This window comes from Conger conger, chromosome 15, assembly GCF_963514075.1.
Source record: "Conger conger chromosome 15, fConCon1.1, whole genome shotgun sequence".
NCBI lineage: Eukaryota > Metazoa > Chordata > Actinopteri > Anguilliformes > Congridae > Conger > Conger conger.
This window is the reverse complement of record NC_083774.1, coordinates 33,325,265-33,469,443: the sequence shown is the minus strand read 5'-3', so window position 1 is coordinate 33,469,443 and position 144,179 is coordinate 33,325,265. Positions and strand designations below refer to the sequence as shown.

General features: G+C 45.4%; 1 protein-coding gene across 1 annotated transcript; it reads right to left on the bottom strand.

Annotated features, from left to right (window-relative positions):
- Positions 1-47,463: 47,463 nt before the first annotated feature.
- LOC133111111 (UPF0606 protein KIAA1549L-like) lies at positions 47,464-105,333 on the bottom strand. The gene is made up of 24 exons (XM_061221266.1): positions 105,232-105,333; positions 104,769-104,871; positions 102,153-102,476; positions 100,730-100,775; positions 97,422-97,681; positions 96,973-97,096; positions 90,017-90,228; positions 87,706-87,839; positions 84,846-85,014; positions 81,112-81,171; positions 79,672-79,823; positions 79,005-79,176; positions 78,161-78,324; positions 77,916-77,951; positions 72,825-73,006; positions 67,637-67,755; positions 64,464-64,588; positions 62,958-63,184; positions 59,945-60,077; positions 56,355-56,732; positions 54,643-54,740; positions 54,152-54,300; positions 52,002-52,156; positions 47,464-51,303 (listed from the first exon to the last, which is right to left on the bottom strand). Exons 1-24 carry the CDS (start codon positions 105,331-105,333, stop codon positions 51,022-51,024), a joined length of 3,906 nt encoding a protein of 1,301 aa, XP_061077250.1. The 3' UTR covers positions 47,464-51,021.
- Between the last annotated feature and the right edge of the window lie 38,846 nt (positions 105,334-144,179).

Sequence of the window (144,179 nt, the reverse complement as noted above, 5' to 3'; positions counted from 1 at the left end):
TCAAGGAGAGCACATGAGCCAAGGGCCAGGTGGCAGTAAACTGCGCAGAGTGGAATAAAAATCTTTAATTGAAATGGCTGAGGAAAGGACCAATACGATAAGGCACTCTTTACTGCAGCATGGAGAGAATTCACACCGTACTATCGCTATGGTACACAGCCAGGTGTTTGGGGGTCTTTCTTGGCCTGCCATGCCCTTTTGAGATTAATCAGCTCTCCAGTGCACTCTCCTTTTTATGATGTTCCATACAATTGATTTAGGTAAGCCTAAAGTTTGGCTTATATCTCTGACTGTTTGTCTCTGGTCCTCTTAGTTGGCTCAATTGCACCAGGCAAGATCAGTCCAGCACAAAAAAGTATTTGAATGCAAAATAATTACATATTTTGACCCAGGACTAAAGGGATTAGTCCGTTAGGCTGCAGCCTCACCAGGGGCATGACCCATGAACGATTAGTCGGAGAGAAAGCCAAATCCCCTGGAAGATTTTATACTGTAATCAGTTCCATTTCATTTTCCCTCTCATATAAATCCACCTGTTAACAGGATAAGTCCGCTGGAAGCACACACACACACACACACACACACACACACTAGCCTCATATAACCTTCCAATGTAAGTTTGTCCCCAGTAGGGGACGTCAGTCTCTGGGCTTAATCTCAAGACACCACAACAATCCCTCAAAACCCACCTTTTTAAAGCTGCTTTTAATGCCTGATTTAATGTCTCTGTTTATTCTATCATTGTCATTTTCTCTTTTTTTTACCATTTAATTGTATTTTAATCATTGTATCACTTTTATGTAAAGCGTCTTCGAGTACCTTTAATAATAATGTATTATTATTATTATTGTTATTGTTATTACTACAAGGGACATTAAAATAATAATGCAATAAATAATATTGCGTATAATTAAATACCCAAACTTTTTTCTAGAGGCTTCAAGCCCCAGCATAGCCATGATAAGATCCCCACAGCTGTAGGGCCCTTGAGCAAGGGCCTTGAGCAAGGCCTTGCCTAGTATAATCAACTGTAAGTCACTTTGGTTAAAATTGTCAGCTAAATAACAAATTATACAATAATAGAAAAACAGTAGGAATGCAGCAACCTGCGGGCAGGTGTGAAATTATTTTTAAATTTTAAATAACAATGCAGCTGAAGAATATCTCTCTCTTACTGTGGACCACAACAGGGCATCCATCTATCATGATCCATCTACCCATCTACCTGCCAACAAATTTGACACCTCTCTCATTCAGGAATAGCGATTGGTTTGTTTTGTTACCGAGACAGCTGCACTGGAAAGCAGGGTTTCCATAGGTTCCCTGCTCAAGGTTTCTAGATGTTTCTGAAGTTGTTCCCTGGCTCACAGGGAGCAGTGGGGTGACAGATGTCGAGGTGCGGGGTGCTGCTTCCGCACACACTGATTAGCCGTCGTCACCCGATTTAACACGAGCAGCGCTGCAGGTCGATCCACTCTGCGCGTCATTGAGGAGCAAGCATGCGTGCGTTTGCTGGTTGAAGTAGTGCCGGCATCTCCAGGCCCGTTTGGTGCCAGCAGCAGTGGCCACGCGCTCTGTAAGTACAAGGCAGACTCCACGTCGGCAGAGGAATGAGCGAGCAAGCGGAGGCACTGCCAAAAAAGTCTGTCTGTCAAAAAATATGTTTTAAGTAGGGACTAGAGTTTGCTCGGTCAAGCAAAAAGGCAAAATGAATGACTCAACTGAGTACTCCCGAGTCAGTAAAAAGAGTCCTTCAATTTGCAGTACCATAGAGTGCATTATACTCTTACAGCTACAGAGTGCATTACCATAGAGTGCATTATACTCTTAGAGCCACAGAGTGCATTACAACAGAGTGCATTACTCTTACAGCCACAGAGTGCGTTACCATAGAGTACATTATACTCTCATGGAGTCTATTCACTGCCAGAAGCCCAGAGTGAAACTGTGTGCTGTCCCCAGAGAGATTGGCTCCTGATGAGGCACATCCACCAGAGGCCTGGAGGAGGATGGGCTGTGCACTGGACATTACCGCTGGCCACACTCACACAAAGCCCCCGGGACTCAGCGCTTAAGAGAGAACGCAGCGGCTTGACCCTGCCTCAACCTCTCCAGCTTACGAGGAGAGCGAGAGAGACAGAGAGAGAGAGAGAGAGAGAGAGAGAGAGAGAGAGAGAGATAGAGAGAGACAGAGAGAGAGAGAGAGACAGAGAGAGAGAGATACACAGAGATACACAGAGACACAGAGAAAGGGAGAGAGAGATACACAGAGGGAGAGAGAGAGACAGAGAGACAGAGAGAGAGAGACATGGACACACACAGAGACAGAGACAGAGACACAGAGAGAGAGAGAGAGAGAGAGAGAGAGAGAGACTTAGGCAGGGATGTAGGCAGGGATGTAACTTGTCCCCTACTCTATTTAATATAAATGAGTTAGCGGTGTTATTGGAACAATCTACTGCCCCTGGCCTAACACTAAACAACAAGGAAGTTAAATTCCTCCTCTATGCAGATGACCTGGTGCTGCTGTCGCCCACTGAACAGGGGCTACAGCAGCATCTGGACCTGCTAGAGCAGTACTGCCAGAACTGGGCCCTGACAGTAAACCATAAAAAATCTTAAAATAATGATCTTCCAAAAAAAGGCAAGATCTCAGGAAAGCAGACACACGTTCAGTCTAGGAAACACCGCCCTAGAACACACCCTGTCCTATAATTACCTGGGTCTGAAAATGAGTGCCTCAGGAAACTTTGGTCTGGCAGTGAATTCATTGAAAGAAAGGGCCTGCAGAGCCTTATTCCAGATTGGCATTCCAATCAGAATCTGGTCAAAAATATTTGACAGTGTAATCCTGCCAATTGCTTTATATGGAAGTGAAGTATGGGGTCCACTCAGTCAACAGGACTACATTAGATGGGAGAAGCATCCAATTGAAGCCCTACATGCAGAATTCTGCAGAACAATTTTAAACATCCAACAAAAAACACCAAACAATGCATGCAGGGCTGAATTAGGATGAATCCCATTGATTATAAACATACAAAATAGGTCACTCAAATTCTGGATGCATCTGAAATCAAGTCCCAAAACAACACTGCAGTTCCACACATTTCAAACCCAAGAGCTGAACCCTGAAAAGAGTCCACTAAGTCAGCTGGTACTGAGACTAACTAATCATCTCACATCTAACAAGAACATCTCTCAGGCCAGCACTGCTTAACAAACACAAATCAGAATAAACCAAATTGCTAAACAAAATAAAACCATTCATCTGGAACATTGGAACAACCAAACCAAAACACAAAACAAGCTTACTTGCTACCTGGCCCTAAAACGAGAATACAAATAGGCTGAATATCTTGTGACTGTCCGAGATATGAAGCAGAGACGACTCCTTACCAGTGACCTAGCCATTGAAAAAGTAAGACATAAAAAGTCCTGGCTACCAAAAGAACAGAGGATATGTGGTCACTGTATAACAGGTGAGGTTAAAACGGAGGTGCACTTCCTTCTAAAATGTGAAAAATACAAAAATATCAGAGAAAAATATTTTAATAAATTTAAAAAACATATCCCCAACTTTCTCCATCTAGAAGAGAGCAACCAACTGCCGATTGTCTTGGGGGAGGGACCAACTGCACATATTGCAGTAAAATATGTGTCTGAATGTCACATACTCAGAGACAGTGGGTGACAAAACAAACATACAATTCTACAATTCACACACACTCACACACACACACACACACACACACACACACACACACATTTAATTTACCTGTTATATAAACTGTTATTAGATTAGCTTGTTATTAGTATGTTAGAAACATTTCTGTCTAATTATATGTATGTGTGTATATATGTGTATATACGTGTGTATGAATATGCATGTGCATGTATATGTGTGTATATATATATGTATATATAGATTAATTATTGTTAATTATTATCCTTAATTTCTTTTTTTTAAATAATCATATTACTGTGTTATTTTCACCTGTTTTAACATGTTCCTTGCCATGCTTTGGCAGTACAAATGCAAATTTTGTCATGCCAATAGAGCAATTTGAATTTGAATTTGAATTTGAGAGACAGAGAAACACAGAGAAAGACAGAGACAGAGAGAGACAGAGAGAGAGAGAGAGAGAGAGAGAGAGAGAGAGAGAGAGAGAGAGAGAGAGACAGAGACAGAGAGACAGAGAGACAGAGACAGAGACAGAGAGAGTAAAAGTCTCTATCAGCAGCTGCTCAGTGTGACAGCAGCAGCCAGGCCCCTGGCCCCACTGTCCCACAGCACGACTCACAAGGCAATATTCACTGTGACCATGACCTGTACCTTTCAGCACTGTGACCATGACCTGTACCTTTCAGCACTGTGACCATGACCTGTACCTTTCAGCACTGTGACCATGACCTGCACCTTTCAGCACCATACACTCCCCCCTTGGAGTCACCATGTTATGAAGATCAATTCTTTAGCACTTTCTTTATCTCCACACAGAGACCAGCCATTTCCAGGCTCAGGGGAATGTGCTGCTGTGGGGAATTTAATGCCAGACAGGTTCAGAGCCAGACCCTCTCTGTACCTTATCCCCAGCACCACAAAAAGGAAAAACGGGAACGAGTTAGTCTGCCTCTTTCCAGCCTTAGGCCTATGCTTAATGTTAGGATCAGAGGGGACCCTTTAGGACAGTGCACTTACTGCTCAGCTCCTGGGACTAGTGTAGTCGACTACGCCATCACTGACATAGACCTTCATTAGTGCATTCACTGTCAGACCAAAGACACCATTATCAGACCAACGCCAGATAAATGTGTTCTCAAAAAGAATGGGACAACCAAAGAACACCCAATCAATGCCCTGCGAACTGTTCAAATTAAACCCAACATACAAATGGGCTCCAAACAGTGTGGCTGAATTTAATAATGCAATTGGTCAACTGAGATCACTAACCTCATTAACACATTTCTTCTAACACCATTCCAACTCAGATGAAATTAGTTAACCTGGCAGTTAAACAAATTACTGAAATATTTAATAAATCACCTATCAAAGCTAACCTGAACAAAGTCAATAACAAGTGGAATCGGAGACCGCAAAAAAAAAAGGTACAGAAAGAGTACAGAAATATAAGAAACTACGACAATGATCTTTCCTCACGTCTCGAATAGGGGGCTTATATCTCCAATATACACTCAGTGAGCACTTTATTAGGCATTTATTAGACTTATTTTTTAGACTTCTACTGCTGTAGCCTATCTACTAATGCTAAATGTACAAATTAAAATACCAACAAATGCATGCCGGGCAGAATTAGGCCATTACCCATTGATAAATATCCAGAAATCAAGTCCCCATGACACATTGCAGTCCCAAACCCAAGAGCTAAGCCCCAAAAAGAGAGTAACTAACACCAGAACCACTAATATAGATGAGTTTCAGAATAGCATTGCTAACCAACCACAGTTTAGAGTGAACTAAATCATCAAACAATGCAAAAACTTATATTTGGAACATGGGGACATAGAAACCAAATTACAACACAAATTAGAATGCTATTTTTACATTACATTTTAGTCATTTGGCAGACGCTTTTAATCCAAAGTGACTTACAAGTGCATAGGTTCTACCATAAGTCAAAGCATCACATCCAGAACTAGCAAAATACACATGAAATGCTGTTCTAGACATAGTTGTCATCATAAGTGCATTTTTTATTTAATTTTTTTGGGGGGGGGGTTAGACAAGGATAGGGATATCAGAAAGGAGGGGCAGGGGAAATCAGGAGGGAGGACTAAGGTAGAGTTTGAAAAGGTGGGTTTTGAGTCTGCGTCGAAATAGGGGGAGGGATTCTGCTGTTCTGACAGTGGTAGGCAAGTCATTCCACCACTGAGGAACCAGAACGGAAAACAGGCGTGAACGTGCAGCTCGACCGCCAGGTGCACGTAGAGAGGGGACCATAAGGCGACCAGAGCTGGCAGACCGGAGTGATCTAGCTGGGGAGTAGGGAGTGATCAGGGATTGTATGTAAGGTGGGGCAGTCCCCTTAGCAGCCTGAAATGCCAACACTAGGGCCTTGAAACGGATGCGTGCGGCAATAGGAAGCCAGTGGAGGCCAATGAGAAGCGGGGTGACATGAGCCGACCTGGGCTGACTGGTGATCAGGCGGGCTGCAGCATTCTGGACCAGCTGGAGGGGCGTGATGGCACACGCTGGGAGACCGGCTAGGAGGGAGTTGCAGTAATCCAGGCGGGAAATGACGAGCGCCTGGACTAGGAGCTGGGTGGCTTTCTCAGGCAGGAGATGACGGATACGGCGTACATTATACAGAAAGAACCTGCAAGTTCTGGCAGTGGAGGATACTTGTGGGCCCTAAATCGGGCCCTAAAAAGAAAAAGAGAATACAAATTGGCTGGCTATCTCTCCACTGTCAGAGATAGTAAACAGAGACAGATCCTTACAAAGTACAGGCTCAGTGACCACAGTCTAGCCATTGAGAAGGGCCGACACAAAGCATCCTGGCTCCCAGAAGAGCACAGAATATGTGGTCACTGTATGACAGCTGAGGTGGAGACAGAGATGCACTTTCTCCTACATTGTGAAAAATGTGAAAACATCAGACTTAATTACTTTAACACATTCAAATCAAATATTCCCATTTTTGAAAAGCTGATGACGAAAAACGCTCAATAGCTCTAGGAGAGTACTGGTGCACAGCGCGCCTAGAGACAGAGACAGAGTGAGAGAGACAGAGACACAGAGGGAGAGATGGACACAGAGAGAGACAGAGAGAGACACAGTGAGAGACACATAGAGACACAGAGACAGAGAGAGACAGTGAGAGACACAGAGAGACAGAGAGACACAGAGACAGAGAGAGACAGTGAGAGACACAGAGACAGAGAGAGACACAGAGACACAGAGACAGAGAGAGACAGTGAGAGACACAGAGACAGAGAGACAGTGAGAGACACAGAGACAGAGAGAGACAGTGAGAGACACAGACACAGAGGGAGAGATGGACACAGACAGACACAGAGAGAGACACAGAGGGAGAGATGGACAGACAGAAACAGAGAGAGACACAGAGGGAGAGATGGACAGATAGACACAGAGAGAGACAGATACAGAGGGAGAGATGGACAGACAGACACAGAGGGAGAGATGGACACAGACAGACACAGAGAGAGACAGACACAGAGGGAGAGATGGACAGACAGACACAGAGGGAGAGAGACACAGAGGGAGAGACACAGAGGGAGACACAGAGGGAGAGATGGACACAGACAGACACAGAGAGAGACAGACACAGAGGGAGAGAGACACAGAGGGAGAGACACAGAGGGAGACACAGAGGGAGAGATGGACACAGACAGACACAGAGAGAGACAGACACAGAGGGAGAGATGGACAGACAGACACAGAGGGAGAGATGGACACAGACAGACACAGAGAGAGACAGACACAGAGGGCGACAGAGACAGAGCCAGGCCTCCAGGAGGACCATGCGTAATGCCACCCCTCCTCTGCAGGCTGCTGTGGGAGGGGCCGGTGGCTGACAGGCGCACCTCGCTCAGTGCATCCTGATGAAACAGTGGCAGGAGAGACCCGTTCAGTCGCCACGGCCCGTGACCGGCAGGTGCTTTATGCTCTCAATAACAGCGCACAGTGCGTCTCTCTCCAACCTGCTCCTCTATTCCCGCAGACAGGCCCCGGCAGCGCCGTAAATACGTCAAATGAAAAAGCGGAGAAACCGAGGGCAGTGCGGAACGCCTGTGCAAATAGAGGTACGTGAGAAAATGAGGATCAATTACCTAAACTGCACAGACGCCTTCAGCGTGCATGCGCGAGCTATTCACTCTGCGTTTCATACACGGAGGAATTTAATTGAGGTGACAAATTCTTGGAACGAAATGGAATGAAGACGATTTTCGAAGCAACATTCCGAAGCAACAAGCACATTACTAATAAGCACATCCTGTATGTTTCATTAGCTTTGTCCTGCTTAGCCCACAGTGCCGTCCATAAGTATTTGGACAGTGGAACAATTTCTCTTGTTTTCACTCTGTACTCCAGCACACTGAGTTTGAAAGGAAACAATGAATATTGAGGTTAATGTGCAGACTGTCACCTTTAGGTCTATAGAGGAATTATTAAACTATTCTTGTCATTCTGATTCATGAATTCATAGGAAAATGGAAAAGGATTAGTGATGCTCAGTCATTGGAATTGAAGCTTGGATAAGATTAATTTGGACGTGCCAATTCCTCATACTATGGAATTAAGCTCTTGTTGTCTAGTAATGTACACTTAATAGTATAGTGTAACTTATTTTGTTTTTGTAACTCTCTATTTGTTATGCCAATTATTAATTTAGTGCATACATCTACCACAGCACTAGAAATAAATGCATTCCAGAATGTTGCTTTAAAAGTTTAAATTTCAAAATGAAATTGAATAAATAGTTAAATTAATGTCCAATTAAATATATTAATTAATGCATTCCCAAACTGCCTTTTTGATTGCAATTTGGCAGATTTTTGTAAAATGGTTCATTAGAATAAAATAATTAACAACCACCACCACAAAACGATCCATAAAATGAATGACCAAGCAAATAAGAGGTGTGTTCAGAGATGTTGACAGTGAGGGTGTGACTCCAGGCCTCAGTGAGGGTGTGACTCCAGGCCTCAGTGAGGGTGTGACTCCAGGCCTCAGTGAGGGTGTGACTCCAGGCCTCGCAGCAGGGGAGAGCTCAGTGGAGATCACTAATAAAGCAGGAGCACGTGAGAGACTGAAACAGCGCTTTAATGCCGCTGGCTGGCCTGTGTCACTGAGGGGGCTGAGTGAGGATGTGAGGAGCCAGGGCCAACACTAATCAGTCTGGAGAGACTCAGGCCTGCGGGCGGGCGGGAGAGCACCCTGCTGATTCCGCCTCCGTGACTGCCAGGAACTCGGCGAGAACACACCGGTGACAGCGTGACAGCGTGCAGCCGTTTAAAGGGCCAATTCACCCAAAAGTGAAGTGAAGGTACAGTGTTTCCACTCATACAGAGTGCTCCCTATTTATCCAGATCGTTTTTTGGTTCTCCTGCGTGCGCGGACAACGTTGGCGGGTTCCAGCAGTAGAAGTAATAGTTTTACTTCTCAATTAAAATGTGCACTTTTGAGCTCTGCTGATGTTCATGAGCAACTGTGGAATGACAGTGCCCTCCATAATGTTTGGGACAAAGGCCCATCATTTATTTATTTGCCTCTGTACTCCACAATTTGAGATTTGTAACAAAAAAAACATATGTGGCTAAAGAGCACATTTTAGTCAGATTTTAACAAAGGGGATTTTTATACATTATGGTTTTACCATGTAGAAATTACAGCATTTCAGGGCACCAAAATATCTGAGACGTAACAATGTTGTGTAAATTAAAGTAGTCATGTTTAGTATTTTGGTGCTTATCCTTTGCATGCCATGACTTCCTGATGTCTATGACCCATCAACATCACCAGAGTCTGATATCTTATTTTCAGGTTGTCCTACAAGTGATTCTAAAACTCATTGCATTAGAATGGATCTCTATGAGAACTGGGGGGGGGGGGGGGGGGGGGCTAGATTCGGCTGTAAATTATGCTGATACAGTATGGAACACATTTGTTGGCTAAATGGCTTTAAGTCGTCAAGGGCCCAAGGTATCAAATGAGCCATGCCGCTGCCATTTATGCAGTAGATCTGAAAATAATAGTTCAGTTTGAGAGCCCAGGATTCACAAGGGGAGCAGGTCCACTCCACAGCACTGACTGCATGAAGCTGGCTGCATCTTAGCCAATCCTGACTGCGCAAAATCTGATAACCCTTATAAAACTGGAATGGGGTCTCAAGTGAAAATAGCGATTGCGGGTTTGTACTAAGCGCAATTATCTAGCTATCCCAGCAATAATGCTTTGTGAGACACAACCAACTGACACTTTGTCTCCCATTTCAAGTCCGCACCCCTTTTTAATTTATAATTTGGCTGACACTTTTATCCAAAGCAATGTACAATTGATTAGACTAAGACAATCTGCCCCTGGAGCAATGCAAGGTTAAGGGCCATGCTCAAGGGCCAAACGGCTGTGTGGATCTTATTGTGGCTACACCGGGTATCAAACCACCGACCTTGCGGGGTCCCAGTCATTTACCACAACCATTTACCACAACCACTATGCTAAAGGCCACCCTACATCAGGCCTCCCGCCCCCATCCCAAATAACAATATTCAGTTACATTCACAGCTCACATTACGGCAGACTGAAACAGGTCCTGGAGAATAACAGCAATTTTCCTCTATTAGAAGATCATTTACTTCCCGCACTTTATTTTAATTAGCCCATTACCCACTAAACTGAATCCCACCCCCCGCAAAGGTCCCTCGTGTCCTGTCAGCACTATTCAGCCCCTGGTCTAGAGCCGCTTAAAATCACTCCGGAACGGAGAAACACACTTTCAGCTTTATCTGAGGCTAGGAATAGGACAGTAATAAGGTAGGCAGGGCCGTGCAGAGACCCTTCTGAGGGGCAAGTGCTCAGACTGAGAAAGGAAACGTTATCTCCCCCCCCCCCCCCCATTTCTCTTACATGGTGCCATTTTGTGATCGAACATAGGCACTAAAATGAACGACAACAACAATGATAATACAACGTTTTTTATGATGTCAAATATTGAGTGCTCAGTGGCAAAAAGGGGCAGGTGCCGGGAGTGCGAGGGGGCAGCCCAGCAATGAGCCTCTTCCTCTAAAGATCCTCTCTTCAGCTTTACAGCTGGGAAACGCCGCTTGGTGGACTACTCTAATAAAGCTTCTGCCATTCCACATCCTATCCAGACCTTCACAGCACAATCTACCTGTTCCCAGTTTCTGCCCCTGTACATGCCTGAAATAAATGGTATTTCTATTGTTCTACGCTGCAAAAAGTGACTGTCGTAAAAAGCGTTTTAGTCTTGTAATAAGACTTAAAGGCACAATTGTTACACGACATTGTAAATCCCTTCCTATCATTGAAAAAGGCTCACTCACATGTTAACTCTGCTTGTGTTTATCGTCCTTAAATTCTGGTTTCAAAATATACAGTTGACAGACCAACAGCCTGTACCAAAAAATTCTACAGCTGTACAATAATTCAAGCTCATTGGTTGGAAATTGGTCGGAAAAAAAGTCTATTTTAAGACAAAAATATTGGGGGGGGGGGGGGGGGTTCCCAAGGATGAATATAAAGACATGGAGGTGCTCCAGAACAAAAGCGACTATTACAAAAAACTTTGACACAACATTGACAGGACACTGAAAAACACTGGCATCTTTAAGATGGGCAACAACAAAAAAGAAATTTTTTTGACCATTATTTCTTTTTTGCAAGATAGCACTTATGGTTTTACGGTTTATGGTTTCAGTACCTCAAAAAAGCACGGTAACGAGGCGTTCCCGGAGTGCAGCGCAAGCCGCTCCCGGAGGTACCATGGCAACGGTAAGGAGGCGTGGCTGTCAGCTTCACACACACGCGGAAAGATGGACCCGCGTGTCTATCTATATCACTTCCCAAACGTCTGGTAACAGCGAGCTCTCCACAGCCTGAGTGCAGAGGAGCCATTTCAGAAACAGAGCGGGGAGGGGAAAATATACGGTGGAGAGGAACGCATCCCCTGCCTTGAACATACTGTAAGCTGACAAGACGGGAGGCGGGGAGGGTAACTGTTAATTTTACAGCCCATTAATTAGCTAGTATTTACAAGATAATTCACACCTACTTGTGTAATTCTTAGGTAACTACTTTCATTTCAGTGGTAAGTACAATGAAACATTTTTTTTAAGTCAACAATGAATGAAATGAAAAAAAGTCAGTAAGTAGCTACCATATGTAAGGACGTTTTACAACCCATTTCATAGTACTTACCTCTGAAATCAAATAGTTAACTAATAAGTACCTTTACCATTTATCCAGTAATACTAGGTAATTAAAGGACTGCAAAATAAGGCATTACAAGCAGTTGTATGTCCCTCCCAAAACCTCAGGTATGAGCTGTGGGTTGTAACCTCCCCTCAACCCAAACCTGCGCCCCATTCATGTGATGTGCGCCCACGCCTGCACATCACACACACACAGGGGTCTGACCCCAGCCCCACTGCCTCACACACACACAGGGGTCTGACCCCAGCCCTGCTGCCTCACACACACAGGGGTCTGACCCCAGCCCTGCTGCCTCACACACACAGGGGTCTGACCCCAGCCCTGCTGCCTCACACACACAGGGGTCTGACCCCAGCCCTGCTGCCTCACACACACACACACAGGGGCCCGACCCCAGCCCCTCCGCGCTCCGCGCTCTCAAGGCCTTCGCTGACTGCCAAAATGTGCAGCGTCATTCTCTACCCTGCTACAGTGTCATTCTCTACCCTGCTACAGTGTCATTCTCTACCCTGCTACAGTGTCATTCTCTACCCTGCTACAGCATCAATCTCTACCCTGCTACAGCGTCATTCTCAACCCTGCTACAGCGTCAATCTCTACCCTGCTACAGCATCATTCTCTACCCTGCTACAGCATCAATCTCTACCCTGCTACAGCGTCATTCTCAACCCTGCTACAGCGTCAATCTCTACCCTGCTACAGCGTCAATCTCTACCCTGCTACAGTGTCATTCTCTACCCTGCTACAGCGTCATTCTCTACCCTGCTACAGCATCATTCTCTACCCTGCTACAGTGTCATTCTCTACCCTGCTACAGCGTCATTCTCTACCCTGCTACTGCGTCATTCTCTACCCTGCTACAGTGTCATTCTCTACCCTGCTACAGCATCATTCTCTATGCTGCTACAGCGTCATTCTCTACCCTGCTACAGTGTCATTCTCTACCCTGCTACAGTGTCATTCTCTACCCTGCTACAGCGTCATTCTCTACCCTGCTACAGCGTCATTCTCAACCCTGATCCAGCCAAAAAGCGTAATTCTCAGCGCAAGCCTCACATTTGGGTGGCAAACTAGGAAGAAGAAAAGACGTGAGCACTGAACAGCGAAGTTCAACCGCCAACGGCCTCACTGCAAAACCCAACACCGTGAAAAAGCCAATTACACCTTTCAGAGAGATACACGTACGGATGAATGCATAAATATCTTTACTGTAACATAAGAGTGATTTATTACATCCCACTGTTCTAATATCTTTTCTTTCCCCCAAAGCTAATTGGGCTCTAATACGCTCCATAGACATGAGCACAGGACTGGGCACAAGCATTTCACCAACCCCCACCCACCCCAATCACACGTATCAAGTAATAACATATAGCAATATGTGATGCCATAATAACAGCAGTACATGCAAAATACACTAGTGAAAATAAGAGATATCATTTTTAAAAACTGTTATGAAAGTTCAGGTTGCAAGTGGGAGAGACATATTTACACGTCAATATGCATACCTCTTGATTGAAAAAACGATTTCTGAAAGGAAGCCCTGGAAGACACTAGTTAGGGCCTTCTGGCCTTCTTTATCGAAGCAGTCATCATTGACATCCAACTTCCTGTTGTCTAATACGGAGAGACTCGCGCCTTGCTGGGTGGCACACAAGAAGTCCTTATTGTTTTTCTACAATTTATTTAGCCAATTGTGTCTTTTGGCCACAGGGAAGTACAGTTATCCGTGCCGTACCTGACCTGTGATCACAGGGTTTCTTTTTTCATGATTTGCAGAACTACCCGTTTTGCATAACTGAAGTAGCCATTAAAGCGACTGCTACAAACATATTCAGCGTTGCTACATCTCCCTCGGTGATTTCCTCCCTGCGATTCTCATTGAGAGACAGAGAGCGCAGTAAAACATGTCCTCCAGTAATAAATGAAGAGGTATGATGAACATCCGTACATATTGACGCCATAAAGCTTTAGCTGCGCTGCTGTATAGTTGATCACAGGCGCCTGTATTGTGCATTGCATTATGTGCTTCGTGTTGCTTCACATCCCAAGGGGAGCTGAAACATTCTGGAGATATTTCCTAATAACTTATGAAAAAAACCTTTACAAGCCTTGCCGTTCGGCAAGTGGCATTCGTCTTAGGAGATAAAACCGTCAAGGCAAAACGGCTTGAATTATTTATAACTGTTGCAAAATCGGCAGAAAACTGATAATTCCGTGCTACCGCCGAACAAATACAAAGGCAGCGTATATTGCGCGCAACTGGACTCCGTTAATGAGGTCTTCCGTTAATGAGAGTGTCGTCCGGACCGGCACCTCCGTCGAAAGCACAAGCTGGTGTCCGAATGTGCCCCCATCATGGCAAACAGCAGGCTGTTTAAGCAGCTAGGGGATTAACGTTATGACCGGCGAAAAGAGAGCAGGTTTCACACGGTCTTATTTCCTGCACTGTCAGCAGGGCTTACGGGTGCCGATTGCTTTGTCACGTCCAAGGGTTTTTATTTCCTCTTACATTTGCACGCATCAGCATTACATGCAGAAAAGTTAGGGTAACTATTTATTTTATTTTCAATTAAAATGATATCATGAAAAGCATTTTTCTGTTGACTGAAAACTTATTTTGTGGCAAGGTCTTTAACTCGTGGCTCAGAAAAATATTTTTGTACCTTCACATTCAACATTTGCCCCTTTTTTTTTGTTGTGCTAACTGCTTGAAAACCTCTAGAGGTGTCAGGCAGACCATGAAGCACTATGACAACTTTTGTTACTATGGGCCTAATCAGATGAACTGAGACTCCATTCAGTCTTGCACTTTTGCCCCTCTCACTCCTGATCTCAGGCCAGAAAGGAAACAGCAGTCACTCTTTCCAGAAGGCCTTCAGTGCCTCAGAGACTGATCTGAGAACAGTAGCCGTCCCACAACCACAGAGAGTTGGGGTTCTGTCCATATCTTCACCAGTCTCACCTCTGTGCCTGTACCACAAAATTATAACGGCAAGCTACTCCTTTGAGCAGAACGGCTTCTACACTGCAAAATGCAATAGAAAGAAAAATATATGAAGCCAAGTCTTACTACAATTACTTACTATTTTTTCAGAGCAAGTGTACCATACCATCTGTGGTGGCCACCATAGCTCATTGTGCATTGCTGTAGTCATTACATGACATTTGCCTGAAGCTTTCCATCCAGAGCGACGTACAGTTGATTAGACTAAGCAGGAGACAATCCTCCCCTGGAGCAATGCAGGGTTAAGGGCCTTGCTCAAGTGCCTTATCTCATTGTGGCTACACCGGGGATCGAACTGTTGACCTTGCAGGTCCCAGTCATGGTCCTTAAGCACTACGCTACAGGCCGCCCTGCAGGTGTCTCCCCTAAGGCAGGCCTCACAGTGCGGGCAGCTGTCTCTCGGGGGAGCGCGACCTCGAGGCGCTCTGCGGACCGCCACCGATTCCGCGGCCGCGTTTGACCTCACCAGGGATTTGTAAACGTTAAAGCGGACTGACATGTGAACTCTGGTCCTCTGAACAATGCAGTCGCCGGGGTGGTGGATAGGAGCTGGAGGTTTGCAATGCGTGTAAATACACACAAGATGATGTCCGCGCTGCTTTCAGTTATCCTGTTTACGGATGCCCGAAAACCAGCACCGGCATTCATCCAAAAGAGATAAAGGTACAATTTTTGTGTTAAAACATTGTTACAAGACCATTGTAAATCCCTTCTGTTCATTGAAAATGGCTCACTGACATGTTGACTCTGCCTGTTTTTATAGTCCTTAAAATATACACAGTTGACAGACTGATACTCCATAACATTGAGAAGGGGGAGGGATAAACAGTGTTGTGGTGTGAGGGTGTTTGTTGCTGCAATTCCTCTCTTGACCGTTCGGAGTCCAAAATTACCTAATGTACCTTTAACCACGTATCCATTCAGGAGTCGTCTCCAAAACGTCTACTATGAACACAAGGAGAACTGCCGCAGAGGGGCTGTTAAGGTAGAAGGAGGGAAGGAAATATCTATTTGAATCATAAACCAGAGGGGTCTACTGCAGTTCCTCCTTAAAAGTTTGACATAACAAAGAAAAGAAGTGAAGCTGTCGCTAGGTTTTCGCTAATGTACCGTTTGAATGCAACTGCCGTTCGGGTCCATGCGCGCAGGTAAAGAGAGAGGAGCTTCTCTGGCAATGAGGGCAGCACTCGGCGCTTTGACGCAATAACGCGCAACACCGCTCAACTCCTCATTTCCCCTCTCCCCTGCAGTTCCCTGTTTGTTTGTTTGTTTTTCCTGTGGCTATGAAGCCAGCCTCAGGGACAATGAATCCCTCGTGACCACATTGGTTTTTGGACTTGTGGCTGTTCTCTTTAAGACCGTGTTCTCTTACTCAACATTATTAGCTCCAGCTCCTCGCATCGTTTCAGCTCGCCCAGTGTTTCAGAGTACGGGCGACTGCAGGAGGAAGCAGGCCGGAGCTGAATGTACTGAATTTCAATAGCAGTAGCTCTCTGCCAGCTGATAGCGTTGGGAGGGGGGGGGGGTTCTCTGCTGGTCCTTTGATTACTTTTCCCCATGATTCCTTGCTCCCATTACCGCCTTTATTTACCCAGACTAATGAAAAACATGGCTGTGAAACTGATTGAACTCTGTCTGTGGAGAGCCAGCCAGGAGTGAAACTCAAAATGCACCAAGAGCCCAACCCAGGGGGAGGGGGGGAACAAACAGAGTGGGGAGCAAGCTAGGCAGGAACCAGACTCGCTAGGGGGGGCTGGCCTGGAGGACTTGTGGCCGTACTTTATCAGCGCTAACGGAAGCGCTAACGGAAGCGCTAACGGGAGCGCTAACGGAAGCGCTAACAGAAGCACTAACGGAAGTCCGTTGGAAGGGGCAGCCAAACTGCCAGGAGGCGCTAACGGAAGTCCGTTGGAAGGGGCCAAACTGCCAGGAGGCGCGGTGCGTCTGACTCCCGCCCAGGGCAGTGTGCTCGGCAGGCCATCACTGGCCGAACCGCAAAAAAACACAAAAAGGGTCAAACATGTGTTAATACCTTTCTACATGAATACATGTGAAAAGGTATTAAGAGTCCCAATTAAAAAGATTTTTTAATTATCCTGGAAATATACAAATAAAGGGCTGAGCACAAATTCTCCCATTATTATACCAGCATCCTTAAACTCAGGCAGGCATTACTTTAGCCCCAGTCTTTTTCGAAAATATGTCCTGAACAAAACAGTAAAATTGCTAGTAACTTAAAAATGACAAATGTTTGCACTGAGTGCTACTAATAAAATAATTTTTGCTGTCTTTTCCTGGTCTACGTTTGATGACTTCTCCAGTGTGTTCTGCGCGCATCAGTTCTTATATCCACGAGTGAAGTTACCGGAAATGTTTACACACCCGCCCCTTTTGGAAACCGTCCTACAACACGTGGCTTTGTTTATCATCTTGCCCTGCGTTGCAAAACCTAGCAGGTAATGTTATCCGCCTATAGGGTTAGGAAAGTGGTCACCTGCCTTTTAACGTTAAGTGTGATAGACGTAATTTTCATATGAGTTCATATAAAAATAGCATTTTAAAGCCACGACCATTAAAAAAACATGAAATATGGAAAAACAAATCGCTTTTTTCTTGTTCTATATTAGCGCATGCTAATATAACCGGAGTTAGCGCATGCATATACAACCTGTGTTAGCGCATGCTAGTACAACCTGTGTTAGCGCATGCTAGTACAACCTGTGTTAGCGCATGCTAATATAACCGGTGTTAGTGCATGCGTATACAACCTGTGTTAGCGCATGCTAGTACAACCTGTGTTAGCGCATGCTAACACGACCTGTATCATTGAACTCAGTGAGAGTACACGTGGCTCAGGCTACCGTAGCGCCCTCTGTAAATGAACAGGTGAGCGCGGGGCTGCTGTTGCTATAGCAGCGTTATCTGAATGGTGAAGAGCAGTGGACAGTAAGAGCCTGGGCCTGCGGGCCCCAGCAGCCAGGGGTCCTGATCCTGAAGTGAGCAGAGGGCGGGCCGTCCCGCTGGCTGCCTGATCAGTTCTTTGGGAAGAATTCTCTGAACGCACTGAGGTGGAGGGGAAGTGGGGCGGTGCGGAGATTTTTGGGGGGTGATAGTCCTTCAGAGGTTCGAGAGAAAGGCAGGGTGCGAAGGGAAAGGGAGAGAGATGGTCTATAGATTTGGTTATTTATTATTTTATTCCAGTGTATTCATCCTACGTTTTAAGTCTCATTTGTAATTGTTTTATTGTTCATTGTTTTGGCAAGATTGTTTGCACAGTCATGCCAATAAAGCACCACTGAATTGAATTTAAAAAGAGAGAGAGAAGTGGAGCGGGAGAGAGACAGACGGAGAGGTGAGGGGAAAGAGAGGGGGAGGGACGGAGAAAGTGAGGGACAGGGCGGGAGATGGAGTGGGAGTGAGATGAAGAGATGGATGTGTCCAGAAATAGGGAGAGGAAGAGAGCGAGGGAAGGTGTGAGACCGAGATTGGAGTGAGTGAGTGACGGAGAGAGTAAAATCTATAGCCATGTTATATATAGATTTTCATCTTATCCATCCGTATTAAAATTTACATTCCTCTCTGCAGGCTTTGGCTGTATGTGCAGATTGCCTGCCAATAAAGCTACGAGCATTTGTGACAGAGAGAGAGAGAGAGAGTGTGTGTGTGTGTGTGTGTGTGTGTGAGAGTTAGACACAGCATCTTCTGGAATTTGAATTAGAATTTAAGTTAATTTCTGGTTACATTCCTTGTAAACAACTGCTCTGTCAGTACCATATGCAGCATGCTACGATGTGTGCTCATGCCAGTGTGTAGTGTTGGAGAGAGGCAGGAGGACAGAGAGAGGGGTAGAGGTTTGAATCGGAGGCGGGGAGGGGAGACCTCCAGGGCTCCGCCGGGGGAACGTCGCCCTCCCTGCCACAGGAAGACGGAGGAGAAGACAGGAAACAGGCCTCTGCTGCTCACTACACCTTCGCTTGGGGGCTGAACCCATGCGACCGGTCTCCAGTGAGAGGCCAGATTTCCCCCACTGGTCTCCAGTGAGAGGCCAGATTTCCCCCACTGGTCTCCAGTGAGAGGCCAGATTTCCCCCACTGGTCTCCAGTGAGAGGCGAGATTTCCCCCACTGGTCTCCAGTGAGAGGCCAGATTTCCCCCACTGGTCTCCAGTGAGAGGCCAGATTTCCCCCACTGGTCTCCAGTGAGAGGCGAGATTTCCCCCACTGGTCTCCAGTGAGAGGTGAGATACAGAACGCCCTCGTACCTGCATAAAGGCACTGAAATTACAATATATGGTATGTGCGTGTGTAAGTGGTATGTGTGTGTGTGAGAGTGGTATGTGCCTGTGTGTAAGCGTGTGTGTGTATGTGTGTGAGAGAGTGGTATGTGCCTGTGTGTGTGCGTGGTGTGTGTGTGTGTGTGTGTGTGTGTGTATGTGTGGTATGTGTGAGTGTGTGTGTGTGTGTGTGTGTGTGGTATGTGTGTGTGTGTGGTGTGTGTGTGTGAGAGTGGTATGTGTCTGTGTGTTTGTGTGTGTGTGTGTGTGTGTGGTATGTGTGTGTGTGAGAGTGGTATGTGCCTGTGTGTGTGTGTGTGTGTGTGTGTGTGTGTATGTGTGGTATGTGTGTGTGTGTGTGGTATGTGTGTGCGTGTGTGTGTGTGAGAGTGGTATGTGTGTGTGTGAGAGTGGTATGTGCCTGTGTGTGTGTGTGTGTGTGTGTGTGTGTGTCTGCATGGAGAGGGGGGGGGGGGGGGGGGGGGGGGTACGGGTGCTGCTAACTGGAGACTGGAGCTCAGTCTCATAATGTACCTCTGCAGCCAGCCTGACTGGGCTGCTGCCTCTGCCGTTTGGGTGATGCACAGCTCCATCTACTGGCAGCACGAAGGAACAACCATTTTCCCAAAGAACTCTTCGTCACGTTCCACATCCCAGGTGCAGAGAGACCGTTAACACCATCGGCAGTCATGAAATAGTACAGCAGCGAGTGACACTGGCTCCTTGGCCAATATCAACCCTGCCCTCTACACCCGTGTGTACGTGCTGACACATACAACGTGCTGATACAAAACAACACGAAGATCACACAAAGTTTCACATCTTGTGTCGGCCATGCCGTTCTTCCCATCGACAGAGATTCAGGAATGCAGCAGGGAATGTTTGGGCAGCCATTTTGGAAACAGCAGACTAATCCCCCAATAATGCCTCTAATATTAAGAAAAGCACACAGCACAAAGAACGGTACGAAAATAGGCACAAACAACCCCTGCAGTTACTAAACTTAATTCCCGAATAAGGGCCCTTTCACAGACAGGAAGGAAGTGCTTTGGTTCTTTGTTTTGCATCAGTAATGCAACACATTCCCAGTGGTTTCCAAGTACAAACACCATGGTTCTTCAAGCTTTCTGCACTTGGCTCGTGTTCAGAAATGTAATTGTTGCTATTTCAACGCACAGGAGCTGGCGCGGTCCCCGCACGTCATAAAACCGAAAACAGGTTTCCAGGAAACAGGAGCTGCAGGTACTCACCTGGGGTGCAGTCACAAAAAAATTACTCAGCAAAGACGAAAGGGGAAACGAGCAGGGCAAAGGCAGGAACACAGTTTTTGGAGAATGTGGCGCAGGAGGGCATGTTTCTCTGACGTTCTTACTCGTCTGGGGAAAGCAGCCCCCCACCCGCAGCCGTACAGCGGCATCATGAGCTGCTGGTGCAGAGATCAGTCAATGCGGCTCTATCGCACATCCTGGTGGAGACCCGGCAGATTAAGACCCGTATTCGATCAACATTTGTCCTTAACCATTTGTCCAAGTCAGTGTTCTAGAACTCCATTGCTTTCAATCACCAGAACTTATTGTTACATCATCATTAGACATACTTGTGATTTTACACATTAAAAGCAGTATATTTTTTTTCCTATGTAAATACAGTTTGGTGACTTCAGCAATCGCTAAAGCCAACTTGCAAAAGTGAGCTACTGAAAAAGTATAACACCTAATTTACTTATCAGGCAAAGTTAAGAACAAATGTTGAGTGAACACAGGCCAGGGTGCCAGTACTTTCTAACCATAACTTTTTTCAAACTTTGCTAATTAGCATTTAAATTCAATAAAAGTTTTTAAGAAACTGCAGTCGCAAATGAGCTCTTTCCTGATTGTATAACAATGCCATCTTCCATTTCAGTTGCGTCCCAGATAAGTGGCCCGTCGTGGAGAGAGACCACGCTGAAAGAAAACGTGACTGCCGTTGTCTCCGTGAAATAAAGCGCCAGCGGAAGAAAGCTTGAGAAACCCACGGGGGGTGTGATCAGTCAGAGAACTCAAACGTTTCACAAAGCTGATTGCTGATTACCTCCCACATCGCAAGCTGCATTGAAAAAAATATGCTGCCCACAAGTAAATGGCCACTGATTTGCTTAAGTGCAGACAATTTCAGTCTAATGGAACACACTTGCCTACTGAGAATGTCCTACTGAAGAGCTTTTGATTTAGCGCTCTGGAAATTACCTTTCGTCTTGATTATTTTAATTGACGGTGCTGGACAGTGAGAATATTCAAGTGCCATATTTTAAGGCCTGAATACCCTCAGAAAAGAACACACGGCACAGCATTAACCACAGAATGGGGTGCTTGAAGAAGACTCGTAAACCTACTTTGCGTTGTACACTCATTGCAGGTGGAATACTGAACACCTCTTTTTTTCCAAAATTCTAACTCAGTGTTCTAGAGCTGTTCTAGAAAACTGCTTTCAATTACGAGTAGCGATTGTCTATTAGCATTAGAATGTTCAGTTAAGAGCATTATAATTACATATTTGTGACGGCACACCTTAAAGTGTAATGACACTCAGGATCAGTTTTTTAGCAGTGAACATATTTGTATGCCTACTTTATAGTGAAAGATTTCAATCCATGCCATTATTTCAAAATTTCTGAAGTATCATTTTCGAAAAGTGTGTTCTGCTGCCATCTAAAGTTTGAAAAATGCTTTCTGCAGTCCACTCAGTCCCTGCCAACATTGTGTAGTCAGAGTATTCTTCTAGATGTACCGCAACATCAGAGATCAGCAACTTGAGGGCCAGTTCTCCACCCTCCCTCTACCTGGGAGTCAGGTGTGTTCACCCTCCCTTTACCTGGGAGTCAGGTGTGTTCACCCTCCCTCTACCTGGGAGTCAGGTGTGATCACCCTCCCTCTACCTGGGAGTCAGGTGTGTTCACCCTCCCTTTACCTGGGAGTCAGGTGTGTTCACCCTCCCTCTACCTGGGAGTCAGGTGTGATCACCCTCCCTCTACCTGGGAGTCAGGTGTGTTCACCCACCCTTTACCTGGGAGTCAGGTGTAATCACCCACCCTCTACCTGGGAGTCAGGTGTGTTCACCCACCCTCTACCTGGGAGTCAGGTGTGTCAACCTTCCCTCTACCTGGGAGTCAGTCTGGCCAATCAGCAGCACTAATTACTGGGGAGAAAAGCAGATCAGGGCTGGATTTGGATCCCTGCTCTACGTCATATTGCATATTGCAGAAAATTGCTGAAACAAACAAATTTGTCCATTTTTCTTTTCCAAATCGGCTGTTACAGATCATTGGAACACTTGATTGGATAGAGAATGCTTTAGGCAAATGAGATGGACAAACCTACTCCACCCACCAGACAAAGCATGTCCCTGCTCCAGACCCACATGATACGCGACAAATCGCTTCCGTGGTCAAGCACAAACAAAATGGCCGCCGTCAGCATCAGAAAACCAACCAGTAGGCAAACTCAAGCTGGGAGCCCTATTCTGCTTATCCACGAAAAAACAAAACGCTCTTCTGCAAAGTTTGCCACGGACGCCTGACTCGCATCTCCCCCGACTGCCTCCTCACACGCCTCCCCCATCGCCATGAGGGCCCAGCCACTGCCTGCTACCCCCAATTACCCTCACACAGTCCCATTAGCAGATAAGGCTTTGACGACGGGGCCCTTGGAAGGAGAAGAAAGGTCATTAATTCTGCCGTAACAAGGTGTCGCCGGGCCCGCTCCCGTGTATATCACAGTCATTACAGAGGCCAGCGTCCCCGGAAAACAGGCTCTCCTGACAGGGAAGGCACCACGGCAAGGCTTCACAAGGGCAGAGGTTCACACGGGCAAGGTTTCACAAGGGCGGGCTTCTGCAGGTCAGTCCAGGCACGAGTGTCTGGGCCGGGCTTCTCACTCAAAGCGCGGTGTGGCTCACCTACGCCTACTGCACTGTTTCTACCAAAGCATACACTCCCATTAACCCTTACTATGCATCTGTTGATTCTCAAACACAACCTTTTTACTTTTTGTTTTTACTTCGTAATTTACCGTCCATTATGAGAGTTACCAATGCGTAACGCAAACAAGAAAATTATATCATTACATTACATTACATTATTGTCATTTGGCAGATGCTCTTATCCAGAGCCACGTACAACAAAGTGCATACCCATAACCAGGGATAAGTGTGCTGAGAGACCCGAGAGGGAAGTACAGTTTAAAGTGCTAAGAGTACAACAAAGATAAGATTTGATAAATCTGACAATGGATTATATTTATAATCACCGGAAATAATAGTTTATAGAGTGTTTTTGATGTAAATTGCATCATTTTGCTTCTGTCAGGACTCAACCAGGAAGCGCAGTTTGCAGAATAGATACTCATATTCAGTGCAGGGCAGATCAAACAGGCAGCGGTCAATCACTGACAGATACAAACAGCAGGTATAATCAGTGAAAGTGTATAATGAGTGAAAGTGGGGGTATCCACAGCTGCTCTGAGGGGTTTTAAGAGGACCTGAGAGAGCCTGGAGCAGTGGGGGAGGGGCTCACCTCTTCCCCCTGGGCGGGGTCCGGCGGGGGTCTGGGGAGCGGGCGATCTGCTCAGGGCTGCGTGGGGCAGGGCCTGTACTGGTCTCTGGGGCTCCTCCCGCCTCAGAGTCCCGGGGCCCCAGCTCCCCGGCTGGCTGTCCGGGGGCCTGCAGACGGCCCTGTGAGGGAGAGGGCAGGTGGCATTAGTCACAAAATGCAAAACCCTTCACCTGCCACCCTCCTCCCCTCCGTGCCCCGGAAACCGATCTTTGTGGACTCCCTCCCACCACTGTCCCAACGCTGAAGTGGACAAGCGAAACGGCTTCGACTACGAGCCTACCCCCCTCCCGCGGTGGAGTGTACAACAACAAACCTGCTTCCGTCTTTTCACGTTTCTGGGAACGCTGAACTCATACAGCATGTATATGAAGAAGTATACAAGAGCCATGTGTATTTCCGGTTTTCAGAAACAACCTCAACAGCTGTTAACTTTTAACATTTACACCATCCGATTTCAGCTGCATTTTTTGATAAGTACATAAAATTATAGTCAAAGGCTGTTCTTGTTGCGTCCCGATACACTCAGTGAGCACTTTATTAGGTATTTATTATACTCATTTATTGACTTCTACTGCTGTAGCCTATCCACTTAGAGTTATGATGCGTTGTTTGTTCAAAGATGCTCTTCTGCATGCCACTGTTGTAATGTGTGGTTATTTGCTGACCTTCCTGTCAGCTTTGACCAGTCTGGCTCCTCTCCTCTGACATCTCTCATTAACAAGGCGTTTCTGTCCACAGAACTGCTGCTCACTGGATTTCTTTACACTAGAGACTAGTGTGTGTGAAAATCCCAGGAGATCAGCCATTTCTGAGATACTCAAATCACCGTGTCTGCCACCAACAATGGTCCATGGTCCATGGTCAAAGTCACTGAGATCACATTTTTTCCCCATTCTGAAAAACAGTTGAACCTCTTGACCACGTCTGTAAGCTTTTATGCATTTAGTTGCTGCCACATGATTGGCTGATTAAATATTTGCAGGTCTACATAATAAAGTGATCACTGAATATAGAATATTCTCTCTTTAGACCGACAGCAGCAGACTGGCAGTGACAGTAGTAAACATGGCCATGCCAATGGAAAAGCATCTTTTAGGCTGCTAACTGAGTTTACACAGTAGGCTACTGCGTCTCCATTGTGTGAGTTTCCCACAGGAAGAGGAGAGCTGAGATTGTGGTGTGAGATTTAGACCAACGCTCTTCATTTTCAGGGTTTGGTGAGAGCTCCATGAAATCCCCCTTTGCTCTCGTCTGCCCTGAGCGGTGGGTTTCTATTCTGATTGACAGGTGCCTTTCTCTATGAGTTCTGGCTTATCCCATTGGCTGTCTCACACTTTTTTGTTAGCATTTTCGCTGGTAAATGGTAAATGGCAGGCATTTTATATAGCACCTTTATCCAAAGCGCTGTACAATGGATGCTTCTCATTCACCCATTCACACACACACTCACACACCGACGGCGATTGGCTGCCATGCAAGGCGCCGACCAGCTCGTCAGGTCAGTGCCAGAGGACTGCTCTTACTGCCTGAGCCATGTCGCTGGCCTATCCAACTGCTTAAAGGCTTCACACACATCCACTCTTGCACTCAACGACTAACACATTCACACCCTCTCCAACTCACACACTCTTCCACTCACATACTCACCTACTCACCCACTCACATACACACTCATTCACTTACCCATTCAAACATTCACCAACTAACCTATTTACCAACTCACACACTCACCCACTTACCTACTCACACACTTACCTACTTACCCATTCACCCACTCACTTACTCACACACTACCACTCCCCTACTCTCCCCCACACACACTAACCTACTCACACACTACCACTCCCCCTCACACACTAACCTACTCACACACTACCACTCCCCTGCTCTCCCTCACACACTAACCTACTCACACACTACCACTCCCCCTCACACACTAACCTACTCACACACAACCACTCCCCCTCACACACTAACCTACTCACACACTACCACTCCCCCTCACACACTAACCTACTCACACACTACCACTCCCCTGCTCTCCCTCACACACTAACCTACTCACACACAACCACTCCCCCTCACACACTAACCTACTCACACACTACCACTCCCCCTCACACACTAACCTACTCACACACTACCACTCCCCCTCACACACTAACCTACTCACACACTACCACTCCCCTGCTCTCCCTCACACACTAACCTACTCACACACAACCACTCCCCCTCACACACTAACCTACTCACACACTACCACTCCCCTGCTCTCCCCCTCACACACTAACCTACTCACACACTACCACTCCCCTGCTCTCCCTCACACACTAACCTACTCACACACTACCACTCCCCTACTCTCCCCCTCACACACTAACCTACTCACACACTACCACTCCCCTGCTCTCCCCCTCACACACTAACCTACTCACACACTACCACTCCCCTACTCTCCCCCTCACACACTAACCTACTCACACACTACCACTCCCCTGCTCTCCCTCACACACTAACCTACTCACACACTACCACTCCCCTACTCTCCCCCTCACACACTAACCTACTCACACACTACCACTCCCCTACTCTCCCCCTCACACACTAACCTACTCACACACTACCACTCCCCTACTCTCCCCCTCACACACTAACCTACTCACACACTACCACTCCCCCTCACACACTAACCTACTCACACACTACCACTCCCCCTCACACACTAACCTACTCACACACTACCACTCCCCCTCACACACTAACCTACTCACACACTACCACTCCCCTGCTCTCCCCCTCACACACTAACCTACTCACACACTACCACTCCCCTGCTCTCCCCCTCACACACTAACCTACTCACACACTACCACTCCCCCTCACACACTAACCTACTCACACACTACCACTCCCCCTCACACACTAACCTACTCACACACTACCACTCCCCTGCTCTCCCCCTCACACACTAACCTACTCACACACTACCACTCCCCTGCTCTCCCCCTCACACACTAACCTACTCACACACTACCACTCCCCTGCTCTCCCCCTCACACACTAACCTACTCACACACTACCACTCCCCTGCTCTCCCGCTTCCTGATCAATCAGACGCAGCACACCCTGCAGAGACTCAGTGGCCGATTCCCTGCTGTGACTCCAGCAGAAATACCCCCCAGAGCGGCACGGACAACAATTCTCATGCTTGCGTTTGTACTTAATTCTACGTGACAAAATCTTGAAGAACACAGACTCGAGATGCTGCTTCAAACACTCACATGATCTCGGCTGAAAGGAGGTGAAAACTACAGCTTTCCTCATATAAGGAGGGTTCATGACGATGCTTTGATGAAGTCTACAGAATAAAACGTCATATACGTTTCAGAGTTAAAGATTTATTCTACTACAGTGTTAGGCCTCCTTTGAACTTGTATTAATTACAGCTGACATTCAGCAGAAACGCAGAGGCTGAATAAATGATCCATGTGGTGTACACCGTAGGGAGATTAATGTGGTGTGACGGCTGATAACATTGTTAATGCCGTGTTAGACACACAGGAACATTCATGATTGGGCAGTCTCAAAGTTTAGCGCAATGCAAAAGCTTATCGAAATACCCCAGACCCGCTACAGGCAGCGGGTGAACTCAGAGCTAGTTATGATACGGTTTCATCAATTACCGCAACAAAGACTCCCCTGTTATCAGAACATAGGTTACAGAGAAAAGGCCAGTAAGATACAATCTCTGTGTCTGTAGAACAGCATCACAACCAGGCACGGGTGAAATACGAAATGGTTTTGGACTCAAATACTTTTCTGTGGTTGACTGATCTTGCCTGGTGAAACTAGGAGGACCAGAATGTGGGGTTTGAGAGTATTTAATTGGTTGCAATGCACCACAGAAGCTCATTAAAGCATAGAGAAGTATTTACAGTGCGCATCTGACCGACGTCTGTATCTCACAGTGCAATGGTAAACACACACTTTTTCCAGCATTTCTCCAGTTATTCCTATGTAAACTTTTTGTCCTGTGTTCAGCTGATTCAGCGCACAAATGAGCACACGGGGGGTATGTGAGGATTGCTATGTGCTTTACATATAGGAGTGCGCCCTCCACTGGCGTTGTGTCAATATAACCACGTCAGGAAGTGCGGATTACTGTGCGTATCAATGGCCAATCTACAGACCATTCATTAGACATCATTTGGCTGACGCTTTTATCCAAAGTGACTTACAGTTAAATTAGATTAGACTAAGATTAGACTAAGGTGGAGGGAACCCTCTCTTGGAGCAAGGCAGGGTTAAGGGCCTTGCTCATGGGCCCAACAGCTGAACGGATCTTATTGTGGCTACACCGGGGAAGGAACCACCAGCCTTGCGGGTCCCAGTCATGTACATTAACCACTACACTGGCTACATTCAATCACACAGTTTAAAGTCTCCAGTTAGCCTAACCTCTGACTGTGGCAGTACCCAGAGGAAACCCCCGAAAGGACACCGTGAGAACAAGTGTACTCTCCACAGAAAGACCCAGCGGGGAATCAAGCCTCTGACCTCTGTGGAGGTGACAGAGCGATGCCGGCTGTCTGAATCAGTCCCCACAGGGTAAGTGAGAGGGTAACTGCTGCCAAGACAGTCAACGGACCACATACTGGGCCTTGTACACAGATACTGTAGCCAGGTTGTCCAACACTTGCCCCACTGTGTTGTTTTAGTGTTGTTGTTTTAGTCAACCACCTAAAGGTCACTGATGAGACAGTAGCCAATCAGCATTTGTCACTGTCGTACTGAGCGGAGGGACCAACTGAAGAGTTTGTGCTTCACATAATTCAGTTAATTAAAATATTTGTAGTTTTCACATAATTTGGAGCGATTATCTAATTTGGATAAATATAGGTAGGATATTTGAATTCACTTCCATTAGCCAGAATGAACCCGTTATGGAATTTTCTCATGTGGAATAATCTTAGGGCTTAGAAGCTTTGGACATCGATATACACTCACTGAGCACTTTAATAGGTTTTTATTAGACACATTTTTTACTTCTGTTGTAGCCTATCCAATTAATGTGTTGTGTGTTCAGAGATGCTCTTCTGCATACCACTGTTGTAATGTGTGGTTATTTGCATTATTGTCACCTTCCTGTCAGCTTTGACCAGTCTGGCCCCTCCCCTCTGACCTCTCTCATTAACAACGCATTTTTGCTCACAGAACTGCTGCTCACTGGATTGTTCCATTCTAGAGGCTGTTATGCATGAAAATCCCAGGAGATCAGCAGTTTCTGACATACTTAATCCACCCTGTCTGCCACCAATCATTCCACGGTCAAAGTCACTTAGATAACAGTTTTTCCCCATTCTGATCGTAGATGTGAACATTAACTGAAGCTCCTGACCCGTATCTGCATGATTTCGCATTGCTGCCACACGATTGGCTGATTAGATAATCCCTTTAATAAGGAAGTGTACAGGTACAGGTACTAATAAAGTGCTCAGTGAGCGGCACTCAAACACACAATTTCAAAGTATTTTAGAACTTATACTGAGACTTAAAATCTTATAGGTAAAACAGATTAGCCAATGGAATATGAATATTTGACTTGTCAAGCAAACAGTAACTTTAAAACAAGCTAATCTTATCCACTTAAGTCTTTTTAAAAGACTTAGTTAAAAGACTGCTTAGTGTCCCTGTTGAATTTTCTTAAGCAAGCCAGGCTTAGCAAATCAGGTTCACCTCTAGTAGGATTGTTTTCGACAAGGATGCCCGGTTTTCAAATAGTTTCTAAAGTCCCGTTTGTGGTCACCGGACCGTAATGTCTGGTATGAGTGACTGATGGAGCGGTAGCGTGTGGCGAATTTGTGCGTCAGTGATTAACCGGTCTGACAGAACGGCCCGCCGGCTTCCAAAACCTGTCAGATGCTGTTCACATCCTTGTCACTCCGAGTTAAGAGCCACAAATCCCACACTGTATGTTTCAGAATAAGCCTGAAGCCACAAACTTTAGAGTCTCTAAGAGTCTCTAAAGGTAACCTGCTGGATCACGGTCAGTCTGCGGTCGAGTGGAGACCTCCACTAATGCGCATTTCCTATGTTTTTGCCTCTCTTTCAATGGCAGACTGCTGTGCTGCGGTCTCATGTAATTATAACGGAGCGCTCAAGATTTAACACACCAAAAATTCAGTCGCAATTTGAGCCCTTTTCCTGTCAGGACACGGTCGGTTAGCACCGCGGTCCTCTGGGCAGACCATGGCAGAGTGCATTATGGGAAATTAGCATGCCTCACCTTAACCCAGGGGTCGGCAACCCTGGTCCTGGAGAGCCGCAGGGTGTGCTGGCTTTTGTTGTTACTTGGCATTAATTGATCAATGAAAGCTGTTGATTACACAGTTAACTCACCTCACCTGGTTTCTTAGGTCTGAATCGGCTGCTTATTTTAAGGTGGAGACGAAAGCCAGCACACCCTGCGGCTCTCCAGGACCAGGCTTGCCGACCCCTGCCTTAACCTTATGCCGCCTCGGAACTGTGCAGAGGAAGTGGATGGGGAACTGTGTGAGACAGCTTTAATCTAATGCAGGGGCCACAACTCCAGTCTGTGTGAGACAGCTTTAATCTAATGCAGGGGCCACAACTCCGGTCTGTGTGAGACAGCTTTAATCTAAGGCAGGGGCCACAACTCCAGTCTGTGTGAGACAGCTTTAATCTAATGCAGGGGCCACAACTCCAGTCTGTGTGAGACAGCTTTAATCTAACCCAGGGGCCACAACTGCAGTCTGTGTGAGACAGCTTTAATCTAACGCAGGGGCCACAACTGCAGTCTGTGTGAGACAGCTTTAATCTAAAGCAGGGGGGCACAACTGCAGTCTGTGTGAGACAGCTTTAATCTAAAGCAGGGGGGCACAACTCCGGTTCCTTCATTTGAAAAGGCCGTCAATCCTACTGATGGGGGTGGACTAGCTCTGCGACCCCTTTTTGCGTTTGACTTGATGTGGATTTGTGATGTGACTTGTGTATGACCCTCGACTCTCGCGCAGCCATTTTGCTTTTTTTACTGTTCGGATACCGTGTATGACCATTGCCTCGTCTGTTTGACTTTGATTATTGCCTAGCCTATTTTTAACTGTTTGCTGATTGGATTTTGACCCTTGCATCATTTAAGACTGATTCCTGCCCAGCCCTTTTCGATCTGTTCGCCCACCCTGACTGTGACTTTGATTTGCCCCTCTGCCCCTCCGAATAGTGACTCCAGTAAAGTGTGTCTACAGCTGGATTTCATCCTTCCATCAGGACACTGTTTGTTATTTTCCTTTGTTATTTTTCCTTTTTTTTAAGGCGATCCTAGTAGGAGATTTGATGTCCGTTGGGCCACTTCAAGCCCGGTAAATCTTCAAAGACACACCCACACACAGAGAGAGACACACACACACACACGCATGCACAGAGAGACACAGACACACACGCACACACAGAGAGACACAGACACACACACGCACACACAGAGACACACACACACACGCACACACACTCAGAGACACACGCACTCCCGTTACCTTTATCACACTAGAATGGCTGTACTACAGCAGAAATACAGCAGTGTTTTTTCATTAAAAGGATAATTGGCTGAACAGATAAAGTCCAGCGTTTGGATCCACTGCTGGCCTAAGGTCCCTCATTCCCCTTTATTTGCCTTTCAATAATCGTTTGTTAATTACAATGAGAGGTGATTACATATCTCTCAATGCACTGACCAAGCCAGGATGAGGACACACACACACTCACACACACTGGTAATTACAATGAGAGGCGATTTCACATCCCTCTGGGGTACTCGAAGGCCTGTTTTTGCAGGTTGCTGTCAGCCCGTTCTGACCGCTATGCTCTCAGTAAAGGGTAAATGTTGGCATTTTTAAACAGCGCCCTAATCCAAAGCTTGGTACAACTGATGCTTGTCATTCACCGATTCACACAAATACCTATGGCGACTGGCTGCCATAAAAGGCACCAAGCAGCTCGTCAGGAGCATTTGGGGGTTTGGTGTCTTGCTCAAGGACAGTTCGACACACCCAGGGTGGAATCGAACCCTGTGACTACCAGATGACCGCTCTTACCAGCTGAGCCAATGTACTGCTCTTACCACCTGAGCCAATGTACTGCTCTTACCACCTGAGCCAATGTCTGCTCTTACCACCTGAGCCAATGTCTGCTCTTACCACCTGAGCAAATGTACTGCTCTTACCACCTGAGCCAATGTACTGCTCTTAACACCTGAGCCAATGTCTGCTCTTACCACCTGAGCCAATGTCTGCTCTTACCGCCTGAGCCAATGTCTGCTCTTACCACCTGAGCCAATGTACTGCTCTTAACACCTGTGTTATGTTCCTGTGTTCTGTCCTGTGTTAGTTTATCATTGTTTATTATCATTATTCTTGTAATTTATTATTTTTCATATTCATGTCTGTTCTGTTTATATTCATGAGTCTTTGCACTCGTCTTCCCCTGTGATGTCTGAGTCGGAATGTTTACTAGCCCAGTCACTCCCTTGTCTGCGTGCCCCACTATTCGGGTGTTTACAGTAGTTCCGGGATTCAATCTTCCTTCCAATCTTACATTCCTTACTTCCTGCTTTCTCTCCATTTCATGTTTGTACATAGCACTAATATACTAATCCCAACTAACATAGAATTTGTACAGTACGAATTATACTAACACACTAATATGTTTGTCAAACTAACAAACTAACATTCACTAGTTTTAGGTATTTGTAATTTAAATCACTTAACTAACTTACTAACACATCTCCAGTTTCAATTATGTTCTGTAACTCCGCCTCCCTATTCCATCACTGATTACTTGCTTAGTTTCAGCGAACCTGTCTCTCCGTATCTCTGCATCTCCTGATTCTCTGCAATTGTCTACTCCCTAGTCCGGAGCCGTTTGTATTACATGTGTGTCTTTGTGAATCCAGTCCGCCTTTTGGTTTCCCCCTCGTTATTGTCCTATTACCCTTTCATGTGTCTAACCTGATGTTTATTTGTTAGACCGCCCTCACTCCCATGCCCCGCCTAGTTTGTCTCATTCCCCTGTGTATTTATACCTGTCCTTTTCAGTTGCGTGCTGCTAGTTCGTCTTATCCTGTTTTTTGTTCCCAAGCCCTTTTTTCCTTCCCCTAGCTCTAGCCTCCTTGTTCCTGAGTCCTTGCCCTTGTTTGTCTGGATTTCCGGTTTTGATCCCTGCCTGTTTCCCTGGATTATTCTTTGCTTGTTTTGGATATCGGTACCTCTGCCTTGTTGGACTGACCCCCTGGTTTTTGATCTTGGTTTGCTCTTTGACTCCGCTGTCTGCTCCTTCACCTGCTAGTAAACTTGCCATTTTCCACACCACTGTGTCTGCTTCTGGTTCCTCTGTCCTCCCCGCCGTAACAACCTGAGCCAATGTACTGCTCTTACCACCTGAGCCAATGTCTGCTCTTACCACCTGAGCCAATGTCTGCTCTTACCACCTGAGCAAATGTACTGCTCTTACCACCTGAGCCAAAGTCACTTGATTCATAACCCCACCCGTCATAATCACAGAAATCATCAACCGCCGAATTGGGCAGAGCCTCACCTTTTTGAAGGGGGTGAGCGCCCTCCTTTGGACGTTCTGCGGTGGTGCCTCTCTCCCCCTGCGCTGGGACTTCATGACGAACACGCCCAGGAGCACGGCCAGGAGCAGGCAGAGGGCCGCCAGCACCACCACAGCGGCCAGCCAGCCGGCAAGCTGGGCCAGAGGGGAGACGGCCACTGCAGAGGGCCCCACAGTCACCTGGAGAGAAACCCATTCAGACCCATCACAACTGAGCCAGCATGCAGTTACAGCCTCGCTCTGAGCCAGCATGCAGTTACAGCCTCGCTCTGAGCCAGCATGCAGTTACAGCATCACTCTGAGCCAGCATGCAGTTACAGCCTCGCTCTGAGCCAGCATGCAGTTACAGCATCACTCTGAGCCAGCATGCAGTTACAGCATCACTCTGAGCCAGCATGCAGTTACAGCCTCGCTCTGAGCCAGCATGCAGTTACAGCATCACTCTGAGCCAGCATGCAGTTACAGCCTCACTCTGCTACATAGAGCACACATCCACACACACACCCACATTCCACTCTCACACACACACACAGCCCACACACATACACACCCACACACACACCCACACACATCCACACACACTCACACACACACCCACACACACACACACACACATCCACACACACACTCACACACACACACACACTCACACACACACACACACACACACACACACACACACACCCACACACACACCCACACACACACTCACACACACACACACACACACACACACACCCACACACACACCCACACACACTCACACACACACACTCACACACACACACACACACACACACACATCCACACACACACACACACACACACACACCCACACACATCCACACACACACTCACACACACACCCACACACACACCCATACACACTCAATTACAGCATAGATTACCCGAGGCAATTGGTAGAAATAAATATGTAGAAATAAAAGCTTACCGGGAAAGGCAGGTTATCATTCAAGGTCCCCAGAAGGTCTGGAAGTCTGTTTAAGGTTTCTAGAACATCCGCTGAAGTCATGGGCTTTCCGTCTTCAAGTACAGCAAATTGAATGAGGACACTGTCGACACTGAGTCTGCTGACGGTATAAATCTCCACCTAACGAGTGGGAAAAAGAGAGAGAGAGCAGTAATCCTAAATAGCAGCCAGTCACACGTCATTTTCCAATCACGCATCACTTTTACCAGTATAAGCGCCTCTATCAGATCTTGCCGCTGATTGACTTTGGTGTAACATGGTGGTTGAATGTGTCACTTGCCAGTTGTCTTTAGGCAACAATAAAACAAATGTGCATAATTCATTATTCAGTCATTAAAATGTATATATTTTTCACCTAAACTGTCTAGGCATGAGAACTGTCAATTCTTTATGACGTGCGCCCACTTTCCTGTAGGCCAGCGGTGCAAACTGAGGGTCAGGAGTTACAGGGGAGGGATGAGGGGCGTGGTCATCCTCATGCAACATACTACGAGGAGAATATTCTCAACCGGGAGATAATAGGACAATAAATTGAAAACGCCAAAACTAAAGAATGGACATATTTCATACTTTCATTGTGTTTCTTCAATGCTCTCTAGTGCAAATTGCATATAAAAACCTAAAAAGTGTGAAGTTAGAGCTTCCGTGATATGACTTACAGTATATGCAAGTGAGTCAATTGTACTGACGTCAAATGAGGAGTGAGGACATTATTTGGAGGGGAACGGAAAATTGACAGGAATTTGATCGACATACATGCCGACTGGTACTCAATGACATACAATCTCGATTAAGATGGTTTTCCAGGAAGCGTAGATGGAAAGAAGCTTTGGTGTGAAAATACACAAGTATTTCATTAATTTATTGGTCTTATGCTGCTGTAGCCTATCCATTTAGAGTTTTGACGCATTGTGTGTTCAGAGATGCTCTTCTGCATACCACTGCTGTAATGTGTGCTTATTCACATTGCTGTCACCTTCCTGTCAGATTCAACTAGTCTGGCCCTTCTCCACTGACGTCTCTCATTAACAACGCAGAGGACGTGTTCATATGGTTATGGAGAATTTACTAAATGGAGGAAAAAGTGAATTTCGATTGTCGCTTGCCTATAGCACTGCGCTCGGGGGGGTACAGAAATGTCAGTCTTGTTTTTATATAGTTACATACAGTCCAGTCTGTAAGTAAGTGCACAGCCTATTATTTGGCCTAAAATGCAGAGACTATGAATAAAAAGGAATGTAATCCCTACATGGATGCAAATATTCTCAAATTAAAGCAGCACATTAACCTCATCGTTTCATTTCAAACTCAATGCGCTGGAGTACAGAGCCAAAAGAACAGACACTGTCTGAATTTAAATACTGCACTGCATTTGTCCATAGATTAGATTTCTGTAAGGGGAATTCATTTTGCTGAACGGTGACCACAGTCTGCTGGCAGGGGCCAGGAGGGGTACAGAGCTCTATCGAGTGAACAGCCACGTCTCAGCTTTCTGCTGCTCATGGCCCTCTCCTACACAGCGCACAGCTACATGCGCTCAGAGACAGATTTCACACCTCTGTCCGCTAAATCCTGCAGCTACATGCACTCAGAGACAGACACAATTATTCCACGGTCACAGACAGTCTGAAAAACAGCTGAATCTCTAGACCATTAATTTTACAAAAAGTTAAATTTATTCAGATGACTGATTTCTGAAAGCATCTTTGTTTTTACAGATTGTTTACATGTGCTTTAGAAACGTGCTATTACATACAGTGATGAGCAGGTCTGTGATGTACGTATAGTGATGAGCAGGTCTGTGATGTACGTACAGTGATGAGTCTGTGATGTACGTACAGTGATGAGTCTGTGATGTATGTACAGTGATGAGCAGGTCTGTGATGTACGTACAGTGATGAGCAGGTCTGTGATGTACGTACAGTGATGAGCAGGTCTGTGATGTACGTACAGTGATGAGCAGGTCTGTGATGTACGTATAGTGATGAGTCTGTGATGTACGTACAGTGATGAGTCTGTGACGTACGTACAGTGTTGAGTCTGTGATGTACGTACAGTGTTGAGCCGGTCTGTGATGTACGTACAGTGATTAGCAGGTCTGTGATGTACGTACAGTGTTGAGTCTGTGATGTACGTACAGTGTTGAGCCGGTCTGTGATGTACGTACAGTGATGAGCAGGTCTGTGATGTACGTACAGTGTTGAGCAGGTCTGTGATGTACGTACAGTGATGAGCAGGTCTGTGATGTACGTACAGTGATGAGCAGGTCTGTGATGTACGTACAGTGATGAGTCTGTGATGTACGTACAGTGTTGAGCCGGTCTGTGATGTACGTACAGTGATGAGCAGGTCTGTGATGTATGTACAGTGATGAGCAGGTCTGTGATGTACGTACAGTGATGAGTCTGTGATGTACGTACAGTGATGAGCAGGTCTGTGATGTACGTACAGTGATGAGCAGGTCTGTGATGTACGTACAGTGATGAGCAGGTCTGTGATGTACGTACAGTGATGAGCAGGTCTGTGATGTACGTACAGTGATGAGCAGGTCTGTGATGTACGTACAGTGATGAGCAGGTCTGTGATGTACGTACAGTGATGAGTCTGTGATGTACATACAGTGATGAGCAGGTCTGTGATGTACGTACAGTGATGACCGGGGCGGCTCTCCTCGCTCTGGTCTGGTTGAGCTGCATCGCCTGCAGGAAGGTGAGCAGGAGCCCCTCAGCCAGCGCGATCCTGAAGCTCTCGTGGAAGATGTCGACGGAGCTGTTGACCTGCAGGGTGATCTGCAGCAGGTGCTCCTGCTGGATGGATGGGGGTGGAGGTGCCGTGGTGCTGTTGGGTTGGACCGGGCCAGGTGGGGAGACGGTTTGCGATGCTGGTGCCCGGCTGCTTGTGGGTTGGACCGGGCCAGGTGGGGAGACAGTTTGCGATACTGGTGCCCAGCTGCTTGTGGGTTGGACCGGGCCAGGTGGGGAGACGGTTTGCGATGCTGGTGCCCGGGTGCTTGTCTGTGCTCCCGGGGTGCTGACGGGGGAGGGCGAGGGCTTCTGCGATGATGGGGCTGGCTTTGACGAGGTCAACAATGAGGTCACACTCGATGGCGTTATCACGCTCGATGACAACCGCCTGCTCTGTGACATTGTCAAGCTTGATGACAACGGCGCACTCAATGAAGTTGTCACGCTCGATGACGAGGTCACACTCGATGATGACGAGGTCACACTCGATGATGACGAGGTCACACTCGATGATGACAGCACGCTCACTGACGAGGACACTCTCGATGACGACGAGGTCACACTCGATGATGACGAGGTCACACTCGATGATGACAGCACGCTCACTGACGAGGACACTCTCGATGACGACGAGGTCACACTCGATGATGACAGCACGCTCACTGAAGAGGACACTCTCGATGACGACGAGGTCACACTCGATGATGACGAGGTCACACTCGATGATGACGAGGTCACACTCGATGATGACAGCACGCTCACTGACGAGGACACTCTCGATGACGACGAGGTCACACTCGATGATGACAAGGTCACACTCGATGATGACAGCACGCTCAGCTGACGGGCGCTCGATACCGAGCCTGAGGTCTTGGAGGTGGGCAGCACGGGCGTTGGCAGAACAGTTGGGAATGGGGTCACAGAAGAGAGATCTTGAAGAGACGGAGTGATAGCTGCTGTCAGCCCAGTCAGGGGAGCCATTAAAGTCCTGCTTTGGGACGGGGGAGGTGAGGGACCTAATGTGCCCCAGGAAAGCTGAGTGGTCTCAGCGGTGAGGAGCGGAGCAGATGAGGCTGTGGGCTGGAGGTCGCTCCTTGGCATGTACGATTCGATTTCAATGGATGCTACTGCAGATACCACTTCTGGCAAATCCGTCAGAAGTGCCACAGATATCATGTCAGAGGAGGGGAAGAGACTGAGCTGGGAGACAGTAGAGGAATGAGGTTCAGTACTGACCCCTGTTGGTGAGAAGAGGGGACTACCAGCTGATAGCCGGACAGGCAGTGCAGAAAGAGGGTCAGAGTTCATCCCTACCCAGGACGTGCTGGAAAATGAGGGAGTGAACAAACTGGTTGATAAAAGATCTGATGCATCTTTTACAGATGCAGCTTCTGACAGATGAAAATCTTCAAGGGATGTAAACACAAATTTCTCAGCAGATTCTACTAGAAAGGACAAAGACGCAGATTCTACTGGCAAGGACGAAGATGCAGATTTTTCAAAAGGTGCCCAGTCCACATTTCCATGTGACGCTGAAAGAGTTTTCAGTGCTCCCTCCTCGAAACTTTCCAAACTGAAAATCTGCATTTCTTTCAAAGACATAGAAGCAAAAATGCTATCTGTCTGCAAAACAGTCTCTTTGAATTCAGCCTTGCCATCGTCAGATCCGGACAACAGAGAGCCAGGTCTGCTCACCAGGGAGGGGAGGGAGGACAAGGAATGGAGGAAGTCAATATTTAAAGAGCTCTCCAAGCTTTTGCTGTTATAATAGGAAATGGATACCGCCTCCAACTGGCTGTGAATAAGAGGACCGTCGGCAAGCAAGGTGGATGATGGGACGTCAGAGGACGCGTGGGGAAAGGTGGGGCCCACACTCTGGAGCGACGTGTAAAGTCCATTACCCGCTAAATCAAAAATCGATCCCGTCAAGACCGCCAAATGAGTTGTGGCTGTTGAAGATAATGCTTCAGTCAGGAACCCGTCAATAACAATCTCGCTATCGTTTAAATCCACTCTGGTCTTCATTACTGGTCCAGGTACCGACATCACATTCTCTGGCAAGGATACAGAAACTGGGTACTGAGAGCTACTAAGTTCAAAGTATGATGTGTGTTGCAAAGTGTCGGGAGGATACTTCTCTGTCATAACTCCTTTGCTATCACGCAAAGAACTTACGGAAAACTCTGACAGCAACTCTATTCCCAGTGAAGTGCTCAGTTGATATTCCATGGTTGAGTCAAGCCATACTCTTTCTGGTGAGGTGGTCAAACTTTCATTTAATCCAAACCAGTTGGAACTGACCATCATAGGAGTATGTGTTGAAACATCTATGATAGTCTCACTATAGGGCTCCGTGTACAGATTAGAGGAGTAAACTGGATTTTCACTGCTGGATGACAAACCCCACATTGATGTGTCTTTTGTTGGACTTGGCTTGACAGTGGATGGTGAAAGATTATCTGTACTCTCAGAACTCAACGGTGATTCATGGATTCCAGACATTGATGTAACTGCACTGTGTATTGAAAAACTCTCATCCTGATAAGATGATTCATACAGTTGGGTCTGTTCAGTTGCATGTGATACCTGTGTCTTTCCCTCCATCAGAGAGAGAGAGGGCGGCACTGGCCAACTTTTGGAGGGACTTAGACTGAGAGATGCCTCAATGTAACTTGAACTCCCGCTGTGTTCCGCGGTTGTCAACAGGTACAGCGATGAGTCAAGCAACTCTATTCCCAGTGAAGTGCTCAGTTGATATTCCATGGTTGAGTCGAGCCATACTCTTTCTTGTGAGGTGGTCAAACTTTCATTTAATCCAAACCAGTTGGAACTGACCATCATAGGAGTATGTGTTGAAACATCTATGATAGTCTCACTATAGGGCTCCATGTACAGATTGGAGGAGTAAACTGGATTTTCACTGCTGGATGACAAACCCCACATTGATGTGTCTTTTGTTGGACTTGGCTTGACAGTGGATGGTGAAAGATTATCTGTACTCTCAGAACTCAATGGTGATTCATGGATTCCAGACATTGATGTAACTTCACTGTGTATTGAAAAACTCTCATCCTGATAAGATGATTCATACAGTTGGGTCTGTTCAGTTGCATGTGATACCTGTGTCTTTCCCTCCATCAGAGAGAGAGAGGGCGGCACTGGCAGACTTTGGGAGGGACTTAGACTAAGAGATGCCTCAATGTAACTTGAACTCCAGCTGTGTTCCGCGGTTGTCAACAGGTACAGCGATGAGTCAAGAAACTCTATTCCCAGTGAAGTGCTCAGTTGATATTCCATGGTTGAGTCGAGCCATACTCTTTCTGGTGAGGTGGTCAAACTTTCATTTAATCCAAACCAGTTGGAACTCACCATCATAGTAGTATGTGTTGAAACATCTATGATAGTCTCACTATGGGGCTCAGTGTACAGATTAGAGGAGTAAGCTGGATTTTCACTGCTGGATGACAAACCCCACATCGATGTGTCTTTTGTTGGACTTGGCTTGACAGTGGATGGTGAAAGAGTATCTGTACTCTCAGAACTCAACGGTGATTCATTGATTCCAGACATTGATGTAACTGCACTGTGTATTGAAAAACTCTGATCCTGATAAGATGATTCATACAGCTGTTCTGTCTGGGTCTGTTCAGTTGCATGTGATACCTGTGTCTTTCCCACCATCAGAGAGAGAGAGGGCGGCACTGTCAGACTTTGGGAGGGACTTAGACTGAGAGATGCCTCAATGTAACTTGAACTCCCGCTGTGTTCCGCGGTTGTCAACAGGTACAGCGATGAGTCAAGAAACTCTATTCCCAGTGAAGTGCTCAGTTGATATTCCATGGTTGAGTCGAGCCATACTCTTTCTTGTGAGGTGGTCAAACTTTCATTTAATCCAAACCAGTTGGAACTGACCATCATAGGAGTATGTGTTGAAAAATCTATGATAGTCTCACTATAGGGCTCCGTGTACAGATTAGAGGAGTAAACTGGATTTTCACTGCTGGATGACAAACCCCACATTGATGTGTCTTTTGTTGGACTTGGCTTGACAGTGGATGGTGAAAGATTATCTGTACTCTCAGAACTCAACGGTGATTCATTGATTCCAGACATTGATGTAACTGCACTGTGTATTGAAAAACTCTGATCCTGATAAGATGATTCATACAGCTGTTCTGTCTGGGTCTGTTCAGTTGCATGTGATACCTGTGTCTTTCCCACCATCAGAGAGAGAGAGGGCGGCACTGTCAGACTTTGGGAGGGACTTAGACTAAGAGATGCCTCAATGTAACTTGAACTCCAGCTGTGTTCCGCGGTTGTCAACAGGTACAGCGATGAGTCAAGAAACTCTATTCCCAGTGAAGTGCTCAGTTGATATTCCATGGTTGAGTCGAGCCATACTCTTTCTTGTGAGGTGGTCAAACTTTCATTTAATCCAAACCAGTTGGAACTGACCATCATAGGAGTATGTGTTGAAAAATCTATGATAGTCTCACTATAGGGCTCCGTGTACAGATTAGAGGAGTAAACTGGATTTTCACTGCTGGATGACAAACCCCACATTGATGTGTCTTTTGTTGGACTTGGCTTGACAGTGGATGGTGAAAGATTATCTGTACTCTCAGAACTCAACGGTGATTCATTGATTCCAGACATTGATGTAACTGCACTGTGTATTGAAAAACTCTCATCCTGATAAGCTGATTCATACAGTTGGGTCTGTTCAGTTGCATGTGATACCTGTGTCTTTCCCTCCATCAGAGAGAGAGAGGGCGGCACTGGCAGACTTTGGGAGGGACTTAGACTGAGAGATGCCTCAATGTAACTTGAACTCCCGCTGTGTTCCGCGGTTGTCAACAGGTACAGCGATGAGTCAAGGGATGGAGATGTGCTCCCGGTTTCTGTGAGACTGCCGTTAGACGTCAAAGGTGAGTGGGAAGGCATATCTCTGCGAAATCTCCCTCCAGTCTTCTTGACATCATCTTCAGCAAATAGCAGAGGGAAATAAAATCAATTTCCAGTCCCCTCAACTCCTTTTAATGCAGCTTGAAATAATTATTGCATATACTACCAATGTTATAGCCTCTTAAGGGGATAAGTTGATTTTGGGACATAAGTCTCTGGTCTTGATCCCAACAAACGTATAGTCTACAATGGTGAAGTATACTAAGGGATATTAAATTAAAATGAAATAAAAGATATATTTTGAAAATATTTTCACTGCAGTGTTTGACATCCAAACACTTGTACAATGTCAGAAAATCTTCAAATAATTCTCTCCTAGGTGTCAGGAGGATAAAATATAAATTTAGAAAAAGAAAAATATATATATACAGTATTTATCATATTGCATGTGACAACAAAAGTTTTCTAATGCTAATGACCTTTTTTAAGAGCTGATTGCCACGTCCTCAGTCGTCTCTCAGTCCATTTGCACAGTCGTTGTGTTTCTCTCTGTCGAAAACAATTTCAGACCACATTTAAAAGGTCAAACAAGCCATTAAACTGTTTACTGCTCTTGCTTCAGAAAACATTAACTGAAATATCTGCATTAAAATGAAATAACAGCATCACAGTTGTTGTGTCACCCTGTTAATTATAAAGTCTGCCTACAGGGACAAATATTAGGCATAGTCTTCTACTAGGATAAGCATTAACCGTCGAGACAGGGAATTTGGCAGTTTCTCATTAGCAGTCATTAAATGAGTTTTTCACTGCTCTTCAGAAAGTCTTGTGAAGTTCCTGTTTAGCCAGAGGAACTTTATCCTGATCTGCACTTGAAGGACTCACCCCTCCTCCCTCTATCAGGGCAGCCACAAAGTTTCATTGACATTTTTTCAGCAGGGATGCAATCCACTCGACTGAGAGGCGAGTTGACTTACCAGCGAGATGTCCTGTAGCGTATGGGAGTGTGTGTGAGGACAGCTGGTGACCTGCTGCGGCTGGGCGGGTCTGAGGCTGCCCAGTGAGTCCCCCATGTTACATGGGTAAAAGTGCATCGTAATCAAATCCTGCGTTTCTGCATCATCTGTTGTGAACAATGAATCAAATGAATGTTGCAAGCCTGCAAGTTTGTTACTGTTTTAATCACCATGTTTAATTACAGTCACATACTGTACTTTTTTATTTTTAATTCACCCATGTTGCTATGGATACAGCGCAACGGCCCCGTAGTTCAGCGGCCAAGGAGGGTCAGGGATAGAGAGCGATACGCCTTCCACAGTCATGGCTCTTCTACAGTACTGCCGAGTAACCCCACCCCCACTCTTGGAGTGGCGAGCCAAGCCAAGCAACAAGAAACAAGAAAATAACTTGTTTAATGAGAGAGGTCAGAGGAGAATGGGCACTCGTTCGAACCCTGAAGCTGATGGGCTACAGCAGCAGAAGGCCACTTGGGTCTCTCACTCCTATCAGGAAGATGAGGCTGCAGTGGCCAAAGCTGAATGACTGAAAAATGTCACCTGGCCTGACGAATCTGGATTTCTGCTGCGACACGCAGACGGTAGAGTAGGTAACCCCAGGTCAGTCTGCGCAGGCTATAAAACTGCACTCTACTCTCCAGACTGTTCACAACTGTGTAACTGTGGGGCCTTATCGCACCTGCCCAGACCTGTGCTGGCTGCCCATACAAAACTGCAGAAAAACCAACTCTTTCCAGCGAAAGGGACTTTCAGCATTAGCTCACTGTCCACATACACTCAGTGAGTACTTTATTAGGCATTATTACACTTATTTTTTAGACTTAAGGCCTCTGTTGCTGTAGCCTATCTACTTGGAGGTATGACGTGTCGTGTGTTCAGACACGCTTTTCTGCATACCACCGTCAGAATGTGTGGTTATTTGCATAGTCAGCTTCGACTAGTCTGGCCCTTCTACTCTCTCATTAACAATGCTTTTCTGCCTGCAGAACTGCTGCTCACTGGATATTTTTTTGTTTCTTCCACCATTCTCTGCAAACTCTAGAGACTGTTGTGAATGAAAATCTGAGGAGATCTGCAGTTTCTGAGATACTCAAACCACCCTGTCTGCCACCAACAATCATTCCACGGTCAAAGTCACTTCGATCACATTTCTTCCCCATTCTAATATTTGCTCTAAAAAACAGCTGAACATCTTGACCACGTCTGCATGCTTTTATGCATTTAGTTGCTGCCGCATATAAATATATATATAAAACCAGACTGACATATATGATGCATATATTATATTTCCACTTGGGTGGACCCCCTTTTCACATGGGCACTTGAAGTAAGAAAACATGCCATGTCACAAAACACAAGGCTATCAACATTGACCAAAACTTTTCTTAATTTGTCCAAAAAATCTCAAGAAATGTTTCCAGAACCTCCATGCTGTGAGGAAATCAGACAGGAGGAAAAGAGGGTCCTACCCACAAGGTGTAGCTAATAAAGGCATGCCTGTCTGCCTGCAAGATCTGACCCGATAGACATGAACACCATACCTTTGCGTGCTCCTTGAAGATGGAAATGTGGCCAAGATTGATTATGATCATACCGCCAGCAGGGGCATAGTGGTCTAATATTTATTTGCTGAAAATACAGATATGTTAATAAATTCATTTTTACAGACAAACAGAAAGACTATTACAGATATACTATTATGGAGACAAAGCAGAATGTACTTTCAATTTTGACCATGAGAAATCAGCGACAAATTTTGGTGTTCCTGCAACAGATTGCAAGGCCTATTAAAGCGGGTATACTGCATGAATACTGTGTACACATGCTGCATGCATCATCATTGTAATTATGAAGCTATTGGATAGCTGGATAAAGAAACTTCACACTTACATTTGAAGCATCCATGTTGCAGACATCCTCATGCATACAGAGGCAGTACATGAAGGACACATTCCTTGCTTGATAAATGCCACTACTGTTGTCCAAGAAAACACCTCTTAATTTGGACCATAGCCCTGTGAATACAGAATTGAGAAAACTCAACATATCATTTTCTATTTACCTAGTCGCCTTATTTCCTTGTGTCGTCGAATAAAGTATTCTTAGATTATTAAGCTTCAAATAAATTATTCATAAAATGTGAGAAACCACATTGATTAACCTGTAACATCTACCTTAGCTAACAGCGAGGCCAGGTTATATGATTTCTTATGGCAGTGAGTGAACTAGTGTTAGAACTCACTAAAGCAATGTTTCATCAATTATTTCAACACCAGACCAAAAGTGAGGGAACAAGAACGGGGAGTTTACCCTGCTTCGTGCACGGTATGCGAATACTGGAGTTCAGCAAACACAAAACAAGAACCTTCAGCATGTTCCTTGCTTTCCCGTTTCCATGGAAACGGAGCAGCGTCCTCGTGAAACCAGAGGCAGTCTTGTCCTAGAAGCCACGCATCCCTACAAGATGACATAGGCTTGCTTTCGTTACTTCTAGAGATCGTTAAAATATCATATGCATTAAGACAGAATCAATAGTTACAATAATTACAAGCAGCAATTCAATCCGTAGTCTTCCGGATTTGCACTCGCTATTCTAGGACAGCTGTTCAATCTACTCATTACTTATTTCAGGTTTTTTCTTAGATGATTAGCAGTAGCACCCCATGCTGGTCTGCGATATTTTGTACTGTAATAAGAAAGAACACATAGCTAAATAACGTGTAAAAAACTACTATGCAAACATTTATGCATTTCTTACCGTTCCAGTAGAGCTGATGGTCTGTAAGAGTTTATGGTGCCTTGGTAACGTTAACTCTCTCCCTTGCCACATGGCTGGGAGATGTCCCCAGCGAGCGGAAGACTGTTTGAAACTCTGGCGCAGAGGACATCACTGGTTTCCAAGAAGGTATTCAGCTAATTACCAATAGAGTCTGAATCACCGTTTGCTCTGTACTCCGAATATTACATGATTATTATTATTATTATTATTTATTTATTTATTCATTATCTCCTTCCGTTTCTGCGACATCCCATACTGAAACAGTTGAGTCGATATGCGCTGGTGGCAGAATTGTGCGTCACTTATTTCCACGGTTACGATATAACATCAGACTACATTTTTATTTATAAAACATCAGACACACCCAATTTTGTGAGCTTTTTTTGACAAGTAAAAAGATTGTTTCAACAGTATTTTAGCAGCCAGCTTTCCCTAGAAAAGCATGTCCTTTTGCCCCATCAAAATAGAAAAGGCCCTATATAATCAAGGAAATTGAGCTGCATGTACCCTTTCAATGCGATCTCGTGCTGCGCCCTTGTAATGTTCTAAAATCTCTTAAGTATTTTTCATTTTATTTTTCAAATAAAAACATGCATCCACTATCAGAACAATAACAGTCAGAACACAATGGCTACTAAACACATAGCATATTTCCCCTCCGTGTACGATCCGTCCCCTGCTAGCGAGGACATCTGGGCCATGATGCTGTCCAGACATGGGCGTGCAGATCCTAAGACCGCGTTGGACGAGGAGGCCTGGCCCAACGCGGGCATCTTAACGGTGGCAAAATACCAGCCCTTAGAATTCTACTGCCCACCGGTCGGGCCTGTCTCCCGGAGCAAAGGGGAAGATATGTGTGAACTGGGCATCCGACTGAAGGAAATTGAGTTACTCACGCTGATGGGAGAGACTTGTAAGACTGCAGACGATGTAATTAGCATCTGTTGTTGTCATTATTAGCAGTGAATATGAATTGGCTATTAGGCCTAAAAATGCTAGTCCATCTGTTGTAGCTATTTCCGGTAACGTGAAGATAACTTGATAACTACACGAATTAACCAGCAAATTAATCGACATAAATTAAGTACTCATTTAAAAGGGAAACATTTTATACAATAATGTTAATTGTAATTTTAATTAATACTATTGAAATAACACCTAAATATTGAGCTGAACAAACTTATGTCTGGCTGCAGATTGTCTCAGCGTGAGCGCGACAACAGTGAAGCTTTGAAGAAGAGGCGAAAGAGCGACTTGAGCTACAGACAAATTCCCTCTAACCCGGAAGAGTGGAGGAGACAGGAATACATGGCATTGTTCCAAGTCATCTTAATAAAGGGCAGATTCTGAACTATTGGAGGCCCTTGGCAAAACATTTTTGGAGACTCCCTTTTGAGTTCCAACCCAGGCACACTCTGGGCGGTCTCTGCAAAGGAACTTCACACATACTGTAGATTATTAATATGTATTATTAAATTAAACCCAATATAGAAATACATGTTTCTGCTATATCTATATAGCTAGCTATATAGGTATATGTCATCTGATCTTAGACCCCATAGGGCATTCTCCAAACAAATTAGTCATCACATCATCAACTTATGTGAACACTTTTATTGGGCTCAATTTTTAGTGATTCAAATCAAATGTAATCTGGATTTTAAATGACATCATATATTTATTTATAACCCAACACTAGAATAAGGTGTTCATTTTTACAAATGAAGTCGGTCCACATTTAGACTTTTCATTCTACTATACGTACATATGCAGTGAGCATAAACCATCATTAAGGTTTCAATCAATCGGCAAACAAAAGCTGGAAACCACTAAAATGTTTTATAACAATTGATTTCAATTAGATAATACCTTTCTTATATACACAATTTCATAACTTTCTGGGTAGAGTATTAATTTCCATATGGTCAGTGTGTGACAGATATACTGCGCCTGAAAGTGATTTTTAAAAAGTAGATACAGAATGAAAACAAAATTGAATGAAAAGATCATGTAATTCAGGAACCATTGGCATTGGCATACTTTGGCTGGTTATAAGTACAGTACTCATGATGACTCAGCTTCCACAGGGGCTACATATTAGATCCAGTTTGTTCCTCGTAAGACATTGTAGATTGTTATGAAAAACCCAGGCTTAAAGGTAACATCTAACCTGGATGTCTCCAGTGACTTTATAAGATGTCCCCAAGAAGATACAATTCAAATCAGCAGAAATAATTTATACTCACAGATCAAAGTAAAAAATGTCACATGAAAAAACTATGATAAGGAGCAGTTGCACAATATTCCATTTACAATTATGGGTCCTAATAGAAAATGCAGTCTGAATTTTAAACAAAAAATATACTTATCTTCTAAAAAGGATGCTATGGCAAATTTGTAAGGTATTGAGAATGTATGTGTCTTATAGACATGGTACGCGATCATAGAAACTGATTTAAATCAATGATGTAAATTGCATTAATGAAAGCAGCTGTAATCGTCACATATTTCATATTGTGTGTAGGATTATTATTTCACATTGTGCATTGATATGGCGGGTCCAGTGGTGTGCTCTCAGACTATTTCCTACCAGTTTGTTTCAAAATACAAGACACTGTCCCCTGAACTCCAATTCCCATGATCACTATAGTAAGACAATCCGCACAAAGATACAGTCCACCTGGTCTCACTCTTAAATTTTAAAATTATGATTAGAAGATAAAGTGCATTTCAGCTGGCTGATGTATGAACAAGAGTACAATCACTTACATGAAAACTATATGCTACAAAGGACATTCACAATTCATTACAGTATGTTGCATGTATTCACTGTCAACCTTAATCCTTGATCTTTGTGGAATTATGGCTGTTTCAGACTGTCAAAAATACCACATGTACAAAAGCCCTTTTGTCAAAAGCTTTTGTCAAAAACCCTTTCATCCAGGGTTGCATGCACAAAAAAAAATATTTTCTAAAAATACGTGTCAATAGGTATTGAAAGACAGGCAGCGCTCTATTACACAATGCACACAGAGGCATGGCTTCTTCTTTTATAGCCGGGTGAATGTAGGAGTACACTTTTTTTCTCAGGGATTCCATATACAGAAAATAACTGAAATTATGTCTCACAGTTTGAAACAAATCACATTACTGCAACAAAGCGACATGAGAAATTATGAATGCTGCAACTCTCTATAACATTTCCATTTGTGAAATATCCATTCAAACTGCAGTTTGGCTAAAAATATTCTTTTACATTTTGAAATGTGTATCTGTACTATATGCATAAATTTGACATACTTTTGATAAACATATATGACAAAAATAAGACAAAGCAATACATCAGAAAGCTTGAAGGAGAAAGCTGCATTTAAAAAGTAAGATATTTTAGCTGTGATTTATTCATCCAGCTGCGACACACCAAGTAAATTTACAAAGAAAAAAACTATTTGGACTATGAGCCTAAGGTTTCATTTCTGCTTCACAACCAAAACCAGAAACAGGCATCTTGTTGCACCACATCAGATTTGCATTGCTACCAAGCATCCTCCAATGCTTGTGTTTGCACATCAAATACTTTCAGTCACCTGAATCAGCTGAACGTTAAATACACAGAACAAAGCCACACTGCATTAACATAGAAATAACCTACATCATAAATTACCTTTGTCATAAACGTAGCGGACTGTTGGAATATGAGATTGAGTCCAGTCTCCCACAGTAACTGTAATCACATTCCTCCTGCATACACAATGTTCACATAAATTATGTGTGTATGTGTGTGTGTGTGTGTGCCTAGTGGCCCAGGAACAGGCCCAAACACACCGTAGAATATTACTGTGATACAATATATACCATTGGCCTAACAAATTATCTTTCATGGTAAACTCGTTTTCAACAACATTGGACATTCAGCACCAAAGTAGCTTTTTCATATTTGTTTATCGATCAATAACAATCAAAGCTGTCAGTGAAACAGGGACTTTCCGGAACAAACAATGATGGGGAGTGTTCTCACCTCTGCCTTCCAAATTTTACTTGCAGCTTATCATGTAATTCGTATTTGCTATCACAACTTGACTGAATTGTGTGTTTCCAGACCCCCAGAATATTAGAAAAGGAAACAGAAAACAGTTGAAAATAAAAAATATTCAGCCCTTACAAACGTGATTTATGAATGCTTGATACATTCAACAAAACACTTTGCCAGGGGCTTATATTTCTCATAGAGGCCCACCCCTCTCCATCTGCATTTGAAATCCATTATTTAAATGAGAAACAATTTTAAATAAATTGCCCTTGTTTAATGACACACAAGACAGATGTGGTATACTGTAGCAGGTATGACATTGTGCCCATGCAGAAGACTAGATGAAGGAAAGCAACGTAGAGTGAGGCCACTCTAATCATTGCATAGTTTGTAGTTTTTTTTTCATACTGTGGAGTTGAACATTATTAGTTAAAATCACCAAAGTGGCCTTGATCACTGTATCTAACAATTCCTTTCATTCTGGTGTGCATCCATGTTTTAATATCTTATACACTCTTATACTGTACATTAATTAGACTTTTATCATCAAAATTTTTGGTCTTTTCATTTTTTTGTAATTTACAAATAATATACAAAGTCTAGTTGATGCATAACGTGTGCCTTCTCTCCAAAGTTTTTTTTGTGTTTTTTTTGTTTTTGTCTTTGTTTTTTTAACAATCACAGGGCAAAATTCAAATTGCCAGGTGTCTCTAACACTCGGGTTAAAGAAGCATGGGGCATTTTCTTCCCGTAGATTTTTCCTGTGTATTGTGTTGATGCTTTTGCTTTTACAGGCCTCTAGCCTTGGTTAACAGTGCTAAAATCAGAAGAAACACAGATTGAGCTTCTCAACAAGAAATCTACAGTGTTACAGGACGACAATAAAACACGGCGAATCCAAGATCACTTGAGATGAAAGTCTGCCTCTCTTAAAATAAGTAAAAGTGTAAAGAAACACCACCCAGTCAGCTCCTTCCAAAAGGAGGACTGATTCATTTTCAATTACGAACCTCAAAAAAACAAAAAAAAGCAGTTTGTGGCTTTTGTCCCCCTTTGCTGGAGTCCTGGCCTCAGCTCAGAGTATGATAGAAATATATGTCATTTGGCCTCCAGGTCCCCGGGGGGCGCTAGACCTGGAACTCGAACATGTCCGTCTGCTTCTTGGCCAGCTTGGCCACCTCCTGGCGGATGGCTTTGACCAGGACGGCCGTGGAGATGCTGGCGAGGGAGGCAGCAGGATCCACCGGGTCGGTCAGGCTCTGCTGGGAGGCCGTGGGGGAGGGCGTGGGGGGCTGGTCTGGGGCCCCCTGTGCAGACGACCCCAGGCTGTACTGGCGAGGCAGCCCAACCGGGCCGCTCGAGGGGTAGCGAGGGTGTGGGAAAGCCTCTGTGTACCCCGGCAGGGGTATCTACAAGAGACATCGATGCAAGCGTCACTATGGAATCACACTGACTAGCCAAAAATAAATCACTACACAGACGAAAACAAATGCTTCCTTTAGCCACTATAACAATTATTGTATCATCTCATATTTGGGTTTTTTTCTCGCACTGGTATTTCAAATACAAAAATGAATGATTCATATTTTTACACACAAGCAGACTTCACAACAAAATTCACAACAAAACAAAAACAAATATGCATTTCACAATCAGAAAATGGACTTAAAAGTCAAACAAAAAGCTTGGAGCTTTTGCAATGGCTTATTATTCATCCGAGTATGAGATGTGAGTGATTTGCCAACAGTTACAAATAACAGACTCAGAAAAGAAAGAAAAAAAGGCATTATGGTCATTTAAGAAATGTGCTCAACTACCCTGGTATTTTGCTGTGTCCGCTCAACGCCACCGATAAATTCAGTTCAGCAAATGGTTTCTAAATGACACTGGTTCTGCAAAAAGACACTGCATGAAGGCATTTGGTTGAAACAAGCAAACAAACAGGAAAAGAACATTCCAGTCAAACAAGGAGGCTAAGAGCAGAGGACAGGTCAAAGTGGGGGGGCGGGTAAGGTGGCCCGTTTTTAAATGGCCCACCCCCCCCCTTTGTCATTTAAAGAAAACAGTTTGAGAAGTGAGCGTGTGGGGGAATGGAGGGCGGTCTTACGAGGTCGGTCCACTGGTGCGGGAGGTCCTCCGGCTCGGGCGGGTACGACATCCAGGACGGGCTGCGGTACGAGGAGGGGGGGGGCGTGGGGGCGAAGTAGCCCGAGTAGCCGGCCCGGCTGGCTGGTATGGCGTACACTGCCGTTATTGGGTTTCCTGCGCAGATTGACAACGTGACCAGCCAATCAGCTGCCTTCCCCACAGCCTGCTGAGCCTCCCGCTCATTAAAATGCGTATGAGTCCAGTCCTGATGGGTAACCCATCTAAAACCCTCCTTAATGGCAAAGGTGTACTCACCAGGGAACCCTCACTAAACCTGTGAGACTATCAGAGAGATAGCCTCCAGGACAGCACTGTAAATACATGCAGTTTAAAGGGACAGGGTGGATGTAGCAGACAATATCGTTTGAATATTAATGTCTTTGTCAAGTCAGACTGTCTCACAATACTGCCCTTTGGGCTATAAGATGAACCTGGGCAATCCCCTCATCTGCCCAACCACAACACATTCCCCATTACCACTCTATTACCATTTAACCCAGGGGTGACAAAATCCAGTCCTGGAGGGCTGCAGTGTCTGCTGCTTTTCGGATTGTTTCCGCACAAGTAATTCATTCATGTCATTTATTGGCTAAAGAGTCCACACCTTGTTCTCAAAGCATCGATTGGCGGCTGATTGAAAGGAAACCACAAACACCTGCAGATACTGCAACCCTCCAGACCAGGAGCTTCACATCCCTGACTTTACCTACTTATGGTGGGCTGGCTAGTGGAGGACTAGCCGGTCTTTCTTTCCACCAGGTTCCCATTCATTCCAATCGCTTATTTTTCAACTCCTTCTTCCATTCCTTGTGTCCTTCCCTTGCTCCAAGTTCTACCGATCAGGGGGAGGCAAGGGAAGGAAGGCGAGAAAAGGATATGAAGATATGGGATTTGAGAAAACATTAATTAGGCTCATGGCATGTCCTCGCTCCTTCCAACGTTTGATGCCACGTCAGTTGCAGATGTGGCAGACGGGGAGAGGTGGATCCATAGGTCAGTTACAGATGTGGCAGACGGGGAGAGGTGGATCCACAGGTCGGTTACAGACGTGGCAGATGGGGCGAGGTGGATCCACAGGTCAGTTACAGACGTGGCAGATGGGGAGAGGTGGATCCACAGGTCAGTTACAGACGTGGCAGATGGGGAGAGGTGGATCCACAGGTCAGTTACAGACATGGCAGATGGGGCGAGGTGGATCCACAGGTCAGTTACAGACGTGGCAGATGGGGAGAGGTGGATCCACAGGTCAGTTACAGACGTGGCAGATGGGGCGAGGTGGATCCACAGGTCGATCATTTACACATCACATATTCTTAAAAAATGAATCCCAAAGATTACGCTCATGTTTCCTTGCTTAAGAAATCTTTAGGAGCCTCCTAGCTCATTGAAGGAACATTTATCGGATTACAATGTTCTTAAAGATGGACCTCGATTTCCGGGTCAGAGGAAAATCAACAATGAAGGACATTGTTCAGAGGAAGGAACAATGAAGTACGTTGTTCAGAGGAAGGAACAATGAAGGATAAAATAAATGATTGGAATGAGCCACTCCTTTTCTGGGGGTTCAGAAAAGGTCTGTGTTCCTAATTTCCTATAAAGTGTCTTTTCAACAATGTCTTGGTAAAAGCGTGATACAAATACAACTTTCAGCAAGGCAGCAGGGCAAAATTCAACCCGGCTTTGAAGCTGACGCAGAACCTCGGATGTCAATGTCATCTCAAACCGTTATCCTGAGAGGGAAGACACACTCCCAGACCCGGTGTCCTAGGTCCTGTCCCAATCAGCCTCTTAACTACTGTGTCCTCAAATATGTTCTGTCTTCTAAACATACTGCCTACAATTCAGTATGAATTGCTTAGTATATAATAGGCAGTCTGGGAAAAACACCCTCCGTGCTATTCTCCAGTGATGACATAAGTCATAAGAAGTCCTACCCTTGTAGTAAAAATTAGATTTTTAAGACAAAATGTCACCTACTTATCATCCAATGTATTCAACATCCAATGTGTTTATACTCATCAGTAGGCAAGGAACCCGTTTTGGACAGGGCCATGGCCTTAAGGGCGTTGAGGACGGGGAGGGTAAGGCCCTCGCTGGGCAGACTCTCACCTGAGTATTGTGACAGGGACTGGTCCGCGGCGACGGCCGGGAGCGGCACTCTGCTGAGCGGCCCGTAGGGGTCGCTGTCGAGCGGGCTCTGCATCTCAGGGACAGGGCACTCGGAGGCCCTGGACTTGGGCCCGATGTCAGACGAGGAGCTGTGGGGGGAGAGGGCAGGGCAGGGGGAGGGGGGCAGGAGGAGAAACACAAATCTCCAGCATTGTATTACACATCAGCGGCCACCGGGTGGCGGTAGCAACCCACGATAAAAGCAAAGCCGGGCACTGCAAGATATGCAAGGCACCCACAAAAAAGAACCAACAAATAAAGGCCACTGATATGCTAATGCAAAATTAAAAGACAGATAAAAATGTCATGAGTTCAAGCAAAGAAGTTAGCATTACTTGACCATTAAATTAGCATTGATCAGTCTGTTTCTGTTGGACTACTGGCTGTCGATCCAGCGAGTGTGGAGTCAACAAAAAAAATGGAAATCGTACCGTCTCAGAGAGGTCCCAAGAGGGGGTCCTGTTCTGGGGGGTATAGGTGGAGGAGGGGAGCCCATGGTCATTTCAGGGAGCTGGGTGAACCGAAAGGCCTGAGGATGCAGCAAACACACAAAGACAGCATCGACCATCCAGTAAGAATCCAGCTGAACTGCAACTTCATCACAGCCAGAGAGCAAAGATGGTACGAGGCAGTAACAGGGGCCAGGCGAGATTCACACGTGTGAGACAGCCTTTTGAAAACCTCAATCAAGACACAAAATGAGTCCGAATTTGCATTATTCTCATTTATTGGCTTAGCAGATGCACGTATCCAAGAAGACTGACAGGGTGTATTCTTTTTTTCTTTCTTTAACATCTCACCTTCAACAATCCATTTGCTCAGGCTGTTTTTCCACACAGAGGTTGAAGTTGAACTGTCTCACTCAAAGGGAACAACAACGTTTTTCTGACCTGGTGGTTGGACACGGCCATGGTGGCATTTCCACCAACCTGCCTTAGCAGTAGGCCAGCAATGCTCCAGGCTTGCTTCAACATCAGTTGTGTGTCAGAAAACACGAGGTACAAGAGGAGGCTGACCAGCATCATGGAGTAGCCATGGAAACGATTGTGTTGTCACACACTCAGTGAGCACTTTATTAGGTATTTAATAGGACTTGTTTTTTCAGACTTATTGCTCCTTCTGCTGCTGTAGCCTATCCACTTAAAGGTTTGACACGTTGTGTGTTCAGAGATGCTCTTCTGCATACCACTGTTGTAATGTGTGGTTATTTGCGTTACTATCACCTTCCTGTCAGCTTCAACCAGTGTGGCCCTGCTCCTCTGACCTCTCTCATTAATAAGGCCGCAGAACTGCTGCCCACTGGTTGTTTTTTGTTTTTCACACCATTCTCTGCAAACTCTAGAGACTGTTGTGCTTGAGAATCACAGGAGATCAGCAGTTTCTGAGATACTCAAACCACCATGTCTGGCACTAACAATCATTCCACGGGCAAAGTCACTTAGATCACATTTCTTCTCCATTCTGACATTTGGTCTGAACAACAGCTGAACCTCTTGACCACATCTGCAGGATTTTATGCATTTAGTTGCTGCCACAAGATTGGCTGATTAATTATTTGCATTAACAAGCTGGTATACTGGTATACCTAATAAAATGCTCACTGAATGTATATTATTACTTCCATAACTATTTGAATCATTAGCCCCCAATTTAAGCAGTTATTTTTTAATAATCGGTTCAACTGGGTCAAGTGTTTGTACATGACTCTTTGTACATGTTTTTTTCACTGTGATTCTCTCGAGTTGGTTTTTGCATGCCTTCTGTTACATGAGTGCTAACATGCTAACATTAGCACGATGTTCACATAGCAGCAGTTCAGCACAGAATGATGCTCAACTGCTGAGCAACTTTGGAGCATTTTGGGGTGACAACTGTGCCCCGCAGGCAAGCCTTGCGGCTGGAGGCAGAGCTGGGATCGCAGTGCTGAAGATGTCCGGCCATTGTTAGCGCTCGTTAGCACGTTTCCATGGGCTGAGGGTACAAACCATCTGAATAGCACAAGTACTAAGGCAGGTCAGTGGAAACCGAAAGTCACATCCTCTAGCACACCCAGGCGCTGTGTGTGTTCATCGTGAAGGTGGGAAAGTTGGGCATAAGAATAAGAAGGGAGGGAGGACATTTCACAGAGCTTAAGTGAACTCACAGGCCTGGGTGGGCTGCATTGGTACATGTCCGGGGCGTAGGCCGACACCCAGTGCAGCCCACCCCGGGGCCTGTGAGTGGTCCCAGGGGCGCTGGTCACCCCCGCGGGGAACGGGACAGGCTGCTCGGGGCTGCAGGGTCCGTGGTGGTGGTCGCACCGCCCCCCTGTGGAGCTCCGGGTGGAAGCCAGGTTGAAGGCCTCCTCCAGCAGGACGTGCATCTGCTGTCGAACCTCCTCCATGGAGGGCTGTGAGCTCAGGGTGGATGTGTCCGAGTGACCTTTGACCTGCCAATCTCCACTGCTGTCGCCGTAGCGCCCGGAGCTCCCGAGGCCATCCACGTCAGTCTCCTCAATCAGCTCCACCTCCGCCACCGCCGTCTGACACACACACACACGCCGCACGCACGCACACACACACATACATACACACACACACACACCGCACGCACACACACACACACATACACACACACACACACGCCGCACGCACACACACACACACACACACACAGACATACACACACCCCGCACGCACGGACAAACATACACACATACACACATACACACGCCGCACGACACACACACACACACACATACACACACACACACCCCGCACACATGCACGCACGCACACACACACACATACAGACAAACAAACATACATACACACATACACACACACCCCGCACACACACACACACACACACACACACTCACACACACACATACACACACCCACACACACACATACATACACATACACACGCGCACACACACAGGCACGCACATACATATGCGCAGACACACATGCAGATACACACACCCACACACATGCACACATACACACATTCAGCCACACAAACCCGCACGCACATACACATGCACACACAAACACACACACACACACACGCACATCCACACAGACACACACATACACATTTGCACACACATGCGTGCACATACCCACACATATACACAAATGCTCGCACATACACACACATGCACGAGTACACACATAAACACACACAAACACACATTGCAAATATATGAGAATGCAAACAAACATGAATCCACAAATGCATGTGCATACACAAGCAAACAAATATGCAGACTGGCCCGCACACACCCGCTGGTACACACACATACACACACACACACACACACACACACATACACAAACACACATTTTTCTACACTGTTTAGATACTTTTTCCCATTTCAATGAAAATACTGCTTGAAAATCACTCCAAATGTGCACAACACCACCTGATTTCACTAATGAGCATACTATCCTGAACCAAGGAGGTAAAGGAATAATGAAATCAGGTGTATTGCGTGGTTGGAGAAAATAACCACAGATACTATGGCCTGCAGGACCTGGCGTTGACTAGCGCTGCTATAGATGGTGTTGTCAGTCAAGGGATAGTACACTTTCTGAGTTTTTAAACATTATTTAGATTTTTTTATTTATTATGTAGATTGTACATATGTACATTATGTGCAGTGAACAATAATTACAATATTTACATACGTTTCTCCTGACCTGCTGGCTTTTCTCATGACCTGCTGGCTTTAAGTGCAAGAAAATGCATTTCAAGTAACCAGACCATGGTCAAATACGGAATTGTTTTGTATTCAAATACTTTTATATGCTTTGCTAAGCTTGACTGGTGTATTGGAGCCTAGGAAATACTCTCAGAAACCCCACCTCCTGGTCCTCTTAGTTGGCTCAATTGCACCAGGCAAGATTAGTTGAGCCCAGAAACATTTAAATCCAAAACAATTATGTATTTGACCCTGGTCTGCAAGTAACTCTAAAGCTGTTTGTACAGCTGTGAGCTGTCCCTTTAAGAGGTGAGACTTCCCGAAGCACTCTAGTATTAAACAGTTGAGCTGACTTGGGTTCACCATGGGCCTGTTTCAGGACCAGGCAGTGTTAAATCCAGAGTGCACACACTCTGACTTGATGGGTTCACCCTGTTTCAGGACCATTCATTCATTATCCTAACCCGCTTATCCTAAACAGCGTCGCAGGGGGGCTGGAGCCTATCCCAGCATACATTGGGCGAAAGGCAGGAATACACCCTGGACAGGTCGCCAGTCCATCACAGGGCACACACACCATTCACTCACACACTCATCGCCGGCCGACGGGGATTCGAACCCAGTGTTAAAGCCAGAGTGCACACACTCCGAGCTGACGGGTTTCTCGGGTGTGTTTACAGCCGGCCCCGGGGGACCCATATCCCATAAACCTGCGCTTTCGCCCCCAGTGACATCTGAAGGCCTCTGCCTCAGACGTCCACAGTTTACAGTTATTCTGCTGGACAAGACGCCGGCATTGGAGGGCCCTTTATGACGGAGAATGTAGCTCTGGTCCCGCTTTCTCAGAAAGGGGCATGGAGACGCAGAACTGATTGGTGGAGATTGGTGGAGGGTGTGGCAGAGTCCCCTCTGATTTAGCACTGGGAAGACGGTTTTGATTTGAGTTTTGTGTCTTTATCATTCACCCCAGATGAATTGCTCAGGAGAAGGATCCAGCAAATTAGAAAGCGGTAATTAAGCACTGCAGCAAACTACTGGAGGACTGGAGAAGTGAGCTTATGGTTTTACACTCTCACTTCCCCTCTTTCTTTCTTGCTCTCCATCTCTCCTCTATTTCTCCCTCCCTCTCTCACCCTGCTTCTCTCTCCCCTCTCTCACTCCCTCTCCCCCTCCTTCCCTCTCTCCTCTCCCTCACCCTCTCTCTACCACCCTGCTGCTCTCTCCCTCCTTCCTTCCCTCCCTCTCTCCCTCCATGCCCCTCTTTCCTCTCTCCCTCACTCTCTCCTTGCCTCACTCACGCTCTCCCTCCTTCCTTCCCTCTCTCTCTCTCTCTCTCTTCCCTCCCTCCATCTCTCTCTCCCTCCACGATGAATAAGGGTGCTGTTGGTGCTCTCTCTCCTGTGTGAGCAGAGGGGAGCCCCTGGGGGCAGAGCACAGCGTGTCACATTAATCAGGCCCCCTCCGCCCCACCGGCAGGCGGAGATGAGGATCCGCAGTGATCCGGCCCCCAGCTATATGTTCCCACCGTGAACACCAGCGCTCAGCCCTTCCGCCAGCTGTTGCTGACACCAGAGACAATCGCTAGGGCTGCGGCAGCACCTGCACCCGCCACCGCACAGGGCTCAAAGCGCGCGCTTGAAAGCCGGGACCTGGCATGAGCAGAGGTCTCAAATAAAACTACCCCCCAATTCACCCCCCTGCCCCCACCCTGGCAGGCCATCAGGCTGCCATAATGAATTCTCAGAGCAGAAATGTGGCTGGGAACAATTCCAGAACATGTACCTTTTTCCAGAAATCGAGACGAATAAGTGCTTAAAATGCACAATAAAAAAAATCCTCTAAATGAATATTCAGATTATAATTATTCACCAGCTCTTCTCCCTAGTGCGACCGCAGGTGTTCAGACTGCAGGTGTTCATACTGCAGGTGTTCAGACTGCAGGTGTTCAGACCGCAGCTTCACGGACTGAGGGGACAGAAGCGAGTCTACGCAGCGCTCGACCTGAAAGGCTTTGACCTTTCAGACGTAGGGAAGGCAGGACTCACGTCGTAGCCGCTGGTCCTCACGCCTCTGCGGCTCCTCTCCCTCATGGCCAGCAGGTCCATCTCCGTCGCATTCGGCCCTGGGCTGCTCAGGGACTGCCTGCTCCGAAACGCCGGGGCGCCCATCTGAGAGTGTCTGTAAACATCATCATCATCACCAACATCACCACCAACATCATCATCATCACCAACATCACCACCAACATCATCATCATCATCATCACCATCATCACCATAATCACCAACATCATCACCAACATCACCAATATCATCATCATCATCACCAACATCATCACCAACATCATCATCACCCCATCTGAGAGGGTCTGCAAACATCATCGTCATCATCACCAACATCATCACCAACATCATCATCACCATCATCACCAACATCATCACCATCATCACCAACATCATCACCAACATCATTATCACCCATCTGAGAGTGTCTGCAAACATCATCATCATCATCACCAACATCATCACCAACATCATCATCATCATCACCAACATCATCATCACCATCATCATCACCATCACCAACATCATCATCACCCCATCTGAGAGTGTCTGCAAACATCATCGTCATCATCACCAACATCATCATCAACACCTTCATCACCAACATCATCATCATCATCATCACTAACATCATCATCATCACAATCATCACCAACATCATCATCATTACCAACATCATCATCATCCCATCTGAGAGTGTCTGCAAACATCATCATCATCACCAGAAAACATAATCATCACCAACATCATCACAATCATCACCAACATCATCACCCCATCTGAGAGTGTCCGCAATGAGCAGCCTTCATCATCATCATCATCATCATCACCCCATCTGAGAGTGTCTGCAATGAGCAGCCTTCATCACCATCATCATCACCACCAACATCAACATCACCCCATCTGAGAGTGCCTGCAAACAAGCAGCCTTCATCATCATCATCATCACCAACATCATCATCATCATCACCTTCATCACTGACATAATCATCATCATCATCACTCCATCTGAGAGTGTCTGCAAACAAGCAGCCTGCTCTGCTCCAGCTGTCATACGAGGTGTGCTTTATTAGGCCTGAAATGAAAACCCACAGGATGGTAGATCTCCAGGAGCAGGGTAGGGACCCACTGCTATATATTTAACTTACTCCTCTCTCTCTACAACTGTGAAGCAGGTCCAGAATTGCAATGGCGTGTGGAATCTCTAATTGAGCCATAAAGCAGGCAGCAGTAGAACATTAAAACAGGACAGCCTGATCGGAGACAATCACCCATGCTAAGGCTTCCCGCAAAACAAGCCCCCATTGTAATGCAGGCCAACACCTATGCAGAAGAGCCAGCAAACAGATGAGAAGCTTTGGGCGGCTGTACACCTCCCTCCCCACCCCGCCATGTTGCACGAGCGACTTGCGCAGTTCGCGCCCGTCTCGCAGCTGGCCTCCTGCTTTCATCTCCGCCATTTCCCGCCCGGCCCACTCCAGCCTCAGTAAATCAGAAGCTGCGAACGTGCGATCCTAAACCTCCCCAGAGAGGACCGCGGAAGAATCCGGGGAAAAGATGAAAACTTCTCCTCTCCACTTTCATCTGTGACCAGCTGGGAGAGAGGGGAATGTTCTTTTCTGGCTGTAAGAGGAGCGTCTCGGTGGAACTTCTTCGAATAAACACAAAATGGCAGCTATATTGAAATGACAAAAATTGCCCAAATCCAATCCACTACACTGCAGCGTTGAAAAATAAATCGCCTCATTAAGGTTAATGGGAGGACAGACCACGGGACCTGCCAAAGTTGGCTCCTTCACAAAAGGGAGTTGAGGCAATTGCATCTTGATGAAGGAACACTTAGACACAGAGAATAGGCTACCTCAACAAAGATTCAATTTGGGTGCCATATTGCTTGTTGCTATGGAAGCAGGAAATGACAGTGGTGTTACGATCTGACTCAAATCTATCCAGATATTGTGGGGGGAAGCGGGGGTTGGGGGGGTCTAGAATGTTCTACAGGACAGCCTGCAGTGTGTATAAATATTGTGTCTATAACCTAATTTTCAGAATAATATGATAATAATATGAGAAACTGTGGAAATTATTGCACATTTGTCCAGATGAACACCAGGCTGATAAGACAGCATTACCAGTTGGCAGAAAGCAGCAGCTTACTCATCTAAAGCACCCAGTTGTTATACAATTGAGAAATTCACCCTCTTCCTGAATTTTATTCCAGCTGTCAAACTGTTCACATCAGCTAAGCTAGAGTTTCCCAGCACATGCACAGGTTACACCAAAATTACACTGACAACACTGGGGATGTGTGCACAGCACACCAAAGGTACACTGACATTACTCAGAGTGTAGATTTATGAGGCTGCTGCAGATTTAGCAAAGGATAAATTCTGCAGACATTAGGAAAAAAAATTTCACACAGAGAATGTACTGGAGGCAGAAACTGGCTTGATACGGTGCAAGATACTATGTAGCTCTTAGGTAAACTAAGAACTTTAGACTGGTAGGAAAAGGCGAGCACTGCTGAGCTGAATTACCTGTCCTCGTCATTATGTTACGTTATGTCCACAGTACACCAAAGTTACGCCGACACGTCTAAACTATGCCCATGTTACGCCCCTGTTAAGCCCTTCAGCATTACACTGAATTTCTTGCTATGGTGAGTATTGACCAAACTAGAGTTCTTCAATGAATTTTCTTAAATTATATACTGTACAATTCGAGCTTTAAACTGCAACAGTATTGCTGTAGTCCCCAAACCTGCTTTTGACACCATTTTTAAAATCCCGTTTTACATGACATTCTTTTAGTTCCTTCTGACCCCCGCCCTCTCTCGCCCCCCTCCCACCCTCCCGAAACTTGCCCTGTGTATCGCGACGATGGCTCAATTGCTCTGTGAATCGTAACGATGGCTCGGTATGCTAATCTATTTTAGTGTGAAATAGAAGGCCCTCCCGGGAGTGCCGGTGCTTGCCCCACGGGCCTCCCTCCTCACCTCCTCCTGGACTTGACGTAGGTGGAGGCGCGCTCCTCCTCGGGGTCCAGGGTGGAGCCCAGGTCCAGCTGGACGCTGTGCTGCCCGTGCATCTGCCGCAGGGCGTAGGACTTCCCGCCGCTGCCGTCCACGGGGGGGAAGTCATAGTAGCCCTTGCGCTTGGCTTTGAGCCGCAGCTTGTTCCTGTAGTGCTCGATGTCCGACTTCTGCTTCAGGGCCATGCTCACCTGCAGGGGAGCCAGGAGAGCGTCACACACCTGGAGCGTCAGACACCTGGAGCCAGGAGAGTCAGACACCTGGAGCCAGCAGAGTGTCAGACACCTGGAGCCAGGAGAGCGTCAGACACCTGGAGCCAGGAGAGCGTCAGACACCTGGAGCCAGGAGAGCGTCAGACACCTGGAGCCAGGAGAGTCAGACACCTGGAGCCAGGAAAGCCAGACACCTGGAGCCAGGAGAGCCCGACACCTGGAGCCAGGAGCGCCAGACACCTGGAGCCAGCAGAGCGCCAGACACCTGGAGCCAGGAGCGCCAGACACCTGGAGCCAGCAGAGCGTCAGACACCTGGAGCCAGGAGAGCCAGACACCTGGAGCCAGGAGCCCTCCAAATCCCCATCTGCTGGACTTCAGAGTGCCTATTACAGCCCATAAGCCAATGAAGCGTAGCCTTTCCTGAATGTTCTTTTAAAGTCCCATTCTACTCACATATTTGTGATCTCACACTTTAACCCATTCAGTCCCAAGCGCACTGTGAAGAGGCTCCAAACATAAAAAGGCTGAGAGTGCCATACGGGCTAAAATGGACTGGCCCTTACACAGACACTGCTTTATATGGGTTGAGATGGTACTGAGACCGGTGTTGCCAAGCACAGCAAATTTCTGAAAAGGTTAAATCTGTAACCTAAAAAAACTATTTGACAACTATAGAGAGATGTCTGATAGAAACAGTATTGTTACTTTGTCATCAGACACACCCTGCAAATTGGTTGGGATTCAAATAATATTTGTCTTTAAATTCAACTTTTTCCTCTCACAAACAGTTTGGCAAGTTCAGCATCCATAAAACTAACTCGATGAACTTTGTGAAGGGAAGGTTTGAGATTTGACACTTGCGTTTACTTGCAAGTGGAAGTGACGGGGTGAATCGGTGGCTTGGACGCGTGCTGATGATGTCAGGTACTGTGCTGATGATGTCAGGTAGTGTGCTGATGATGTCAGGTAGTGTGCTGATGATGTCAGGCAGTGTGCTGATGATGTCAGGCAGTGTGCTGATGATGTCAGGCAGTGTGCTGATGATGTCAGGCAGTGTGCTGATGATGTCAGGTAGTGTGCTGATGATGTCAGGCAGTGTGCTGATGATGTCAGGTAGTGTGCTGATGATGTCAGGCAGTGTGCTGATGATGTCAGGTAGTGTGCTGATGATGTCAGGCAGTGTGCTGATGATGTCAGGCAGTGTGCTGATGATGTCAGGCAGTGTGCTGATGATGTCAGGTAGCCGCCGGAGCTCACCTCCCCGTTGGCGATGGCGGAGTCCTGGCTGCGGTCAGAGGAGGGGGGGTGGGGGTAGCTGGGCGGGGCGGCCATGGGCTTGATGGAGATGAGCTGAAGGGAGCCGGACGAGGTGTCGTAGGGATCTGCACAGAGAGAAAGGCTCGTCAAACGGAAGAGGCTTGTAAAACGCCCTCTACCTCAGCACAGAGGAACTGCAGGCGACCCACAGCCCAGGCTCATTCCACTAGGCCAGGGATCATCTCCGGCCCCTGCTTTTACTTTCTGTATTAGTGCTCCTGATTGGCCAGACCTCACGCCTGACTCCCAGGTAAACAGAGGGTGGAAAACCAGCAGGTGTCGGCCCTGTTGATCCCTGTGCTAGGGTCTGACCAGTGGCCACACTCAAAAATCTCTAATGTAGGAAATTAAACTAAATCAACTCAGTTTGTACGAGACCGGTTGGGACCATGCACTCTATGGCAGCGTTTCCCAAACCGTGTGAAAATGCTTTTTTTTCCATCTAAAAGCTCTAATTAATTTGAAAAAACCAAAATGAACAAATCAGATTCACAAATGCCAAAATAAATGTTATCAAAATGCTTAATTAATTAATGTTTAATTAACCCTCCTATTATGTTTGGGGTCAATTTGACCCCATTCAGTGTTATTTAAAAACCAGTTAACCTTTTTTAAATCTTCATACTGTATGATTTTCCTAATTTTTTATTTTGGTGACCCTCTGCAACTGTATAAAATGTCAGAAAATATACAACCATTTTCATTTCTATCTCAGATTTATTTGTGAATGATTCTGGTGGTACTTTCCCATACAGCTGCCAAATGTCCTATACCTCAGGATCTAAAATGAGATGTTTCTCACAGATTTTTCATATTTATGGATAACTTTGGGAGACAATAAGAAAGCAACAGACAAAGTGTCCATAATAATAATAATAACAATAATAATAATAATGCAATCATTTGAACACATGGTTGAAGACTTAAATTAAAGAGGCTTGTGCCATTCATAAATTTGAGACAGAACAAATTCATGTCAGAGCATGTACATACAGTGTACACAAAAGTTACACTATAATACAAAATAAATATGTTTTTATAGATTAGCACTGAATATCAAAAGTCAAGGGCCAACCCAGAACTACTTTATATTTGAGCAGAAACTTGATCTCAATGTCTGTACAAGATTAACCAAAAATATTTACCGGCATTCAAATTTCAGAGTTTTCCCAAAACTGCACCCAGATGTGTCCCCAGATCTCTCCAAATACAAAACATCTGCATATCTTTCTGTCCAGACACATGAATGATCAGAAAACTTACTTTTCTATTCATTTTTCTTATACAAAATGTAAAGAAAATGTATATTCACGTGTTTTATTCACATATATGAGAGTATGTTTTATACTCCAAAAAGGATTACTCACCCTAAGGAACTTGCATCACATTAAAACTTTATTTCAAAATTAGGTTAACCAGAGACTTGTTAGCCCCATTAGCCAGTACAATTACATGTTTATCTATAGGAAGTTAAAATTCTGTCATTACACGTATGTATATATTCATTCTGCTATGCGAACGCAGCTATTAGCTATATTCCTAAATTCCTGTACCTTGCTGGAAAGGGTAGGAAACCACGTACAAGAAGATTGCAATGTTTTGAATTAGTTCTGTACTGAAATGACCAAGCAATTGCATTTACGTAACAACAACAAGTATTTACTTAGGTATAGTCCTGGCAAAAACTTAGTTTTCTCAAAAATAGCTGACTGCAATATGAAATAAACTAGTTTCTGTTAGTCAGGAAAGAGTCGTAGCTTCATAACTGGGTTGGATATTTATTACCCTGCTTTGCAAATAAGAGGCAGATAAGAATCTAAGGTGCTGTTCTAGCTAGCGGAGTGTCTTCTTAACAATTTGCCATCTTGCAGTATTATTACATCACAGTTTTTATTATCTTAGAAATATGAACCCAACAATAATTTTGGACGGTTGGGGTCAATTTGACCCCAGACATACAAGCGGTCATAAACTCTTAACATAATAGGAGGGTTAAAACCCTGAAAGAACATTTTGGCCATCACATCAACATCAGAACGTCGCTTGCTGTTGAGAGTGGTGTGCTGTGAGATTGCGTAAATTTCTAAAGTGTCCCACGGAAGGAACAAGGTTGGCAAACGCTGCCCCGAGAGATGAAAGTACATTACAGTTGATTTTATGCTGAAAGCTTTGTGTGGAAGAACAAAGCCTTTGCTCCTCATTTCGGTGTGACAATACAGCCCTGGTCTCAGTTAGTACATCTCAGAATAATCAAATAATCACAAAAGAAAGAAGAAAGGAAGTAGCAATCAAATCACTCAAAAGGCTCCATAGAAACAGTACTGCAGTCTAGTTAGGAATGCTAATCCAGGCACTATGCTACATGAATCAAAAGCTAAATAAAGACCCACTTAAGATTCATTTAGAGCTTTTAATGTGAAAAAAGCACAATCAAGAACTAAATGTATACAGTTTTAAAATATTAAGAGGAACATCATCTAAAGAGAGTCTGCATTCGGTTTGGTAAAGCTCATAAACAAAATCTTACCGATTTTATTTCTATTTCTAAATTGAATACCTGTAAAATAAATGCAGAACATGTCATGTGTAGGGAAACCAATAAAATCACAAAGTTGTGCGTGAGAGAGAAAGAGAGAAGGGTCTTGCCCACCCTCCTGGCGAGGGGCGAGGGGACCGGGGTGGGGCTGCCACCTAAAACCACCTGGCACCCCAGGGACACACTCCACCACCACAGTGCTGTCAGCATCGTGCATATTCATAAGGCCCAGTCTCCCCCCTATGAAAAGGCATGGCCAGCCAAACTTTATGCTCCGAAAACGCATTGCCATATATTGAAATGTACTGCATACGGTAATAAATTAAATGAAACATTTGAAATGGCACCCAAAATATATCTTAGCTTATTTCTCATCCTTTTTTTGGCTGAGACCCAAACATTTACCAGTATATTTAGTAAAATATTTCCATACTTTATTCAACATGTTTCTATTCAGCACAAATTCCAATATATTGTAGCCTATATATCAAGTAAGTTTTCCACATTTCAGAAATGCTGATATCATTTTTGAAATGATTATTAGAGCAGCCTTCAGATGTCACGCAGAGACTCTCACCGGTCCTCTTGCGCACCTCCTCCTTCTGCGGCGGGACTTTCTGCGCCAGCGATCCCCTGCCGGAGTTCAGCTTCCCTGATTCGTTGCTGATGACGGAGCCGTCCTCGCTAGGCAACCTGCTGCGAGTAACCATAGCAACAAGAGCAGCGGTGAGTTGACTGGATACAGGCCCCGGCAGGGCTGCCGACGTCACCCGGCCCTCGTTACCACGGTCGCCTACCTGTGCCGAACGCGGCGCTGCCGTGGAAACCGCTTCCACACACACAGCCCCGCTTCCACACACACAGCCCCGCTTCCACACACACACACACACACACAGCTCCGCTTCCACACACACACACACACACACACACACAGCCCCGCTTCCACACACACACACACACACAGCCCCGCTTCCACACACACACACACACACACACACACAGCCCCGCTTCCACACACACACACACACACACACACACACACAGCCCCGCTTCCACACACACACACACACACACACACAGCCCCGCTTCCACATACACACACACACACACACACACACAGCCCCGCTTCCACACACACACACACACACACACACACACACACACACAGCCCCGCTTCCACACACACACACACACACACACACAGCCCCGCTTCCACATACACACACACACACACACACACACAGCCCCGCTTCCACATACACACACACACACACACACACACACGCACACAGCCCCACACAGACACACACACACACACACACACAGCCCCACACACACAGGCAGCATTCACCGGCTGCACTGCTCCTCACAAAGGCTCTCCAATGACAACTATGGATTAGCTCATTTGTTCGCACTTACAGTTCCTTATAAAAGTCACATGGATAAGTATGTTTCTCTCTGACATCAAGCAGTAAATTCAACTGTAAATCTGCTTTATTGGACATGTTTAAGAAAGTGTACACGCTGGATAGACGGCACACAAATTAAATCTTGATAAGCATATGCATAAGCACAATTACCTGTAGGGATTGGAAATGTGAATATGAATGATTTACATTGATAAACAGATAGAAGGACATACATTCTCTCACCAATGGATCCATACGGCACGCATCCTCGGCAGTTAACGTTTGAAATACGGGGACCTGACCGGAACCCCTATGCAAGTCTGCCCATTTTTAGTAGGACTGCGGGAGCCCCCATCCCCGCCACCTCTCCCACAGAACAGCGGCCTTCCGGCCCAGCGGGGCTCTGCCGCCGGGCTGTGTACCCAACACAGGCTGCCGCTACGGCACGTTCACTGCTGATTATCTTCCCAGTTATAATCCTCACCTCTTAGGTTCATAACAATCAAACTCGCACTGTAAGGGTTGTAAGTAACAAAGTGAAAAAAACTATCAATGTGTGGATTTTTGGCAGTGGTTTCTGTAAACAAAGAGTGTAATTGAGAGTTGCACCAATTCAGACCACTCTAGGTTACATTAATTTACATGAATAGGTTCCAAGACCAAATTTCTTGTCTCAGTCTGATGTTTTTACTGGGTCTTGACTCGGACTAGTATTATTTTCCGAGACCAGACAAGTGTTTAAAAAGTCCAAAATGTCTATAATACAGGTTATGATGATATTAGGTTGTACCAATACAATATCAATCACATGCTAACATGAGCACGACACCAGCTGGCAGCTGCCAGGAAACTGAATAGATCTGGTTTGAAATGGTTTAACACAGAACATTTTGAGTTATCCGTATGGTTGCATTCGTGTGGACTCCATTATCTTGCATGGACTCGCATTGCTTTGGTCTTGGTAATGAATTGGACTATTTGACTGAAATAGCTCTGGACCTGGTCTGGAATGGGCCTTGCTTTAGTTGGTCTTGAATACAAAACTGAGACTAAGAGCACAATTGAAGGATCCAGAGTTAATCAGTGGCGACTCATTTGGCATGTAGTAGGCCTGTATCCTCTTAAAACTCATGCTTGTCCACTGTAGAGGACACAAAGTCTCTGGTCTTAATTTCAAGAACCATATCCATATATTCAACGATGCTGAAACCTGCACTACAGACATCTCATAAAAAATAACATCAACAATCTTGTGGAAGTGCTTTTTTGTGGCAGGCAATTAAAAATTGAACATTTTGTGGCATGTGAATTTATTTCTCGATTGTTCAATTTCCATGTTTATGGGTTTTGTCTCTGTGGAAAGGGTGATCATTGAGCCAGCAGAATGCTGAGAAGTTATTTGTTTTGTAACCAAGGAGATCAGTTTCACTCCATTAGTCCAGACAAATTACCATCCTGACCCACAATAATAATGAGCACAATAATTTGTCATTTATAAAGTTGTTCGTTAGAAGGCACTTTTCCTATGGGACATGCAGGAAGCACATTAAGATAAATGTATTTGTCTACAAGTTTTATTTCTTGAGCATAATCAATAATAATAGAACCAGAAAATTTGCTGTTTAAGGTTGTACAATATTGAGTTTTCCGGGGAAAACTACATTTTTTTGTATCAAAACAATGAGACGAATGAGTTGCTATGTCTATGGATGTAAACTATTTTGGGATATTTTTCCATCCTCTGCTGTTGACAAAGACTAAATGCCTTTCAGTCACCGAACTTAATTCTTTCAACCCGATGTGCAGAAATCTTTTTTCCCCCATAAATAATTCATTTTCTCAACAGCCAAACAAGAATTTCAAACAACAAGACAAAGTGAAGACATATTGCGCTCAGAGAATATACACAAGGTCGGCCCACATTCCGATGCTGGTGTTGTGATGTAGCAGACTGTAAAAGACTTCAGACCTGGGGTTCACACAGTGGAATCCTACACAGAAAGTTGATATACAAGGTTGTTACCCCCACTGGCACTTATTACAAAGCAAACTATGATAATGAACTCTGGAATAAGGAAGTCTGTTTGGTAAATACCGTTACTGGAAAAACAACACCTTGGGCCAGGGTTTTTGTTTTCCTTCAGTTTTCTGAATAAACTAGTCAAAATAAGACAGAGCAGACAAAATAATTTGCCGGGGGAAAGCTGTGAAAAGGAAGCTCTTAAGGTGGGAGAAAATGAAGTCTTGGTTTCACGGTTCATAGCAAGCTGAATCGGTCACTGCTTCCAAAAGCAAATGCTCCACTTGCTTAAACCAAATCATACACCACCTTCATACACCAGCAACGCCTGGTCTCATCCACCATCCAACAGCTCAGCTCTATTCCCATACAAGAACTGGAGACGGCTTCCGCTTACCGGGCCCATGGTTTCCTATGGGAGCCCTGAAGCCAAGTTCATGGAGGCTGCCATGTTTGACTAGGCTTTTGGCACCAAACGCACTGGGTCCCTCAATGTGAAGCGATGAATGGAAATGAAAATAAGGGTTCTGTGTGAATCCATTCCTGGAGAGTAATTTGTCTGGCATGGAGAACTTAAAGGCACTGTCCAAAATGGTATCATTTGGCTAGGTTTTTTTAAATGTGGGGAAATTAGCTTTTTGGCACCAAAATGCAATGCCTCCGTTACCCACTGGAGTTTGCAAGCTTCAGGGGAATGTCAAATGTCGCTTGTTGCAGCGACGGTTGCCTGACGGAGTATAAACGAACTTTAAGATGCACTTTAGACGGACAGTGAAGAAAATTGACTTCAACCCTCAGATTCACTGCTGCACCATGAATAATTAATAAATGTTTTGCATGAAATAAAGTGAGAATTAAACCATACAACGCCCAGCATTTTTTCACATTCCAAAACAACTACAATTAATGATTCATCTAATCACATCAGTGCCTAACCTTGTGATTTATTCTCTGTACACCATCAGAAAACAAATGTGCCTGTGACAGACTAAATCAGCTTTCACATGATCCGTGTTGAAATAATATGACATCAAGCCATTAACCCTTTCAGTTTTTACAGATTAAATCTGATAGATAACCCCTCATGCGACCTGTCCCTATTGGAAAATGTCAAGTGAAGGCCTGGATATTACATGGTTTAGTTGGTGAGCATCTGTATATGAGAAATAAATCATTTTCACCTACTAAAGAAAATGCTCACTTGAGCATATCTCCGAAATGAAAAGTGCCATTTCAGATATACCATCTTGCATGAAAATGAACATCCGCAGCTAAACGGCCTTGTTCTAGAGTCCCTGCATGCCAGTGGCTGGCTCCTGCAGGTTCAACCATTGGCGGTTATGTGCAGCTGAGTTCACCAAGCTATTCACTGAAATCCTTTCAGTACCTGTAAGTTGACAGATGGCCAGGCAGGTTCTCTTTTTGTTTGAGCACCATTCTAGAGAATCTAGGTCAGAGCAGGGAAGCTTACTTATGGAAGACCCACTCTTTATTTGTTTTTCGGGCAGTTAGGGACATATCTTTTTGTGTGCACTAGGCTAGGAGAATAGCTAGCCTGTATAGTAGCCTGGACCATCCTTACTCAGGGTAATGTAGATTTTCATGTTTTTTATTGTGATTTTGACTTCTGTTTGTGGTGTTTCTTTTTGGTTGCAGACCATCATGTTTCCCCAATGGTTCATGGGTTGAGGTTGGGCCATAACAGGGTGATTTTCAAACACAACCTTGCTTTTACTGTCTGTCAATTCAACATATCTCAGAGCTGCAAGTCTCCCCAGCATAACTAAAAAACGTGATATTTCCTAGCATGTCCAATCACATCACAGCTCCCTCGGAGCGGCGAGCCAATCATGCTGCTCCATGAGAGCGGGCCAAACTCGGCTCCTCGGAGCGTAACTGTAACAAACTGATGCCTGATGCCGTATCTTTAGCCGTGCGCCACCGCGGAATTTGATTCTTGCGAAAGCAGCTGAAGCAGGAAAGGGTTTTCATGCTCTGCCGCAATCCACTGGATTCTATGCCCTGCCCAAAAGACACGTCAGCCACTCAGAGGAAGTCTCAGGTGCTGGCCCTGCCCCTAGATTTTGCCAATAGATTTTGAAATGTCTCAGGCTTTTTCAGCAGGTCTCAACAGTCCCGGCTTCTTGGACGGGTACCTGGCTGTAAAGTATCCTATTGGACAGAGAAGCATTTTATGTCTGGGCTGACTGAGGTAATCAGGACTGTGCCTGTGGCCACTGACCCAGCACTGTGAAATGACACGTCTCTGCTGGGCTGCTTTCCCAGACCCAACTCCCTCCCTCAGCCCTACGAGTGAGAACCCCAGAGAGCCTTACCTCTTGCGAATGTCGTTGGACAGGGTCTTTTTGGATGTGCTCCCGTCCTGGTAGACCTGCGTCAGGGGGGCATCGCGGATGGGCAGGGGGAGGATCATGGTCTCCTGGGTAACAGGGAGGGCCTCCTCGTCGCCGCCCTGCTGACCGAGGTGTTGTTTGGCGTAGTCGAACCCCTGCACAGGCTGCGGATCACCACAACACACGACACATCATTACCCTTCCCCACCGGCTCGCTAAGAACTGACAAGTAATGAGGGAGGATTCCTGCCAAAAAGCTGCCTCCGAGCTCTGAGCGGATGAAATGACTTGTTGGGCTCTCTGCAGCTGCACTGGGTCACTGTTAGGAAGCCTGCGCTCAATCCATAATTCCTGGGAGGTGGGGAGTAAATGTGTCGCACTGCAGCGGGCCCGCTGTTAATGAAGCATTTAATCTTGCTTAGCATAGCAACAGAAGGGCACTTCCAGCAGAGCTTCATAGCAACAGAAGGGCCCTTCTAGCAGAACTTCATAGCAACAGAAGGGTCCTTCGAACAGGACTTCATAGCAACAGAAGGGAACTTCTAGCAGAACTTCATAGCAACAGAAGTGCACTTCTAACAGGGCTTCATAGCAGGGACTGTTTTTCTTTTCCCAGCAGCCGTCCGTTAGCTTGTATCGCGCGAGCCCCAGGAGACTGAAAACATGCCGTCTAGATGACTGAAGACCTCTGTCAGGCTCCATTACCTGTCAGTCACACCAGGGCGCTCCTCCACAGCAGAGCTGGGAGGTGGGGGTGGAAAATCAATACGTGGATTTTCCTGCTTCACCCCCTCATCATTTCAGCGATGTAGTCCCGGATTAGGACTCATTAACGTGTCCGGCTGAGACGAAACACTTTCCCGCTCAAAACCTTAATCCGGCAGAGGTGGGCCCGACCTCCAGACTGGGCGGCGCCTTTTCCGCACGCGTTTAGAATTGGCGGGCAAACGCAGCGCGGTTTGGGGCTCTCTGGATGCCCGTCTCGTCTCCCAGGCTGCTCGGTATTCCGTCCGCCAGAGGAACGCCGTGCTTCGGGCCCTGAGGGCGGAATGAAAATGACGTCCGCGGACGACTCCGGAGTGCAAACGGGATTTCTGATCCCGGCTGTGAGTGTGTGAGGACCCTGTGCAGAGCTCCTGGGTGCAGTCTGTCCCCTGCACACGTCTCCTGGGGATGTGTCCCCTGCACATGTCTCCTGGGGATGTCTGTCCCCTGCACACGTCTCCTGGGGATGTCTGCCACACACGTCTCCTGGGGATGTCTGCCACACACGTCTCCTGGGGATGTCTGCCACACACGTCTCCTGGGGATGTGTCCCCTGCACACGTCTCCTGGGGATGTCCCTATGCAAGTTTCTCACTCACTTCTGATGGGGATCTCAGTGTTTGCTCAGCCTAATCTCAGTCTAAACAAAGCGATGTACTGATGCTTCGCCAAACAGACAGACAGACAGACAGACAGGGGGAGTGGAGGGTAGATAGACAGACTGACAGGGGATCCGCTGATACACTAGCAGACAGAAGCCAGATCCAGGAACTTGGACCGTCTAGCTGCGACTGATAATCGTATGCAACACTGAGTGTGTAATCTAGTTACTGTTGTCCTCTCTCCCTGATGCCCTCTGGTCTGCTTGTTATTCATATTGAGCATGTTATGGAGACCTAATCATTACCCAGTGTGCATTGGGACCCTGGGACTCTCCCTCCTGCTTAATTCTTGCATGTTACATACGCTATTCCAGAATAACAGAATGTTGTGATTTCCGCGAGATAAATGACTTACTGATATAAGGAATCAATTCTCCAGAATGCTGAAGAGGTGGGTAGGTTATGTTGAGGTGGGTAGGATATGTTGAGGTGGGTAGGTTATGTTGAGGTGGGTAGGTTATGTTGAGGTGGGGAGGTTATATTGAGGTGGGGAGGTTATGTTGAGGTGGGTAGGATATGTTGAGGTGGGTAGGTTATATTGAGGTGGGGAGGTTATGTTGAGGTGGGTAGGATATGTTGAGGTGGGTATGTTATGTTGAGGTGGGTAGGTTATGTTGAGGTGGGTAGGTTATGTTATAATGGAAGTGGTCTAAATCTAATCAGTATTGGGTTAGATCAAATCAATTTTACATGTTGGCTCAGAAGTCATGGGAGAGAAGGGCTCATAAATATTCATACAGCATCTCTGCATCTCAATGAAATAATAATCAGTTTAATGCTGAAATCTACATGCCAGTCAGAGCATTGTCTACATACTGCAGGCCCACAGAAATACTCATGCACTGAAATTTCACAATTAAAATCAGCTTGAACATAAAACATTTCACAACACATTTACAAATAGACAAACAGTTGCAAGACATAAAAAGCATGCAGACACAAAATGTCAAGCAAGATTAGTTTAAATACACAGAATACCAAAATACCACAAGCCTTGAGTCAGTCTACTCACAAGTGCATCTTCAAATGCTGGAGTGTGTGAAGAGATACATGCCAAGCTACGCTTTCCCTTGCTGATCAGTGAATACTGTGAACCCAAAATAACTTTGCCTGCATAAAGCAGTGGTCCTTAGAGCAGTGGTCACCAACCCTCATCCTGAACAGCTACAGTGTCAGCTGTTGTTTTCACCTTAAAATCAGCACCCTATTGAAACCCAGGTATCCAGGTGAGGTGAGTTAACTGTGTAATGAACTGCTCTCGTTCAGTAATTAAGTGCAGGGTAACAATGAAAACCAACGGACCCTGTAGCTCACCAGGACCAGGGTCGGAGACCACTGTGTTAGAGGTTACAAACAGACATAGAAGCAACTGCCAAGATAAAGGAAACCCTGGTGGAAACTCCAGCTTGCTTCCAGCCTGGTGTGAAGCTGGTATGGAGATGGTCACACTGGCAACAAGATGGTTGAGAGCAACCATGCAGGCAGCCTGGTAAAGACAGCAGACAGGCCAGCCTGGTACAGACAGCAGACCTTCAGTCAAACATCACCAAACAGATGGTACTCCATCCAGCTGGAGAAGAAGCTGCTTCCAGCTAGACTCCATCTTAGGCTGGCATCTGGAACGTTCACCAGGGAACACTTGAGTAAAGATGGGATACAATTGAAAGCAGGTGCTTCCACACAGGTGTGGTTCCTGAGTTGATTAAGTATTTAACAACCCAGCAAGGTTGAGGTTGAATATAAACTTGCTGGGCAGACATTATTTTGGCTTAAACCACTGAAAAATAACCGACCAGCTATGGCAAATAGCATCCGTAATAATTTTATATGTTGTTTTGCAGGACTGGCTGCAAGAACAAGACAGGCCAGCTGATTTTGACATGCTTCTATGCTTCAGTTCAAAATGGGAAGGGCTCCGTTCAGTTGCATGGCACTGAATTCTGGAATACAGTGTCAAATTTCTATAAATTGCTTACTATTATTTTGTGACATTAGTTAATAGCCTAATGTTTTATTTCCTTTCGGTGATGGTGAGCTAGTGAACTTCTCTTTGCCGATGATGAAGTTGGCTTTTAGTAGCAGCAGGCACTAAAGGCTCAGGCTGTGTGAAGATTTTTTTTCTCAACAACAGGGACAATTTTTTCTCCCATTCCCATTGCATTTCAATTAATACATTTGTTTCTGAACTAAAAATAAATTTTCCATAGCTACATTACTTTGGCAACTTAGGCATGGTGTAAGCAGGATAATACCTTATTTAATAAAAATGCATAATTGCGTAATTAGTATATTCAAAAGGTAAAGAAAAATGAACTATGAGCAGGCAGTTTAATCCAAGACTGTCCATCAAGAACTTCACAGAGATACTCTTAGTGGTTCCTTTATTTTGGCAGTTGCATGTACATACTGTGGTCAGGACCCGGACGTCTAGGATATGAGTGAGGAAATGATTACCCTGTCCTAATAGCGCCCAATAGTTACCCTGTCCTAATAGCGCCCAATAGTCACCCTGTCCTAATAGCGCCCAATAGTCACCCTGTCCTAATAGCGCCCAATTGTCACCCTGTCCTCATAGCGCCCAATAGTCACCCTGTCCTCATAGCGCCCATTGTGCCCGCTGGATCAAGCACAATAGGCATAAGGTTCAATGCTAATAAGAATCTGGCCCGGGCAGCATTTTTGTGTTTCCCAAAATCCATGTGAAGGTAATTTTTAGAAACTCATACAGGTATTGCTGCATTGTTGGTTCCTTATTAGGATGCAGAGAAGGTGTGTGAACTAGCTTTACTGCAAAGCTAGACTGTTACATCAAATGTACAGCACAGTTTTTCAGGGAGTTTGCGGGTTAGAAAACGAATTAAAATGCTGCCATGGGCACTAACTTGAATGAATAATCCCTAATGTGTTTTTAGGGCATCACTGCACATTGCAATCACTGCATCAAATATTATAGGAGTGTTCAGTTGTGTGTGTTCTTCATCTTTCAATGATGTTCCTTACAATATAGCAAAACTCCTAAATATTCTCCAGAAGAAGACACTGATTCTCTATGGTCAGTGAGTCCTCTCAAATAATAGTTATACTCCACTGTACTGAACCATCACACCTAACTTTGCATGCCCACCTAAGCAAGGCCCTTATGTGTTAAGGGCCTTGCTTTTTCATGCTTTTTCACGCTACTACTTTTGTTATTACTTTAAATACATTTTTTGTCAAAGTCACTACAGTTGTGTTACAAATATAAAATGAATGTGCTACAACTACAACTCACTGTCTCTGACTGCTGACTACTGTTGAAAGTAACACAAAATGGGTTGGCCTTTACTAGACATGGAGGTATCCTAAAAAACAGTTCTATGCAGGCAAGTGAATATTTCTGGCGATGCTGTTGCACCACTCTGTGCTTCTATATTTGCATTTTCTGATCAAATTGCACCAAGACCTGTCAATGTTAGCACCTCTAGTCTTTGTCTTTTACCACCTTAGAGCCCCATTGGTAATACTGAACATACAAAAATAATCAAGCTGATGATACTGAAAACAAATCCGTTGACGGTTCCCAGACACTGTTAGCGAGGTGCGCATGTGCCACCCTAATCAGAACCACAACAATCCATCATTCACAAGTAATTCAATCAATCAGTACCTGGTGGTAATAACTGGCATCCCTCCGATACGCGGTCTAAATGGGAAAACAATTAAAGTCACATTACGTAAATACACACGCACAAACTAACACTCGTCTTTCCATCCCATAACCAGACTGGAGCAGAACCTTAAATGCTCAAATGTTACAGCAGTTGAAAAAGCAGCGGAGGCAGACAGTGCTGGGCGGACAGGGGGAGGGGAGCGGGGGGTTGCGGCTGTTCTAGGGCCAAGCCGTGGCCTCACCTTGGCGCGGGAGTTGATGTTCCCCAGGGCGTCGGCCTTGAAGTCGCTCTTGTTCCTCCTGCAGAGCACGGCCGCAACGACGATGACGGCGGCGGCCACAGCGCCGATGGGGGCCAGCACTGCGGCGATGATCCACAGGTTACTGGGCGGGTCCTTCACCACCGCTGCCAGGGAGGAGACAACACCGCCACGGGCCGGCTCTGATCAACCGCCGCTACTGTCCGCCCCCGTTTAAAACACCACAGACACATTGGACCACACGTGCTCTTAAACACATCAGGCGAGGAGGGCTATAGCTGTGTCTCCATCACACCTGAGAGTTTACGGCCCTTTCATTTCTGCCCAGCATCTGCTTTTTTTGGGTTAGTCCTTCAACTCAGCTATCAGTTTTCTGGCTAAACGTTCTGCATTTCAACTAGACTAATTGCTCTTTCGCTAGTCCTGCTTCTTAGCTAGGCTATCTGCTTGATCTAGTCCTGCTTCCGAGAAGGCAATCTCATTTTGGGCTAATCTATCTGATTTTGGGCTAGATCTTTAGAATTTTTCCTAGGCCATCTCCTTTGGTTATGATAGGTTACCCACTTTGGGCTCCAGAATACACTTACAGTATGCTGGATTAATCACAGACCACAATAAGATGTTTCATGGATGCAGGAACAGTCTTCAGCTATCGTTCACAAACTGATCTAGAAATGTGGCTGAAATATCAATTGCGAAAATTGTAAAATAATTAAATAATTAAGAGCAGAAGTGGGTATGGAATCCACAAAGAGACCTCACCGCTAGTTTAGACAAAGGGTTTCAAAATGGATGCCAAATTAACGGGGTGGCTGAGGAGACCTACGTTCTGCTTGGACCTGGATAAAGTATCCTAGAGTGAGGGCCATGGTCTGGGAGTCCACTGTGGTGAGGGTCTTTGCCGCAGAAGTCCCGGAGAAGGGAACGCCATTCAGCAGGACGTAGTAGGTCATTTCAGCAGGGCTCTTTGGACCAGGGACCCTTCTTATGCTGACCATCTACACCAACAAAATCTTGGTTGTTAGCCCCCTTAACATGACTCAACATAACAAAAAGAACAGCACAGTAATTGACTTCTGACATGTAGTCATGCTATCTGATCAATATTGCAGTTAAGCAATTTTTAGACAAATATAAGGCCAGCATTGTAGAAATGTCAAAGAGAATTGCAATATTGCATTACCTTGGGATGGATCTACCATTTAAAAATTGACCAATTCAGTGTTTAGTATGACAATAATCTAAGTTTTTAACAAACATTTAGCGATTGGAAGGTCTGCTTATGCATATAGATGACTAAAAACCAGTATCAAACACTTAACAAGGGATTGCCTAATCCTGGCCTCTTCAAAGGTAGACCATCACGCTGTAGATCACTAGGAGGAGAGGCTGGTTCAGTGAAGGCAGTAAGGATGGCAGTTGGTAACTGGGCGCTCATTGAGAGAGGTCTTACATAAAGGGTGGGGCTGACCTGTCTCCTGTCGCCTCCTTACCTGCACGGTGTAGCTGCCCACCGTGGCGGCCCTCCTGAACCTCCGGCCCTCCTGGTGGGCCACCATGAAGAGCTCGGCCAGCCGCTGCTCCATCAAACTGGCAAAGCTCTGGGAGCCCCCTTCCAGAGAGGAGTTATCCACATCCTGAATCACTGCAGAGAGAGAGACAGAGGAGTTATCCACATCCTGAATCACTGCAGAGAGAGAGAGAGGAGTTATCCACATACTGAATCACTGCAGAGAGAGAGAGAGGAGTTATCCACATCCTGAATCACTGCAGAGAGAGAGAGGAGTTATCCACATCCTGAATCACTGCAGAGAGAGAGAGAGAGAGGAGTTATCCACATCCTGAATCACTGCAGAGAGAGAGAGAGAGAGGAGTTATCCACATCCTGAATCACTGCACAGAGAGAGAGGAGTTATCCACATCCTGAATCACTGCAGAGAGAGAGAGAGAGGAGTTATCCACATCCTGAATCACTGCAGAGAGAGAGAGAGAGGAGTTATCCACATCCTGAATCACTGCAGAGAGAGAGAGAGGAGTTATCCACATCCTGAATCACTGCAGAGAGAGAGAGAGGAGTTATCCACATCCTGAATCACTGCAGAGAGAGAGAGGAGTTATCCACATCCTGAATCACTGCAGAGAGAGAGAGAGAGAGGAGTTATCCACATCCTGAATCACTGCAGAGTGAGAGAGGAGTTATCCACATCCAGAATCACTGCAGAGAGACAGAGGAGTTATCCACATCCTGAATCACTGCAGAGAGACAGAGGAGTTATCCACATCCTGAATCACTGCAGAGAGACAGAGGAGTTATCCACATCCTGAATCACTGCTGAGAGAGAGAGAGGAGTTATCCACATCCTGAATCACTGCAGAGAGAGAGAGAGAGGAGTTATCCCCAAGGATACACATGGGGGGGGGGGGGGGGGGGGAGTGAGAGAGCAGCGCACAGAGAGAGAAGAGAGAGGGAGAGGGGGTGAGGAGGGAAGAGTGAGTGGGAGAGAGAAAGAGAGGGGAAAGTGAAAGAGAGAAAGAAAGAGAAGGAGATGAACAGAGAGATAGCAAGAGAGAGAAAGAGAGGCACAAAGGTAAGATCATGTATCTTTTACTGCACTGCATTAATGTATTCCCTTACATCTGGGTGACCTTGGTCTTCCAGTCATCCCGGCAAAGGCAGGGAGGGGAGGTGCCTGACGGCAAGCCCAAAGACAAGCCTCCTCTACAGGGGAGAGAGAGCTGGGACCTGGGCTCTATGGCTCAGGAGGAAGGCCTGTTCCAGCGAACACTAAATCACCCGCTAAAAGATCTGGAGAAACACCCTGCTTCATAAACAGCGTCTGGGCACTCTGCAGTGACCGGGGGCTAGCCGATGCGCACAGGGGTGCTCACTCCAGGCTAATTAATAGCTAATTAATCACTGATCCGGCGCCTACCTGTGATTACCCAGTATGCCCTGGTTGCGGCTGAGGTGTTGAGGTTGTGGTATTCCAACGCTGGAGTGAGAAGGAGAGGAAAGGTGCGTCAGAGAAGCCATTTTCACAGCATGGCAAACCGTCTGGTGCTAATTCCACTCTAACAGAGTACATACGAGTCCAACAAGGACCATATTAAGTACTCTGTTAAGAGTTTATTTTACACTAAATATTTTACAGTGTTTAAACCAAGGCTTTGAAGCTTGGTTACATTATTATTCCTTAATTTATGCAGGTGGTCTCATTGAGATCAAGATCTCTTTTTCAAATCAACAGACAAACATACATCTCAAATACACATTACCCAAAACATGAATATTTCCATATTCCCATCATACATATTTTCCACTCCAAGCTGGGGTGCCACCAGAAATTTTGGACCCCATGAATCCCACATTGGGCCCCACCATCCCAGTTCACCCAGTGCTACATTGAAAATTAAATATTCCATTAATGTCAATTTCAATAGTTGATGAGTTAAACGTGATTAAAATGCTATGAAAGTTATGAATTCTATATTCTAATATATTCTACATTGTATTGGCTCTCATGTGGTGCCAGAAGAGCAGTTGATTTGAGGGAGTAACAGTGGTGCTGCAGAATGAAGTGTACTGTTTAAGAGTCATGTCCTAAAATATGCACTGTATGAGAACATATGAGAACTGATAAGAGAAAGAACATTCATTGTGTCTCGCTAACAGCGAACATTTAAGTGCTTGCAGTTTCACAGTTCTACCACTCAAGAAGAAAAACATTGTTTCAAACAAGCACATCCTTTCAGTTGCATTACTAAGGAGCAAAACCCTCAGCAGCAGATTCCAAACAGTGCTTCCAGAATTATTTTTTTCACACAGAAGCTATGAGGGAAAACCAACTCTATGATGAAAACAAAAACAGCCGCTAACAATAAATATCTGAGAACATCAACCCGTAAACAAAAACAAAACATGCCAGGGGCAAGCACAATTCAGGATAAACACCAATCCTGCAACTACCAATGTTTTTTTTAATTGTGATTCCCGGTGAACATCTACCAAGTATTTGAACAGTGGCTCGAAATTCTTGGCCTCGGCTTTTGGAACAGTCTCTCACCAACCCCCCCCCCCCCATCACACACCCACTACCAACTACCCCCTACCCGCCACTGTTAATTATTTACTCCGGTAATTGGCTTTCATATACAATCCAACCGCTGCCAAAAAAAGCGAATCCTTGTTCTGTGAACACTGCCATCCTGTGAGCAGCAATCCTCACCTTCCTTTCTGTCAGCAGGTAGATATTTTTACAGCCCGGCTCCTTTCAAAATAACCTGACGGGAAAAGTCAAACTAACACGGAAAAACGCAATTTCGTTTCCGTTTCCTCACAGAGGAGCATGACCGAAAGCAGGGCAGACGGCCAGGACTAAAAGCTGCCGTGCACTCGCTAGTCGCTGTGTGGTGGGGCGGTTTGGCGTTTTCACCCGGCTGTGTCTGCAGTCTGGGGGAGGGGAAAGTTTAGCTGGTCAAGCTGGTCAGAAGCTGATCTACCTGGGTATGAGCTGGTCAGAAGCTGATCTACCTGGGTATGAGCTGGTCATGTCATGTCTGTACCTGGGTATGAGCTGGTCAGAAGCTGATCTACCTGGGTATGAGCTGGTCATGTCATGTCTGTACCTGGGTATGAGCTGGTCAGAAGCTGATCTACCTGGGTATGAGCTGGTCATGTGATGTCTGTACCTGGGTATGAGCTGGTCAGAAGCTGATCTACCTGGGTATGAGCTGGTCATGTCATGTCTGTACCTGGGTATGAGCTGGTCAGAAGCTGATCTACCTGGGTATGAGCTGGTCATGTCATGTCTGTACCTGGGTATGAGCTGGTCAGAAGCTGATCTACCTGGGTATGAGCTGGTCATGTGATGTCTGTACCTGGGTATGAGCTGGTCATAAGCTGATCTACCTGGGTATGAGCTGGTCATGTGATGTCTGTACCTGGGTATGAGCTGGTCATAAGCTGATCTACCTGGGTATGAGCTGGTCATGTGATGTCTGTACCTGGGTATGAGCTGGTCAGAAGCTGATCTACCTGGGTATGAGCTGGTCATGTGATGTCTGTACCTGGGTATGAGCTGGTCAGAAGCTGATCTACCTGGGTATGAGCTGGTCATGTGATGTCTGTACCTGGGTATGAGCTGGTCATAAGCTGATCTACCTGGGTATGAGCTGGTCATGTGATGTCTGTACCTGGGTATGAGCTGGTCATAAGCTGATCTACCTGGGTATGAGCTGGTCATGTGATGTCTGTACCTGGGTATGAGCTGGTCAGAAGCTGATCTACCTGGGTATGAGCTGGTCATGTCATGTCTGTACCTGGGTATGAGCTGGTCAGAAGCTGATCTACCTGGGTATGAGCTGGTCATGTGATGTCTGTACCTGGGTATGAGCTGGTCATAAGCTGATCTACCTGGGTATGAGCTGGTCAGAAGCTGATCTACCTGGGTATGAGCTGGTCATGTGATGTCTGTACCTGGGTATGAGCTGGTCAGAAGCTGATCTACCTGGGTATGAGCTGGTCATGTGATGTCTGTACCTGGGTATGAGCTGGTCATAAGCTGATCTACCTGGGTATGAGCTGGTCATGTCATGTCTGTACCTGGGTATGAGCTGGTCATAAGCTGATCTACCTGGGTATGAGCTGGTCATAAGCTGATCTACCTGGGTATGAGCTGGTCATGTGATGTCTGTACCTGGGTATGAGCTGGTCAGAAGCTGATCTACCTGGGTATGAGCTGGTCATGTGATGTCTGTACCTGGGTATGAGCTGGTCATAAGCTGATCTACCTGGGTATGAGCTGGTCATGTCATGTCTGTACCTGGGTATGAGCTGGTCATAAGCTGATCTACCTGGGTATGAGCTGGTCATGTGATGTCTGTACCTGGGTATGAGCTGGTCATAATCTGATCTACCTGGGTATGAGCTGGTCATGTGATGCTCTTTTTGCCATTGTGTTTTCTGTGCACTCACTCCCCTTCATAATATTTTTCTGTTTCCTTTGCATTTTGTGTCTCGTGTCCCTGTTCTCTTTCCGTAGTCCTTTTTGCTCTACCTGTTCATGCTTTTCACCTGTGTCTCTGCCTTCCACGCCTTATATGTATTTCCGTTTTGTCTTTTGTCATTCGTTTCACCTGTGTGCATGTTAGTATTGTATTTAAGCCTGTCCTTTTCAGTTCTCATTGCTAGTTTGTGTTGTCCTGGACCTGTATATTCCTGTTCCCCGGTTCGAGCCTCTGTGTTCCCGTTCTTGGTCGTGGTTTTGGATATCCTGTTTACTGATCTCTGCCTTTTGCATTTTGTGTTTGTACCATCACTTGCTTGTACTGCCTACCAGTTTTTGTTTTTCATTACGCTACTGTTTGCCCTGTATTTACCTGTCACGTGACATCTTACTCAGAGTTACCTGTACATTCCAATGAGCCCATATATAAAAACCAAAAACAACAAGGAAACAAAGAAACAAAATGATACTAATCTAACGGTCTCTAGGGACACACTGAACAGACAAATAATGTATAGAACTAAAGAGAACACAAAATAATAGACACCTAATAGCATATGCTGTATAGCTTGCCAAATGAAGGTAACAGTACAAAGATGTTGAACCCATTATAACCGGGGAGGGTATAAACTACAGTTCCCATGATGCAGTGCTGCACTTACGCTCAGCGATGACGAGAGGGGGGAAGAACAGGAAGTAGCCCACCAGCTCAGTGGTGAGGCGGTTGAGGAGGTTGCTGGAGACGGTGCCGTTCAAGGCGGCACTCCCGTTACGCACCACATAGGTCAGGGTCACGGCCGGAGAGCCCGGCGACTGAGACAAGCTCAGAATCTGTCAGAGAGAGGAAGTGACATCAGCACGGACGGATACACGTTAGCTTTCACAGCAAACCTCCACTGGACAGGGCAGTGGTGAGCTGAGCAGACCTGGGTCAAATAAATCATTGTTTTGGATTCAAATACTTTTCTGTGCTCAATTGATCTTGCCTGGTGCAATTAATTCAATAAGATGACCAGAAGGTGGGGTTTGCACTTGAGAGTATTTCATAGGTTCCAATACACCAAATAAGCTCAGTAAAGCTTAGAAAAGTGTTTGAATCCAAAATAATAATAATGTATTTGACCCTGTAGCTGAGGCTGACAACATTTGCTACAGAAAGTAATGCTGTTTCAGCTCAATCAAAAGACAGTTAGCAACTGCCACACATTCTAAAAATACAGGGCAGAAAATTGCCAGATAACAATCAATGAGACTTACAAAAGGAAAATGGCTTTATACAACCCAAAAGAACAAGAATGATGATGGTTAAAATGCAAGTTTAAACTTGCCCTGTTTCCAAAGCCACTTCTGTCCTCTTATTGTCCGCTCCATTCCCCCACTGCACCCCACACCACCAAACCCCAGGATCACCAAACCCCACACCACCAAACCCTACATCACCAAACCCCAGGACCACTAAACCCCACAAACCAAACCCCAGGACCACCAAGTCTGGATGGTAAATGGTAAATGGCAGGCATTTATATACCGCATTTATCCAAAGCACTGTACAATTGATGCTTCTCCATTCACCCATTCATACACACACACTCACACACTCACACACTCACGGCGATTGGCTGCCATGCAAGGCCCCGACCAGCTCGTCAGGAGCATTTGGGGGTTAGGTGTCTTGCTCAGGGACACTTCGACACAGCCCGGGCGGGGGATCGAACCAGCAACCCTCCAACTGCCAGACGACTGCTCTTACTGCCTGAGCCACATCGCCGCCATGGATGCTTCATACAACCCGTCCTCGACAGACCATAGCGACTGAAGATCGACCTGACCGTGTTTTCCTGACCATGTCCTGCATCTATGAACACCAGACCTGGTTCAATACGTAATTGTTTTGGATTCAAATACTTTCCTGTGCTCGATTTGTCTTACCTGGTGCAATTGAGCCTACCAAGAAGATCAGAAGACGGGGTAGGCACTTTTTGAGAGTAATTCCTAAGTTCCAATACACTGGAGCGTAGAAAAGCATGTCTATGAACCCAAAAGCATTGCTCATTTGACCCAGGTCTGATGAACACACACACTCTGAGCCAGTGAGCTGAGGTATCTGCTGCCCTTGTTCTGGGGGCCCTAAACAGGAATGTTGTTGTGGTTCCAAAGTGCTCCAACATAAAATAAATGAAAACTTAAGTTGTGTGTCCCAACAAACTTGGGTTGTGGCCCTAAACAACTGCAGTGGAGGCTGTCGGTGCTGGTTCCTCCCAAGGGTTCCACTGTCTCCCCTTCCCCTAGCTTCCTTGGTGGGGGAAGGAGAAGGTTTAGCCAGGGTAAACTGAAGCAGTACTGTAAATGTATAGCAGTACTATAAATTCTTCCATACCTTCCATAATGTTTGCTGGACAGTTCCTTCTCTCCTCCATACTTTGCTCTAGTTAATCTTCATCTCAGCTGTTAACAATACCTTTTTCATGCCCTTTCCTAGACCTTTTTTGGCAAACTGTATTCTGGCCTTCCTGTTTTTGCGGCTAACCGGTGGTTTGCATCTTGCAGTGTAGCCTCCGTATTTCTGTTCATGAAGTCTTCAGTGGACAGTGGTCATTGATAAACCCACACCTGACTCCTGAACAGTGCTTCTGATCTGTTAGACAGGTGTTTTTCTTCATCATGGAGAAAATTCTGTCATTAGCTGTGACAGAATTTATAATTAGTAAGCTCACCAGTGATCTATTGCTTCTTAATTATGTTCCAGGCAGTTGATTTTGGTAAGCCTGATAAGGTTTAGTCAAGGTCTTTCACTTTCACTTTTATTGGCACAACTTTGTTCCTCATGTTGATAACCAGCAATAAGATGATAGAAACACTGGAGGAAAGACTAAGTGCTGGGAGCTATTTTATACCTGCATTGAGGAGGCAATTAAACCACCTCAGCAATTACAAACACCTGTGAAGCCATCTGTCCCAAACGTTATGGTGCCCTGAACCTGGATATAAACACTGCTGTAATTTCAGTGTAATGGTGAAACCAAAATGTATAAAAATACCCCTCAATAAAATATGAGAATGCGCACTTTGGTGACATTGGCTCAGGCGGTAAGAGCAGTCATCTGGCAGTCAGAGGGTTGCCGGTTCAATCCCCCACCCGGGCTGTGTCGAAGTTTGTGTGTGTGTGTGTGTGTGTGTGTGTGTGTGTGTGTGAATGGGTGAATGAGAAGCATCAATTGTATGGCGCTTTGGATAAAGGTGCTATATAAATGTCAGCCATTTAAACAAAAGTTAATTGTGTGATTCCATATCTAAAATTGTGGCAAATCAGAGTCAAATGAAGACATAATAGGTATTTGTCCCAAGCATTATGGAAGGCACTGTCTATGTAAATAAAATCTGATTGATTGAAACCTGAAGTGAGGATGAAAATCTTGTGTTCATGCAATCATTGTCTCTCCTTGATAATGTTGTGTATGCGTAATTAAGCAGGGCCGCATTGCAGTCCTGGGCCCATTGACTGCGAGGGCTGGATAAGCGTACCTGAACGGAAAGCCTGCTGTCAGAGTTCAGGGCCTTGGACTCGGCTTCAGCAAACGCGTTCTCCAGTCTCTTCTCCATCCTCTGCACGAAACTGCAGGTCTTAATATCGTCTCCCGGGGCCACAAACCTGAGGACTGGAAACCACCCCCAAGACCCCGATTAGGTTAGATTATACCAGGGTTAGATCAGATTAGACCCAGATTAGATTAAATTAAGCACACAGCAGCGACACTAAAATTCACTACTTTACAATTGTCCCAATCCCACATTCAAACGCTGTGACAGTGTTTCTTAAACTATGATTCTTGACCAAAAAATGTGTCACAGGGTGTATGAGGTGGGTCTTGGAATGAGTATGGAGAGCATGAGGCATTATGTCTGTTTGCTGTGTCCCATTAAGGTTCTAAACTGGGTCTGAAAATCACCAGCGCAAAAATGTAATACTTTGTTTCAAGAGTTTCCAAAATGTTGAACTTCTTTGAATTGTAGGTTCCATTTACTCATTTATTACTAACTCTACTAATATATTACTCACTCATTACTAACCCTACTAATATATTACTCACTCATTACTAACTCTACTAATATATTACTCACTCATTACTAACTCCACTCATATATTACTCACTCATTACTGACTCTACTCATATATTACTCATTTATTACTAACTCTACTCATATATTACTCACTCATTACTAACTCCACTCATATATTACTCACTCATTACTGACTCTACTCATATATTACTAATTTATTACTAACTCTACTCATATATTACTCATTCTTTACTCATTTATTTTTCACTCTTTACTCATTTATTACTAACCATACTCATTTATTACTCACTCATTTTCATTTACTACTAACTTACTCATATATATATACATTACATTACCCTGACTGTTCCTAGTCATGTACCTTAACCACTATGCTACAGGCCGCCCAATATTACTCACTCTACTTCTGTATTACTCACTCTACTAATATATTACTCACTCATGACTCATTTATTTCTTGCTCTTTACTCCACTACTTTATTTCAACAGTGATACATAAGAAATTGTTTGTGTGAGCTTCCCTGTTGAGCCAAGTTCACTCACACAATGCATGCCTGAGTTGTTATTGGTTATTTAACCAATGCTAATTCTTCTTCTTACTGCTCTAATCTCACTTAGAAATTTGTCAATAAACAAGAAGCATCAACTTAAGGATTGATTCTAATTGCGTAGGAAATCATGCAATTGATTATGCCCTTTCCTAGACCCAAACAAATGAGGTATAAACACACTGAAATAACACAAGAGACCCTGCACAGCCACGGTACTTTTGGTGCACACATATGAAACCTAATTAAATTATGTTTCCTAACCTGTCATCCCAGAATGATAAATTGTAGATATTTAAACAGACATTGTGACTACAAATCAGGAAATCTTTACCTCATACTGGTTGCTGTGGAAACGCATTGAGAAATCCTTTACCAGCCTTTCTGCACTGTAATGTATTTCGTATTAATATGCCATTAGTCACTCATTGGCCATTATGCTGAATTCAATTCCAATAACCTTTTAATTACATCACTACGGCCAGACATCAACCTGTCAATGCAAAGGGGAACGTAGCTTTCTCCACTTCCAAAGATTGTCGAACACAAACAGCAGCCCACTCCATTCCCCCACCTTCCCCCCAAAAAAAAACAACTGAAGAAGAAGGGAAAATGCGAATCATGTGGCAGCAACTAAATGCATAAAAGCAGTAAGACATGGTCAAGAGGTTCAGCTGTTGTTCAGACCAAATGTCAGAATAGGGAAGAAATGTTATCTAAGTGACTTTGACCATGGAATGATTGTTGGTGCCAGTCAGGGTGGTCATTGGAGAAAGGCCAGACTGGTCAAAGCTGACAGGAAAGTGACAGTAACACAAAAAACCACACATTACAACAGTGGTATGTAGAAGAGCATGTCTGAACACACCACGTCAAAACAAGTGTCAAACCTCGTGGATATGCTACAGCAGCAGAAGACCAATAAGTCAAAAAAATAAGTCTGATAAATACCTAATAAAGGTGGATACGCACTGCAGCCGTTCCGTACGTGGTGTAAAACGGGTGTAATTCTAACATAATAATCACTACTGGTAATTGAAAGTAACTACCCGGATATAGAAGGTTGAAGATCCTTCCATAAAAGCTACCCCTCAAAAGGGTTTTTAACAGCCTGGCCATTTGACCCTTGCGCTGCCAGGTGGGAATCTGCCGGGGGCGGTGGGACGGGAGGATAGGGGGCAGACCGGCCTAGCGCTGGGCCTCACCGGTGTTCAGCTGCAGGGCGGGGGGTGGGCTGGGCACCCAGGGGCCCAGGGCCATGGGGAGGGATTGAAGCGCCGGCACAAACTGCCTGATGTCGGCGGCGAGCTTTTCCCCGCCGTACGCGGTGAGAGCCTCCACCACAGCACCAGGCAGGTAGACCGCACCCCCGCAGACCGCCAGGAACCCCACGGTCAGGCTGGGCTCGCCGCTCAGACTCTGCACCTGGAAGAGGAGGGCAGGGGGCATGACCATCATCTCACACCGATTTCCAGGGGTAATGACATTACATTACATTACATTAATGGCATGGAGTAATGCAGGGCTAGAACAGCTACAACAGCTGTGAGAATCTTATTGTGGCCACACCGGGGATCGAACTAACAACCTCATGGGTCCCAGTCCCAGCTTAACCACTACGCTAAAGGTCACCCCTAATGACCAACATCATCTCACACCGATTTCCAGGGGTCATGACGAACATCATCTCACACCGATTTCTCACACCCTGGAGTTCGGTGCACATGTACCCAACCCTGGATAAGCGCCGCCCCACAACGGCATTCTGCAATTGCAAGGAGGAATATAATATAAAATATAAATAAAATAGATGTATTTAAACATAATCAGTGGGCAAATGGCAAAAAAGATTTAGCAACAGAGGTTATGGTTATAGGGCTAAGATGTAACATTCACAATAATAATTGAGCATAGAGACACAAAAAAACGTTTTGTACGCACACGTTCCAGTGCCTCAGTTTTGGTTGGGGAATTAGAACATGCGGTTAACGATTTCAGTGTTCAGGACATTCGGTCACTGGACGTCAATTAGCGTGGGACCCACGGGCTCACCAGGACTCTCAAAAGCAGTCGAGAGACAATATACATCAAGAACATAATTCACTTCCAAAACCCATTCTATAGCAACTTGCCATATTACAACTTCCAATCCATGAAAATCCAAAGGGATATGTAAGGGTAGTAAATGTGCACTTTGTACATTTGTAGCTGTCCGTTATGGAAAAATAACACACCCCTCTCAGCCAATCAGAATTGAGTAATCAACCATGCAGTTGCATAATCATGAAAGGTAAAGGGGACACAGTTGGTTAGCACACACTGGTACATATTGTTCCTGGGCTCGGAGGGCTTTTTTGGGAAAAGGCAGAAGCAACAGTCGACACCCTCAGCGCAGATATGGCGCTGCTTCCTGTTCCAATGTGTCTCTGTCAGGGCTCTGTCAGCGGGAGCGCTCCTCGGCGGGACGCCTCGCGGCAGGGTCAGCGCTGCGCCGGACAGCCGGGGCCGCCGCCGGGCCGCTGCCGCACGCCGGGACAGGAGCGCGTCGAGCCGCTCGGCCGCCGGGGCCAACAGACACTCCCTCATCCACACCGCCCAAACCGGGTAACGGCTCCAGTCTCATACAGAGGCTCCGCAGAGCTTCTGTGTGCCCATTAACGCCGGCACATTTATATATATATATATATATATATATATATATATATATATATATATATATAAGGCCAACTGAAGGTGGATTTAGAGTGCGTGCAGAGAGATAAATCTACTCAGAAAGACACAGTAAAGACAGTGCAGGGCAAACGTCTTAGGCATATATATATATATATATATTTTGAAATGAAGTTTCTATGTCAAATCATTTACTAGAAAAGCAGTAAACAGTTAATAAAATAGAACAAATCAATATTTGTTGTGACCACCCTTCACCTTTAAAGCTGCATCAATTCTCTTAGGTACACTGTCCTGCAGTTTTATAAGAGAATCAGCTGGTAGGTTGTTCCAAACATATCAGAGAACTTGCCGCAGTTCTTCTGCAGAGTTTGGCTGTCTCGCTTACTTCTGGCTCACTAGGTAATCCCAGGCAGCTTCAATCGAGTTTTCATCTGAAAAGTGGTCTATTACTTAATACACGACTTTGATGAAGTAAAAATTCTCTGCAACATTTTTTTGGGGAAAATGTTTGGAAATCAAAAAGCTCTTTTCTACTGACGCACTAATGCAGAAAACAAAAGGGCCACACCTAAGGCCAAATTGATATTAAAAAAATCAAATGTGCCTACAACTTTTGCACAATACATGTTGAGTTGAAGTTGCCTGCACTTGTCTGTCATCGAGCTGTATATTACTGTTCTGTACCGTGTCTTGTGCAACGAAGTTCAGAGATGCGAGTTAGCGTATGAACATCCACAAAATACTGTGACACTGTCCCCAGTGCAGCAACTAGTATGATCAGGTCCACTGGCAGGAGACATTGCTCTTCAACCGTTCTGTTGTTCTCAGGGTCAGAAATGGCCATATCGTGAGTTTAACAAGCTGTGACAACCCCCCAAATTAAATTTCTTCAGCATGAAATTTAATTACTTTTCCTGGAGTGACCCTGCCATATCAAAATAATATTTTTATCTAAGCGGTACACCATCAGGGCACAAAGATTGTCCGATGAGTCTTTTTTAACCCTGCAGTCATGAAATCAGAAGTCAGAATCAAAGTTAAGTGCCACACATCTACAGTATTGCAGCAAAGAATCAATAACGATGTGTTTTGTAGCAAAAACAAAGTGGTCCAGTCTCTCTGGACTGTGAAGCAGGCTGTATCTACATGAAAAATACTGATTTAGGGTTTAAAATTCAATGAAGAGGTGTTATCACAGGGGGTTGTTTTTGACCTGTGGGCCTGGGGTACATACATTATATGAGAACGACACGACGATCAGCACTAATCCTAGCTCTCTTTGTGCCTCTCTTAGAGCCAAGGGTCCAAAGCCCTTAAGAGACGCACCCGGGTGCTCCTCTGCTGTCTCACTGTCTGATGCACTGCTCCTACAAATGCATTAATCACTTAGCAGGGCTCTCTCAGGGCCGGTACACAAACACCGCTTTCCACACCTGGACCTGCTGCAAGAGCTGTTACATTTTCATTATATATCAGGGGCCCGAAAAAGATTAATTCAGGACACGGCAGTGAGCACTGCCAAGTAAGGACAGAAGGTACAGAAACCACATCGGCAGCCATTTTAAAAACGGTCAGTTGAGCAAAGTCACGTTTTCTGATACTACCATATAAACTATTAAGAGATAAAGTTACAACTTGAGGCAGCACAGACGGTGCAGTGGGTAGCACTGCCGCCTCACAGCCAGGAGGTCCTGGGTTCAAATCCCCGTCGGCCGGGGCCTCTCTGTGCGGAGTTTGCATGTTCTCCCCGTGCCTGCGCGGGTTTCCTCCGGGTACTCCGGTTTCCTCCCATAGTCCAAAGACATGCAGGTTAGGCTGATGGGAGGGTCTAAATTTCCCGTGGGTATGAGTGTATGAGTGTGTGAGTGAATGGTGTATGTGCCCTGCGATGGACTGGCGACCAGTCCAGGGTGTATTCCTGCTCCAGCCCCCTGCGACCCTGTTCAGGATAAGCGAGTTAAGATAATGGATGGATGGAAGTTACAACGTGGGAGCTACATGAAAGCCAATTGCTCAAGTTAAAATATGAACAGACGTCTGCAGAAGACGGCCTGCAATTCATACACTATCATGGGTCACAGCTCATCTCCGCATGTGACCCAAAATACTTTCATGCTGCATTATCATCTAAGTCCCTGTGAGGTCACTGTTGCCACTGGATTGCTGTAACGGTCTTACTAAGTGTACAATTAGTAATCACTTGTGAGCATACATGTATAAAAGCAATTGTGTTACTATAATATACCGGGTAAAGGAATGAATGTGACATTGAACATCAGACACAGAACAAAGCGTGTGAGCACCCTCCTGATACACTGCATGCTGACTGAGTCCATTTACACTCACACAAACAATACAATTACAGACATAAAACACAAATCAGACAAACACAAATGGCCATGGGGAGCAATCTGTCAGTTATCAAAAAATATACTAGAAAGATGTTATCAAAGATTTGAATTTGGATATATTTATTTATTTTACATATGTTTATATTTAAAATAAATATATAAGGAATTTCATATTGAGTCAATATCCCCCATTTGTATATTTTCTATTGACCCTTTTATATTTTATGTACTCTCTTAAATACTGCATGTAAGGTTAGAAAGGATGGAGCTGGTTAAGGCAACTGATAGAAGTATGTGGTCATAGATCATTCAAAAGTTAGCACAGACAATAAATTTTGCAAATTTAAAATGACCGCAATGCTATAAGTTACAGCTCAGCTATGAATATCATTAATGCCTGTTGAACACGTCTGCATTTGTCTTGGATAACGCAAGGCACTGAAGGCATAAAACGAAACACTGAAACGCTTGAGGCCAAATGCAGCTCATTTAAACTGTAATGCTGACTTTGTGGCACTCAAGTGTGACATTTTTCATAAGAATTTCACAAAAGTTGAAACATTAATCAGAGCATCCCGTTGTAAAATCCAGCTATGCCGGCTTGATCAGCTTGAGATTTGAGCTGTCCAATCTGGTCAGAAAGCTGGTCTAGCTGGGTATTAGCTAATCGACCAGCTTGTGCTGGTAGCTTATCTGAAAACATAGCTGGAGCTGGTCAAACCATGTCAAGCTGGGAGCTGGTCTGAACTGTTTTTTTCAGCAGGGCAGTGAAACATGTTTTCAAGCATTGTCCAAGTTTTGCTACATGGCACTTGTAAGGCAGCTGGTATTCTACCAGAGCATACCATCCTACTGGAACTCTCCCAGTACCTCACTTTCTAGTCCAGATTTGTAGACCTGGCAATGGGCAATAGAGAGAAGACTACCATGGGATTTGCTGCAAAGCACAGGGCTCAAGTTGTTTGTGAAAGACACATGCCTGGTACGCATGGTTGAAGTGAACCACTGGTTTGAGAGCAAGCAGATCACAATGCTTTGAGCATACGATAGGGGCCAACACACAGCGTCTCAACACACAGACACACATACACACAATATGGTCAAATGAATAAATAAGCATTGAATCAAAACATTCAATGCAGTTGCCGAGACAGCAACAGTGGCTCTTTCAGCCATGCTATTGGCATACAAACACGGCAGGGCACTGATACTGAAACAAGTTTTGGGACAGAAGCAAAAAAGAACCTTGCATGTAGTCCCTAAGCTCCACCGCAGAATGACAGAGGAGACTGATGAACGAATGAACATAAACTTTAAGTCGCGCATTTGAATTTCAATCCAGTTGGTCTGCTTTACTGTTTCATTTTAAGCTGAATCTACTGCGAACTATTCCCAGTTATTATTGACCATATTCACTCATTTCTGTGAAGGCAGAACTGTGTGACGTAAATAATGAATGTGTAAACCTTTCCACCCCTCAACTATAAAATGCCTGTGGCTCTGGACACTGCTGTCAATCATCCTGCTTAATTAGACCCAATTGGTTTAGATTACTGGGGAGGGGCAATGTGAGAACTGACTGACGTGATGGCTCTATCAACCCCCTGCTGAGGCAAGACTCAAGTAGAACTGCCCTCAGTAAAGCGGTGTCCCTCATCACAGGAAATGTACTGTCTGCTCGTCTCACCTCAAGCAATAGTGAGTGAATGGATGGAAAAATATCAGGTAAACTAGAGGTGGACTGCATACATACTTCTATATAATTCTTCTAAAAAATTAAATAAATAAGCAAACTCCATTCTGATGTAGAACATATACTATCAAGTTAATAATAAGGTAAAATGCCAGTTAATGCGCAGGGCATTTGGCAGAAACCAACCCAATAATCCCGTTGGCGTTTTTCATCTTTACGCTGTCTTTTTTCTCATCAAGAGACCCAAATCTGAAAATCAGCATGATTCAGCAGGTGTGATTCACAAAGGGCTCTGTTGTGAGAGAAGTCAACGGGGCTTTTATTGTGACGGCTATCGCCTCTTTCACATCGGCCCGTTCCCATGACTGCGCCTTTCAGAGATTGTGTTTCATTTGCACTTGGAGTGAAAGCAGCACCCCTGAAAAAATGCTACTGAAAAGGTTACCACACATTCTAAATTAGCTTCACGAGAAAAAAAAAACACTTGGAGAGAAAGGGCTGAAAAGCACAGCATTTCTCCAAGGATTCCTGTAAATTTCTCGCTAACGGTCTCTCTCCAGCAAATAGAACACATCCCATTTTTCTGTGCAATCGACTGCCCTTCCGTAGCCCAAACCTGAAATGGGACGCCCTCCATCTTGGATGCACAGGCCTTCAAACAGCGGTTGGCATTTTTATGGTCCTTTGACCTTCAGATCAATAGGTCAAACCGCGGTATACAGAATGAGACGAAGGGCTCCCAGCGGTCCTGCTGACCGCTGCTATCCTCGGGCCCTTTGGAAGGGCTCGGTGCCGCAGACAGAACCCCTCCCTCCTCCGATGCCAAGATCAGGTTGCCTCTCGCTCTGATTGGAAATAGCAACCTCTTTTATGAAACCCTAATTTTCAACTCAAAAGGGTTCCGCTTTTCATATATCCCGAGACGAGTGAAACCCACCTTTCCCTCGACCTACAGATGCCAATGGCACACCTTACAGTCAGGAATGCCTGGGAACGCCAGAGCGAAAACAAGGAATTCATTGCTGAGGGTCAAAAAAGAAAGGCTTAAATGTAAGTTCTAATTCTAAAGGCTTCGAGTTAAAATCATGCCTAGCAACCGTATTTTGTGTGTCTGGCATTTGAAACAACAACAGATAGAATAAGAAACAACGGGATCTTTACACCCGTGGCACAACATTACCTGTGGACACAGGAAGGATGAGTGTAGTGTGCTTAGCGGGTGTTTAGACCTTAGCTTTAAACCCCTAGACCACAGAACAGCATTACAACTGGAACAGATAATCCCTATTTCACAGATTTGGATAGCCATTCCAGTTGTACTGCAGTTCTGTGGTCCAGGGGTGTAAGCCTGAGGTTTTCAGCTCCGGCTGAGGGCAGCGCAGCAGAAGCAGGAGGGCTGAGTGGGACATGCTCTGGCGTGGTTCAGCCCGAGGCGCTGGCGAACGTGCTGACCTTGGCTTGGACGCTGCTGTCATTGAAGGCCCTCTGCAGCGCCTGGGTGAGCCCTTTGGGCAGGTCGAGTTTCAGAGCGGCGTCCGGCCGGTTCCGCCTCACGTGCACAGACAACACTGCAGGAGGAGACAAGACAGAGATCGCCGACAAGCCCCGCAGAGCAGGGTCTAACACAACCGATCTATTCCACAAGAGCAAAATATACTCTATTAGAGTCGGTTTAACACAGAATATTTTACTGCCTTTGAGGGCTCATTTGCAGTACCGTACATGGTATGTTTATTAATCACATCAGTGTCTGCAGCAAGCTGGTTTTAATAGCTAATGGCCGTACCCCCCAGATGCAGAAAGGTCACTGCCTTAATTTTAATGCTGCGATCGCATAATTACATCTGCGGTGTTAGAAAGACAGTCAACAGAGAATGTGAAATTAAACCGTACCTGTTTTTACCCAGAGTCTCTCTGTGATGTTACACTGCAGAGGGGTCTCCTCAGGGCCGGAGGCCGGGTGGAGGCCCTGTGTCGGGGCAGTAACCTCTGGGCTCGCGGTGGAGGCACTGGTCGTGGAGGTCGGGGGACTCGTCGAAGTCCTGGGAGCGGGCGTGGCGGTTGTGACAGCGGTGGTCACCTCTACGGCGGCGGTGGTCACTGTTGTCTGCGCAGGGGCGGTCGGCTGCGCGGTTGTGGTGGTGCTCGTGGTCCTGGCGGCCTCCGTTGTCGAAGCCGAGGTCGACATGGTCACCGTTGTGAGCTGAAGGGTGGCATTTGTTAAAGGCTCCTGAGTAGTGCTTATTACGGTTGTGGATGCCGCAGGTGTGGATGAGTTGTCCACTTGTACAAACGTGGTGGCGTTCCTCGCGCGGGCGGAGGGAGGATTGGTCGCGTTCTTGGCAGAGTAAGCGTCTGCTTCTCTGGACGGCGACAGGCGGGGCGGCAAGTCTGTCGACGAGTCGTTTGTCGTTATTTCCTCTGAGGCGACAGAATCAAAAGCACCCGCAGTTGGAACAGGCAGCGAAGGGGAGGCAGATGTTGATGTCACGGCAGAAGCTGTGGAGGCAGTGAATGAGGTCACAGCAGAAGGAATGGAGGCAGCCAATGACGTCACGCGAGAAGGTGATATGGAAGCATGCGATGTCGCATCGGAGGGCGTAGGGGGCGACGACACAGTGGGGCTGGCCGTTGGCCGACTGGTTACCGTGTGGACTGGCGAAGATGGAGACGGCCAGCTCACAGTGAACCTGCCCGCTACAGCAGAAGACGGGGTTTCTGAGCTGAGGGGCCCGAGAAGCCCATTCACAGAAGAGAGAGATGTGAACGCACCGGCCTCTGTTGCTCTGGAAACGGACCCTGGTGCTGGAGGCGTGTGGCGTGAGCTGGTCATGACGGCTGAATGGCGCTGGCCCGCGTCCTGAGGGGGAGACCCGTTCTCATTTCCGTCAGCGAAGCGTGCGGGCGGCGAGCCTGAGGCTGCAGCGGCCGAGTGTCCGCCAGGCCCGAACGCCGGCGCACGGGATGTCCAGCGAGCGTGGAGCGGACCCTGTGCGGCCGCATCTGTGGCAGTTTCTCTATCTCCTCCTGTCGTCTCAGAGGACGCTAGCCCTACAGGTGATGAAGGATAAACGGTCTGAATGTTAGGTTGGGAGGGCTCACTCTCCTCTGGGTGCATCTGAAATGCTGGTTCCTCAACAGCGAGTTCGGGCTCTGTTGCAGGCATCGCTGTAACAATACTGCTCGGTGTTGGAGAGTCCGCTGCCTTAGTCAAAGCGCTAATGGAATATTCTAGCAAGCCCTGCGCCGACGCAGTATGCGGCTCTTTTAATACGAAGCCTGCTGGCGAAGCTCGCCCTTCTTCAGCAGACGAAGCATTTAACGCAGAGGAAATACTCGCATCACTGGCCGTAAACGACGACGTGACAGCAGGTGTCTCTTTAGCAGATAAAGCTATCGCAGAAGCTCCCGCCAGGCTGGGAGGTTTAGCCCCCAAGCGAAATGCACTCGCCGTGTCTTTGGGAGGAACTGAATGGATAATATTTCTCGGATTTCTTGACAGCCTCATATCTGCAGCACTTCCAGGCGGTGTTACTGGTGATGTAATTGCCCTATTTGCTGTCTCGGTGTGATAAACCTTAGATGGGAAGATGGGAGCAATATGTGCGTGAGCGGCGATAGGCGGAGCCGTGTTCTGCTCTCTGGCTTCATAGGCTGGCCGAGCAGACTGAGCCGGCTCCAGCACATTAGCTTCACTGGCTGGCTGACTTACTGTGAAGGCATATTCTCCACTCAAATCCCCCGTGTAACCACGGGAGGGTGAGGGGTGAGGATCATTCGGCTTTGGCCCTGCAAAGGTGGAGCTGGAGTCATCAGGGGCTTGGGTGAAAAGGGGCAAGGCCCTGGGAGCTGCCTCATTTGTTGTTTCTAATAATCTGTCAGTCACATTTGTGGGCGACCGTGTCAATTGAATAGAATTAGCAAACGCAGCCAAAGCTTCCTGATGTCCCAAAACACTAGTATGTGCAGATTGAGAAAAATAATCCCCAGATGTAGGCTTTAGGAGCTGTGCTGATTTAGCAACTGCTTTCAAACTTGCTAAACTGGCAGATACCAATGGGGATGCGACTATATCACTGCTTACTGGCAGTTTACCCCTCGAGGTCTCACTGCCAGGGCTCCCTGATGTCAGCAGTGATTCAGCTGAAAACACCCCCATTGACGCTAGTGGCTGCGCGGATGGCAAAGGGACAGATTTGTATGAGGCGGAAGAGGATTGGCTGAGGCGAGAAGGAGTCAACCAATCGAAAACGGCCTGATGAGAGATGCTCCCCCTCAGCCGTGCGGTCGTCAGGGAAGGAGCGAATGCCGCCCCCGCAGAAGATAGACCGAGGGATACGGGCGTGGAACCCGGCCAGGAACCCGGCCAGGAACCCGGCGGAAAACCTCCAGAGGGCGTCACGCCTGCCTGGGTCCCATGTGCGGCTGCTGCTCTGGCTGATGGGATTGATACAAGTGACAGCAACCCTGATCTGCGCTCCTTTTCGGAGGTCAGTTCTGCAGTAAAAGAAGCATGTGACCTTACTCTGGAGCCGGTGATTGGATCAATCACTGTCCAGGGAGCAGAGGTGAAGGTGGCGAGGGCCGGGCCTCTGTCGCTCGGCAGTGGAGGCGGACCAGACACTAATGCCGTAGCACGTTTGCTCATTTTAAAAACAAGATTTGTGCTGGTCTGACTTAACACGCCAATTTCATCAGGCCCAGTGATATGCTTTGAATACGCCGGGTGGTTTAAGGGTGCTGCTGGAGGTGTGTGCGATACTGAGGTGACTGGAGTAAACGGGGCTTGGGAGGCATTGCTAGATACAGGTGGGGAAACAGAAGTTCTCACAGTTGTAGCTGGTGTTCTAACTGAAGGCACTGGAGATAATGTAGCATGCAAGTGACTTTTTGAGAGTAATTCTTCAGCAAATCCTGCCCTCATTGTCTCCTTGCTGAAGGCTGCTGAAGATGGCGCCTCTGTATTTGCCTCACTGGATCCCAAATGGATATTTGATGCAGTAAACAAGGCGGCTGTTTCGCTAAAGCCAGGCTGTCCCTCACTCACCCCAAGCGAACGGCCTGGTGAAGTATGTTGGCCTCGTGTCGCTGGATTCGCTGGAGAAGCAGACTGCACAGCACCAGCCACTGTCTGTATGTCTGTACTTACAAATGCTGCCATGGGCTGGTTGGAGGAATCTCTAGAGAAGGTGAAAGGGTACGCTGGCAAAGGAATCTGAGTAGTAGAAGCAAGGGTAGCAGCATTACCTGGAGCAGTAGTAGGGGTAATAGTAGCAGTAGCAGTAGCAGTAGTAGTAGTAGCAGGGGCAGTAACAGCAGTAGTAGCATTAGAAGGGGTAGTAGCAGCAGCAGCAGTAGAAGTATTAGTAGGGGTAGCAGTAGCAGCAGTAGTAGTAGCAGGGGCAGTAATGGTAGCAGTAGTAGCATTAGAAGGGGTAGTAGCAGCAGTAGCAGTAGAAGTATTAGTAGTAGTGGCAGTAGCAAGGATATTAGCAATAGCAGTAGTATTAGTAGTAGGGGTAGTAACAGTAGTAGGGGTAGTATCATTAGCATATGTAGTAACAGTAGCAGGGGTAGTGTCATTAGCATATGTAGTAACAGTAGCAGGGGTAGTATCAGTAGCAGGGGTAGTAACATTAGCAGGGGTAGTAGCAGTAGTAGGGGTAGTATCATTAGCAGGGGTAGTAACAGTAGTAGTATTAATAGTAGTTGGGGTAGTAGCAGTAGGGATAACAGTAATAGTAGCAGTAGGAGTAGTAGTAGTAGTAGTAGAAGCAGGGGTAGTAGCAGTAGTAGCAGAACCAGACGTAGTAGTGGTAGTAGTAGCAGTAGCAGTAGTCACAGCAGTACTAGCAGCAGTAGTAGTAGTAGTAGCAGAAGCAGTAATAGTAGTAGTAGAAGCAGTAGTAGTGGTAGTAGTAGCAGTAGTCGCAGCAGTACTAGCAGTAGTAGTAGTAGTAGTAGCAGCAGTAGCAGTAATAGTAGTAGTAGCAGGGGTAGTAATACGGGTAGTAGTAGTAATAGTAGTAGCCAGGGTAGTACCAGAAGGGGTAGTTGCAATAGCATTGTCAGTAACAGTAGAAGTGGTAGTTGTATCAGATTTTGAAGACCTATCCTTTGCAGTAGACCACATCATTGAAGCATATATTTTGTTGCCTTTGGAATGACTAAAAGAGTCTTGGGAGGCATTGTAACTGGAATCTGTTCCTTCTGACCGAACACTGCTGTCATCAAAACCTTGAGTTGCACGTTTCAAAATTACAAAGGCATCTTTGGCAAATCCAGATGTGGGTGATACAGCACTTGCCAATTTATTTGTAAAATGAGAGGGTCCAAAAAGATGCGGTTGTACTGGAGGCGCCACGGGTGATGAAAGCGTGTTCTTTTGGAAGTGTTCATTTCTGAGGGGAACTGGGGGAGCTGTACGTGCTGAGACTTGGATGGAGCTGGGTGACTTCAGATGATTATGAAATGGTGTCACTGCCATCAAAGAATATGGTGATGGAGATGATGCTGATGAATTTGAAGTTAATGCAAAGTACGCAGGCAGAAATGGTGCCCTGGGCTTGGACCTGGACGCTGGCCGGGGGGGAAATGAGCTCTGATGCATGCTGGGAGTCAAACCTGTGCTGGAAGAGAGGATGAGGGTGGTGTCCGGGGCCGAAGACGAAGGGTCGTCTCTTCTCCCCGCGTCCGCCGAAGGCCATTGGACGGTTTGGTTGCCAGTGGCAGCCGGGGAAGCGTGGGACTGGACCAGCGTGTGCGGGCTCTTGGCAGTGCTCGCCGACATGGTGAGGATGGACGAGAAAGCGGGCTGCTGCCTCGCAAGGCCCGCTGCCCCCGGCGGCTCTGTGCGCCGGGCGGGGGCCGGCAGGCCGGAGGGGTCCGCCGCGGCCGCCAGCTCCCGGGGAGGGGTGGAGATCCCAGACGACTCGTAACTCCCTTCATCTGGAAACAAGCGGAGAACTTCACGTTAATGTGGCAATAAGCCGGAGTTATGCTGCGTCCGCTGGTCTCTGTCTTACCCAATCGCCGGGTGGCTTAACGGGATTAGCGTTCCAGCTGTTCATGAACTGATTTAATTAAGAGATCATGTAATTGGCCCATATCAGCTGAAATTATGTTTGTCTGCATGACCCCTGGGAAATGCAGTTCATAGTGATAAAGACCGTAAAGAGAAAACCAAGAGAAGATTCTAAACTGAGTATATATTAGTCAATATCTGGAAAACAGCAATGGGAAACACAATTTTAACCACTCAAGAGAATGAATGAACTACAGAAATCATTGATACAACCTACAACTCTGATCCATGAAATCCTCTCTGTGTTTAACAGGGTGTTTCATAGCACACAGTAATCAAAGTGTTTTCCTGTGACTCCAGACAAACTGAACTGCAGAAATACAAACACTAACTGAACTGCAGACATACAAACACTAACTGAACTGCAGAAATACAAACACTAACTGAACTGCAGAAATACAAGTACAAACTGAACTGCAGAAATACAAATACCAACTGAACTGCAGAAATATAAACTCTAACTGAACTGCAGAAATACAAGTACAAACTGAACTGCAGAAATACAAACACCAACTGAACTGCAGAAATACAAATACCAACTGAACTGCAGCAATACAAACACTAACTGAACTGCAGAAATGCAAACACCAACTGAACTGCAGAAATACAAACACCAACTGAACTGCAGAAATACAATTACAAACTGAACTGCAGAAATACAAACACCAACTGAACAGCAGACATACAAACACCAACTGAACTTCAGAAATACAAACACTAACTGAACTGCAGAAACACTAACTGAACTGCAAAAATACAAACATCAACTGAACTGCAGAAACATTAACTGAACTGCAGAAACACAAACTGAACTGCAGAAAAACAAACACAAACTGAACTGCAGAAACAGAAACACCAACTGAACTGCAGAAATCACAAATCCAACTGAACTGCAGAAATACAAACATCAACTGAACTGCAGAAACATTAACTGAACTGCAGAAACACAAACTGAACTGCAGAAATACAAACACAAACTGAACTGCAGAAACACAAACACCAACTGAACTGCAGAAATAGAAACACCAACTGAACTGCAGAAACACTAACTGAACTGCAGAAATACAAACACTAACTGAACTGCAGAAAGATTTTTTCTAAAGAGCGCTGCACTCCAGGCTTCAAACAAGAAGCGATGTGAAGACATGGGGAGGCCTCATATATTTTAGTTTAAAAAAACCCTGACAGAGAGAGATGAACACAAGTAGATTAATTTTTTAAAATGCAAACATTTATTTAATTATTTATCGCGAATGATTTATTTATTATTTCTACAGTATAAGATGCACAGATTTTAGGAAACGGTTCCAATCACTGCAGCCATATCAAAAAAGGAAATGACTATAGTTAAGAAGGAACAGCTGTGACAGTTACTGTATGCTCTACTCCTGTAGAAAGCACAATGTCACCTTCAGTAAGGGAAATGTTTCACATTTCTGGGTCAAATGTCTATCGCGTTTGCATTGCGTGCTGTCCTCTATGAAAGAGCTGACAACATACTGGCACTCACCCAAACGGAACGCACAAGGCCATTCCCAGTACGTCCCTCCAACACCCCCAACGCATCCATCAGGGAATTACATTATTAATTACCATAGATTTGCAGGTCCATCACAAATTATGCAGTCAGCGCATGTGTTTTCCACCCGAGGTGGTGAAGCTCACTTCCCACAATGCCAAAAGTCTCTGTTTTACATAATAAAACCCCAGCAACCCTTTTTCAATTACAGGAACACAGCATGGAAAAGCTTCCTGTGAATTCTGCCCAAGGAAAATATCTCTGTGATTCTACCGCCAGATATTTTGCTGCCCGGTTTTTAACGAATTGTTACAGACTAGCATGACTATGTATAAGCTCAGAGATAACAATACCCACATTTCTTTTTTTGACGACGTTATCAAGGCGTCAAACCATTTTTTCATAAAACTGCTCTACTTGGAATGCCTACTGTGAGTGGAGCACCGGAATGCCAAACTCACAAGCTGCACTGGACCATTCTCCCATCCAGACCAGCCAAGCAACACATTCAAGGCGCCGCCTTCCAAAACGCGCTTGGCTACTCGCCCCTCGTCCTCTCTCGTCTCGGTGCAACAGCAGTGCTCGGCGGTGGTGAAATAACACCCCCAAAAAACAAGGTGGGACGCCCCTGTCTAACGGATTCCTTCTCTGCACCGCACATGGTGTCCTGTGTTGGGGGAGAAGCCCTGAGCAGCACCCCAGCGATGGTGTTTGGCCTTCCTACTGACATCCACCTGTTCCTGCAGGGAGGGGGCGAGCGCATGGGACAGCCCGACAGAAGGGCTGGATGAGGATCCAGGGAGAGGAGAGAGGAGAGGAGAGAGGAGAGAGGAGAGGAGAGAGGAGAGAGGAGAGGGGAGAGGAGAGAGGAGAGAGGAGAGAGGAGAGGAGAGAGGAGAGAGGAGAGGAGAGAGGAGAGAGGAGAGAGGAGAGAGGAGTGAGAGAGAGGAGAGAGGAGAGAGGAGAGAGGAGAGGAGAGAGGAGAGAGGAGAGGAGAGGAGTGAGGGGGGGCAGATGGTTAGGAAACACTCTTAAAACAGTTTGACCGGAATGGTGCGTAATGCAACTGCTGCCACCCCCGCCCCCCCCCCCCCCCCCACCCCCACCCCCCCCATCTGCTGCAGCAACATCCACCCCGCCCCCTTTAGCCTCCAGCCCCCTGCCCCCGACACGTGCGCAAGGTTCGGCAAACATGTTTCCATGGTTTCAGGACATCCCAACAGAGCGGGGTTTCTTCCTGTGCCTCTATACATAGCCTCCATCTGTCTGCACACACAAACCACTGATCTGTAAACATATCCACACAATGCATCTCAATCAAAAAAATCTGTTTTTAATTAGTACAAAAACACTTCAGCTACAGGCTTCACTATAGTAGTGGGCATATTCATTTGGCACAAATGCTAATTGACAGCCGTCCTGCTGGTGAGCGTATTTCATGGGTAGGCGACTGAATTGTGAACAACAGAAAGAGCAGTCACAATGCAAGCAGGAGAACATGGTGTACCTCCACACAGAGTGCCCTCCTCTTTTCCCCTTGCAGTTCAGGGATGTTTAATACACCATAAACCTGGGGGACATGGTGGATTAACGTGCCGGCATCCTGTATCCAAATTCTGATTTCTGACAATCTTTTATCGAAGGCAAACTAAGCTGTTTTTCAATTACTGAATGCACATTCAATCTCACATAAATCTAAGATAAGATGTTGTTTGCTGTGCTGGGTTTTAATATTGGAAAGCTTGGCCTCGATGAGATAGTCTCCTACTTAAATCAGAGAGACTGTCCCATGGAAATCACAGAGTAGTCACAAGGTCAACGGTTATGGTATTTTGCTAAGGACACATATGTCCAAGAACTCATCTTGTTAAGGCACTGTTCTAGTGTGTGGCTGGGCCCCACAGTCTGGTATCTGTTAAGGCACTGTTCTAGTGTGTGGATGGGCCCCACAGTCTGGTATCTGTTAAGGCACTCTTCTAGTGTGTGGATGGGCCCCACAGTCTGGTATCTGTTAAGGCACTGTTCTAGTGTGTGGATGGGCCCCACAGTCTGGTATCTGTTAAGGCTCTGTTCTAGTGTGTGGATGGGCCCCACAGTCTGGTATCTGTTAAGGCACTGTTCTAGTGTGTGGATGGGCCCCACAGTCTGGTATCTGTTAAGGCATTGTTCTAGTGTGTGGATGGGCCCACAGGCTGGTATCTGTAAGGCACTGTTCTAGTGCGTAGATGGTCCCACAGTTTGGTATCTGTACGGCAGTGTTCTAGAGCATGGATGGGCCCCACAGTCTGGTATCTGCTAAGGCTCTGTTCTAGAATGTGGATGGGCCCCACAGTCTGGTATCTGTTATGGCTCTGTTCTAGAATGTGGATGGCCCCCACAGTCTGGTATCTGTCAAGGCACTGTTCTAGTGTGTGGATGGGCCCCACAGTCTGGTATCTGTTAAGGCACTGTTCCTGTGCATGGATGTTCTAGTGCAGGGATGGGCATTTGGGAGAGCAGCCCCACAGGGTGAAACACCATTGGCTCCATTAACACTATTACTAACACTAACATTTACTAACGTCATCCAGGGATGGGAGGGTTTCAGTTCCGACTGAACAACTGAAGACAGATATTTAGTTCCACACCAGCAACCCCCTTGCCCACCCCCACGCAGTGTGTACTGCCTGCACTAGTGCAACGCGTCGATCACGGCGTGAGGACATGGGTCACGTCACCACACTCACTCCGCAGGAGAACACATGATTGGACAATGGAGGCTGCGATGAGAATTTCAACTCTGAGCATGATTGGGCATTCAAAAAGGGGAAAATCTACATTTCTTCTTCATCAATTATTTCCAGAAGATGGACCATACAGTACCCTGAATCCTTACAGTGTGTGCAGCTGGGAAGATCTCCGATGTTCCTCAGCAGTGTTCCCTCACCTGTTCCTCCACCATAAAGAACACAAGAGCGGGAAATACAACAAACACAATGTACCACGAGGGTAGCAAGGCTGGATTTTTACCTCAAATCAAAGCGCGTTGGCTGAGCGTGTTCATTCAAAGGCAGCCTGAAAAGCGAGTTGTCAAAAAGAGTTATTTCCGCAGCGTTGAGGCGGCTCAACATCAATTTATCACCTTTCCCGGAGAACACGTCTGTTCCCGGAACAGAAAGCGGAGGGTGACAGGACTGACTGAGGTGACAGAACAACACGTTCACAAGGGGGGTGGAAAACATTATTTTAAAAATCATGCTCGATCAGCCGTCAAGATTCCTTCATCTTGGGACTTCCTCTCTCCTGACGGGATGAATGAGTGACAGCTGTCCTGCTGAAATTAAGCCAATGAGCTGGCCAGTACATTCTACTGTTCTGCATAGCCCCATCCTCCCCCTCAAACAAATATGGTAAGGTCTTGGCAGAATGGCTGGGGAAATGCGGTTCCCACTGAGAATAACTCAAACTGTGATGGCAATGGAGATGCTAGGCGGAGCCACAAGGTGAGTTTGCGAGTCAACCCTTCGGCAATTCACACAGCGTTCACTTTGGAACAGTGACAAGCAAAGAGGGGGAGAGACGGATCCCGTCTAATCTGGCCACCGTGAAGTTGTGTCGCTACCACGTTTTAGCTTTATCGGTTTGGCTCCCACTTCTGTGTTTTCTTGCACAGTAAAGGGGTGCTGAGAATCTGGCTCACCCGCTGAGCCCTGGCGAGCCGCCCCGCAGCATGTATTCCTATTAAACCGCCATTTTTTGCTGTGATCATAAGTCTCCGCACTCTGAATCAAGCAATGGGCATGCATTCAGATAATTCTCGAAAGGACACCAGCATCAGACAGGGACATGAAGCTTCACGATTAGGGACACCAGCATCAGACAGGGACATGAAGCTTCACGATTAGGGACACCAGCATCAGACAGGGACATGAAGCTTCACGATTAGGGACACCAGCATCAGACAGGGACATGAAGCTTCACGATTAGGGACACCAGCATCAGACAGGGACATGAAGCTTCACGATTAGGGACACCAGCATCAGACAGGGACATGAAGCTTCACGATTAGGGACCCCATCATCAGACAGGGACATGAAGCTTCACGATTAGGGACACCAGCATCAGACAGGGACATGAAGCTTCACGATTAGGGACACCAGCATCAGACAGGGACATGAAGCTTCACGATTAGGGACACCAGCATCAGACAGGTACATGAAGCTTCACGATTAGGGACACCAGCATCAGACAGGGACATGAAGCTTCACGATTAGGGACCCCATCATCAGACAGGGACATGAAGCTTCACGATTAGGGGCACCAGCATCAGACAGGGACATGAAGCTTCACGATTAGGGACACCAGCATCAGACAGGGACATGAAGGTCAGAAGGTGAGTGGCAGGGAAGGCAGAGGTAACCACGGTGATGCAGCACCAGTCAGAGAACTACTTCAGCCCCAGCACATTTTCCTTTGCCAGCGATGTGCAGCTCAGACAACAACCCTGAAACAAAAATTACAAGCCTATAGCCTTCCTAAAAATGACCCAAAACAGCAGTTTGGATTTCAGCTGAGTATGAATATTATTTTTGCCTGCTTTTATCAAAATTGTTTGTGATGAATGTACAGTATGAGCTCCTCTGACATATTTATGCCTTTGCTGGACAGCAAAAATAAGGGGAAATTTCTGATTCTTGTTGTACTGTGTTCAAGCTGTGGCCAGAACAATATTTCTGGTTAGATGCTTATCTAGCACACAACACAAAGGATGTGGATTATAAGAGTCAGATGAGATTTAGACAATGCATTCACCCTAGGAATTGTGGAAGGGGTTTAACCCCTGCATGCTTTTCTGATTTGGAGCCAGGGAGAACCCTGAACAAGCTGACCATAGTCAGGCTTACTCAGCCTGTAGCCTAGTGGCTAAGGTACATACCTGGGGCAGCCTGTAGCCTAGTGGCTAAGGTACATGACTGAGGCAGCCTGTAGCCTAGTGGCTAAGGTACATGACTGGGGCAGCCTGTAGCCTATTGGCTAAGGTACAGGACTGGGGCAGCCTGTAGCCTACTGGTTAAGGTACAGGACTGGGGCAGCCTGTAGCCTAGTGGCTAAGGTACATGACTGGGGCAGCCTGTAGCCTAGTGGCTAAGGTACATGACTGGGGCAGCCTGTAGCCTAGTGGCTAAGGTACAGGACTGGGGCAGCCTGTAGCCTAGTGGCTAAGGTACAGGACTGGGGCAGCCTGTAGCCTAGTGGCTAAGGTACATGACTGGGGCAGCCTGTAGCCTAGTGGCTAAGGTACAGGACTGGGGCAGCCTGTAGCCTAGTGGCTAAGGTACATGACTGGGGCAGCCTGTAGCCTAGTGGTCACTACTTCCACCTCACGCTCACAACTACTGTCTGTTCTGGCTCCACGGTGGTGGAACGAACTCCCCGTTGAGGTCAGAACTGTAGAATCTCTTCCCACCTTCAAGCGCAAACTGAAGACGCACCTCTTCAAGCAGCACCTCTCCCCGTCCCTCCCTACCTCCCTGTGAACCTTAATTGTTGTCTTTCTGTGATTTACTTTTTTGTGTATCAGTATTTTTAGTTTGGCTAGGTAAGCAGTGTTTGGCTAGTTAAGGGGTTTGGTCATACTTCTGCATTTGTTTGTTTGTTTGTTTGTTTATTTGTTTGTTTAAAAAATAAAATAATAATAATAATTCAAATTGGCCCTGGTCCTTATCTTTGTTGTGCAGGTAGCAGTTGAAATTGTACTTCCCTCTAGGGTCTTTCAGCGCACTTATCCCTGGTTATGGGTATGCACTTTGTTGTACGTCGCTCTGGATAAGAGCGTCTGCCAAATGCCATTAATGTAATGTAATGTAATGTAGTGGTTAAGGTACATGACTGGGGCAGCCTGTAGCCAAGTGGCTAAGGTACATGACTGGGGCAGCCTGTAGCCTAGTGGCTAAGGTACATGACTGGGACAGCCTGTAGCCTAGTGGCTAAGGTACAGGACTGGGACCTGGATGGACGGTGGTTCAAACTAATGCTTGGTTCAAGTCCAATCAACTCTAAGCTTTGGATAAAAGTGTCAGCCAAATATCTAATTATTATTATTATTATTATTATTATTATTATTATTAACTCTGCAATGTCCCTCCATGCATGTAGGGGGCGTGGAGGCCAAAGCAGGGGTGTCCAATCTAATCCGAAAAGGGCCTTTGTGGCTGCAGGTTGCTCTTTTAGTCCAGCACTAAGAGTCTATTTAAAGTTTTTATCAAAGACCACGGTTAGTTCATTAGTTGAATCATGAATTCATTTTTTGCAAGTTAAAACTGCGCTCATTCTTAATGTGCACATCTCCCACTGTTTCTAACAAGACCTATTATGGCCTGTACCACAGTTAAAGATGCTACAACATGTCCATGGTAGCAAGCTGGTCAAACACTGCCAATCAAACTGCATTCAACACGTGCCACTTGAAAACATTGCTGTCAGTCAAAATCTTTGCTAAATTGGTGCCGATTGCAATATTACGTTAGATTATTGAGGTGGTGAAAATGGGATAAGGGGCTTGACAAAGAGGCTATTCTGACCTGTCACTGCCAGAGGGTAAAAGCACCATGCTATAGTCCATGTGCCTGTAAATTACCATAAGCACAGAATTATGTGCAGTTTCACCTGAATCTTACGTTTTGAAACAGCTGGGAGTTGGTTGACCTGTTCAGGCCAGCTCCATACTCAACATAGTTTGACTAGCTCAAGATTATGTTTTGAAACAGCTGGTAGTGGGTAATTTCAAGTTGGTCGTAGCTGGATTTTACAGCAACTATCCACGTTTTCATGTTTATATTATTATAAGAATTATAAGAATTATTATATATTCTTATTTTTAATAATGTAATAATAAAGGGCATGTCCTCATTGTAAGTCATTACATTACATTACATTATTGGCATTTGGCAGACGCTCTTATCCAGAGCGACGTACAGTTGATTAGACTAAGCAGGAGACAATCCTCCCCTGGAGCAATGCAGGGTTAAGGGCCTTGCTCAAGGGCCCAACGGCTGTGCGGATCTTATTGTAGCTACACTGGGATTTGAACCATCAACCTTCCCTGTCCCAGTCATTCACCTTAACCACTACGCTACAGGCCGCCCCTGCGGCTGGATCAGACTGTCAGCTAAAATAAAAAATGTACATGTTTCTTGCCCTGAAAACAGATCAAAATGGCAGATTTTCACTCTGATTAGAAGGATATTAAATTGCTGTCAATCCATTGGCAGATGGACATACAGTATGGCAGAACATCAATGTTGGTCTCAGGAATCCAGAAACGCAGTATCACTAAGACACACAGGAGCCAATTTATTTGTTGTTTCTGAGCTTTAAATTACACTTATTGATTAATAACAGTAATTTAACCTCAAAAACAACTATTTGTATTGTAACAAAAGGAGATACTGGAAGACAGATATGGACACAACTACAGGCCTACCTGTAACATTGTCCAAAAGGAAATCTAAAGAAAGAGAGGGAGAATGCTAAAGGGAGCCAGGGCCAAATCTCAAGAGGGGAATCTTCATTCTGTGTCCCGTTCTGACTGTAGTGGAAGATGGGCAGGGTTTCTGCTGCTCTGACTGCAGTGGGGAGATGGGCAGGGTTTCTGCTGTTCTGACTGCAGTGGGGAGATGGGCAGGGTTTCTGCTGTTCTGACTGCAGGGGGAGATGGGCAGGGTTTCTGCTGTTCTGACTGCAGTGGGGAGATGGGCAGGGTTTCTGCTGTTCTGACTGCAGTGGGGAGATGGACAGGGTTTCTGCTGTTCTGACTGCAGGGGGAGATGGGCAGGGTTTCTGCTGTTCTGACTGCAGTGGGAAGCACATTCCCCCACCTGCGGGGCAGAACAGATGGCACATGACCTGGAAGGGAAGGGGTAGATACCAGAAGGGGTAGCTACCAGAAGGGGTAGATACCAGAAGGGGTAGTTACCAGAAAGGGGAGATACCAGAAGGGGTAGCTACCAGAAGGGGTAGATACCAGAAGGGGTAGTTAGCAGAAAGGGGAGATACCAGAAGGGGTAGATACCAGAGGGGGGAGATACCAGAGGGGGGAGATACCAGAGGGGGGAGATACCATATGCCCACCAACTGTGTGCAGACTTTTCGAGAGATACTGGCTTGGTGTGACACTACATGTTATCACTGGTTTGGTGGCTTTTATATAACTTTTTAGCAAAGTGTAAGAAATCCACTGTTGTATATCGATGGCTAGATTGGCTACTTGCTTACTTTGTAACATTAATTTTCAAATAAAACTGTAAATACCAATATTTTAAAATGAAATAAATGACTTACTGTGGATGTGCACTAGCGTCTGGAGAGTGAAAAGCGTACTCGCCCACTGCAGACTGAGCTTTGTCATGGCCTTGTGGTGGACACACAATACTGCAGGGTGACAAACTCACAAAAGAATGAACAAACTTATGGAGGCGATCCATAGTCATCCCTCCAGTTTCATCGGCAGTTACAGTCCAATCGTGATCTAAATCAATGTTTTATTTTACGGTCAGTTTACTTTTTTGTTTTCACAAATCTTGACTATTCCTTCATCTGTTTCGACCATTCGTGAAAACAAATGTAAAAAAAACGTATGGCGCTGCAATGCCTATTTCCTGCTCCATGACGTGGGCTGGAACGACAAAGGTTACTAAGCAACACGCAGTCAGACGTGAGCAGAGCGTGACATCAGCACAGGCTAATCGCAGGCTGCGCCGCTCACAGCACGAGCTGCAATGGACAGTGTGGCAGGAGGCATGCGGATTCACAGGGGAATGATCAGGAGTGGGGCGGTGTGGCAGGAGGCATGCGGATTCACGGGAATGATCAGGAGCGGGGCGGTAAAACCGCTTCTGTGCTGCAGGCCAATGGGCTCTTTTCCTCCAATTCACCAGTAACTGGCTAAACTGGCTACAATACTGCATATTGGATGTTCAATCACAACCAGAACCTTGGCAAGAGAAGAAAAATAGTTTGCATGCCTGAAAATGTACTCTAATTCCATACAGCAAACTCTTAACTCCTGACAGATTATTTTCTGATTAAAGATTTTCCTGGAGCAGGAGCAGAAACTGTTCAGAGCTGAAAAGCTTTCGTCAGAACAAATGTTTTCCTCATAATAGTTGGCACCCGAGAACAAAAACAGCTTGCCAAGCAGGGAAGTAGGCTAAATTGTACACTGCAGATGGCAAACCAAAACCCAGTTAGCCAGAACTAGCAACTATGGTATTTGCCAGTTACTGCCAGTCTTTGTGGTATGCAAATCCGTAAGCGCCTAAGACACACAGCCTAACCGTCTTTAGCTCTGAATATGCGTAGGCAGGACTGTCTGGTAGGCAGAGAAGTCTCAGGTTTGAACAGCCCAGGGTAAACGAACGGGTTTCAGTCAGGCTCTCTCCATACTTCACAACCCATGAATGACATATGTGATGTAATGGCCATCATAGGGAAGAAGGGGTGGAGGTTTTTCAAAAGGCTGAATAAAGCTGGAGTAGATGGAATGAGAGACTCTAACCACCTTCATGGGCAGACTGAAGATGCACGTCTTCAAGCTGCACCTCTCCCCACTCCTCCCTACTTTCTCACAATTGTGTGTCTCAGTATTACTAGAGTTGCGTTGGCTAGGATGGTTTTATTGCTATTTTTTATTGCTTTTGTTAGGCTATGTAAGCTGTTAAGTGTAGTTCCTACATAAGTGCATATCATTCTTTCGCGTTGTGTTGTATAAAAATGATTTTAAAGATGAATCTACAAGGCCCAAGTCTTTGTTGTACTCTTAGCCTCTTAACCAGGTATCCCTGGTTATGGGTATGCACTTTGCACTTTCTTGTACACCGCTCTGGATAAGAGCATCTGCCTAATGCCTATAATGTAATATAATGTAATGTAATGAATATTCAGCCAAAACATATACGCTGCTCGTATTTAAGGCTTCAGCATATTTACATTCTGGGACAGCTCGGGAATTAAGTTTCCTCAGAGTGTGCTGCCTGTTAGTTCACTTTACAATAAGTTTCATGAATTGGCATTCGCTAATGTACTTGTTAACATGAATTAATAATGGAGAAATACATTAATTAAGCATGAAATTAACTTCATTAGTCAATACATTTGTTAGCAACTAACTAATATACTCTCAGTGAGCACTTTATTTATTTTATTTATTTTTTCAATTGATTGGTCTTCTGCTGCTGCAGCCTATGCCCTTCTGCATATCACTGTTGTAATTTGTGGTTATTTGTGTTACTGTCACCTTCCTGTCAGCTTCGACCAGTCTGGTCCTTCTCCACTGAACTCTCATTAACAATGCATTTTTGCCCGCAGAACTGCTGCTCACTGGATGTTTTTTGGACCATTCTCTACTTACTCTAGAGACTGTGTGTAAAAATCCCAGGAGATATTCAAACCACCCTGTCTGGCACCAACAATCACTCCACAGTCACTGAGATCGCATTCAAAAGAAATCCAGTGAGCAGGAGTTCTGCAGACAGAAACGCCTTGTTAATGAGAGAGGTCAGAGGAGAATGGCAGTGAAGGTGACAGTAATGCAAATAACCACACATTACAACAGTGGTGTGCAGATGAGCATCTCTGAACACACAATGTATCAATCTAAGTGGATAGGCTACAGCAGTTGAAATCAGTAGAAGTCTTATAAATACCTAATATAGTGCTCACTGAGTGTAAATGGTGAATTGAATACTGTTGAATGCTGATGTAAACGTCACAACTGGTTAGTGAAAAATTGGAAACTGGAACTCCAGTGTTCCAGTGCAAGGAAGACTGACATTCCAGAAAACCCACAATTCAAAGGGTAAAAGCCAACTGGGCTCTGAGATCCCCCAGCACAAGCTTTCAAAAGCCTGCCTTCCAGCACCTCCCAGTCAAAACTAACAACATGGAGAAAACCCACAAGACTCACAGAAAATGAAACTTTCTCCACGTCACTTTCTCTGTTTGAGCAGAAATATGCATGCAAGTCATTTTTTGCAGTTGTTTTAAATAACTGGCCACTATTCTTTTCAAGGAGAGTGTACATGGAACATTTCTGCTCTAGAGAATCATTTTTGCTACTCTGATGATGTTGAAGATGATATTTTCTGAAGTGAGACTTTATTTCAGTGGAATATTAACGAGCCATTTCGTGATTTGAAAAACAACCCCACAGTTCACTGGCCCCATATAAAAGGAGATTTCTTTGATTCTCTCCTCAATAGAAACGTTTCAGCTCTGAACTTCATACAGTCTACCCGGAGACAAATTCCCAACTGAAGAAAAGTCTATTGAAGTTAAAGCAGGACTTTAGAATGAGAGAGCTAATTTCTCCTTTTAATACATGGCCATTTGCTAAGAAATTCCACAGGTTCAAAGATTCTATTAAAAAGTGCAAGATGCAGCCATTGATGTCCCACACATTCCCTGATACAGCACATCTAAGTACAACACACACTCACAGTAAACCTATTTAACACATTCCCTGAACTGCCAGAACAATTGAGCGGTAAATGACTTTCGGAATTTGTCTCAACATTTTTATCAACCAAGAACAACAAATCCTTTTACTCCTGGAGTAACTGAGATTAGGATAAGCAGATGAAACAGGGATACCTTCGATGAACACCTTTAGAAACCATTGTGATAAGATGCATACATTGAACATGCTTCAAATTCTGAATATGAAATAAAATGGTGGTGAGGAGGGTTCGTTCTCAATCTCCACACATCGATCAGAATCACTATTGGAGACTGCATGACTGTGATGATCAAAAGAAGATCATATGCAAACAAATTTACAAAGGAAGTCTCCTTGCCTTACTAGGCCTGCAATAACCCTTTAAAGCAGGGATCATCAAATCATGGCCCTCAAGATCCAATGACTGCTGGTTTTCCATCCTCCCTTTACCTGGGAGTCAGGTGGGAAGACCAAAAGGCCAATCGGTAGAACTAGTTGTTCAGCTAATTAGCGGGGAGAAAAGAAAACCAGGGCCAGATTTGTATTCAAGGTCCAGATTCGATGATGGCTTCTTTAAAGGTACAATAGGTAAATTTTAACTCCTAACGGTCAAGAGAGGAATTGCAACAACAGACAACTGGAAATCACAACACTGTTCATGCTTCGCACAGTCTATGAATATAACGCATTATATAAATTGTTATTATACAGTTCAGTGTTCTCGTGCACTGTTTTGGAAAGCTGAGCCTGCCGTCTTATCGTAATGTTCTAGTAAGAAAATGTTCACCGAACATCTTTATGAGATCTTGTGTTATGTATGGTTCCGAAGACCCAAACGCAGACCAGGGGATATTCAAAAACATGGTTTTTATTACAGTCGACGTCCAAAGCCAAGAGATCACGAGACAACAAAGCCAAAACGAGATGCAAAAGGAAAAGTCGGAAAAACAAGCAGGGGCCAAAAATCCAGAAAATCAGAAGGCAGAGGTACATAAGGGTAAGGCAAAAATCTACGTCGATAAAAGCAGAAGAATCAAATCCAAAACCAAATAATCAGAGAGGCAAAGCAAACTCGGAAACAGGCAAAACCTCAATAAAATCTCAATAAACAGGCGTACTGGTAACTCAGCTACTGAAAATGTATCAACGTTCTGACACTGAACAGGGCAGAGACTTTAAATACCAAAAAACTAGGGGAGGCACAGGAGTGAAGTGGGCTAAACAAATAGACAACAGGTGAATAACATAATAGGGTAATGATACAATAACAAGGGGGAAACGAAAATGCGGACTGTGACTCACCCCAGAGCATCCTCTCTGTGACTCAAACACAGACCGTCCTCTCTGTGACTCACCCCAGAACATCCTCTTTGTGACTCAAACCCAGAGCGTCCTCTCTGTGACTCACCCTAGAGCATCCTCTCTGTGACTCAAACACAGACCGTCCTCTCTGTGACTCAAACACAGACCGTCCTCTTTGTGACCCAAACCCAGACCGTCCTCTCTGTGACTCACCCCAGAGCGTCCTCTCTGTGACTCACCCCAGAGCATCCTCTCTGTGACTCAAATACAGACCGTCCTCCCTGTGACTCAAACACAGAGCATCCTCTCTGTGACTCAAATACAGACCCTCCTCTCTGTGATTCAGACCCAGTTGTTAGCCCTTGAACTATCAGGAACAAGACTTTCTCCATTTACACCGGCCCTGAAAATGGCCTTGCCTGGCCCTTATACCTCTAAGGCTAAATAAATGTTGTTGCAAATTTTGAACAGAGGTGCGGTGACAGCTTGCATTTCATGCATGTGTTTTTCAGATTAAAACAGAGGCACATAGAGCAAGACAACTAAATGTAAAGTTCTACACGTGGGAAATAAAAATATAAGGCAGGATTACTTTATGGCGGGTACAAAATTTGATTGTGCTCAAGTTGAAAAGTTGACTTGGGGGTCATAGTTTACCAAAGCCTTTCGGGTTCTCGTCACGGTGCAGTAGCAGTAAAGAAGGCCAATAGGATGCTAGAATACATAGCCAGGAGTATTGAGTAAGAAGTTATACTCACCTTATACAATACTCTTGTTAGACTACACTTTGAGTACTGTGTGCAGTTCTGGGGACCGCACTATAAGAAAGATATAGAGGCACTGGAAAAGGTTCAGAGAAGGGCAACCCGATTGATTCCATGTATAAAAGAGTTATGAGGATAGATTTAGGATGCTTAATCTCTTTAAGTTTAGTAAAAGGAGGCTTAGTGGGGATTTGATTGAGGCTTTTAAATTCATTAAAGGGATTTAAAAAGTGAATTATAGGGGATTCTTCAGGGTGTGATCAGTTAGCAGAACGAGGGGGCACAAATGGAAATTGGCAAAGGAGAAATTCCATACAGATATTAGGAAGTATTTTTTCCACACAGCGAGTGGCCAGTGTGTGGAATAGCTTGCCAGTGCATGTAGTGGAGGCAGAAACACTGGGGGTTTTCAAGACCAGGCTTGATACAGTGTGAGATTCTATTTAGCTTTTAGGCAATTTAGGCAGTAGGTACACTTAGGGGTAGGAAAAAGGTGAGCATTGCTGGGCTGAATGGCCTGTTCTCGCTATTACTTTATGTTATGTTGTGTTATGTTATGTTACATGTTCTAGAAAGACTAAGCTAAACGATTCAAGTGTTTCAGCACACCGTGCTATTGTACACCTATGTTGATCACTGAAATAGCATAATTCTGTTTGATTGCATGCAAGCTCAATCCATTTGGACATTGATATTTAGAACCTTTTTAATCTCGCGTACATACTCTTATATCTAAATACATTTTGGCTCTGTTTTGCAGTTCACTATGTAAATTTTGCAGACAAATAATACAATTTAACAGCTAAAGACAGACTACTAAAATATTTTCGTCTCATCTTTATAAACAGCGTATAGGTTTTATTAAGGTAATTGCTGGCTTTCATATTAAGATATTAAGACCATAAAATACCATAATTCCTGCATTTGGTTTAAAAAAGAGCAGCTTCATGCTAGCATGCTACTATACAGTAACACAGCATATAACAAGAATGTTACAGTGATATTTTCAGAAATAGAAAGCCAAAAATTCTATAAAATAGCAGTGAAATTATTGTAGAGTCATCAGTAGCTAGGTTTTCATCAATCAAATATTATTTCAGTGTTGAAGCAAGTTTAGAATGCATTTCTAAACACATTCATATCTAGGCTGAGTTTCCAAATGGCTTTTTGTTTCCAAATGGCTTTTCTGGAGAAAAGTGAATACCACTTCATTTTTCGCCGACCGCAGGCATTGTGCTCAGGGACAGCTTAATGAATGACCTACAAGAGAGAATGGCTGATGCCCTAATACAGCAGGGCTTAGCAGGAATCACAACCATTAAAAATGTGCCTTAATTTAAAGTTAATACACATTTTGGGGGGCATATTGGTTAGCACTGTTGCTTCACAGCACGAAGGCCCTGGGTTCCAGCCCCACCAGGGCCTTGCTGAGAGGAGTTTGCATGTTCCTTGCGTGTGAGTGCAGGTTTCCTCCCTCGGTCCAAAGACATGCAGGTTAGGCTGATTCGATAGTCTAAATTGCCCCTAGGTATGCGTGAGTGAGTGAATGGTGTGTGATGGATTAGCAGCCTGTCTATGGTGTATTCCTGCCTCTCACACAATACATGCTGGGATAGGCTCCAACAACCCTGACCAGGAATAAGCACATTAGGAAATGGATGAATTTCACATTTTCACACAGACACGTTTTCTTTTACGTTCTGTTTACTAAAACACTTATCGACGTGAAAAAGCACTGTAAACTCAAGTTAATGGAAGCATAGCAACTGCCGTTTTCTGTGAGCACACTGGAAGAAATAGCAAACTGAATCTTTTTGAGATGTTTCAGTTTGCGGGATTGGTTAGCCACCAATAAAGCCAATATGCTAACACGAAAACAACACCACAGCCCGCACAAAAGATTTAGACTCCGGGCCAGCCTGAGTGTCCCTGCTCACCAAGTCGCGTCACACAAACGTCTGGCAAATATATCCCTGATTACTCTTCCTATCGCATCCCTCGCTCTGTCAGGAACTGAGACATACGGCTTATCCTTTTAATAATGCCACTCCGCACAGCTCCGCCACTTCGGCTGGCAGGGGATAAATCAATATGTAATACAAAAAGATGGGAATACCAGGCACAATCCAATACATTCAACCATGTATCTGAACCAAGACACTATGAGCCATAATCAAGCTTACATTAATAAAACATTACACTAATGTTTTATTGTCACAATACACTTCAAAGCATACTCTGGCCAAAACCCCCAACATGTGCTTCAGTAGACACAACAAAGTAATCTTTTTTATTTTACTGTGTGAGTTAACCTTTTGACCCATAGGTCAGGTTCAGAACAAGTTGCACACCATTAAAATGACTCATTTGTAATGTAAGACTCAATAAGGCAGAGAGCCCATTCCCTTCTGGCCAGCTGAGGGTGTGGGTTTGTTTGGTACAGAAATGGTCAGTCTATGCTTTTTCACTAGACCCTAAACTTCCAACCACATGCAGCTGACTGAAGTAAAATGATTTACTTTAGTAATTTTTACCCTAATGTTTTTGTGACACATGAATCATTCAGCTGTTGCCTGGATACTGGACATTAATGCATTTTTACATTACAAATGATCCAATTATATTAATCTCTGATCAGCTCAGATGAGGCTAATGGCACATTTGCAGTAATGAAATGAGCAGTGTCGCGTCATGTTGTGAAAAGCTATTCAGTGTAGTTCTAACGGAGTGTTTCCCACGCTGTGGTGCATGGATGAACCGCAGAACCTCACGCTGAATCAGGACCGTTCCAGTACCGACAGTGGCCGGTAGCTCCAAAAGAGGATGTGCAACAGGAAACAGGAAAGTTCTGTCTGTTGGGGTTCAGGTCACACCGCCCCCCACTGGGCCAGGGCACCCCTGGACTGCACACCATTTTACAGGCCTCCTCCGACTCCACTTTATGCTGAGCTGTAGTCCGCAGTGTGAAAAGTAGCGATAGCAGACCTGTTTGTTTTCCTTCAATTAAAAGCAGATTCGTTTTTAATTCAAGTACTTTTCTGTGCTCTATTGATCTTGCCTGGTGTATTTGAACCTGCAAAGAGGAGCAGATGGGCGGGGTTTAGTTTTGGGATCATTTAATTTGTTCCAATACACCTGGTAAGCTTAGTCAAATGCAGAAAAGTATTTGAAGAGAGTAAATCCTGGTCAGTAAATCCTATTCTCAAATTGATTCTTTTTTTGAGCTTTTTATGTTACCTATTCTCTTCCATTTTCAGTTTAACATTGCATTGTTGAGTTTAACCTCACAGCATTTGCCTATTTACAGAGAGAGAGAGAGAGAGAGAGAGAGAGAGAGAGAGAGAGAGAGAGAGAGAGAGAGAGAGAGAGAGAGAGAGAGAGAGAGAGAGAGAGAGAGAGAGAGAGAGAGAGAGAGAGAGACCATTGCATTACAATATAAGAGTATAATATAATCTTACAGGCCACTGGACATGACATTGCACTCCAATATAAGAGTATAATATAATCTTACAGGCCACTGGCATGACACTGCACCCTAATATAAGAGTTGAATGTACAGTATAGCACATTCAGCTCAAGGCTAACACTACACCTTATTAGATTACCAAACATAAACTATGCTATCCTTCATCAAGTACTATACCTCCAAAAGCACTTGCCACATTTCAGAACAGAATTAGGCAGCAGTCAATTCAGGATAAACTGGGCTCATGCAAGAAATTTCAAACAGATTTTCACCCCGGGGGGTGACCAGTAAAACACCCTCTAGGCACTGGGAATATGCTGCCCAGGCCATTATGTTAGTGGGGAACATTGCTGCACAGAGGGATCTGCTTTTTCAATATCTTGTCCTACGGGGGACATGCAGTTGTGGGGCGGCCTGTAGCATAGTGGTTAATGACTGGGACACACAAGGTCGGTGGTTCTAATCCCAGTGTAGCCACAATAAGATCTGCACAGCCGTTGGGCCCTTGAGCAAGGCCCTTAACCCTCCATTGCTCCAGGGGAGATTGTCTCCTGCTTAGTCTAATCACCTGTAAATTGCTCTGAATAAGAGCGTCTGCCAAATGCCAGTAATGTAATGAAATGGTGTGAAAGCAGCTGTAGCTGAAGAAGTTGTGTTAGATCCACACCACAGAAACTACATTTGTGCTAATGACCTAAATTAAAGTTACGTTTCTCAATCACTTACACACTAAACTGGTTCTATAAGCAAAACATCCTACACCATAACATCAGCTACCAAAAGGAAAGACTCTTTTCTCAAAAATAAAAACACTGTTCATCACATGTTTTCACATGTTGCAGATCTGTTAACCCTTTATGCAAATATATTTTCTAAAATCACTCGTGCACAAATCTCCTCAAAAACATGTGTTTCATCATGCTGTAATTTAGGAAGCACTGACATTCAGTATAATTAACTCAAGTCACCAAAACCTGCATTCATTTCACACACAAACCCCTATGTACGAATGGTAAGAACAATGGTGAACACACCAATCATAACTTCAGGATGACCTTAAAAGGGCCACAGGTGAGTTCATGGGATTTGGAACAATGGATCCAAACAATGCAGAGAGAGGTGAAGAGTTCAGCTGAGAGGAAAAGGGAAAGGGGAACATGATACTACAGGAGTTGGGCATGGAATGATGAACTGCAACTGTCAACATAGTGAGCCAACAACGTTATTTGTTCGTGAGAAATTCAGGCCAGAACAGTATATTTCAAGGAATTGACCAAGTCAGCACTGCAACTATTGACCCCTTCCTTCAGTGCAAAATACAAAACAGGACAAAATACATGCAATACAAGCCTAGCATTTAACGTCAACAAAAAGAGGACAAAAAGGTAGAATATTATTGGCCACTGGGCCACTGCAGATTTCCCTGCTGGGCATGGAGGCAATGTCACACACCGCCAGCATCAGTGAACCTGAGGTCCTCCGTGCCACGGTGCGCCCATATAACACAGCACATCTGCTGGCGTTCCTTTCAGCAGGAGCAGAGCGCCAGGACACCGGAGCAGTCTGCCACATCGCTCTTTGGGAAATGTATTTAGGCTGTGGAAAAGCACATGGTCACTGATTCATTCAGCTTTTACAGTTGTGTTTTTAATTTATCTCACCGCTATTTAGTGGGTATTCAGTAGTGTCTTTGTATTTGATGCTTCCTGTGTGCCAACTGAAGGCGAAGTTTAGATGGAAGATACTGTGTTCTTGAGTAGAGTGTAGAGGTTTGTTTAGAGCAGTTTGAAGTTTTTGTCTTATTAGTGTTTTGTCTTATCGTTTTGCGGAAATGGTGTATCATTTCAGGAAATGTGTCTCAGCAGTTCAGAAAGAATGTAAAAGAATCCAATTAGATTCTCTGCCCATGTTGTTAGGGGAGTAATATTAATTCAATAGTAAATCTTATTTTAACAAGGAAGAGAGCCTGGACACAAAAGAGTAATTTATCAAGTAAAATGTCTGTATAAGAGGGGGAGCATTGTGCACTGTATATGCAGAAACAAATTATCACTGAATACCCTAAACCAGTCCCTCAGCCATGCCTCAGGTGTGTGTGTACATGTGTGTGTGTGTGTGTGTGTGTGTCTGTGTGTAAGTGTGTGTTAATGTCTGTGTGTTTGTGTGTGTGAATGTTTGTTTGTGTGTGTGTGAACATTTGTGTGTGTTTGTATGAATGTGTATGTGTGTGAATGTTTGTGTGTGAGTGTGTGTGTCTGTGTATGTGTGTGTGAGAGTGTGTGTCTGTGTATGTGTGTGTGTGTGTCTGTAAGTGTAAGTGTGTGTTCATGTCTGTGTGTTTGTGTGTGTGAATGTTTGTTTGTGTGTGTGTGTGTGTGTGTGTGTGTGAGAGAGTGTGTGTCTGTGTATGTGTGTGTGTCTGTAAGTGTAAGTGTGTGTGAATGTTTGTTTGTGTGTGTGTGTGTGTGAACATTTGTGTGTGTATGAATGTGTATGTGTGTGAATGTGTGTGTGAATGTTTGTGTGTGTGTGTGTGAACATTTGTGTGTGTGCGTGTGTGTGCATGTGTGTGAGAGAGTGTATGTGAGTGTGAGTGTGTGTATGTGTGTGTGAGTGCGTGTGTGTGAGTGTGTGTGTGCGTGTGTGTGTGTGTGAGAGAGAGAGTGTATGTGAGTGTGAGTGTGTGTATGTGTGCGAGTGCGTGTGTGTGTGCGTGCGTGTCCCTGTGCGTGTGTAAATGGCCAGGCTACGAGGTATGAAAGCTGGGGATCAATCCAGGGGACCCCCTGTGTTTGCTGGGTCTTGTTCCACTCACAATTTCAATCCCAGAATTTTAACAAGCTGGTAATGTTTCCTAATTAGCCTTTTCATGTTTCGGATTGTTAGCTCTCTTAAGCCACATTACGTTGAAACTAGGGGTGTGAACGGTTAGACGGTTAACCGGTTAACCGAAACTGATCTGTAACAGGTTACAAAAAATTCTATATTTTTTTCTGAAGGTGAAATTGTAAGCACAGTTTAAAATAAATGCACGTTCATCACCAGGCTTATTATTGCGGTTCTAACCTAGCAATCGAAAAGCTTCAGCAGTTAGAGTAGGCAATCTGGACATTTCAAGGGTTTTAAAATGCAAACACCATAGGGAATTGAATACTACAATATTACAGTTATCAAATAATTTCAGAAGCTGTTAACCTATGGCTAATTGTAATGTTATGACGTTTCTTTAGGTTAACAGAAGATCCGTGTTTATTCGTTGTCGCGCGAAACTATCGGCAAACTGAACGTATATTTCCACTATGCTGTATCCACATAAAAATGAACCAAGTAATACATCATTGCACAAATGTTGCACGAAATATTACAACACGCTGTTTACATTCAATCCACAAGCTACAGTCCTACAAGCAAGCAATCTGCGGCCATTTCAGAGGGTTAAGAATGCAAACACCGCATGGAATTGAATGCTACAGTACTATAGTGTTTTAAATCTGTAGCTGTTAGTTCACTTATGGTTTATTCTATGGCGTTTCTTCATCCGTGTTTATTCGTTGACGCGCGAATTCGTTGACGCTACCGGCAAACCGAACTTCGCTTTCCACTATGACGTATCTACATAAAAAAAAAAAATAAAGCAATACATTATCATTAGACTATTTATCCATCGAATATTGAAAGCGAAAATTCGCTGCTTTCCGCGAAAAATGGCACGTTAATCTCACCACCACGATTGTCCCACGCCATATCAAATGCACTGGCATATAAAATGTAAGTTTACCGTTACATAAGAATATATCAAATTGTACAGAGACCTGCATTGGCATGAAAGTAAAATCAGTAGACCAGTCGCCTATGGTAAAATAGACCCGGTGTTATATTATATCAGGGAAATGTTGCGTGATCACGGAGTGCACAACCCCGTCTGTAAGAAAGTTGTTAACAGCAGCATATTCACAGATTTCATACCAATCAAGTCTATCATGCAGAAGCCATAGAGAAGATGGATGAAAACATCAGGAATTGGAATTTTAACCGAAGCATTTAAAATAATGGCACACGATCGACCAGCATTGCCTGGACGTAATTTACAGGGATTTAACTACAGATTTCTGCGACTGTGAGGTTACACTGCACAATGTCATGCAGCTAAATGTGAATATTCAATTTGGCAATTAGGCTAACTTACTATTATCTGACTTACAATGCTGGCATTTAAGTATTGAGATGGCCCAAAATGAAGTAAAAAAATTAAATACAATTATATTTCTCAGTAATTCAGTAAAAAAAAAAGATACGACTTCTAGCGGGCATAATAAGCAGTATCGGTTAACCGGTTAACCGTTTAAAAAAATGGGATGGTAACCGGTTACTAAAACTGATGATTTGTCACATCCCTAGTTGAAACAGCTATACATTGTGCTATACAGTATTTCAAACCATTTCAAAAGGAGAGATAAGTTTAAATTGATCAAGGTAAAGAATCAGCAGGCTTCTAACTGGTGAAATTGTGGACACCTGCCCACTAAAACGAACCATTACGTGAATGAAGAATCAAAGGTAAAGGAAATATTACAGGCCAAACCTGCATTGTGTTAATATGTTTAAGGAAAAAATACATGTGTTTAACAACTTAATTTGCTTATTTATTCACCCCAGTCTATAATTTGATCAGTTAGACATTTTTGCTCCATCATTTTATTGAAATTGTTTGCAATATAACAGAATGTGAATGTCGGGCTTTCATGGCTTGCACTGCAATTTGTGACATGAATGTGGCTTAAGGGGGTCAATTATCCCTCTAAACATGAAAAGCACCAAATTAAGAAAATATAACAGCTTGTAAAAACTCTGGGATTGCCATTGTGGTTGGAACTAAAACAAGCACACGCTGGGAGCCCCCAACACCGAACTTGAGGACCAGTGCCCTAAAGCACACAGCGCATACCCAGTGCAGAGAATGTGATAGACCTGAATCCCTGCATGTGTGATTACAGCCTCCCAGAGCCAAACGGCACACAAACGGATTAATGTTCATTTCATCAGGACATCGGTCCAGTGGAGCACAGCTGAAATTAATGGGGGGGGAGGAAAGTGTGGAGGCCAGGGTACCGCTAACAGAGCAAACATTTTAATGTTGTGCTCTCCCATTAAACAGCAGGCCCTGCTGCTTGACTACACCACACCTAAATTACTTTTAATTGCTGACATTTATGGCTTTACTTCCCGCTTCCTGATATTGGGGGTACAGCAGCAGAAATTTTCAATATAATATGTTTAGCACGTTTTGCGCATCCATCTAGGTGGAAAGTCCAGGGGTCAGAAAGTAAAAGTCCTGCCATGTGTTTCTTCCACCCATGAATTCAGCCAGCTAATTTAACAAATTAGCTATACCTCCTGGCTGAAGAATTGTGCTAATTAGTAAATCCATGAGATTGGAACAAAATACTGGGGAGGACTTTAACTTTCTGGACCTGGATTATCCACCTTTAGTAACTATACTGTACTTGGATCAAAGCATCTTCCATGTATTAAACAGAGATACAACTGCAGGCCTTCCTGGTATCAGTTATTCTTGATTCCACCTCAGACAAGTTTGGAGTGAAATGTCAGGACTGAGATCATAAGAGAAAGGCTCGGTCATCTGTTCCAGTGCCGGCCACATCGGGCTGTGAAAACTTCATCGATCCAAGCAGTGCATCGACGACAGCCAATGAGATCCACCCGTTTCTTTCCTCCGTGGCAATTTCCCAGACACATAAATGCCAAGGGGGCAGCATCACTCAAAGTTACATCACCCGCCCCAGAGCAGGCGATTCATCTTTATTTCATAACCCATTTCCCGGGCAGAGCGACAAAGCCTCGTTCCGTAAATTTGTGAAAGATTGGGAGGAACCGTGCCGGCGTGAACATAGCGGCGTTTAATAACCATCACTCATAATCATAAAACCCATGAGCCACACCCATCCAGTACCCTCTCAGAAACACATTTGGTAAACGGCTCTCCGGCCATTGTCGATTGGCCCTTGGTTTTACAGCGAAAGGTGCCTGGGTCTCATCTGCCCGTCTCGCGTATTAGAATGATAGGATGGGACAAACAGCGATCACTCGTAATGGACTCGACCCAGCTTTCCACTCGATAAATGGGGTTTGAAGACCTGTGTGCGACTGACCCAACGGGACAGGCAGCGGGTGTGTCTCGAGAATGCTCGCAGAAGGGCTGACACTTGTTTCAAGACAAGATGACCGTGCAGAATTACCATCAGCCAAATGGTATTGGCACACCCTGCTGAAAAAAAACTGCTCAAGCAAGGTTTTGAAACAATCAGTAGCTGGTTGACCAGTTTAGACCATACTCCATACATGTGGTTTGACAAGCTCAAGTTATGTTTTGAAACAGCTGTGTGGCAAGGGCGTGGTTTGCAGGAAGGAGCCAGGCCAATCCAATCACCACCCTTCTGGTTAAGTAGGCTGGACTACCTAGTGAATTAGTCCAGGCTTTTAAAATGTGTCCTCTTTCCACAGTAGGTGTCTAGAGCTGTGTTCATGTGTGCGACACTGAAAAGTGGGGCAACATGGCTCAGGCAGTAAGAGCAGTCGTCTGGCAGTCGGAGGGTTGCCGGTTTGATCCCCCACCCGGGCTGTGTCGAAGTGTCCCTGAGCAAGATATATAAATATATAATATATAAATGCCTGCCATTTACCATTTACCAAAAGCTACCATTAAGGTTTAGGTTTTCTTTGCCTTTGTTATTTTGATTTGTTGTTTTTACCCCGGGCGGCATGGATGGTGCAGTGGGTAGCACTGCCGCCTCACAGCAAGGAGGTCCTGGGTCCGAATCCCTGTCGGCCGGGTCCTCTCTGTGTGGAGTTTGCATGTTCTCCCCGTGTTCGCGTGGGTTTCCTCCGGGTACTCCGGTTTCCTCCCACAGTCCAAAGACATGCAGATTAGGCTGATTGGAGAGTCTAAATTGCCCATAGGTATGAGTGTGTGAGTGAATGGTGTGTGTGCCCTGCGATGGACTGGCGACCTGTCCAGGGTGTATTCCTGCTTTTCCTTTTTGCTGGGATAGGCTCCAGCCCCCCTGCGACCCTGTTCAGGATAAGCGGGTTAGGATAATGGATGGATGGATGGATGGATGGATGTTTTTACCCCGATCCTGTGAGGGTGAAGAGAGAAGACGTTTTGTTTGTTACATGCTCTCTCGCTCTCTCTTGCCTTCCCAGTCCTAGGAAAATACAATAAAACACCGGTGCAATCCAGACTTTCAATGTCACCCTGTGTCCAGCTCATCTGTCCTCTCAAGGGTGTGTCCTGGCATGTGACAAGCTGGTAGCTGGTCATTTCTAGCTGGATTTTATACCAGGGCAGTAGCCTACCTAGGCTATTATCACCTAATTTCTTCAGTAAAGTATCCCAGTGTATAAATAGATTGTTTGTGAAGAAAACAAGCCATGTGAGTTTCTCTGGATAAGGGTCGTTGCTATGTAAAATGACATGTTTTACACACTTTCACACACTTGCAGAAAAAACATGGAAACCAGAACACTGCGATGACAGCCCTGCTTCAGTCCTTAATGAGAGCCAATCAGAGAATGAATTTAGTTATCATCCAATCAAGTTAGGCTTAATCATCCAGATGAGCTGGAGAAAGATTCTCAGAGTCCTTTAGTCTGAGGGTTTATTATGTAATCAACACAACCCAATGAGCCAAAGCTGTTGTTTGTAACCACCTCCCTGCATGTGCCATTGCGTTTTAATAAGAGGAGGATTACTGAAGGGGCTTCATTACATTAGTGTTCTGTGCAGCTGCAGTCACACCTGCAAAACCGAGCGATGTCACTGGCTTTGGGCCTGCAGTTCTGTTGCCGAGTGTCGACACTGCCCACCCCTGACCTCAAACCTCTCCCACCCCTGACCTCAAACATCTCCCACCCCTGACCTCAAACATTTCCCACCCCTGACCTCAATGCGCTTAGGAAGGTTTTTCTTGTTGTTGTATTTTTCTTTAGAACAGCTCTTCATGAATGTTTTACTAGTTGATGCTTTTAAACCTGTGGATGAGCCTATGCACTTGTAAATCGCTTTGGATTAGAAGCATCTGCCAAATGACAAAAATATTTTTTAAATGTTAGCAGTGCCATGCCCTCAGGACAGAAATGCCACAGGGACAGGCCAGACCAACAACTGCTGGCTAATACTTCAGCGAGAGACGGGGTGTGATGAGAGTTGAGGCGGTGTTAATTCCATTTTCTCACATTAATCTTCTTCAAGAAAATGACATTGGGACCCAAAAATAAGAGCACAGTGAAAACGATAGTGTGCAAAACGATATGAGAAATAAATGAGTGATCAACTAGAATGGCCATTATCTTCACAGCAAGCAGAGACACATCTGCACACTAGCAGTGTGGGCCAGAGACACACCTGCACACTAGCAGTGTAGGACAGAGACACACCTGTACACTAGCAGAATGGGGCCGGAGACACACCTGCACACTAGCAGTATGGGGCCAGAGACACACCTGCACACTAGCAGTGTGGGCCAGAGACACACCTGCACACTAGCAGTGTGGGGCCAGAGACACACCTGCACACTAGCAATGTGGGGCCAGAGACACACCTGCACACTAGTAGTGTAGGGCAGAGACACACCTGCACACTAGTAGTGTAGGGCAGAGACACACCTGCACACTAGCAGTGTAGGGCCAGAGACACACCTGCACACTAGCAATGTAGGGCAGAGACACACCTGCACACTAGCAGTGTAGGGCCAGAGACACACCTGCACACTAGCAGTGTAGGGCAGAGACACACCTGCACACTAGCAGTGTAGGGCAGAGACACACCTGCACACTAGCAGTATGGGGCCAGAGACCTATAGCTGGGGCTGATTCCAATCACTTATTTTCTCCTTCCCTGTCTCCTTGTTCATTGCCTGACCCGGAAATCGATAGAGGTCTGGCATCTTTTGGGAAATTCCAATCATTCATGGAGCTAGGAGACAGGAGCTAGGTGACAGGAGCTAGGAGACAGGAGCTAGGAGACTCCTGAAGGTTTCTTTAGCAAGGAAACATGAATGCATCCTTTCTGGATGTATTTCTTCAGAAAGCATGGCATACCGGCATCTGCATATATCCACCTGTGGATCCACCTCTCCTCACCTGCCATGTATCTGTCACGTCTGTAACAGATGTTGCCGGTTCGATCCCACCCTGGGTGTGTTGAAGTGTTCCTGAGCAAGACCTAACCCCCAAATGCTCCTGGCATACTGGTTGGTGACTTGCATGGCAGCCAATCATCGTTGGTGTGTGTGAGTGTGTGTATGAATGCGTGAATGAGAAACATCAATTGTACAGTGATTTGGATAAATGCGACCATTTACCATTTACGTTGCGTCAAACTGACGTACTGTATGAAGGAGCAAGGACATTCCGTAACTTAATTCACCTTTCCTTGCCTCCCCTGATGGGTGGAGCTAGGAGCAAGGAAAGGAGGCAAGGGAGGGAAGGAAGGAGGTGAAGAATAATGGATTGAGCCCCAGCAGGCAAGAGGTAAAGTGCCAGAGAGCCAATCGCTATGAAGCTTCCATTACATTACATTACATTACATTATTGGCATTTGGCAGACGCTCTTATCCAGAGCGACGTACAACAAAGTGCATACCCATAACCAGGGATAAGTGCGCTGAAAGACCCTAGAGGGAAGTACAATTTCACAGGTTCACAGGGATGGGGAGAGGTGCTGCTTGAAGAGCAGTTTGCGCTTGAAGGTGGGGAGAGATTGTACAGTTCTGACCTCAACGGGGAGTTCGCTCCACCACCGTGGAGCCAGAACAGACAGTAGTCGTGAGCGTGAGGTGGAGGTTCGGAGAGGGGGAGGTGCCAAGCGGCCTGTGGAGGCTGAACGAAGAGGTCTGGCAGGGGTGTAGGGTCTGATGATTTTTTGTAGATAAGCTGGGGAAGACCCCTTAACTGCTTGGAAGGCTAGCACCAATGTTTTGATGTGAGCCATGACAGGCAGCCAGTGGAGGGAAGTAAGCAGGGGGGTGACGTGTGAGTATTTGGGAAGGTTGAAGACCAGACGAGCTGCTGCATTCTGGATAAGTTTGAGGGGTCTGATGGCGGACGCTGGGAGGCCAGCCAAGATGGAATTGCAGTAGTCCAGGCGGGACAGAACCATCGCTTGGACCAGGAGCTGGGTCGAGTAGGGGGTGAGAAAGGGGCAGATTCTCCGTATGTTGTATAGGAAGAACCTGCAAGACCGGGTCACCGCCGCTTCCTTCATCAGAACGCCATGCTGTGACACTCCAGCTGATTTACATGCTAATTATTGTCTGGAGGAACATACACAGACTATATGTACCTGCGGAACACGCACAGACTATATGTACCTGCGGAACACGCACAGACCATCTGTACCTGCGGAACACGCACAGACCATCTGTACCTGCGGAACACGCACAGACCATATGTACCTGCGGAACACGCACAGACCATCTGTACCTGCGGGACACGCACAGACCATCTGTACCTGCGGAACACGCACAGACCATATGTACCTGCGGAACACGCACAGACTATATGTACCTGCGGAACACGCACAGACCATCTGTACCTGCGGAACACGCACAGACCATATGTACCTGCGGAACACGCACAGACCATCTGTACCTGCGGAACACGCACAGACCATCTGTACCTGCGGAACACGCACAGACCATCTGTACCTGCGGAACACGCACAGACCATATGTACCTGCGGAACACGCACAGACCATCTGTACCTGCGGAACACGCACAGACCATCTGTACCTGCGGACAGCGAAGGCTACGGGCCTCACCTTTATCGTCACCTTCACGCTGGTCTTTCCCAGAACGCACTGGGGCACGTCACAGGACCCTAAGGCTTCCTGGGAGACACGTTTTCACTTTTGCCATCAGCCAAAAGATTTACAACAAGCGTGAGGAGTGAGTGCAGTCCCTGTGGAGGATATGTGACTGGGCCCAGTTTCAAACATCAATCTCAAGCTCAAACTGCCACAACCTCGCTGTGGTTATTCCTGGCACAACTGAAGAACATCAACAATTTTGTCATTTTGGCTGATGCAGATATTAGTTTCCCCTGGTGACAGTTTTGACAAAAAAGAGTGAACGAGTTTACCTCAGCGTACGTTGAATTGTTTTTTATTCATTAGAATTCAGTTTTCACAAATGATTAAAAAAAACCCCAAGCAGTATTGACAGTTATTCTTCACGAGCACATACTGGCAAACTTAGTAAACTGTATTGTGGAAAGTAAAATGCTCAAGACTATACAAGTATATACACTCAGTGAGCACTTTATTAGGTATTTATTAGACTTCTACTAATGTAGCCTATCCACTTAGTTATGATGCGTTGTGTGTTCAGAGATGCTCTTCTGCATACCACTGTTGAAATGTGTGGTAATTTGTGTTACTGTCACCTTCCTGTCAGCTTTGACCAGTCTGGCCATTCACCTTTGACCTCTTTCATTAACAAGGCGTTTCTGCCAGCAGAACTGCTGCTCACTGGACAATCATTCCACGATCAAAGTGGTCACATTTTTCCCCATTCTGATGGTTCTTGTGATTACCTGATTGTATGCATTGCACTGCTGCCACACAATTGGCTGATTAGATAATTGCATGAATAAATAGGTGTCCATCCATCCATCCATTATCCTAACCCGCTTATTCTGAACAGGGTCGCAGGGGGGCTGGAGCCTATCCCAGCATACATTGGGCGAAAGGCAGGAATACACCCTGGACAGGTCGCCAGTCCATCGCAGGGCACACACACCATTCACTCACACACTCACACACTCCTACCCACAGGCAATTTAGACTCTCCCATCAGCCTAACCTGCATGTCTTTGGACTGTGGGAGGAAACCGGAGTACCTGGAGGAAACCCACACAAACACGGGGAGAACAAACTCCGCACAGAGAGGCCCCGGCAGATGGGGATTCGAACCCAGGACCTCCTTGCTGTGAGGCAACAGTGCTCAGGACCTCCTTGCTGTGAGGTGGCAGTGCTTACGACCTCCTTGCTGTGAGGCGGCAGTGCTACCCACTGCACCATCCGTGCCCCCCCCTGCCCCCCCCCCCACTGCACCATCCGTGCCACCCTAATAAGTAGGTGTAATAAAGTTAAAATGTTCCTAATAAAGTGCTCTGTGAGTGTATTCTGTGCAAAAATGAAGATGAAATGCTATTCAAATCAAGGGCACAGTCTCTTTATACAGTACCACAGCCTATGTCTCGGGATCCTTCTTGAAAAAACTAAAACTTTTCAAAGTTAAATCTATTCTGATTGCATTCTACCATTTTACTCTTGAGTACGACTGCCAGTAATGGACTCTCATAAACTGGATTTTAATTAACACTTAACACCTCACACTGTGTCTATTGCCAGTAGACTGATGGGACAGAGCTGGATGCTCATTCTTTTCATAGATTGCGTAATCTCTCACCCAATGAACTGCCAGCGATTTGCACCGGGCCTATACGCAGCGCCATAATTCAGGACAGATGGCACACCAAGCTAATTAGGAAGCTTCGCTGGATGTGAGATGTATTAGCATGATGAAGGCTAAGGGGTAGACTCCCGCTTGGGGGAAACTGGACTGATGTTGACTCTGACCTAACCCTGCGCCCGCTGGGAACAGCAGCGTATTAATAATACATATGCTGTTCTAATGCAATCCACTCTTCAAGCATAACGCGTCACGGGGTATTAAAAAAAAGATTAAATATGGCTGTTCTATCAATCTCAAACCCATCGCACTAAATCAAGTGCAATGCATCACTCACTGTACAGCTGCTCATGACTCCAAATGCTCCCTGCTGAGGTATTTTCGGTGAAGTATACAGCATCGTCTTTCATTCTCACTCTGATATACCTGAACGGAAAAGTGCACTGCATATGCCCTGCGCTCTGCGTGGAGCTGAGTGGCTCTGCGGACACTGTACAGGTCGCCCAGGCCTGCTCTGAGGCTGGTCTCCTTGTGCTCTCACTCAGGTGGAACGTGAAATGCAGCTAATTGGTGCAGGAAACTGCGTGAATTCACTGGCTACTGCTAGCTGTTCTGAAGGCATAGTTCATTTTCAGAGAGGAGCCCAAGCCAGGACTGAAATAAAGGCATCATTTGAACCAGGGGGCTACAGTGTAGCTCCTCACTTACGACACCTCGGTGATGTATAATTAACACAATGAGAATCGCACTCATCACACTGAAAATCGCACCAATCACACTGAAAAGCATCGCAATTAACAGCAAGCAGCACATATAGTTTGAGACTGACAGTGTTGGTGAGGGTTTTTCCAGTCACTCACTTCTGTGTAGGTTTGATTTTAACATTAGTGGGGACATGTATAACCTTTGTTTACAAGCTACCAATACCTCCCCTCCCGGAGACATGAGGTATGAGCTCACACACACATTCAAATGTTTGCTCTGTTAGCTGTGCCCTGGCCTCCACACTTTCCTCCACCCCCATTCATTTCAGCTGTGCTCCACTGGACCGATGTCCTGATGAAATGAACATTAATCCGTTTGTGTGCCGTTTGGCTCTGGGAGGCTGTAATCACACATGCAGGGATGCAGGTCTATCACATTCTCTGCACTGGGTATGCGCTGTGTGCTTTAGGAGGTCTCTGCTGCTACTATAGCTCTCAGCCCATTCATTTACACACACACACACACACACATTCACACACACTCACAAACTCACACTCACACACACACACACATACATACACACACTCACACACACTCAAAAACTCACACACACACACACACCCTCACACACACTCACAAGCTCACACACACACACTCACAAACTCACACTCACACATACACACACACTCACAAACTCACACTCACACAAAAAACTCACACACACACTCACAAACTCATCCTCACACACACTCACACACACACACACACACACTCACACACATAAACAAATGATTGGTTGTTATAGTATTGTTGTTATTATTATTTTATTTGTATTATATTATGATTTTGTATAGACAAGGATCAGGGGATCATGGATCGACATACCTCCCGAAGCTGGCAAACTCCAGTGGTTACCGAAGGTATTGCAGTTTATTAAGCCTCTGGTGCCAAAAAGCAAATTTCCCCATTGAAGTGCATTCAAAACTATGAATGAACCCAGGCAAAATTATACTATTTTGGGTCGTACTTTAAATTCTAAAGTTTCTTCACACTGAACTAATTACTCTCCGGGGACCGATTTTTTTTTCTTAGCCGCACGGGAAACATTTATTTATTTTTTTTCATTCCTAGTTATCTCTTCACGCGTAGATACCCAGTGCGCATGCTCTGGTGCCAAAAAAGCCCCATAGTCAAACATGGCCGCCTCCATGAACTGGCTTCATGCGCCATTGAGCAGCTCCCATAGGAATCCATGGAACCGGTAAACAGAAGCTCATTAAGACGTGATTAGATATCGCAATGACAAAGACAGTCACGTGTGGGCGGGGCATTGAAGGGATATTGAAACAGAGTTAACCATTTGTGGTTCGGAGAAAAAAAAATGGGCAAACATTTCAGATTCAATTAATTTGCTGGGAATAATTTAAAGTGTACCCCTCATCCCCACCTAAATCTACACATACGGGGTCCACTATCCAGGGTTCTATCTTGCAGCATCAGGCTAAACCATTAGGCTAAATACATCATTAGTATTATCGAATGTTCAAGATTAACAGCCTCTTCACACCAGACATCTGAAGACTGCAGCATCAATCACCAAAGGAAAAAACATAATCAGGAAGCTTAGTTACACTCTTGTGAGCAGCCATGAAGAAAATAACTAATTGCACCAGGGAATGGGGAGCGGAAAGTGGATTTTCCTGCGTGAATAAGAATAAAATAACGTGAGCTGTGATACAGGGTGTGAGGCAAAGGCAGCAGTGACTAGGGATTACAGAGAAACGAGAGCAAACTTTGAATTCTCGCCTGATGCATTTCAACACAGGCGCACAGCTCAGACATGGCTCAAGAAACAATGCGCAGAAAACCGCGACGGATCAAACCACTCGTAGGCCTTTTTATTTTGTTACGCTCCCATACGACGAAACGCTGTCAGTTCTTAGTCATTCTCTCTGCCTTGCGAAAAACACACATATATAAGCGCAACGTGTTCCCATGGCAACACGGCGCAGTGTGCTCCTGGAACTAGAGGAAGTCTCTTTTATGCGGCTGTCACTGAGAGGGTCTTATTGTTGTTGTGTCATAGCTGCGTCTGCCTACAGGGATCTGGAGAAGAGACACTCGATCATAACAGGCCTGAACAAGAAGCTCAGTCTTCTTGAATTTGAAGGGCTGGGGTGGGGTCTGTAGGGGTGGGGGTCGGTGGGGAGGGGGAACTTCTTTGGGAAATGTATCCATAGCTAACAGAAAGATAATACCGTATGTGATAACGATTAACCTGGTCGTCCTCTACATGAACCGAGTACAGGTTCGTTCTGTATAACATTGTTGTAGCGTTGATTCCCAGATGGGGCATTGCCATTGTAAAGGTGAGCCAGGTATTTAACCTGCATTGCTCCAGTAAATATCCCAGGTGTATACATGCCTGTAAGCTGGGGACGTCACGCTGGATATGAGTTCGGCAAACTGGCTCAATGTAAAATGTGAATATAGAGTTCCGTTTAATGAGGACATTGAGGTACAAACGGGAAAATATACCTTCAAGCAAAGCTTGTCTCTAAGAGTATACTTTCTTTACTGAGCAAGCAGCATAGTTACAATACCACGGGCAAATTGTGCAGTGTCTTTTAAGGACAAAAATGGTAATATCTAGCCTACTAAAAAAGCGTGAGGGGGAGGGATTGCGCGGTAATTATCACTAAACATTTCTCCGGTTTTATGAAACTCATAGATAACCTACTGTGCCACAAAATAATGTATGGCCTAATTGCACTGTGGCCTCCCAATAACCCCTCTACATATGAAACATGCGGAAGCAGTCAGAAAAAGGGTCTGTAAATGGAACCGCACCTTGCAGCATAAACAAATGCATGCAGGTTTTGGTTACAATAAATACGAAGTACATTAAACAGCTTATGTGCAGGTTCGCCAGTGGATGTTGTGCAATTATAACGCAAATAAAAGCCTATGTGCTTCAACATAATAATCCTTCAACTGCAACCATGACAACAAGAGTTCCACATAGCCTATGTACCTACGGTGTGTGTAATATGCTACAGGCTAGCATTCGTAATCGTGTATAGACTATGTCTCTATTGAACCGATGATACATATGTTTCCGCGATTAAGGAAACAATTTGTGAACCAAACGCTATAACCTGCATAATATCAACGTTTAAATGCAATCATTGGCTAGACTTTCGTCTCCTGTTGCACCTGTCGGGGAGAGTTGGAAAATAACGGTTTCGTATTTGGCTCAATATTTGGGGGGGGATAGTTCATTATCAATAGATAATTAACTATCTATTCTGCATTGTGTAGTTATGTGTGTTTTATATGTTGTCATTTTATGATATTATAGCCTATGTTGATGCTTCATAAAAATATATTGGGGGAACCATTGAATGCTCACTTAATAGGCTTAAACCACACAAGGCCAATAAATAAAACAGTTTTAAAATACCCAATATAAGCTATTCTACGTCATTTGATGCAGGCTCGCGTTTAGTAATTGCTCCTACGGCTATTTATTGGCCTGGTTCGGTTTAAGCCTAATAAATCTAGGCGCTACTTCAGCATTCGACGGTTTTTCCAATTCTTTATTCTATTGATTGAAATCTTTTGTTTTCCTACGTGTAGCCTTAAGAAATATCATAATGGAGGCTATTATAGTCTACCTTACACCTGCTGTCATCGGTGCTATAAGTAGCAGCACGTTGTTACTGTTAGGCTACTTTCTATCACTGGCGGCATAAATCGCTTTAAGCTTTAACACCCCCTTGGGTGTCTCTGCACTTTCGACTGGTTAGCAATCCCTGCAACCTAGCATGCTATATTAAAACTGTACAATGTCTTAGTCTCTAAAATACTTTTTACGATTACATACATTTGAATCACTTGGCATAGCCTACACACACAATGCAGTAGCCGAAAAACACTTCCGGTAAAAGAAAAGCACTTGCATGTAGCCAAAACAGACTTGAGAATATCTCCCGAAATATATTTGGAAATCTCCCGTCATTCACTGGAGACAATGCATGACGGTGAAGCTCAAACACAACCACCCGAAGAGTCCGTGTTACATTTTGCCCCGTGTTAGATTTGGACCAGCTCTCCCCTAAGCATCGTCTGTATCTAACGGAGAAACCATGCAATAACCTCTAGGAGCCTCTACTGCACGAGCAGTGAAAAGTTGCTTTATTAAAACGCGTAATTTCAGCACCCACAAGCGACTGACAGAATCTCAATATCTGATATCCCGCGTTTAGCATTGCAGCCTCCGGTACATTTGTAAATTGTATCCCTTTATCCCCTCCCGACTCCCACGCAACCTAAGTACTGCGATCCTGTGCAGGAGAAATACAGACTTTCATACCGATAGGTCGAGGCCAGTCAATGTCAACAGTTCGGATACTCATTTGTTCTTTACATCCTGGTGAAATAGTCAATAGGGCATGCCTAATTGCCCGCGTTATGCGGTAAATTCAGACTGAGTAAATACAAAGAATTTAGCCAGTCAACATTTCTCAGGGCCCAATTTGGAACAAAGGACCTTAACAAGGAAATATGCAAGCAAACTTGTCAAGGATATTACATTGTATTTTCAAGGCTGTTCTTCTGTCTGACGTACGCCGGTGTTCCTTCGCGATCAAAATATTGTTCCTATAAAACTTAATAAACACTGTATTGGTTTATCATATGTATACCCAGAGATGGCCAGTATGCGCAATCTGCAGCGCATATGTGTGTTCATCTGTATGCCAATCGATTTTCAGTTCCTTTAAGGGGAATCTGGATAGACTGGGTATTTACGCACATTTGGAGAATAAGGACAAGGCGAGGCAGTGGAAGCAGGCATTTAAAATACACTGGTGTAATGTGTTACCCAAATAGTCTTGGCATAAACAATAAATTGCTTTAGATGTTATGAAAACGGTTTCATATGTTCTGAGCAAATAAATTAACGGCTATATACTGCTTTTGTTCTTACCCTCGGTAGCGAGCGCTGACTGTAGAAGAAAGAACAGCATCCCTAGCGATATTAGACACTTAGGGAAGAATCCATCCAAGCCAGGTGTCTTCCAGTTTTTGCGATAACATCCTGTGATACCCAAACCTATCCATTCCGGCGAGCCCAGCGCGCGAGCCCCGTCCCCTTCGCTGTTGTCCAAAAAATAGAAATTGTTAACACCCTTCAAACTAGAAGCCATTTGCGTATCCAAAATATATACTGCAGCCTCGGTCGTAAAAAAGACATTTGATCAATCCGTGACTGGACCGAGAGCGAAGTCTTCCAGCAATTCCTCCTGCATGTACCTCAGAAACGGCATTGAACATTTAACGGACACATCTGCGAAGCGGTTTGCGCCGCACGCTCATCACTGCATTTCTGCGGCACAAAGACTGCCAGTTTGTGGGGAAATGACGCCGAACTCTTGGTTATTTCATTTCCTTTCCGGCTGCCGGCAAACCGAAATGGGTAGTGTGGAAGATTGCTTTTCTGGGTTTCCGAGAGATTCGGGTGTTATTGCAATTAAGAGACCTCATTTCATTAGGAAAGAAATCACGTAGCTAACTCCCGGGTTCACTGCGAAATGAGTGAAACAACCTTCCAATGCAGCTTCCAATGTAGAATTCGACGACCCCTGGTGGACAAGTATCACTGTCAAAAAGTTCTGTTCGAATTCTGGTGAGGACGTGTAACGAAATCACCTTCGAAATAGGAGATGGTTTTATTTAGCAAAACCAAAAGATGAGACTGCAAGCCCTGTTGACTTTTGTTATTACTCAGCAAGATTTGCTCAATTTAAGGAGTTGATTACACTTCACTGTAGAGAAGCAGACCTTTTGTTCTGTAGGACCAGAGTTGGTTATCCCTGCTTTAGTAATTCATTTTCTGGAATGTTTTACAATATTATTCCGTTTTAACGCACATTTCCAGTTGTCCCATGCAGATTGCGTGTAATAGGTATTTACATACATTCCTGAAGACCTGCGGGCTTTATAAAGGCTGGTATATGGGCATTTGTGAATTTGAAGACTTCATGAAACTCCAATATAGCTTGTACACTCCAGAAACAGCCTGTATATTACCCAATGAATCTTGTTTAATCCCATTTTGGGGTGGAGACAGTTCCTGTGGCTGTGACTGAGTGCTGTGAAATTAAAGTAGAGCGAGAAGAGGGGTAGAGCACTGGCTTGAATACGCCTTGTCACTTGGGCGACCTTGGCTCAGGCTGTAAGAGCAGTCGTCTGGCAGTCAGAGGGTTGCCGGTTCGATCCCCCGCCTGGGCTGTGTCGAAGTGTCCGGGTGGGTGCTGCACATTGGTGGTGGTTGAGTTCCCCCTTCATCACTGTAAAGCACTTTGAGCGTGATAAATGCACTGCACTCACCAAGGACTTTATTAGGTATTTATTAGACATATTCTTTCTATTAGACTTCTACTGCTGTAGCCTATCCACTTAGAGTTATGGCGGGTTGCATGTTCAGAGATGCTCTTCTGTATATCACTGCTGTGATGTGTGGCTATTTGCATTACTGTCACCTTCCTGTCAGCTTTGACCAGTCTGGCCATTTTCCGCTGTCGTCTTTTTTGCACCATTCTTTGCAAACTCTAGAGACTCGTGTGCGTCAAAATTCCAGGAGATCAGCAGTTTCTGAGATACTCAAACCACCCTGCCTGCCACCAACAATCATTCCACGGTCAAAGTCACTTAGATCACATTTTTCCCCCATTCTGATGGTTGATGTGAATGTTAACTGACACAATTGGCTCTGCAAACTGGTTTTTGTTCCAACCAATTGCCTTGTTTTTAATTTGCTGACAGCTCTATAAATGACCCTGGTTCAAGCCTGTACTTGAGCACAGTAAAATCATTAGGATACACTTGCAGTCTGCAGCTGTAGCCAGAACTCATACACATGCCAGATAAGATATGATTGAGTCAATTAAATAATTAAGACCTGAAACGGCTCAGCCCTTGTTGTGACCCCTGCTCTACCAAAAGCACTGCTGGTTTTCAGGCTTCCCCTATAATCAGGGACTGATTTAGGCCTGGGTACCAGATCTATGCTGTAATGTATTCTCATAATCAATCAGCAGCCAATTTAGGCTTTGGAAACAAGGTGTGTGGAGCCTTTATCCATCAATGACTGAAATCAAGCATTCAAGGCAAGGGCTGATCCGTTTCAGGATTGTGTGGCTACTTCTGCTCTTAATTATTTGATAAGCTAAATCATTTCTAAATCGCATGTGTATTAGCAGCAGCTACAGTCACGGACTGCAGATGTATCCTAAAGACTTTACTGATCTATGACAGGAGTGAACCAGTGAAGTTTATAGAGTGGTCAGAAAAATAAAATTAAGGGAACAGGTTGGAAGAAAAACCAGCATGTAGATCAGACCTCCTGGACCGGAGTTGCGCACCCCTGCTTTAAATGCGCTTAAAAGCAGCAGACACTGAGGCCTCCAGGAGTTCAGTGTGACATCCCTGGCTTGAGATCACTGATTCTGATCTTGCCGATCGGCCGCGTGTTGAGCTTGGGTGCCGAACCTGACCGTTCTGCTGAAACTCAACCCAGCGGTCTGTCCAGCCAAGAACACGACATGAATAGCGGAAACACTTCAGCTATTTTTACATAAAACAGGTGATTTTAAAGTCTCACACATGGCTTTAAACAGTGGCTTAAGCCACATGATGTCAGAAGTAGCTATGTCATGAAGAACAAAAGTCCAGTTCCTTTGTTCTTTTGTATTGCAAACAATACCTCGCTTGTTTGCAATATAGCAAATGCTATATTGCAAACAAGCGAGGTATTGTTTTTTAAATTTCAGAAATTTCAGGACCATTCTTCAAGGTATGCATTGCTATTTTGGGCATAATGTGGCTCACGAGGGTAAAATCATCCCTCAAAAAATGAAAAGCACCAAATTAAGAAACATTAACAGCTTGCTAGAATTCTGGGATTGCCATTGTGGTTAAAACAACTACCGAGACACAGAGGGCCGTAGGACTTAACTTGAGAACCACTGGCTTAAAATATAAAATAAAGTATGGCTACATCTTAATTTAGGTTTTGGAATCGCTTCAGATTAAAGTTTATTTCCCAAAATGTAGTAATAACTGAAAGAAATTGAACTATTAATCAAAGCGCAAAGGATCAAACGCAATGCTGCATGAACTGAGCAAGGCTAATAAATGCAGCCACCTTAGCCTAGTTAGCATCACGCGCCCGCCGCCTTTATCCCAGCGAGTTAACCAAAGCGCTGCTATGTGCTGAAGCTTCCAGTGAGACCGCTAAAGCACTGCTATGTGCTGAAGCTTCCAGTGAGACCGCTAAAGCACTGCTATGTGCTGAAGCTTCCAGTGAGACCGCTAAAGCACTGCTATGTGCTGAAGCTTCCAGTGAGACCGCTAAAGCACTGCTATGTGCTGAAGCTTCCAGTGAGACCGCTAAAGCACTGCTATGTGCTGAAGCTTCCAGTGAGACCGCTAAAGCACTGCTATGTGCTGAAGCTTCCAGTGAGACCGCTAAAGCACTGCCATCTGCTGAAGCTTCCAGTGAGACCGCTAAAGCACTGCTATGTGCTGAAGCTTCCAGTGAGACCGCTAAAGCACTGCCATCTGCTGAAGCTTCCAGTGAGTTTTCAATCCAAAGGTACGGGTACAAGCCTGTTCAAGGGAGAAAAGTCTTGATCCAGATGGTGGTGAATGAAAATAAGGTCAGATTATATAGAAAACTGTTAAATAGTAATTATTGCAGTCCGTTGGTTGCAGTTCTAGGTCAACAAATTTGCGCCTCGTTGACAAACCGGGGAAACGTGGTTAAAACACTGTAGAGGTAGCCGCCTGGAATAAAAATGCATGCAGACATTCCATCTGAGTTTGTAATGCTGCGTGCCAACTGTCACTGTGGACAATTTCATTAATTGATTGACTTGAGAATGCATTTTCCAAGACAGGGATGGGGAGTAGCATGCCTGGAGGGCTGTGTTTATGCAGGTTTTTGTATCCACCAATTCCCCTGGCTCAATCAGCTAAGTGTATGGACCACTGTCGGTGCACTTGTAGATTAGACCGCAGTTAATGTTTCATATAGGCACACAAAAGCCGTCCTTAACCGTCATTCATCAACTAATCAATAAACACCATTAAAATGCCAGATAGCATAAATGATTTGACTAATTAAATCATTAAGAGCAATAGTTGAAATCCAAAGAGCAGATATACATGACCCTCCTTGCCTTTACGGTGCTGATTAATCAAGCTTATTGCAAACAAGAACCGACTAGGCAGTTTTTGCCCTCTGGTGGTAGAGTATTGTAACAGCAAGAGTTACTCTGACTCGGTGAATGGTGATTTTTTCAATTTTATTTATAATGAATGAATCTCATTAGTTGCTTCCACTGGGTGGCAGCATTGCATCAAAAGTGTGAAACACTCACTGCAAGGTGGTATGTAGTACTTTGGCCGCCCTTCAAAAAATTACCTGTGCGCATAACAAAAGGTCAACAAACAAACCCAGGTGCATGGTGGCATAAAGTACTCTTGAAACAAACCCAGGTGCAGATTCAAGGTACTGTAAGCTAAATGAAAAGACATCACAGTTCAGTTTGCTGCAGCAATAGATATTTTTAATTCAAAGTGAATGTTGACGATAATACACCATAAATTCGTATTTTGACACCAAAATAATCACCTGGAAAACCCGCTTTCTGTGACACATTTAAATCACTGAGAACTAGAGAGAAATACTATCGCAAACGGTAAGAGACATTACATCCAGAAATGCATTTCCCAGTCCTCATATTGTAAATATTGCACAGTGCAATTGCTACATGGC

Bases quoted from the DNA above. Each gene is read 5' to 3' on its own strand.
- LOC133111111 (XM_061221266.1), bottom strand. From the start codon at position 105,333: ATGGAAACATGTTTGCCGAACCTTGCGCACGTGTCGGGGGCAGGGGGC. The intron at 102,477-104,768 runs GTTAGACAGGGG...GCTTGTTTCCAG, and splicing joins GCGGTGCAGAGAAGGAATCC to ATGAAGGGAGTTACGAGTCG. The intron at 87,840-90,016 runs GTGAGGCCCAGC...GGTGGTTTCCAG, and splicing joins CGCCCTGCAGCTGAACACCG to TCCTCAGGTTTGTGGCCCCG.